The 144179-nt window shown below is 46.7% G+C and overlaps 3 protein-coding genes and 2 long non-coding RNA genes across 16 annotated transcripts in view; 3 read left to right on the top strand and 2 right to left on the bottom strand.

Moving 5' to 3' along the window:
* Steap3 (STEAP3 metalloreductase) overlaps positions 1–5446 on the top strand; it is a 48648-nt gene extending 43202 nt beyond the window's left edge. For all 3 annotated transcript variants that reach the window (XM_076941047.1, XM_034513411.2, XM_034513410.2), the window contains one exon: positions 3893–5446. In XM_076941047.1, the coding sequence (XP_076797162.1) occupies positions 3893–4174 (282 nt within the window). In that variant the 3' untranslated portion in view covers positions 4175–5446. The remainder of the gene's footprint in view (positions 1–3892) is intronic.
* A 21597-nt stretch (positions 5447–27043) lies between these two features.
* On the bottom strand, positions 27044–30774 carry LOC143443784 (uncharacterized). The gene is made up of 2 exons (XR_013113071.1): positions 27292–30774; positions 27044–27214 (listed from the first exon to the last, which is right to left on the bottom strand). It is a non-coding gene; the product is annotated as an uncharacterized LOC143443784 (long non-coding RNA).
* Positions 30775–43844: 13070 nt separating this feature from the next.
* Positions 43845–107920, bottom strand: C10H2orf76 (chromosome 10 C2orf76 homolog). 10 transcript variants are annotated; one of them, XM_076941041.1, is made up of 7 exons: positions 107802–107831; positions 104702–105268; positions 82724–82867; positions 68911–68961; positions 62245–62282; positions 57095–57176; positions 44012–51025 (listed from the first exon to the last, which is right to left on the bottom strand). In XM_076941041.1, exons 3-7 carry the CDS (start codon positions 82854–82856, stop codon positions 50862–50864), a joined length of 468 nt encoding a protein of 155 aa, XP_076797156.1. In that variant the 5' UTR covers positions 82857–82867; positions 104702–105268; positions 107802–107831; the 3' UTR covers positions 44012–50861. The 10 variants fall into 10 exon arrangements, with proteins under 10 accessions (XP_034369303.2, XP_034369304.2, XP_034369305.2 ...); XM_076941042.1 differs by lacking the exon at positions 107802–107831 and adding an exon at positions 107208–107763; XM_034513412.2 differs by lacking the exons at positions 44012–51025; positions 104702–105268 and adding an exon at positions 43845–44002 and having other exon boundaries at positions 107802–107920.
* On the top strand, positions 84812–93166 carry LOC143443643 (uncharacterized). The gene is made up of 3 exons (XR_013112781.1): positions 84812–84889; positions 88178–88275; positions 93044–93166. It is a non-coding gene; the product is annotated as an uncharacterized LOC143443643 (long non-coding RNA).
* On the top strand, positions 107920–115839 carry Dbi (diazepam binding inhibitor, acyl-CoA binding protein). The gene is made up of 4 exons (XM_034512730.2): positions 107920–108075; positions 109046–109163; positions 112667–112729; positions 115598–115839. The coding sequence occupies exons 1-4, from the start codon at positions 108067–108069 to the stop codon at positions 115669–115671; spliced, it is 264 nt and encodes an 87-aa protein (XP_034368621.1). The 5' UTR covers positions 107920–108066; the 3' UTR covers positions 115672–115839.
* Positions 115840–144179: the final 28340 nt, after the last annotated feature.

Here is a 144179-nt window from a genome sequence, read left to right as displayed (position 1 = left end):
ACTCTTCTTGGGGTGTTTGGTCACACCCCACTATCTCTGAAGCATCAGCCATCTGTTTCTGTTTTGGTTGGGGACAGGGTCTCACTGTGTTACACAAGCTGGCCTCAAACTCCTGGGCTTAAGATCCTCATTGATAGGACAACAGGTGCAAGCTACAGACCTGCCTCCCAACTGCTACTCTCTGCCTGCCTCTCTCTCTCTCTCTCTCTCTCTCTCTCTCTCTCTCTCTCTCTCTCTCTCTCTCTGTTATGCCTGGCTGTCCACTGGGCATGTGAAATACATAATACACCTCTTATTGTCAGCTGCCATCAACAATGTTTACAATGGGAGTAGGGGGAAGGTTCTGATGTCAGGCCTCCCTGCTCAGATGCTCGGGGACAGCCTGGAAGTCTAGGTGACCCATAAATGTGCATGCTGCCCTCCAGTGGCAGGAACACAGGATCAGTTCCAAAGCACCCATTGCCACTCCACCCCACCCCCCACCCCCAGTCCCGGTCCACTCATCTTCATGCTTTGCAGCATCTGTCCCCTCACTGTCTCTGTCCTCATCCAGGACGGTTATGAGACTGAATAGGACACAGGTAAATTGCAGGCTTTCTGTGGTCAATAACAGCCGGGGGGGGGCAGTTTCAAGAGAAGGTCTGGCCTTCTTGACTTCTGTCAAGTTCACGTGCAGTGAGGCGCTATCAGATCTAGAAACCTATTGTTGTTCCAGAGACCCTGGACCAACCCCTGGACCTGGAATGCTTTGTTTAGCTGATCTGAGAGTCACTGAAATATTGATCCCATTAAAAGATCCCATATGCCTGCACTTAACTTTCTGTTTCCAAGATGATTTGGGTGTTGTTTTGTTATATTTAGTTTAGTTTGGTTTGGTTTAGTTTGGTCTGGTCTGGTTTGGTTTGGTTCAGTTTGGGGGACATTTAGTCCAGGCTAGCCTCAAACTTGAGCTATGTGGTAAAGGAAAACATTGAACGAGTGTCTGACCCTTCTGCCTCAGTTCCCAAGTGCTGGGATCAGGCATGGGCCATCACACGCCTTTCTGTGGTACTGTGATGAAACTGGGCCTCTGTGCATGCTAGCCAAGCACTTGACTAGCTGAGTTATACCCACAACTCATTTGCTTGTTTCCTTTTTGAGACAGGATCCCATGAAGCCCAGGCTAGCTTTAAACTGGCTATATAGCTGAGGATGACCTTGAACTTCTGATCCTCCTGCTTCTGCTTCCCAAATGCCGAGATTATAGGTGTGCACCACCATGCCCTGTTTATGGGGTGCTGGGAATGGATCGCAGGAACTTGTACATACAACTTAGGAGTTAAATGCCCAGCCCTCTATAGCAGTTTTCAGTTTGTGTTTCTTTGGGGGGGGGGGTTGTTTTTATTTGACAGCAGCTGTATTGGACTCTCCCTATTCAGTTGAACTATAACACTGCAAAGTGTTCAGGGGGAAATAATGCACCTGTGCCGAGACCATGATGCAGCCCTGAAACCCCAAGTTCTGTCCCTGAGTTGCAGGCGCTTCCTCTGACCTTGCTTGATGTAGCCTTGCTTGATGAAATAATGACGAAGGCCAGCCTGACCCCCACTTGGTGAGCGATGGCCAAAGCCCCTTTATGCTGTAATAATTGAGTGCAGCAGGAGCCATAGCTAACAAGCTTCTGTGTAATAAAAATGGCCCCAGCTTGGTATGTGTGTCTGGGGTTGGGGTTATTAATGACTCCTTGACAACCCTTTTCCTTCTAATTTCCTTTGATCCTCTAGAAATTTTAAAAATTGTTCCCAAGGACAGAGAATTTGAGGGAAAACAAATTCTCTGAAAACATCCAAGTTTCCCATCAGGATTGGAAAATCTAAAGGCTTTCTGGCTCTTGGCCCTGGCTAGAAACTACTAGGCCAAAGTTAGGATTCCTGCCACGTGTGTTATGGAACTAACTCCAAAAACAAAAAAGCAATATATGAGCTGCTGGCTGTGGCTGCTGGACCCTGGGCAGGTCTCCATGCTGGGCCAGCATGCTAGTCCCTCAGAGCTTAAGACACTGGCCCACCTGGGTCAAACATTGGCAGTCCAGGGTGTATCCCAGAGAGAGATACCAGGCTTTTTGTGAGGCCACGTCCTAGGCCTGAGTAGGTTCTTACGGCTGTTTCATCGAAACCTGACAGAACCGAACCACCGCCCCTGCGTGTGGCTATTAGTTCTCCATCTAAAGAGGAGCTGGAGCTGGGTCCTCACCAATAAAACAGCCTGGGCACTGGGGCTCTATGTGGGTTCCTCAACCTTCAGCTAGAAGGGTGTGGGTGCGAGGGTTTCCAAAATTAGTGGCTTCGTCCTGGTGACACATTTGTATCATCTGCTGAACTCTGAAAAACAACAGATGACTGAGCTCCGCCCTAAAGCAGCTGAATCTGGATTTCCCAGGGCGGGGCTGACACACGGTTTTTCCCCAAGCTTCCTGGGCGATATTGGTTCGAAACCAGCCTCTGAGTGACTGATTTTCAGAAATAGAATCAGATGGAGATGGAGACCTTGGGGCTTTTTGGGGGGAGGGGCTTTTCTAGACATGGTTTCTCTGTGTAGCTTTGGCTGTCCTGGACCTGAGAATGTAGACCAGGCTGGCCACCTGAGTTCTGGGATTGAAGGTATGTGCCACCACTGCCTGGTTGCATTTGGGTATTTTGTTTGGACTTTTCAAAATGTAGTGGGAGCAGAGCCAGGAAGATGGAGCGTTGCTTAAAATGCTCGCCACACACGTAACTTGAGGGTTAGAGTTTCAGTCTCCAGAGCCCACATAAACGCTGAGTAGGCACAGGGACCTATGTGCAGTTCCAGCCTCAAGGTGGAGATAGGAGCCCTAAGCAAGCTGCCTGGTGAGGCAAGGCTCAGCACCAAGCTCTGCTTTGACTCAGAGACCCTTCCTCAATAAATAAGGTGGAAGAGTGAGCAAGAATGATTCTTGCCATCAACTTCGGCCTTTGCACACACACACACAAACATGCACGCACACACGCATGCACAGCTGCCCATAAAGACAGTATACAGCCCTTGGAAAATGCTTGTTGTAATGTTAAGCTGGAACATCACCTTCTGAATGATGCTCTCCCTCTGTCTGGAGTTCACCACCATATCTGGCTATCTTGTGTTTCTCCTTAAGACAACTTATAATGAATTCCATTTATAATCCAGCCTTACCTCAGCTAGATATTACCTGTAAAATTCTGGTTTGGATATGCCAGCAGACCTTGTTTCTATTCTAATATAAATGAAAATACACATAAAATCAGTAGACTGTTTTTTTTTCCTAAGCTCCTTCAGTGTAATTCCATTTAAAAGTTTGCTGGGAGTCATCAGAATTCCAAACAGCATACTTGGAAAAAAAGAAGAAGCAAAAGAAAAGACAGAAAGCATAGGCATCTGTCAGATCTGCCGGGGTCAATCTTTATATGCCGGGAACGCGGGCCCGGATAGTTTAGGAAGCAATCATAGCATCGTACAGAAGAGCAGAGAGCTCTGGGGTTGTGGCTCAGGAGTTGAGCTTGCCTTGCGTGCAGGACGCCCTGGATCCTCCCTCTCCCCAACAGAGCACTTGTGAGACAGAGGTGGGAAGATCAGGAGGTCAAGGTCATCCTAATTACATACGGAGTTTGAGGGTAGACTAGAAGAGAAGCCCTGTCAAGAAGAAGAAATGGGGGAGGGGATGGTGGCCAGGGCCAGCAAGATGGCTCAGTGGTAAAGGCAGTTGCTGCCAAGCCTGACAAGCTGAAGTTCACCCCTGGGACTTACACCGGGGAAGGCGCAAACCAACTCCTCCAAGTTAGCACGGGGCTGGGATTTGAACCGGTAGTGTTCTGGCCTCAGTGGCTGTCCTCTCATTCCTCCCTTCTCTCTTCCGCAGTCCACACTGGGCTTCGTGGCCCTAACGCTGAGCACGATGCACACACTTACCTACGGCTGGACCCGTGCCTTTGAGGAAAGCCACTACAAGTTCTACCTGCCACCCACGTTCACACTCACGCTGCTCCTGCCCTGTGTGATCATCCTGGCCAAGGGCCTCTTCCTCCTGCCCTGCCTCAGCCGCAGACTCACCAAGATCCGCAGGGGCTGGGAGAAAGATGGTGCTGTCAAGTTCATGCTGCCCGCCGACCACACACAGGGGGAGAAAACAAGCCATGTGTGAGGCCCTGGAAGCGGAGACAGGCACAGCTTGTGGGGCCCTGAGCTGGGTTCGGGTCTCTTTTCTGGATGCTGCACAGTGGAGTGATGATATATGCGTGGGTGGCTGAGATCCAAATTCCTAGGGTGCAGGGGTATGCCGAGATCCTCGGAATGACACCTCACACGTGTGATATGTACTCACATATATTTCATATATAATAGAATTTGCTATTATTCTTACTTAGCAAAAAAAAAAAAAAAAAAAAAAAAAAAAAAAGTGGGTCCCTATATTTCAACTTAAGCATTTCAAAGCAAGTGCCACACATTAAACAGCAGATCCCACCCGTGTGGTATCTGCAGAGGCAATCAGACAGTTCTGGTATAGGAGAGACTGTATTTTGTTGGGTTCTAGCTTTTTATCTCTGTTCCCTATAAGCTATTTCCTAAAGTTGGTGCAGAGCTGAGGCAAGCCCTGCCTCCGGTGCAGCCTATGGCCATCCCAGGGCTAGGAAAGAAGCTTCAAGTGAACAGGGGGCCAGGTCTGCACTCTCCTGCTTGCCTGGGCTGTGTGGGGAGGCCCAGCAAGATTTCTCCCTCTCCCCCCAAATCTGTGCAGGAGCTTTCTGCAGGTCTGTCCTTTCTTCAGGGAAGGGTCTGAAGCTGCCCCATCTGATCCTAGCTGAGCTGAGGAGATTGTGTCCCCCCCCCCCCCGTCCCCCCAAAGTCCGGAGTCACCGTGGAGCCTGCAAATTGATCCTTCTGCGAAGGTGTGAAGTCACCGCCTCACCAGAGCCATTAATGAACCCAAGCTTCGGAAGGAGTATAATTGTTTTCTCTCCATTAAGTTGACGGTGACCCTCCTTTAAACCACTGTGCCTTCTCGCCTTTTCCATCATTAATTTGGACATCTCCATGGAGTGGACTCTCGTCAGGGCAGTTCGAGGCAGGGAGGGGGGCATTAGAGATTGCAGACAATAACTATCAAACCCTCCCCTGGAATATGCCCCAGGCCTGCCTTCAATAAATCTGTCCCTAAAGAGGATAATAGGGACCCCTTTCGATTTACCCTGTTGCCTGTAGGCAGAGAACCTACTACCTTCTGAGCACCCAGAAAACAGTGGCCCCATGCTCTTCTTCAGGGGGTTCCACAGCCCCCTTCCCTGTGCTTTTGCCTCCCTCCTTCCTCCCAGTTACAATCAACCACAAAAGTCTGCCAGTATTGTTTTTCAAATTCTTAAAGAGACCACATCCTCATTTTATTACAATAGTTAAAACTGTCCTTTGTTTATTATTATTAAGCTTTCCTTTGCCTGGTTTATTAATCAGACCTAATCACAGGTGTGTACAGGAGAAATGTAACATATGCTTTTGTGTGTGTGTGTGTGTGTGTGTGTGTGTACATGTGCATACATGCAAGGAATCCTGAATAGGACTCCTGTATTATAATTCAAAACAACTGGGAGGGGCTTTTCTGCCAAAGCTACAAGTGTCAAACTTCACTGCCCCAAAACACAGGGTCAGACCATAGCCAGGGCACAGCACATTATCCTTCAGCCCTGTGACATCCATCTATGAGGAAAGAGTTAGGAAAGAGCCTGTCCCCTGCAGAGCTTGAGTGATCTATCATTACATAAGAGAGATCCTGTTGGCTCCCCTGGGCCAGGAGGCATCTTTTGGCATGGGAAGGAAGAAGAATCAGCCAAAGCACACAGGATGAGATGTCCCTCTTCCCACCAGGGAGGCATCATAAGGGTCCTTAAGTGAAAGGGGGACAGAGTCCAGTGCAAAAACCTTTTGTTAGGCCCATATTGGGCAGAGGTGACATATTGGAGAGTCTGACTGCTTCCTGCAGGTATGGGCAGCCAATACTCCATGCTAGGAACAGGGCCTATGACCTGAACTGGCGCCAGCCACGGCCCGCAGAGGACCACTGGAGCTTCCACAGAGATTCCAACATAACAGGGGCCAATGAATTCCCTGCTGACTGCAAGCAGGAAGAACACTGAAAATCACAAGTGGTCCCAGTTGGTGGGGATCTACTACCTTCTCCATCTCTCTCTGGAGGGAGATGGTTCCTTGTAGCAAGTACCCACTGCAGCAAGGTACCCACTGCAGCAAGTACCCACTGTAGCAAGGTACCCACTGTAGCAAGGTACCCACTGTAGCAAGGTACCCACTGCAGCAAGTACCCACTGTAGCAAGGTACCCACTGTAGCAAGGTACCCACTGCAGCAAGGTACCCACTGCAGCAAGGTACTCACTGTAGCAAGGTACCCACTGTAGAAAGGTACCCACTGTGGCAAGGTACGCACTGCGGTAAGGTACCCACTGTGGCAAGGTACCCACTGTGGCAAGGTACCCACTGTAACAAGGTACCCACTGTGGCAAGGTACCCACTGTGGCAAAGGTACCCACTGTAGCAAGGAACCCACTGTAGCAAGGAACCCACTGTAGCAAGGTCCCCACTGTAGCAAGGTCCCCACTGTGGCAAGGTACGCACTGCGGTAAGGTACCCACTGTGGCAAGGTACCCACTGTGGCAAGGTACCCACTGTAACAAGGTACCCACTGTGGCAAGGTACCCACTGTGGCAAAGGTACCCACTGTAGCAAGGAACCCACTGTAGCAAGGAACCCACTGTAGCAAGGTCCCCACTGTAGCAAGGTCCCCACTGTAGTAAAGGTACCCACAGGGGGAACAGTACAACTTCCTTTCCTTCCACTGCTGTCACAGCTGCTTATCAGATGGTAAGTGGGTACTTGTCAATCAGCTCACATGTGGCAGGTGATCTTGCATCTGTCCCTGTTTTTCCCCATCTCCCCAGGCAGTCCGCAGCTTCCAGGAAGCTGGGCACTCTAAGTCTGGTAAAGTCCCAGAGTACCCCAGCCCAGTGCTCTAGAAACAAAATGCCCACAGCCTGGGGTAGACATGCAAAGTCTATCTATGGTGGACACAGTTCCTGTTTCATCTGTCAGAAGTGACAGTACACAGCCACCGTGGGAACGCCAGGCCTTCCTTTCTGGCAACAGGATCACATGGGCAATGGTTTCTCTGTGGCTGGGGCCTGTGTTCACTCAGCCATGCATTAGATGAAGGGATTGCCAAGGTGAACATTAATCTGTACCAGAGGTGGCCCTGGAGGAATGGCAGAGGAGTGACAGGCCACTGATGGAGCGGGCGAGGTCCCCACAACACAGTCTGGGTTGTAAAACCCAAGGCGCCTGAGGAATGACAGTCAAGGTTGTCTGCCATCCTGCACACACATATACACAAAACTGCATATTTCCTGAGAAGCACATAAAGTGTTTGTTTTTGTTGGTCTCACAAATTCCTACAATTTCAGATAGTTTATCTCTGCTCAGTTAGATCTCCAACAGTTGCTCAGAAATGTTTCTGCTTCATACACAGTGGAAACTTGGATACACTGGCCATTCCAACCCTCCCCTCGGACACACTGGCCACGTGTACCCTCCCTCTCCTCCCACGAGGTGCATCATGAAGCCCTGCTTACCAAGTGCTGGTTTCGTTTAGTGGACCAGAAACCTGGTTTGTTTCTGCAAGTTCCTGTTGTAGGCAGAGCCTGATTTTCAAAGCACTTAGTCAGTCGTGAAATGTGTCCCCACCTGTCAGGCTTCTTCCAGAGAATCTATCCTGTGACTACACATGCGTACAACTCGGGAGAACAATTTGAAGGAGTCAGTTTTCTGCTTCCTCCATGTAGGCTCCAGGGATAGAACTCACTTCTTAGAAAGACAAGTGCCTTTACTCACTGGGCCATCTCACTGACCTTGAGACATTCTTTTAAGGCTCCACTGAACTCTCAGGAAGCAAGGCAGTTAGTGGGGCTGAAAATAAATGGGGGCACACAGATGTGCAAAGGGTACATTATTTATTCATTAAGTTTTGAGACAGGCTCTCGTGTAGTCTTAGCCAACCTGTATGTAGACCAGGCTGGCCTTGAACTAATAGAGACTCATTGGCTTCTGCTTCCCAACTGCTGTGATTTAAATTCAGGCCCAGCTCAAGTTAGGATTTGAAGGACAGGAAGGAAGCCTTGGGTTTGATCCCCAGCCTCACTTAAAACAGACATGGGAGTGTGATCCTTCAAACCCAGCACTTTGGAGGAGACTCAGAAGTTCCAGATCATCCTTGGCTATATATCAAGTCCAGGACCAGCATGGGATACATTGTCAAAAAGAAACGAGGGCAACATGAATGTGTTTCCACGGAAACAAAAGTTAACAGGTTCCCAAAAGTTCTTTCCTAAAGTCAGGCTTGGTGAGAAGGCAAAGGAGCCCAGAGGAGAGGCTGAAAAGAAAACAAAAAATCCTAAGCAATGAGGTGGCTCAGGTGGTAAAGACACAAGTTTGATGCCCAGGACACCAGGAAGCCACTGTGCACTGAGGCAAACTCACTAACGTTCACTAAAAGCTCGAACTCCCCTTGCGTCTCCAAGTCTGACAGGATCTTTCTAACACAGATGCACTGCCCTGAGCCTTTGCAGAAACCTAGACACCAGAGTCTACTAAGGCCGAGCACAGAAGCTCAGCTTCTCTGCTCCTAGAATGAACAGGAGCCCGGCACCCAAGAGCCTGTCCTCCAGCGCAGACATGATGCCAGGACATTAAACCAGCCTCCCTGGGCCCATCCACTGCAGCTGGGGAGCTCAGGAGGCGTCCACTCTAGGTTTTATACCAAAGGGTTGCCAAAAGCAACCCTCCAGCAGGAGGACCTGAATTTGAATCCCCAGAACTCACATAAAAAGTAGGATATGTGGTGTCTGTAATCCTGGGGCTGCCAAAGGAGGATGGGAAGCAAAACAGGAGACTCCGTAGAAGTCTAAGGGCCAGCTTAGCTGGGGTATACAGCAGTGAACAAAAGACTGTCTCAAAACAAATGGGAAATAGGGACTGACACCTGAGGTTGACCTCCAGGCTGGGTGGGCTATCACCACAACGAGCACAGATTGTGCTCTTCGATCAAAAGATAAGGGATTGTGAGGTAGCTGTGAAGCCACACCCTGGCTGGGGAGCTGTTGGCAGGCAACGGCTGGTGCAAGAGGAACACTGGGGCTGCTCCGGTGGGTGACCCTGTACCCAGGCACATGTGTGCTGGCAACACTTATTAGATTCAGTGGGTTAAACAACAGAAGCTGTGAGGAGGACATGACAGGGCAGGCCTGGAGCAGTTGAAGGGGAAGGAGGAACCGATTCCGTCAAAACACATCATCTGCATGCATGAAATAAATATAAAATAAAGTTTTTATTCTGAAAGAACAAACAAAAATCTATTTTAAAAGACGGAGACTGGAGAGGGGAGGGGCAAGAGCTGGGAGGAGAGGAGGGAGGAGATACTGTGTTTGGGATGTAAAATTTAAAAAATACATTAATTAATTGAAATAACACCATCATACAATATTATCATTGTGAAAATAATAATAGTAAATAATAAAGACATCAAATATTTGCAACAAAGAAAATTACATAATATGAAGATTAAGCTTTCTAAAAAGAAAGGAATTTAAGGTATTTCTCAAACTAAGTGAACTTTCTTACAAAATTTACAAAATAAAAACACACTATTTTTATTATTTCAAAAAAATGGAAACTGATTGGATTTTGTCACTCTAGTTATGCGTATAATTAATTATGCACACAGCTGCATACCTAAAGACCAAAGGTAACAGTAGAAGAAAATACATTAGAAAGAGAAACATTGGAGTGACTAGATTATCTCATAAAGTATAGTTTATAACGGAAGGCATTATTCGGGGTAGAGTGGTCATTACATAATGTTAAAATATTTAAATATTTATAATTGAGCGCATTAAATAATGTTGCCTCAAAATACATGAGGAGGGCTAGGAAGATTTCTCAGTGCTCAGGGACACTTGCCGATCTTGCGGAGGACACACACTGGGCAGCTCACAGCCACTGTAACTCCAGCTCCAGAGGTTTCCAACTCAGGAGCACAGACTCACATAGACACAACATACATATAATACATACATACATATATATACATGCACATATGAAAAGATGCATCCTAGCTTGCTCTCTATTGCTGTGATAAATACCAAGACCAAAAGCAACTTGAAGGTGAAAGGGTTTATTCCTTCTTACACCTCACATTATGAAGGGAGTCAGGGCAAGAAGAACTCAAGACAGGAACTGAAGCAGAAGCCACAGAGGAGTCCTGCTTACTGGCTTGGTCCCCATGGCTTGCTCAGCCTACTTTCTTATACAGCCCACGGGTGGCACTACCTATAGTGGGCACAGAGTTGCTTGCAGTCAAGCCAAGGGAGGCAATCCCTCAATTGAGATCCCCTCTTCCAAGATGATTCTATCTTGTGTCAAGTTGATGGCAACAACCAGCCAGGTTGGCAACCTGCCAGGAGGCAGGACGGTAGAGGGGGAGAGAGGGGGAGAGCAAGGCCATCAGCATTCTAAATCCCAACAGGTAAACATTACATGTGCCGGGCAGTGGCACGCCTTTAATCCCAGCACTTGGGAGGCAGAGGCAGGCGGATTTCTGAGTTCAAGGCCAGCCTGGTCTACAGAGTGAGTTCCAGGACAGCCAGGGCTACACAGAGAAACCCTGTCTCGAAAAAACAAAAAACAAAACCAAAAAAACACAAAAAACATTACATGTGTGTTTAACAATAGACGCTTAATGTCACAGCTCTATCACCAAGAAAACGTATAAGAAAACATATTAGGCCATAAAGCAAATTTTAACAAATAGAGAAAAATATGTATGTAGAATACATTCTCTAAATTCAATGAAAAAAAAAACTTTAGAATTCAAGAACAATGTCCAAACATTTGAAATTTAAAATACTCATTTCTAATTAGGTCATTCATAAAAGAGAAAACTGTAATAGAAACTTTTCAACAAATTTTAATTGGATTATTATTAAATACCTCTACCAAAGAGTTCAGGATGCATCAAAAGTACTAATGAGAAGGAAACAAATGCTCTTGACAGGAACCACACACCAAATAATCACATGAAATATGGTAAAAAAAAATTTAAAAGCCACAGTACAGAGAAGGGTAAACAGAATTTATTCAGCAAGAAACAAAGACTCAGTAGAGGAGGCAGTAACCTGAGAATTTTTTTCAATTAGACTAATCGAATAAATGAATCTTTGATAAGGCTGATCATGACTAGAAAGACAAAGATTCAAATAAACCATTGAAAACTTAAGAGGAAACAACAGTACAGATGAGACAGAATTTTTAAGAGACCAGAAGCAATTACGCATGAGGTCTGGAGAGATGGCTCAATGGTTAAGAGCACCTACCGTTCTTCCAGAGGTCCCGAGTTCAATTCCCAGCAAACATGTCAGGTGGCTCACAGCCATTTGCCACTGCAGCTCCAGGGAACCCGACAGCACTGGCCTCTGAGGGACCTGCACTCATCTGCACATACTTACACAATGCACACAATTAAAAATAGTAATGATAAAATTTTAAAAGACTTTACATGTGAGATTACGCACATCAGTTTGGGAGTTTGGACAGAATGAACAAGGCTATAACCGTGTGTGATAACCGTGTGTGTGCAGCGCTTGGGGAATCCAGAAGAGAACGCTGGCTCCACAGGAATTGGAGTTACAGACAGTCCTGAGCTGCCACGTGGCTGCTGGGAACCGAACCTAGGTCTTCTACAAGAGCAGGCAGTGCCTTTAACCATGAACAAACTACTCTCCAACTTACTTTAAGAGGCTATGAGGCCCAGTAAGAGATAATGTATGATAAAAGAACACTCTTAAAACTGTAAGCAAAACAGGCTTAATCTTGTGATGTTACCAAGGCCTTCCATGTGACAACGTTTGGCTTATTCTAGGAATGCAAGTGCATCTTAATGCAGTTCCTATAAATACCACTAACTGCAGTCACCGCATGGAACTTTTGATCACATTAATAACAAGAAAAAAGGAAAATGATAACATGTATCCTCTATTTGCCATGGTTTGGATGTCACGTAAATGTGTCCCCCAAAGGCCATGCATTGGAAACCTGTCTGCTATGCGGCATTATTAAGAGGCGATGGGACCTTTAGGAGTGAGGCCTGTTGGGTAAGGTGGATAGGTTGTCACTGAGCGTTGCCCTTATGAGGGATCAGGGGTGAGGATTAACATGGGACTCAAGAGACATAAGTAGCCTGTGAGATTTGGTTGACAGAAAAAATTGCAACAGAAAATGAAAACAAACCAACAAAAGCTCACCAGGGCCAGGGAGGCAGCTATAGTTACGATCACTACTGCTGTAATAAAACACCATGACCAAAAGCAGCTTGGGGAGGAAAGGGTTTATTTGGCTTATGTATCCTGAAACACAGTCCTCTGAGGGATGCCAAGGCAGGAACTCAAACCAGGCACGAGCTGCTGCAGAGGCCATCAAAGGATGCTATTTACTGGCTGTCTCCCCATGGCTTGCTCAGCCTACTTATAGACCTACCAGCCTAGGGATGGCTCCACCCACAATGGGCTGGGTCCTAGCTCATCAATCACTAATTAAGAAAATGCAAGCTTGCCTACAGCCTGATCTTAGGGAGGCAATATCTCAGTATGGAGGAGACAAACAGGTAGATCCTTGAGGCTCACTGCCTAGGCAGCCTGGCCTACGGGAAAGGTCCAGGTCAGTAAGAGACCTTGTCTCTAAAAACAGGGTGAATGATACCTGAGGTTCTCCTCTGCCTTCCATATGTATGTGTGTGCTCTCAAACCGCACATACACATAGATCTGCACATACACAAACATGCACACACACACATGGACATGAAAGAACAGCTTCTTCCTTCTTGGTGTCCAGCTGTCTGTCTCACGTGAGATCTCTCCCACTGGACAAGTCCCCACAATCATGATGCCATCTACCAAAAGGCTCTCAAAATCCCAATCCACAAGATGTCCAGTTGTGGATGGTCAGACTCCAAAACTGTCAACAAAACCTGTCTTCTTTACAAACTACTGAACTGGAAGGATGATTATTTTTATCTTAACCCACTATACCATCTATATTCATTCCGATGCTGACACATTTGTCACATCAAAATCAACAACGAGGGCCAGGGGTGCAGCTCAGTGTGGAAGAATTGGCCTAGCATGCTCAGAGCTCTGGACTCCATCCCTGATGTTGCCATAAGTTAATTAATTAATTAATTAATTAACAGAATTTAATTAATTAACTAATTAATTAATTAAAGAACAGGTCAACAATGCTTATCATCACCGTTTCTATTTAAGACTATATCTACCGTAGAGAAGAGATCTCAGCCAAAGCCAAAGGACCAAATGGTTAGAGAGGCAAAGCCACATGCAACAGGGAAGATGCACCTCTCAGGACTCTCAAATGACACAGTCAACATGTCCTGGAAAATCAGAAACGTGGGAGCATGCTCATGGCCACTCGGAGGCTTTAGCCGGCCTGCTTTTCGTTAACATGAAGATCTGCCGAGGCTGGGATTTGGCTCGGTCCGTAGTGAGTGCCCAGCACAGGCAAAGCCCTGAGTTCTATTTCCAGCACAGAATAAACCAGGGCTGGTGATTCTATCCCCTCACTCTTGGGGAGGGGAATGGAGGCAGGAGGATCAGGAGTTCAAGGTCAGCTCCCATTGCTTAGGAAGTTTGACGTCATCCTGGACTACATGAGAGCCTGCCCCAAGATAAATAGACAGATTGTTCAACCTTCAGGATCCTCTCTCAAGAAAATAAAAAATACTGAATTCTCACATGCTAACAACATTGGTTAAAAATTTTAATAATGGCTTTTACAATGACAAGAATATAAGCTATGCAGAATAAAACCTAATCCATATGGGGAAGGCCTATAAGAAAAGGGTGGAGTTTTATTGAAAGCATTATATACAATTTTGGGAAGGAAAAATCTGTTAGAAATTCCAGTTGTCTCTAAATTTATTTATATATTCAATGAGATAAAAACCCAATCTTTTTGAAAAGAAACTGTCTAGCTAGTTTTATTGGTTTTGTCATTATTTTATTATACCACTGCCAATAGTGTGTCACTCACAGGGCTAACGGAAGACAGGCATCGGCTGCAGTTGGCCACACAAGGGCACCCTGGAGTCAGTTAGGAGGCAAGACAATGGGGGCTGGGCAATTGTTCTCATCATGGTGTCCACCAGAGGGAACTGGTATGGTAGAGCAAGAAGGTTTGGGATGTCAGTGGGCCCTGGGAATGTGGGCTGTCTCTGGGTGTTGAGTATCTAGCTACAAGATACAGAGAGACTGGAGTATAAGACCCCAAAACAGAAGGGGCACGTGCTGAGGATTTTGTTTTAAAAGTGTGGCCTGGAGAGATGGCTCAGTGGGTAAGAGTGCTTGATATGCAAGCATGAGGACCTGAGTTCAGATCCCAGATCCCCCACAAAAAGCCAGGAGTGGGGGCTGGAGAGATGGCTCAACAGTTAAGAGTATTGGTTACTCTTCCACAGGACCTAGATCCAATTTCCAGGACCCACATGGTGGCTCACAGTTGCCTATAACTTCAGTTCCAGGGGATCCAACACTGTCTTCTGGCCTCATGCAACAGGTACTCACATGGTGTACAGACATGCCGGCAAAACACACATATGTATAAAACAAAAATAAGTAAATTTTTGTCTGCATGCTTCTGTAACCCCAGTTCTATAGGGAGGAGGAAACCAGGAATACTGGGGCTTGCTGGTGCAGCCTGGCATCTTGTACAGTGAGGGATAGAATGGAATGCCTGACACTGTCCTCTAGCCTCTGCATGTACACACACACACACACACACACACACACACACACACACACACAATGTGCACCCCAGAAGAAAGTAGTGACAGAGAAGCAAGGGTCCAAGTCGAGGTGGCTTGATCATCATATCGGGTTGTCCTAATTAAGGTGTGTCTGGCAGGCACAGGTAGGGTGGGTGTGAGAGTGCAGGCTCTCCAGAAGCTGGAGGCACAGGTAAAGAAGTTGGTGCCAACATCTCCACAGAGGAACCAAAAGCCCAAGTCAAGTTAAGGTGCTCGTGACAAATGAGGTGTGGAAATGCACCCTACCAAATATCAAGATGTATTTTAAAGTTATCTTAATTAACACAGCGTGGTGGAAGCCCAAGAATAGATAGAACAGAAAACCTAAAAACAGACCCACACAGATACGGAAACCTGAGGCACCACGTTTTGTTGATTCAGAGACATATATTTTGCATATTTTAATTTCTCTGAAATTAGAACACTTCTTGCAATTGATTTTGTCTACAGCACCACTGGTGAGCAGTTACTAAACTATTACCAGCCACCAGCACATAAGGTTTGTGGTTTTGGGTTTTTTTTTTTTTTAATAAATTATACATTTATTTATTTATTTATTTATTTATTTATTTATTTATTTGTGTGTGTGTGTGTGTGTGTGTGTGTGAACATGTGTACATGCATGAGTGCACACATGCCACAGTGCACATGTGGAGGTCAGAGGAACCCGGGGATCAAACTCAAGTCATCAGGCTTGGCAGCAAGCACCTCCACCCACTAAGCCATATTGCCAGCCTTTGCACAAGCTTTTGATGCTCCTTCTTGTACTTGATCTTTCAGGCAGGAAGTGATTTGAGGAGTAGCACAAAGAAGAAGCTGCCTGCTGGTGACATTGGAACAGGGGCTTTGGACGGTGTGGCGCTGCAAGCATGTAATCCAGCACTCGAAAACCAAGGCCCAAAGATCAGGGACTCAAGGTTATCCTCTGCTACACAGCAAGTTTGGGGCCAGCCTGGGGTACAGGCTGAAAGAGAAAGGGAGAAGAAAGGGAGGGAGAGGGAGAGAAGAAAGGAAGAAGAAAGGGCTTTTACTATAACTTATAGAATAGTTATCAGTAGCGTGGAAGAACATTCCAGAAAAAAAACAACAAAAACTAGTTCATCACTCTTCTGAGAGTTACTGATACATACAACTACTGGTTCACCAACCAAGGCTTCACGCTGAGGCGACGGAAGGCAGCCACAGGACACACTCAGAATCCGCTCATGCCTGAAGAGGGTGAAGTTGAGAGACATGGAAAAGCATTGGAAGAGAGGCCACTGGACATGGACTTGAGCTCGTTTAGGGGACGACGGGCCTGTTGGGCAAGAGTGGGGGTTATACGGCACATACAGTCCAAGAGTATCAAGCCACACACGAGACCTACGTCTCAACTGTCTGCTCACTATGCCTCAGGAAACAGCTTTCAGAGCATGTGTCAACAGTGCTTCACTGTTTCATCTTCTACGGAAGAGTAAAATCCCCACCCCGGCCCCCGGGTAAATAATGAGTTTGGGGCCACAGCGAGCTACATGGGGTCGTCCGGGAGAAGAATGGGGAAGAGCTGGAAGAGGAGGAGGTTGTGTGAAGAAAGACTATAGATGCAAGAAAAACTGCCCCCAAATGGACAGATTTACTTTTTCTGAACTCTGGAAATGAGTCTGGGGTTAACGCTGGAAACATAGAGCTGTTTAACTGACTGTGCTGGTATGCCTCCGTGTGTGTGTGTGTGTGTGTGTGTGTGTGTGTGTATGCATGTGTGTGGGTGTGTGGGTGTGGGTATATGTGTGCACTCGCATGTGTGTGTGCATATTTTTGTGTTTGTGTAGGTGGGTGTGTGCGTGTGTGTGTCCATATGTGTGCATATTTGTGTATGTGTGTAGGAACACATGTGTGCATACGTATAGAGGCAAAGGACGACATCCGCTGTGAATCCTCACGAACCCTCCAACTTGCTTTCTGAGGAAGGTTGTTTTACTGGGACCTGGAGCAGCAGCAGCTCACCAGTGCGGCTGGCCCGTGAGTCCACAGCTTCTTCTCTCCAGCACTGGGATTACAACTGTCTGCCAGCAGGTCCCACTTAAAAAATATTTTTAAAGAGTATGAGTGATTTTCCTTCACGGATGCCCGTGTGTCACATGTGTGCAGGGCCCTAGATCTCCCAAATCACCTTCCCGTGTTGCTGAGATTCTGGACACACGCCACAGCGTTCAGCCAGAGATGTTTGTAAAAGCCATGACAGATACCATTCAGACATCATTTCACAGTGAAGCTACCCCAGGTGTTAGATACCAGTCAGGGCAAACTGAGCTATAGAGAGAGATCTCCAGGGAGGCGGGAGGGGGGAGGGAAGGAGGGAGGGAGAGAGAAAGAGAGAGAGAGAGAGAGGAAGGAAGGAACTGACTGGGAACTGTGTGTGGTCTGAGAAGACTTGGGGTAAATATGATCAAAATATATTGTATACATGTGTAGAATCTCAAGGAATTAATAAAAGATACTATATTTAAAGTCAGAGTGCATCTTCCTTTCCATTCTCTAAGGACTTGGAGGTATCTAACATTCAAAGAGCTGAAAAGAAAAGCATCTAGCCATTAAAATAACGGTTCACACAAGTGTGCATTCAGCATAAAACAAGATAACAGCTAATGAGATAGAAAGACAAACACTTCATACAGTCCATGAAAAACAAGCTGCCCTGACCCCATAAGCCTGCTCCTCCCTTCGCTTCGGAGAGCAAGCTCCCACCTTTGCGATAGCTGCCCCTAATCTTTTCTCTGCAGTAGGCTTCCAGTTTCTACATTTCCCCTTCCCTTTCCTTTCTCCCTGTTCCGCTCTGTTTAGACCTGTTAGCTCTGTTGTGTCTGGTGAGTTGTTCTGTTTTGACCTACTGTGGTAGTTAGGTTTATTAGTTAGGTCATTTCTGTTTAGACCTACTGTGTCTGCTAGGTTCTTGTCTTCTCTTCCTTCACTATCCCTTGTTACTTTAAACATTGTTCCTAGGAAGCTGGTGAGATGGCTTAGCCAGGAAAGGCACTGCTGCCAAGCCTGAGGACCCAAGCTCCATCCCTGGAGCCCCCACAGTGTTAGGAGAGAATTCACACCCATAGGTTGCCCTCTGACTTCCACACATACGCTGTGGCACAGGCGTGCGCGCGCGCGCACACACACACACACACACACACACACACACACACAAACAAGTATTTTTAAGTGTACATAGTATTATTGTGCATAATTTCTCTAAACTGGAAAGCAACCAAAATTCAATTTATAAGGGCCTTCATGGATACATTGTGCCATTCAGATGATGAACAGCCTACAGCTGAGTGAAACACAGCACATAACATGGGATGGGGGAAAGGCAAGTAACAGACTGAAGGATGTCATAAGATGCCGCTCACATAAACCTCAGATGCTAAGCAGAAGCTGAATACTACTGTCTAAGGACGCATAACACACGGCTTTTAAAGCTGTCTTTCATGTTTGCTTTCAGGCTGGGCGTGGTGGCGCACACCGTTAATTCTAGCACTCGGGAGGCAGAGACACATAGATCTCTGTGAGTTTTGAGTCCAGCCTGATCTACAAACTGAATTCCAAGACAACAAGAGTAAAACAAAACAAAAACCCCAACCCCCCCCCCAAAAAAAAAAGAAAAAAGAAAAAAGAAAGCTGTGTTTCAAGGCAGCATGATAGCTAGAAACAAATTTAGGGTCGATTCTATCCTTTTGGTATTATTTCTATAATTAGACACAACAGACTAAACACTGTCATTTAGCAATATGATCTAACATTTTTAAATTACATTTATTCATTCGTTTCTTTTAATATACGGTGCGTGTGTAATGCCATGCATGCCACAGTGTACATGTGGGGGTCAGAGAACACCTTGCAGAAGCCTGTTCTCCCTCGAGCCTGTGTGACTTGGGGATCAAGTGAAGGTATCCAGGCCTGGCAGCAGGCGCTGTTACACACTGAGCCACCATTTCATCCCTGGATATGTGATTTTTAAAACTATGGTTTAAAAAAAAAAACAAAAATAAAAACAAAATCCAGGACAGTCTTTGTTGTTGTTTTATTTATTTGAGACAGTCTCGTGTGTCCAGCCTGGCCTAGAACTTGCTGAGCACCCGAGACCTTGAACTTCAATACCTCCCGCCTCACCTCCCAGTGCTATGTACAGGTATGTGTACCATGCCTGGTTTATACTGTGCTGGGATCAAACCCAGGGCCATGTATGTTGGTACATGCATGAGCTACACAGGCCCGAGGCTAGTTTTTACTTCTAGGGAAGTAAAGAGGATGGGAGTTACGTGTGCAGTATCTAGAGCTGTGTGGTACGCTAGGTTCATGTGTGCTTTTTATTATTGGGACTTACATCTGAGGATTCACATTTGTTCTAGATGAAGAATATGGAGGGTCTGCACACAATAAATAAAAATCCACTCTCAGCTTTTAGCACTCAAAAGGCAAGTGTGGTGCATCTGCACATGTAGGCACACATGATGGCTGTGGTGCACCTGCACGTGTAGGCACACATGACGGCTGTGGTGCACCTGCACGTGGAGGCACACGTGACAGCTGTGGTGCACCTGCACGTGGAGGCACATGTGTTCCAGGGCACAGCAGTTCAGTGTCACTGAACCCATTCCTATCTAACTATCTGACCTTTCCAGGACTTAACCACGCTGTCTGGGAATCGTTTGGGGAAAGTCTCAGAAAGCAAGAGCCAGATCAATCCAGAATCAGAGTCATCAGTCTCCAGATAATTCAGAGATACTTTCTTGGTGTCACATGAAGGAGGCAACTAGAAAAATAAAGCCTGCCAGCTGGCTCAACAGGTGAAAGGGGCTTGCCATGCAAGCCTGAGAGCCAAGGGCAATTCTTGGGGTCTACTTGGTAGAAGGAAGAGAAACAACTTCCACGGTTGTCTTCTGACCTCCACATGTGCTCCATGTATAAGCACATACATACACGCTATACAAAATGTTTTAAATTAAATTCTATTCATCTAGAAAACTTATTGGGGAACATGTTTTCTTTTCTGTAAAATAAACCTCTCAAAGGAGGCTGAGGGAGACTTGAGGAGATGTGGTGCAAGCTGAGACGGCCTCTTCCCTCAGTCAGAAGACCTGTGAGAGACCCTGGAACACATGTGAGAGAATTCAGGGCAATCTGCTCCTCTCTCTGTCACCTGGGCTCATGTCCCACTGCACCGGCATTACCAGAGCAGCTGAGGTCAGAGCTTGGGACCCAGCAGCGAGGCTCAGCTTGAGAAACTGTCCTCCAGAGGCCAGCTAGACAGACAGTAGTGAAAAGCAGAGAAAAAAAGATCGATTTACTGTGGCCACACTGAGAAACGGGACAAATAAAAAGGTCTTGTCCCCCGTAAACCCCAGCTTCTGAGTCCTGACATAAGGTTCAGGTTAAAACAGAGGACAAGAGGCTTGCAGAGCAGCACCTGGTTGAGGTGTGGTCCTGCCCATCACTGACCCAGCATTGTCTCAGCTCCACGTGGTCTGACAGGCTGTCAGCTCTGTGTGAAGTCTCTTCCTGGAGACATGCTCACCTCTGGCTGGCAGGCACCTGCTCCAAGTCTTCCCCTTCCCACAACAGGAGACTCCTAGGGAAATTCTATTTTCTTGGGGTCCACTGATAGCCAAAGTGACAGGACAATGCCTTTTTTATTATGTTTTCATGCCTTCCAGGATGGTTACACATGGCTGTCTGTGTCCTGTAACATTCTGGGAGGGCCATCAAGATGTAAAACGTTGAGGAAGTTGGAGGTGTGCTGACTGACTGTAGTGGTCTGTATAAGCTTGGCTCCGTGAGTTTGCATGTGCTTGGCCCACGGAATGGCACTATTAGGAGGTGTGGCCTTGTTGGAGGAAGTGTGTCATTGTGGGGACGGGGCTTTGAGACCCTCCTCCTAGCTGCCTGGAAGACAATCTTCTCCTGGCTGTCTTTGGATTAAGGTGTGGAACTCTCGGCGCCTCCTGCACCATGCCTGCCTGGATGCTGCCATGTTTTCTGCCTTGATGATAAAGGACTGAACCTCTGAACCTGTAAGCTAGCCCCAATTAAATGCTTTCTACGAGTTGCCTTGATCATGGTGTCTCTTCACAGCACTGAGACCCCTAACTAAGACGGTAAGCAACAGAAATGAGACATGACAGGAGGTATCCTCTGTGGTACTGACAAGCATCCTCCCTGAGGAGAGAGAAAGCTCACACAACCTGCCTTACTCCAATGCAGAAATCTGTCTTCACCTTGATTGGAGGCTTTGTTGTCCAGAGACACAGTCAGGACAGGACTGTCACTTACCAGGCCTCGTGCTGTCCTTGATCTGGGAGTGACTCAGCACTTCCCCTGAGGTGATTCCAGGTGACATCCCCGCAGCCAACTTGCCTTCTGTCCTCTTTGGCAGACAGGCTTGTTCTTGATTTCCATGCATTCATTCCCTCACCACTTGAGACAGGGCTACAAGGTATTATGAGATCTGAGATCTTGGTGCCTCTGAGCCTCCTGCCTGGTGTGGCTCATCTGAGAGGCCCACGTAAAGTGTCAGTCTCTGGGGTCTTAGTGGACAGGATGGGCACCTGTGTGTCCCCCTGGGAGAGCATCAAGGGCATGGTTTGAAAGCAGAGCTTTGTCTGTCCCTGGAGAACGGGTGCCACAGAGGCAACAACACACCATGCAGTTCTGCATAATCGGTCCAACACCAGAATAGCAAAAAGAGGAAAGCAGCTTAAAACGTAATCCGGTTTGCAGTGCTGAAGGTTGTGATGAAGTGAGAATCAGATGAAGGGGTAATAACTGCCAGTGCGTGCGTGTGTGTGTGTGTGTGTGTGTGTGTGTGTGCAACCTCAGGTGCCGTTCCATAGACACTGTCTAATTTAGTTTGTAATGTGCTTGTCTTTGAGACAGTCTTTCACTGGCCTGTGACTGGACAATTAGTTTAGGCTTTCTGGCCAGCAAACTCCAGGACTCCTCCTGCCCCCTGCCTCTTTAGGGCTGAAAGTGCAAACATGTGCCATTGCTCTCTCTCTCTCTCACACACACACACATGTATGTATGTATGTATATGGTATGTATATGTATGTACATATATGTATTTATGTGTGTACATATATAAATGTATATGTGTGTGTGTATGTTTATAGTATCACTCGTGACCTTATACATACAAGGCAAGTATTCTACCAACTGACCCATCTCCCAAACCTCTTTCACCCTCTTAATACTTCAAGACTGAGGTAGCAAGCAATTTGCCTGCCCTTGGGAGAATACACCTAAGTCCCTCTTAAAGAATTTCATGTCTGACACTCTCTCTTTGAGGATGTACACAGAAGAAACTGTGAAAGTCCAGCTCCTTGGAAAGCTGGCACAAGTTGTCAGCCGGACCATTCACGATTAGGCCTCTATCTATCTTCCTCCTTTCTGTGACAAATATATCTAACTGTGGTGGTCTGAACAAGAATGGCCCCCCATTAGGTGCATATAATTGAACCTTTGGTCCCCAGTTCGTGGAACTGTTTGGGAAGGATTAGGGGGTATGGCATCATTGGAGGTGTGTCAGTAGGGGAGGGCTTTGAGGTTTCAAAAATCCTATGCCATTTCTAGTTAGCTCTCTTTCCCTCACACTTGTGGATTAAGATGTGAGCTCCCAGCTCCTGCTGCAGCTTCACATCTGCCTACCCGCTGCTATGCTGCTATGTTGCCTTGGTCATGATGTTTTATCACAGCAACAGAAAAGTAACTAGCACAGTAACCAACGCTACTTTAGGGTGGAAGGGTTCATTCTGGCCCACAGTTTGAGGGACAGTCCACCAATGGCATCTACTCACATTGTATCCACAGTCGGGAAGCAGAGGGAGAATGTTGGGCTCAGCTCACTTTCTCACGTTTCAATCAATCTGGGCCCCCCAGCCCATGGGATGGTAGCACCTACCTTTAGTGGGGGTCTTCCCACTTCAATCAGATCTAGAAACTCCCTCACAGACATATCCAGAGGTTTGTCACCTAGGTGACTCTAACTCCAGCAAAGTTGATGATCTATATTAACCATCCTAGCCCCATGCCTGCACAGGAATGCCCGGGGAATCTGCACAGAGCTCTTTCTGGAGTTCCAGCTGTCTGAGACATGCTGAGAGCATCTCTTTTGAGACTTTGGCTAGATGCCCACGGTGGCCTCAGTGACCTGTAGTTGGGGAAAGACAGGAGCTAAGTCAACAGCCTGGGCGGCTACCCCTGCCCTCCCAAGCTGTGGGTTATGTAATACACTTGGCAGGAGACGCTCCATACCACCCTCCCCTGCTACAGCCTCCTCTGCCCACACTCCTGGGAGCCAGCCCAGCCTCTGCGCTGGTTCCAAATTTCCTCTCCCTCTGTTGTCTTTACTTTCTGTTTTCCTGTCTCTCCCCTTTTCCTTCTTTACATCCATCTCAATTTTATAATATTTAAGAATTCAAACTTGAGGATCTTTCTACCGTTATACACCATCCCCAAACTGAAATTGGTACTTTGACAAGTGGGACTGAACCTTGACACTGAGGCTTCCCCAAAAGTCTCGCCTCGGTGACCACAGGTTGAAATAGCCTAGACCTTCACGAGCACGCTGAAGGCGGTTTCTTAGCTGCCCTGCTAGTGCAAGAAATAAAGCAGTTTGCAGACACCAAACTCGGGGTAGGGAAGATGATGGTTCAGTAGCTAAAGGCGCTTGCTGCCAAATCTGATGACCTGAGTTAAATCCCGGAGATCTACACGGTAGGAGAAAACCAATTCCCCAAAGTTGTACACACACACACACACACACACACACACACACACACACACACACACTTTTAAAACATCAGACTCCCTTCACTCCTTAAAGCACAGTTTCCTCCCTCAGAAGAGCCTCTGTAATTAATCAGGACCAACTACAGTTGCAGGTCTTCACTGTTTGCAGGCAGGAGAGTGCACTCTGTGAGCCACGCAGTGTTCACGCCCTGGAAAAAAGTGAGACTTCCTGTCTCTTTTCTCTCTTCTCTCCTCCTCTTCATCTTCTTCCTCCTCTTCTCCTCCTCTCTCTCTCTCTCTCTCTCTCTCTCTTCCCTCCTTCCCTCTCCCTCCCTTTCTCCTCTCTCTGTCTCTCCCACCTCAACCCACCCAAATAAAGTAGTTCTCCTGTTTTTAAACCTAAAATGAATACACAAGGCAAGATTGGCAGGACAGAACAGGTAAAGCTCTTGTAGCTAAACATGCTGACCTGCCTTTCATCTCCAAGATCCACATGGTGACAGAGAGAAACCAGCTCTCACAAGCTGTCCTCTGACGGCCACCTCCACTGTGATATAAGCATTCACACATACATATGCACATGCAAATAATAAATAAATAGTAAAGAAAACATGAAAATGGTAAATACATGAAGCTATAGATGGCTTGAACTATACCCAGCTATTGTTCTGACCCTGGCAGCAGCACACACTGCCCATCACAAGTGTTTGTACAGAGCAGGGAATTCTGGTTTGAATCCACTGATAGCACTGTGTGTGTGTGTGTGTGTGTGTGTGTGTGTGTGTGTGTGTGTGTGTGGAGACTAGGCACCATAGTCACCCCAGAACTCTGTTTCTATAGCTTCCTTAAAGATAGCCTGCAGTTTTGATACATGTTATCTTTCTTTAAAGAGCTAGTTTTAAAGTTTCTTTTTATTTTATGTGTATGAGTGTTTGTTTACAGGCATGCTTGTGTATCACGCACACTGGGCACCCCTAGAGGCTAGAAGAGGCTTCCTTGGAACCAGCATTATAGATGGCTGTGAGCCACTCTGTGGGTCCTCTGAAGGAGCAGCTAACTGCAAAGCCATCTCTCCAGCACCTCCCCCCCCCCCCACTTCAGTTTAAAATACCTGAGTTTGGGGCTGGGGAGATGCAGTCAGTGATGTGTTTGTCCTGCAAGCATGAAGACCTGACATCAATTCCCCCGAAACTCACATTTAAAAAGGCATGGTGGGATACATTTGTAATCCCAGCACTGGGTAGACAGAGACAGGAGGACCCTGGGGCTTGCTGGCTATCCAGTTTAGAAAAGCTGTGAGCTCCAGGGGCAGTGAAACCCTGTGTCAGAGAAAAAGGTGGAGAACAGCTGAAGGAAACATTTTATGGATGTTAATCTCTGGTACACACACACACACATACACACACAGACACACACAGACACACACAGACACACGAGTTGTCTTCAGTCTTTGACTATTAGTTCCCCTTGTGGTTGGTATGTCTTGAGAGTATAGCTCAATGGTTAGGCTTTTATTAACTACTCGTTCACACACACACACACACACACACACACACACACACACACACACTATCTCTGTTGTAGACAGGAGCACAGCTGAAGCTAATTTCTTGTTAAGTCAAATACTACTCACAATGCTTATATAAAAACACCAGGAACCCTCACTTTTGTTACCTAGGTATAGCACTGGATTATTATGTGACAATGTCAAACAACATTGGTTTATTTAAAAAAAAAAAAAAAACACTTTCATAAGAAAAACTGAAGCACACATGCATGGATCAATATAGCTTTAAATATGCCATAGGTATTTACTTACAGAATCTCCCAGGTGTCAATTTTCTAAGGGATTTCACTCACAATTTCATGTGAGTGAACTTAGATTTGAATACCTCTAGGCAGCAACATATAAACTCCTAGCCTGTGGTGTGGGCCGTGCGAGACTCCAGGCAGCTTAACCTGCTGAGCTGCGGCGTTCTTCCTTGGAAGGGGGTGTGACACCTATGCCCCATGGGACAGACAAAGACGTCCACAGTGCTCATTAAATACCACTCATTCTCATTTTCTTCAGTCAGGGCGAGCGGCTAAGTCACAAAAATGTGCTTGTCATGCAAGCATGAGGACCCGAGCCCTAAGCCTGGAGCTAAGGTAAGGTAAGGAGCTGGAGCCGTAGAACCTCAGTTAAGAGCACTGGTTGCTTCCCTAGAAGGCCTGAATTTGGTTCCCAGCACCTGTCGTGAGGCTCACAACCATGGCTAACTCTTGTATATGGACACCCGACTGGCCTCTTCTGCCTCCTATAGGCATGAGGTATGTAAGTGGTGCACAGTTAGTTATACATGCAGGGAAAACACCCATAAACCTCAGGAAGACCCCCGGGCTGCTGGCTGGCTTGCCTAACCTAATGCGTGAGTCTCAGGTAAATGAGAGACTCTGTGTCAAAAAACAGGAAGGGTAGTTCTCATGGTTAACCTCTGACCTCTGCATGCACATGTATATGCTTGCACCCACATGAACTCAAACACACACATACACAGACACACAATAAATGAATGAATCAATAGGAAATGGGGATCTATTTACATGTTCTCGTGTGTGTGTGTGTGTGTGTGTGTGTGTGTGTGTGTGTGTGTGTGTATGTGTACAGATGCACATAGGAGTGCAGGTGCCCACGGAGGCCAGAGGCATTAGAACCCTCTGGAAGCAGAGTTATGGGTGATTGTAAGCCACTGGACTTGGGTACTTGGAATCGAACTCAGGTCTTCTGCAAGAGCAGCAATCTCCATTAAACCACGGAACCAACTCTCTAGCTCCTACTTACATGTTCTTACTAAATTCTTTAAAACATTGAGAATGGAGTCTGTCTTAGTTATGGTTTTACTACTGTGAACCTAAACCATGACCAAGGCAATCCTTATAAGGACAATATTTCATTGGGGCTGGCTCACAGGTTCAGAGGTTCAGTTCATTATCAGCAAGGTGGGAACATGGCAGCATCCAGGCAGGCATGGTGCAGGAGGAGCGGAGAGTTCTACATCTTCATCTGAAGGCTGCTGGCATGTCCAGGCAGCTAGGATGAGGGTCTTAAGCCCCACACCCATAGTGACACACCTACTCCAACAAGGCCACACCTACTCCAACAAGGCCACACCTCCTCCATCAAAGCCACAACTCCTCCATCAGAGCCATACCTACTCCAACAGGGCCACGCCCTCTAATAGCGCCACTCCCTGTGGCGACCGTCACAGAGTCAAATCCAAACCACATGTAGCTGTACACATTTTCTAGAATTATCTGCAGTGCTTTCTGAAGGGATGACAGGAAAACAATCGAGTGACATTTTATTTAGCATGATGTAGTGCCGTGGTCTCTGCACAAAGTGACCTTCGCTGCTTATGAGCTCCTTCCTCATCTTTACTGCAACAAATCATTGTGGTGGAAGGAGACCTTGATGGGGTCACGTGGCTCGGAAGGGCAACCTGTAGATGAGCGCAGGCATCTTGCAGGACAGGGAAGAAGGTCTCGTTAGCTGATGTTGATGGCTGTTACACATCCCACCCAATGGATCTGTCTTACCTCTTTTTTATGTCAGGGCTTCAGTAGCTGGGACACTTCCTCTGTCTCTGTTATCACGTCCCAGACTCGCAGCCAGCTTAAGCGTACAAACCAGGAACAACCAGGTACATATCCCAAAGTGTGGCAGGGACTTTGCACGTCGAAACTGTGGCCTCCACATGCGGCACGGATAATCTTGCTGAGCAATTTGTGCAGTGGCTGGTGTATCTGGAGATTAGTGCTGGTATCTGAATCTCCTAATGTAAGTTCTGGAAAGCCCAGTGAATTCAAGCAGGATATGCAATGCAAGATGGAGAGCCAAAGGGCTCATCCATACTCAGAGAAGCAGATCCATTCTTCTGTTAACTCCCAGTGTGTGCTGGGTAGTGGAGAGGTAGAAAAAGCATAGCCTAGTAGCAGAGGCTGGACCATCATGTATTAGGTTCTGAGTCCCATCCCCACCAGGCAAAAAAAAGCAAGTCAGCATACTACCAGTGTTCTAATAACCTGAGGTCATGGTTTTATGAAAGAGAATTCCTAGGAAGAAGCTGTGTCTGCAAAGGCTGACTGACTGGAGCCTTCCTGATGGGAGGACGTTGGAAAGTTGATGCTCTAGAGTCTAATTACAATGTATCCTTGCTTGCTTCTGTCAGACTAACATCCCATGACTAATGGTGGGTTAGAATCTTTAGGGATGTATTAACAAGCCTATTCGCCACCAATCAAAGGGCTAATAATACTGAGGCCTGTAGCTAAGGTTTCTCCTTGGCTGTAACCTGTCTCTGGGATGTTCTGCCCATGTGTTTGAAAAATAACCTTGGTTTATTACTGTTCTGATGAGTAATGTTAGCATACAAACAACATGAAATGATGTACATATTAGAAGACAGAGTCTGGGGTGACCTAAATCTGTGTTCCTGAGCCAGTCACTTGTATTTGGCTCTAGAATGAACTACTTCTTATGCCTGCTCAGGTGAGAGGTGTTTTGTGTTCAGTTGTTAGGGCCGGAGCCTGCAGCCCTAACAAGCTAGGGTCAGTTACCATTCTCAACAGACCAACTGAGGAGACACATGTTAGTGAAAAGCAGAGAGAGGAGATTTAGTCATCGTGGCCAAAAGCAGAAAGAGATTTAGTCACCATGGCCAAAACAGGAAGAGAAACAGGGAAGCCCCTGCTTCTGTGTCCATCTTTGAGGTCCTGACATGAGGTTTAGATCTCAATAGCAGGAAAAAGCTCTGAATAGCTAGGCAGGCCTGGTCAAGGTATGGTCCTGGCCATCACTGACCCAGCATTGTCTGGGATGCAGGCTACCTTCACAAGTCTGCCTACACTGTGCAAAATCTTTCCTTGGGAAACAATCTCCCCTTCCGGTGGACACCTGTGCCCAGCAGGAGATTCCTGGGGAGATTCTAATGCCTTAGAGTTTATTGTTTTGTCATCTGAGGGCAGAGGGGAGAGGCACAAGGACCTCTTTAGAAAATCTTTATTCCCGCCAGAACTGTTACACTGAGGAACCAAAGGAGAACAGAGTTGAGTCTGCTGACTGGAGCTGGTAGTGTGGGTGAGGTGAGGGCGGGAGAGTTGGGGACAGGCAGTGGACTGAAGAGGTCTTAGGGATGTGATTAGGACAACAGCTCACAAGGTAGAAAAGAGTCTGGAGCAGGGCTGCGGGGAGCAGAGCATTCTGAGAGAGAACAGAGAGGATTCTGAGCAGTGTGGAGACCTGGAGCGTCCAAGGAAAGCAGAGAAGTGGGTGGCGGGCTGTGTTACACACGGTGGGATGAAGAGGGTGGCGGGCTGTGTTACACTCGGTGGGACAAAGCACCGAGTGAGAGAAGATAAGGGAGATGGAACTAGGGACTGCATGAGTCCCTCTCCCTTACCGCAGAGTGCACTTCCCCAGGAGGAAACTGGAGATCTATTGGAGAGACAGAGTCTGATGTGGAAAAGATCCCTTCCCAAGCTGGGGAGATGACTGTCAGAAGTGCTTACCAACAAGCACTGAGTTAGATCCCAGAAGCTGTGTTCTTGTTATAAGCAAGATATGACAGTATTCTGTTGTAATCTTATCTCTGGGGAGGTGGAGACATGTAATCCCTGTGGCTTGCTAACCAGTCGGGCTAGCCTATTTGGTCATCTGAGGAATGACAGCAGAGGTTGTCTTCTGGTCTCCACACACACATGTACCCACACACACGTGCACCTGCAAACATACAAACACACACACACATATATACACACAAACATTAAAATATATTTATGAGGACATATGCTAATCAAAGGCAACTCTGGTTCCATTTTGTAGAGGGCACTACAGCATCCTGGGACATGGCAGCCACAGGTCCTGGAAGCAGTCCTCCCAGGTTACAGTGGACAGCTGTATTTGCAAGTGCTTTACCAAGGCCTGGCAGAGTAAGCATTCTGCACGCACTGTCTCTTAGCCTCCAGAGAGCCTGCTGACCCTCATTGTGAAATGTGCTTTTGTCGCTCATGGAAGGCCTACAGGAAGTCACTGAGTGCCCAGGCACAGGACCCTTCAGCCCTCACCTTGTCATAACTCGGTTACTTGCTCACTGTTAGGTGTTGAATGCGGAGGAAGAGGTGCTGGTTCAAGAGGACTCTGAAACGAATTATTATTGGGGACTGGGAATTTATTAGAATTCTAGCACCAGGAACAGACAGACAGACAGGGGTGGTGGCAGGGGCTCCAAGGAGTGTTCAGGCACCACCACCAGAATCAGACAGCATGGTGGGGAGAGAGAATAGAGCCCACAGGGCAGAAGTGGGCTCTGCTCTTACATCTTCTGGGAATGGGGTGTGGGGGTGGGAAAGTTGACAGCCCAGCTCTCTGACTCCCAGGCAGGAGGCAAGGAAGAAAGTGGCAAGCAGGAGAGTGCCACTGATACCTGAACACCAAGATCCTTCAATATGAGCTAAAAGTGGGAAAACCCACCCACAGCATCCCAGGAGGGTGCCTGTCAGTCCTGCAGCAGGAGAACAGCTGCAAAGGAAAGGCTAGAGCCTAACCTTAATGTTTAATGTTACACTTGTCTGTCTGTCTGTCTGTCTGTCTGTCTGGTAGAGGGAGGGGAATATGCATACATGCTTGTAGAAATCAGTTCTCTCCTTCCACCATGTGGGTCCCAGTGATCCAATTCACTCTGGTTGTCAGGCTTGGTGGCAAATGTCTGATCCACTGGGTCATCTCATAGGTCCTCTTCTCAATAAGGTTTGAAGTGACATAAGGTCCTGTTGACTATGAAAGAATCTTTTCATTTTTTCAAAAGCCTGTCGGGAAAGCAGTAAACCTCCTCATCGCCTATCCTCATAACCTGAGGAATATAAATGATAGTATATTTTTTAAATGTGTGCGTATGCTTGTTTATATGTATACAGACATGCATGCATGTGTGTGTCCATGTGTGGGGGAGTCAGAGTAGCAGCTCTGATGCCACCCTCAGGAATGCCATCCAGGTCCTTTGAGACAAGGTCTCTAACTGGCCTGCAGCTCAGCTACTTGCCGACGTGATGCTGCTGGGCTGGAGCTGCAGGGATCCCCCAGCTCTGTCTGCCTCCCCTGAGCTGGGGCTGCAGGGATCCCCCAGCTCTGTCTGCCTCCCCTGAGCTGGGGCTGCAGGGATCCCCCAGCTCTGTCTGCCTCCCCAGAGCTGGGGCTACAGGGATCCCCCAGCTCTGTCTGCCTCCCCTGAGCTGGGGCTGCAGGGATCCCCCAGCTCTGTCTGCCTCCCCTGAGCTGGGGCTGCAGACATGTGCTATTATGCCTTGCATTCTAACGTGAGTTCTGGGTATCAAATTCAGGTCCCTCTACTTGGAATCCAGGAACTAGAAAATGCTACCCAAGCACCCTAACCTGAACCCCACCTCCAGCTTCTGTAGTTTTAAAAACATAACCAGTTCTTATTGCTTAAAGCCACTGCATTAATAATAATAAAAAAGGTTAAATCAGGTTTATATGTGTGCGTTTGTATGTTTAGCCATGTAAGTGCAGTACTCACAGAGACCAGATGAGGGGGGTCAGATCCCCTAAAACTGGAGTTACAGGTAGTAGTGAGCTGTATTGGTGGGCGCTGGGAACTGAACTCAGGTCTCTGTGAGAGCAGTATGCACTCTTAACCACTGAGCCATCCTGCCCCCACTTCCCAGTATCTTCTAATAAGACTTGTTCTTAGCTGGAAGCCTCTTCAGCTGTGGTACCCATATTAAACATCTACAGAGTGACAACGGAACTTGGACTGAACACACTGGGGGAGTCACCAGGCTGACCTGAACCCCACTCTTAGATTCTACTCTTAGCCCTGCCTCCACTCCCTGTCATCAGCCTGACATGGACTGAGAACATAGGGACATGGCACTTGGCTTTTATTCTGTTTTGCTACTCATGATGGCTAATTCTAACCGATAGTCCGATAGGATTTGTAACCACTTAGAAGACACACCTCTGGGCATCTGAGAGGCCAAGACTGAGGAGCAGAGAAAAGACCTGTCCTTAGGGCAGGTGCCATTGCCAGTGTAAGGCCCAAACATAAAGAGGTCCATGCACATTGTAGGTCCTCAAATGTTGTCAGAGTCTAAATGTCTATGGTTACACCTGGAGATTAGCGTTGCTCTCAACCCTGGCCAGAGAAGTTTCTTCCTGCAGCGGGCAGCCGTTAGTGCAGAGACTCCAAACTGGTTTAAGTACCAAGAGTAAGTGACCATTGAGTGCTCAGATCTGAAGAGGACACCTGTGCCAACATGCTCAAGGCTCAGGAAACAACTCAGAAGAGAGGCTGAAAGAAGGAAGGAGGAAGAGAGCCATGACATGTTGTCTTCAGGACATGGTGCACTCAGTGCACTGGTGAGCCTGCTACAGCCGTGGTAGCCTGCACATGCTCAGTCAGCATGCCAGCAGGCACCACTGTTTGCACTGAGTGGGTTACAAAAAAAAAAAAAAAAAAAAAAAAAAAAAAAAAGGAAAGGAAAGCTGAGGAGGAAGAGAAGATAAAAAGGAGAGTCATTTTGGGGTGTCTAAGGGAAGTAGAATGGGGAAGTTGGGGTTCAGATAAACAAAATATATTATTTACTTGCATAAAGTTGTCAAAGAATACAGAATGCTCTATTACTAAATAAATGAAAACAGAGGTCCAAGGAAGAAGCAGTGTTGCTCGCCTGCCTCTGCTTCTTGCTGGTAAATGCATCTACCCTGCTGTTGCTGTTGTCACTCCATCCTACACTGACATCAGAACCCAGCTTCTTCAGCCTCCCACTGTGGATGGAGGATCCCTCCAGGGATTCCCCCAGGTCCTCAGCTTCAGATGAGGCATGCAGCTTCCTGGAGTGAGTGTCTGCTGGCTTCCTAGCTTCTCCAGAATGGACGCAGCCATTATTGGATGGCCCAGCCTGTCATGTGAACCAATTTAGTAAATCTCTTTAAATAATATACATTCATTTTTTGTTCTTGGTTCTAATACACTGCCTAAGTGTGAAGTTTCTTAGTTGTCAAAGTGAGAGACAAGCATGGGGTTTTATACAAGGCACAGTCAACTGAATGGCCCCATTGTATTTGAGAACATTCAGCCTTCAGAAAGAAAAAAGGGATGTCCCCTTCTTTAGACTAATTCTCATATCCTTGCCAAGGGTGTCCCTGTGCCTCCAAAGCTCTGGTACCTGGGTACAAGAGGGCAGGTCCCAGACGCCCTGCTGGGCTGGGATTATCCTGCCATTGGTTAGGAAAGTGGTTTACCTTAGAGCCTCACAGATCTAAACAATGGAGGAGCACAGCTACAGCGTACAGGGAGGCATCGGGCTGGGAGCTTTTAGGACTAGCTCACGACCTTCAGTCTTCAGCTGTGACAAATGACCCTCAGCGTATAAGCATGGCATTCTGTAAAATGTTAGCTCATTTTCACATTCTAGAAGTCAGCAAGATGGCGGCTGGGGAGGATGGCTCAGTGGACAAGTGCTTGCTGTACTCCTGAGAGGCCAGGTGGGGTCCCCAGCACCTATGTAAAGTCAGGAATAGTGGTGCACACCTGCAACCCCAGTACAGGAAGTGAGGTGGAGGTAGGTAGAGCTCCCTGGTCAGTGAGTCTAGCCAATCAGTGAACACCAGGTTCAAAAATAGAGGTAGGCACCTCATGTCAACTTCTGTCCCCTCCACAGGCTCTCACACACACTTGCACACACATATGCACACACACAAGCGATAACAGAGACATAATACAGAAGTTGTGCTACAGCTTTAGAATAATCAGGTCCTGGCTTTTAAAGTAAATCGAACATTAGACACTAGCCATCCCGCCACCATTTCTGAGCACTGGCAATTGCCACCACAGTCACTAGCTAAAGGATTTGACTTTGAGCTAAAGAACTTCAAGGCCAGCCACTCGCAGGTGGGCCAACCACCCACTCTAGGTGATGAATAGGTGACTCATAAGCTCTGCCCACAGCTTCCGGTCCTTAGCAGACTCTGCTGCCACCTGGTGGCCGACAAAGGGCAGACGGGCACCAAGTGTGGGCTAAAAGTGCAGGAAGGTACGATCACTGGAGGACACAAGCTCCATGGATCAGTGGTGGGGCAGTTAATGGCTGATCCTGAGCTGTGGATCTAGAAGATTCAAACTTCGAAAATTAACCTTGAAAGACTATTCTACCCAGAAACCACATTTGGTCTCTCTCTGTAACCATTTGTTTTATACCTGCACAGAGGAAGTGTCAATTGTTCTGCTGTTTGAAGGAGCCTACTGTTCCTAACTGGAAAACAGAGCAGTCAGAAAAGCAGATATTAGGTTATGTGCTCTGGGTCACCTGCATCCAGGTATAATGTGTGCAGAAAAGGAAAGGTAAAGGCGAGAGATTCTTGGAAAACCACAAGAGTCCTTCCTGCGCTCTGAGAACATCTGGGCCATTGCAGAGCTGAGAGTTTGACTGGCAGACACTGGCAAGCAGGGTGGTGGATGTGCCTACCTCACCGGAAGTCCCGGCATCAGGAGTGCCTGCTTGTGTAGGTTAAAACATTTTGTTCAGCAGCTACAGGTTCTTTTGTGCGTGTATATACGGGCATGTATATGGTGTGGTGTGGTGTGGTGTGTGTGTGTGTAGTGTTCATGTGTGTGCACGTGTGCATGGGAGTGCACATTCTCGTGTGTGCATGCATGTCTATGCCCATGGGGAGGACAGAGGTCAATATCAGGCTTCTTTCTCAATCACTCTTTACCTGATCTTTCTTTTTGAAAGACTTACTTTTTGTAATTGTTTAGGTATGTGCATGGGGACATAGGTGCCCTTAAATGCCAGAAGAGAGTGTCAAGTTCCTTGGAATTAGAGTTTCAGGCATTTGTGAGCCATCTACCACAGGTTATGGAATGCAGGCTCACATCCTGTGGAAAAGCAATACATGCTATTAACTTCAGAGCCGTCTCTCCAGACCTTCTGTCTTGCTCTCTGAAATACTGTCTTTCTTTCACTGAACCCAGAGTTCCCTGGTTTGGCCTGGCTGGCTGGCCAGTAAGCTGCAGGAACCTTTATGTCCCTGCCTTCCTAGCAGTGGAATTATAGACACACACCACCATGCCTGGCTTTTTTTTTTTTTTTTTTTTTTTTTAAATGTGGATGCTACGGCTGAGAACCCAGGTCTTCATGCTTGTGTGACAAGTCCCCTACCAAGTGAACCATCTCCCCAGCCCCAGTGTGCACACTCGGGTGCAGTGAAATTAATGTTGTTAATGAAGCATAGATGTGCCAGAATCACATATGTGTGCTATCCACTTTGCTATCCGGAGGTCAGCACAGACATCCCACTTAACGGAGTGGAAGACTGAGGCTTCTGCTCCATCAAGGTCAGACCTCTAGGTTAGTAGTGGTGGGTGCTGGCTCTTCTTGCTGCTGCTGCCTGGCTGCAGAGTGGATGTTCCTTCCTTCTCCTCACGCTGGCCTAAAGCAAACACAGTAAGACAAATAACTCGGCGCACACAGAAGTGCACCATCTGCCTTTTGTAATCTGTATAATTTTTAATGTCACCACAAGTTCACTTCTAGGTCACTTCTAAGCAACTAACTTTGCTCTAAGGTGAGTGAGGGAGACTGCACAGTAATGAGGACAGTCCTAGAAGCTACCGTTGAGTTCTCTGCTCTGCTTTCCAGGGACGTTCGAAAGGAAACAGATGACAATCTAGGACACTTACCCTTCCTTGGGTGGATAATCAGAATAATGTTTTGTTTTCTGGCTGGAAAAAAAAAAATGTCCTCACAAGGCACAGGACCGCCTCTGGGCACACAGGGAACTTCTGGGCAGAGAAGTGCATCTGATATCCAGAGATGCAGATATAGCCCCTTTGGGAGGGAGTCAGGGATCATCTGTGCCTCCCTGTCTCTCTTTTGTAGACAAGGTCTCATGAAGCCCAGGCTGACCTGGTTACATTAAGGATGACTCTGACTTTCTGGTCCTCCTGCCTCCATCTTCCAAGTGCTGGGATTATAGACATGCACCACCACGCCCAGTTTTCATGGTGCTGGGGACCATACCCCTGGTTTCATGTGGTCCCTCCACACAATTCCTAATCATGTTTTCTCAACTCCTTTTGAAATACATAAGCATTCAGGAACACTGAGCGTTTTTCTCCAGGGCCCAGTCTATATAAGTTCATGAAGCTGATTATATAAATATGTTCCTTCTATACAGACCCACTGCATTATTTTGCTTTAAAATGAATGTCAGAAACCTGCTGAACTTTGTTTTAAAATCCAAACCCAATCTCCAAGTCATTATTTCATGCCAGAAAGACTTGAAGTCAGAGAGTTTGTAGCAGAAAGGTGGCAGGGGATGGCCACCTACGACCTCTAAGCTTCCTCAGCTTTGGCTGAAGGTGGTGTGTGTGTGTGTGTGTGTGTGTGTGTGTGTGTGTGTGTGTGTGTGTGTGTGAAGGTCAGAGGACAATTTGAAGAAATCAGTCCTCTCTTTCTACCACTTAGGTCTTGATGAACAATCTGAGGTCATCAAGCTTGGTCACGCACACACCTTTAATCTACTAAGCTATCTCACTGGCCCACCTGGGTTTTCCTTAAAATAAATATTTTATTTTACATATATGTGTGTGTGCCTAAGTGTATGTATGTGCGCCACATGCATATAGGAGCCCACAGAGGTGGGAAGAGGGTGTTGAATTACCTGAAACTGGAGTTATGAACAGTTATGAGCCACCATGTGGGTGCTGGGAACTGAACCCTGGTCCTCTGGAAGAGCAGCCAGTGAGTGCTCTTAACCACTGAGCCATGTCTCCGGTTCATCATCTGGTTCTCTTAACTGAGTTCTGGGAATCTTCACTCAGGTCCTTGGGCTTGTGTCACAGGAACATTACCTACTGAATCACACTCTACCTTTGCTTATTTCAAACAGTCATACAGCACCATTTGGAACCCAAAGTGGATTTTCTCCATCTTCAGCCTGGCTGCCTACAAAAGTCATTATTGTCTTAGTACTCACTCAGAGCAGCACAGAACAGGGCAGGCCACACTCTATAACACACCATGTGAGCAGGGTGACGCGTATCCCAGGTGCCTCACCTAGGCCATTATACACTGTATAATCTCTCAAAGAAAGAGATGAGTCTCCAAAGGCCATTACCTAAATTCTTACGTTCACGTTCTCACCTAAAATGCACATTTGGGAACAGGAGGCTGATCTAAGGTCTGATTCATTGGATAAACGTTTCAGATAGAAAAAAAAAAAATGACAGGCATGGCTTCTCCTCTATACCTGCACTTCCCAGGATGCCGGAAGCACAGAGTGAAGGGGATGGGAAGAGGAAAGTCACAGATGTCATACTGCGGGGTCACTGTGAGATACAGGGTGATAAAGCCTGCAGAGCCCAAAGCCGCTTGTCCCGATGGTGGAGTTCAAATCACCGTTGAATCAAGTAAGAACATTTTCCTATTGAACTAGTGCTCCCAATCAGATTGAGACTTTCTGAGAAAAACATGAGGTGAAACAGCCATCACGAGCTGAGCCTGTCCCCCAAAAATACACATAATGAGAGAAAGATGACAGAGGTCCAGCTGTCTGGGGTCAGGGAGATGGTCCACCCAGTATAGCACTTGCTGGACAAGCATGAGGACTCAAGTTCAAGTCCCCAGGACCCATGTAAAGCCAGTGGCATCAGAGCCCTGTCTACATCTCAGTAATCATACAGTGCAATGGAATACAAAGACAGAAGCATTTCCCAGAAACATGCAGGCCAGCTGGCTTAGGCATCAAAAGCAGCAAACAAGAGAAGCCCTGTCAAAATATGGCGGACGGTGCAGACTGACATCGTTCACTAGGGAAGAGGAGACAGGTGGATCCCTAGGGCTCCAAGGTCACAGCCTAATTGGCTAATTCCAGCCCAATGATGGAACCTATTTGTTGTTCTCAGCCTTCACATGCATATGCACATGTGTGCACTCATACCCCCGACATGCACACACAACCTCACATGACCATGTATGCACACGGTTGTGCACACACAGTTGCTCAGACATAGCTGTGTTTGAACTGCTCTGCCTACTAAGAAAATAAGGCCTCTTGGAGCCTGCCACCAATGACAAATGCATTGTCAGAAGTGGTATGCCCTGCCCCCTCCTCCTGTCCTCCAGAGAGTCCAGGCTGGGCCACATCCTTGGGTATTACATACAGACAGGATCACTGCCATTGCATATATCAGAAAAAGCATTGAAATAGACATGTCTGCTGTGAAGAGAGCCCCCCAGGGTCGCACAACCCACGTGGCTAGTGGCAGGGCCTGTGAGTGAGTTCCTCTGACACAGGAAGAGAGGACAAGTTCTTCCCACTGAGGATGGCAGTGATGGGCGTTAAGTCCTGTGGTGAGCATGGTTGGAAGCTGCCTGCTGGTACAGGGTAGACAACATTCCTGTTATGTTTTCTGAGTGCCCGGTGCTGCTGATGTCAAAACATCTCCGAAAGTGAGGTATGAAGCCGGAAGCAATGTGCATGTTTGGACATGTGTGTGTACTCTGAACATGGCAGTCACAGGACAGCATGCAGAAAGTGATTTTCTCCTTCTACCATGTGGGTCCTGGGGATCAAACTCAAGAAACCAAGCTTGGCAGCAAACACCTTTACCTACTGAGCCATCTCGCTCGCCCCATGTGTGCATATTCCATTGACCCAGACAACTCAGTTCTTGCAATGTAAACAAAAAGAAAACCTCTAATCAGATTTTGTGCCCAGGCAAGTGGCTCAATATCTCTGAGGGTCAGAGTCCTTTGCTCCAAAATGAAGTTGTGGCATCTGAGACAGGTCTTTGCGAAAACCATGTCACATGTGGTGAGAACTCACTTTGTGTCAAGCCCTGGCTGTTAAGGGACCTTCAGAGAGTGTCTCATGTGACACTAATTTGTGCACATGTATATTGCATAAGTCTTGTTACTGTGACAACTCTTGCACTGTGGTCCCTGTTGTCTTCTCCACGGGGAAAGCAAGCTCCCTTCATGCCCCAGCACAGCTCTACAGTGGGGCCAAACAACTGATGTCCAACTGTAGGGACTGGAACGAAGCCTCCCGACTGTATTTAGAATTATAACTTCTGGCTGCCGAGATGGCTCAGCAGTTGTGGGTGCTCACTGCCAGCTGTGAGGACCTGGGTTGGATCCCTCAGTCTCATGTGGTAGAAGAAAACTGAGTCCCACAAGTTGTCTTCTGATTTGCATATACCAACCATCACATATAACACACGCAAACACACATACAGTACGTATGCACACGCACTTGTGCACATGCGCACACAGTAATAAAATATAATCTTTAAAAACCTATTTATGTACCAAATGACATGTGTGCTCCCCCACCTCAGCCTTCTAAGTACTTGGGACTATAGGCACATGCCAGTATACCTGCACTATGCCTATATTCTTAATTATATATGCAGGAAATGTCTGGTACAGAATGGTGAGAAAGAAACTGACCTTAGGATAAGGGAATTCAGGAGGCAGGGATGTGGCTCAGCTGGTGTCGTCACCCATGAGGACTTGGGTTCAGTCTCCTGTGCCAGTATTGAACAGGAGATGACGACATATGTCTGGAATCCCAACACGTGGGAGGGAAGGGCAGAAAGATCAGGAGTTCAAGTTCATTCTTGGTTACAAAACGAGTTTAAGGCTAGCCTAGGCTACAATATATATTATATATATTTATAATACTATAAATGCAATTGTATATAAAATCATGTATATGTCACCTCCAAGATGGTTTCTAAAAAGTAAATATTACTTGTAAAACTTAAAACACATAAAATGAGTACTAAAATATTAATATAGAAAGAAACAATTCAGAAGGATATAGCAAAATGTTCATATGTTCATGACATTTACCTGACTGGTTTCACTGCTGCTGCTGCTGCTGCTGCCACCGCCTCCGATGCTGTTTTTTAAGTTATCTGTATATATAGTAAATGCTCTTTTACTGATTTTGAGTACAGATATAATCTGGTAAAATGAAGCCTTGTAGACAAGACTCTTTGTGCCTTTGCTTCCTGCCCCTGGCTTCCTCCTGTGTGTCCTTTGTGCACGTATATGTTGCATAAATTATATGTCTTGTTGGTGTGACAAAATTCCCAACAAAAGCAACTTAAGGGAGGAAGAGTTTAAAAGGCTCAGTTTCAAGGGCACAGTCCATCATGGTGGGGAAGGCACGGCAGCTGCTCACATCACACGCACAGTCAGGGAGCAGAGAGCAGAGTTCTGTGCTCTGCTCACTTTACCCTTTATTCTCAGTCCAGGACCCCAGCCCATGGGATCATGCTGTCTACAGCGAGTGTGGGTCTTCTCATCATAGTTAACCAAGTCTAGAAACTCAGACATGCCCGGAAATTTGTCTCCTAAGTGATTCTAGATCCAGTCAGAGTGACAATCAATACTGGCCATCCTAGCAACCACAGTATTTGCATACAGCTTGTGGGAGTGAGTTCTTTCTCATCACCATGCAGTCCCTGGGATTGAACTCAGGTCATCAGGCTTGGCAGCAAGTGCCTTTACCCACCAAGCCTCATATCACTGGCCCAATGTGCTTTCAAGAGACTTTTATCACATTTGTTTGAGACCTCTGCAATTTCATTCACCATTATGTCTCAGACTCCATGTCAATGAATGACATGATGTCCTCACTGCTGCTTAACTAGGAATCTAGAACAGAGACACACAGGACAGATGGCCTCTCTAGGCTCAGGTTGCTCACGGTTCCCTATTTTTAACTCTACAATGAATTCTCTCCATAGAGATTTCTTAGGAAAAGGCTCCAAGAATCGGAACTTCTGGGTCCCTTGTAATTTGCAGTTATTTCATCAGACACTCCTCCAAATGGGCCACTTAATGACTGTGCAAGACTCATGCTCCCATGAGGAGCACAGGCACACAGCACTGCCTGGGCGCTACCAACCCGCTCCTTTTTGTTAATCTGTTAATGGAAAGTAGTAGCCTGCTATTTTAACTTGAATTTCCTTGAAAAGCCGGACGTGTATCTTCATATTTGTTATACATATGTATGTTTCTTTCATTCTCTCCCTCTTTCTCCCCCTCATCTCTTGTTCTCTCTCTCTCTCTTTCTCTCTCTCTCCCTCCCTCCACTTCTCTTTAGGCTCAGCAGCAAGTGTTTTAACTGCTGAGCATCTTGTATACCTTTGATACAAATCTTGGTAAATCTTCATTGTACAGTTGTCTTCTTTTCATTAATTTGCAAGAGTCCTTTAAATATTACAGAAACCAATCCTCCATTTCATATGTGCAAGTAGGCTCTTCCAGTCTTTGTGTTTTGACCTTCATGTGATTTTTTTTAAGATTCATTTTTGTTGTTGTTGTTTTTTGTTTTGTTTTGTTTTTTGAGACAGGTTTCTCCTTGTAGTCCTGGCTGTCCTAGAACTCACTCTGTAGACCAGGCTGGCCACAAACTCAAAAATCTGCCTGCCTCTGCCTCCCAAGTGCTGAAATTAAAGGCATGTGCCACCACTGTCCAGCTTTAAGATTCATCTTAATTGTATGTATGTATGTATGTATGTATGTATGTATGTATGCATGCATGCATGCATGCTTGCTTGTGTGTGGGTTTGTGCACATGAGTGCAGTGCCCACAGAGGCCAGAAGAGGGCGTAGGATCCCTTGGAGATGGAGTTACAGGTGGTTGTAAACCCATGGAGGTAGGTGCTGAGAACTGAACTAAGGTCCTCTGTAAGAGCAGTCAGTATACACTCTTAACTGCTGAGCCAACTCTCCAGCCACTGTGACTTTTTTATACCTAGTTCTTCATATTTGTATGTCAGAGCTAACGAAAGTCAGAAGCCACATTTTAAGATCTCCTCTACCCCAATGTCATGCACATTGTCCAAACTGTCTTCTAAAATTCTCGTCATTTCCCCATGTTTATCGCACTATCTGAAATCAGAGTCCCTGTCCCCAACCCTTGGAACCTGCACTTTCTACTAAAGATCCAAGCTTTCCCATAGTGCATGGTCTACATGCTTCTTAAAACAAAAAAACCAGAAAACAACCAAACAACAATGACAAGACGCATTCAGGCTGGTGACGTGGCTCAGGGAATAAAGTACTCAGCAGACAAGCCTCAGGATTCAAGTTCAATCCCCAAAATCTCATGAAACATAAGAAGAACAACTGATGACTCCACAAAGCTGTCTCCTGTCCTCCTCATGCACTGTGATGCCACACGCCCAGCAACAAAACCGCCACCACCAGCACCGCCACCACCAGCACCGTCACCACCAACTTTTTCCCTCAGCAAAAATGTCTATTCAGTTTTTGAAGACAAAGCTCAACTAGGACTTAGAAAAGTAAGAAAACAAAAGTGATACTATATTGAGCTCATTACCCCCTTGTCCGTGTTCCTGCGACAGTCTGTCCTACCATCCCACTAAAAGCATGGCTATCTTTCCCACTTACTGAGGCAAAAACTGTCCGAGGCCATCTGTGTATTCAGCACCTCACTTAATGAACGAATGAATAAGACAAACAATCTCTGTTTTAAAAAAGGACTCTATTAAACATTTCCACAGAGCAGAGTGCTTCCGACCATGCTAATCAGAGTCTTTGAGCTGATTCTCTTAAAGAGAAAAACATTAAGCTGGCTCTATCACCACAATGAAACCAGTTTGCCTTGTTGGCAAAGTAAGGAGCCGGAAGCGCAGCCCAGAGCCAGCCTGCCCTTCTAGAGTTCCGGGCAGACCAGTGCAAGCTGAGAGACCCCTTCACCAAGCCAGTGCTCAGCCACCCCCAGGATCCAAGAAGTCACACTGCTTTGGAAGAATGTGTCTTCCAGGATGCAGAAGGCCACTCCTGGAAGCACGCATATCTGACTATCTACTCTCTTCTGACAAATGAATTTGGTTCTATTACACTTTGTTATAATAAAAGTCAGGAAATGTCCCAGAAAAAAAAATGCTAGCCCCATTATTTGTGTGGTCTGAGGTAAAATAAAATAAAATAAAATAAACCATCCTCTTACAGCAGATCTCCCTAAAGTAACCTTGGGGGTATACAGCTGACACTCTGGGGATAAAAGATGGCCTTGGCTGTCCTCATGCAACATTTGGCAGCCAAGCCTGTAACAGTTTCTCTAAAGAGAGAGACAGAAAAAAAAAAAAAAAAAAAAAAAAAACAACAACAAACAAACAAAAAAACAGAACAATATGATCTTGTTTGCACCTTTTCCTAAAAACTTTTTAAATCTCTCTCCTCTTTCCTTCTCTCCCTCCCTCCCTCCCCTACCCTCTGTGTTGTTATGTACAGGGGCAGGTGTGCACTCACACCTAACACGCAGAACTCAGAAGTGGATGCTGGGAGTCCTGCTCCCACTCTCTGATTCATTCTTTCGAGGAAGGGTCTCTTGCTGACCCTGGAGCTAGGTTGGCAGCCAGCACACCCCAGTGACATTCTTGTCTCTGCCCTCCACAGCTCTGCAGTTACAGGAGCATCTAGCCATGTCCTGCTTCTTTCTCACGTGGGTAGTAGGGATTTGAACTCAGCTCCTCATGCTTGTGTGGCAAGGCTCTTAACCATCTCCTTGGCTCTGGTTGTATCTCTTAGAGAAGCCAATATGTTGAGCCACCAAATAGTCCCTAATTTAGAAAACAAAACAATCTGTATTTTTTTTTTTTTTTTTGAGACAGGGGCTCGAGAAGCTTGTACAGACAAGGATGACCTTGAACCACAGATGCATTTGCTTTTATGTCTCAAGTGCTGGGTTACAGGCATGTGCCTCCACACGGGGATTAGTCATTGCTGGAGATGAACACAAGGTTTCGTGGGTGCTAAGCAAGGAAGCACTCTAACCACGGAGCTACGTCCCCTTACCCTAAGAAGTAATGCTTTTTAAACAAACACTGAATTTTAAAATCAAATGTTTTGCTCATTTTATAGCAAGAAAGGAAAGAAGGATGCAAGGGAAGAAGGGAAGGAGGGAGGGGAGGAGCAAGGGAAAGAGAGAGGGAAGGAGGGAAGGAAGGAGGGAGATGGGGGGGGAAGGAAGGAGAGGCAGGGAGGAAAGAGAAGAACTTCTATAGAGAGAAATCAAGCCAAGATTTTTTTTTAAAGATTTATTTGACAATTTAAAAAAAAATCACTAGTGGAATAAAGGTATGCAAAGGTGTAACCAGACACTCTCACCAGGACGAGATGGGATTAGCTTTGTATCTTGTATAATCTTCTCCACAGAAGAATGCAATTTCAGTTTCACTGGCTGAAAAGAAGAAAAACAAAAAAAAAAAAAAAAAGGAGAAAAAAATGATTTTAATGTGAAACTAGATTTTAAGCAAGTATGGAAATCCATATTACATTGGTTTGTTATCATAGGTGCTTAAAATGGAAATTAAATGTCGGTTGGGTTACATAATAACTTTTTACCAGACCAGCCAGAGGTTTCAGCGTGGTTATAGGAGATTACAACTCAAATAAATTAAAAATAAAAGAAGGAATAACTCATGCTGGTGAGATGGCTCAGTGGGTAAAGGAGCTTGCGGCCAAGCCTGGCAGCCTGAGTTCAATCCCAGAGCTCACATGGTGGAAGGAGAGAACCAACACTCTAAGTTGTCCTCTGAATTACACACAGAAAGACAGACAGACAGACAGACAGACACACAGACACACACACACACACACACACACACACACACACACACACAATGTAGTTTAAACATTTAAAAACAGTAACTCCTAAAATTAAAACCAAGAGTTAACACAAGAGTGAAGGTTTTCAAGAAATACTAACACTGCTCATTTATACCCCTGGAAAATAAAAAGCCTTGATCCCTTCAAACAGGCCAGCCAGTTCCAGAAGGGAAGGGACTCCCTCCACCCCCACAAGATTAGCCTGCAGGTGTAATAATTTAATACTTAGAGGATCAGTGGGATATTTTACACATCACTTTGCATTCTCCCTCATGACCCATCAAAATATGTGTCTGAAGAAGTTAATTTTTGGCCCTGCTCATGATTAATTCATGAGGCTTCAGCAATATGCAAAGTGAAAGACACAAATTGGCTTCTATGCAATACCTTCAAATGCCTCTAATTATTCACAGGGGAAATGGCTCAGCTAACGGACCCACAGAGGTTCAGGGCGGCCATGATGCTTTCAACCCAACGGGTCAAGGACTCCCGGCGTCTGAAACTATAACTCAGCAGCATCAGTAATTCAGATCTGATGTCGAGCCTTCCCATTATTAAACATTGTGGTTCTTCAAGGTGTTGGCGCCCACAAGTTCCACGCTGGTGTTTTTTTTTTTTTTTTTTTTTTTTTTTTTTTTTTTTTTTTTTTTAAATTAAACCAGGAGTTAATACAGTCTGCTCAGCTTTCACAGAAGGCAAAAGGGCCCTTGCAAAGCGCAACAAGAAAACAGACATGATTATTCGTAATGAATACTGAGTACTCAATTAACATAGGTGCTCCAAAGAGACCAGTAAAACTCTTCAACCCAAATAAATAGGATAAGGAGTGCAGAGGATCACCGCTGCTCGTGGCATATGGCTCTAATCTAATCATTAGATTCTATCACAAAAGGATGAAATTCGAGAGATTAGCATGACATTTCATTAAGAATGTTTTGCTGTTTGCAAGAATATCATATGTAGTATCTTTCTACCGTAAGCTATCCTGTGCTCTAGAGGAAATGAGCAAATACTGAGAGGAGAAATCCGATATGGCCATATCCACGGCTCCTCGGTCCAGATGTACTGTGTCCTCGGGATTAAATGAAACCCGAGTGGTTGATAATTCGATTGGGACGGCTCATCACATCGAGCCTGGGTCGGAGAGACCACTGAGGGAAACTGAGACTCAAAAGAGAGGCTGAGAATGGAGACTCCCTAGGCAGAGTGGGTCGGCTCTACATCAACAATCGGCTGCCTGGAAAAAGGGAGGTTGTAGGGGCTGGGAGATAGCTCAGTGAGTAAGAGCACTTGCCCTGCATGAGTGAGGACCTGAGTTTGAATCCTCAGCACCCATGTAAAAGCTGAGCACGGTGCGTAAGCCTGTTACCCCTGACCAGCCAGGCTAGCTGAAACACTTTAAACAACAAAACACGGAGCTTCTGGTTCCATGAGAGACCCTGTGTCAAAGAAATACAGCATGTGTAACAGAGGAAGACACTGGATGCCCTTCTCTGGCCTCACAAGCATGCAAGAAGCACACACACACTGAGAAAAGAGAGGGCAAAGCTTCAGAAAACTAGTTATTCCAAGAAGGTATCTGGTGTACTATCCTTCAACAAAACAAAGGCAAGCCTCCTCCTCCTCCTCTTCCTTCTTATCTTTTGGCTAAGGTTTCTAGCCTAGGATAGCTTTGAACTCCCCATGCAGCCAAAGATGACCATGAACTTCCGATCCTCCTGCCTCTCCCTCCCCAGCTCCAGCTCCAGCTCCAGCTCCAGCTCTGAAATACAAGCATGCACCCTCAGCCCAGTGTCTGCAGCAAGGAGGATGGGTCTCAGAGCTCTGTGAATGTTAGGTAGACACTCTACTCACTAGGTGACATCCCTGGCCCTCTAGAAAAGAAATCAAAGCCACATGCTCTTACTAGTCACAGGGCAAAGCTTCCTCTCAGGAAAATCAGAGAGAACATAAACCCTGAACGGGCCGCTCAGTTTTGAGGAGACTTTAGTGAGTATCTCAGTATTTATGGCTTTTGTTCTGAGACAGGGTCTCAATATGTAGACCAGGCTAACAGAGACCAGGCTGGCCTCAACTCAGAGACTATGTTACTCAAGTTTAGAATCTACTTTTTTTGTTTGTTTAGTTTGGGTTTTTGAGGACATGTTGAACCGTACAGTGCAGGCTGAGGGTCTGGAGTTCATGACACCCCTGCCTCTGTTTCTCTGATGCTGAGATTACAGTTATGTGCTACTATAGCCAGCTGTAACTCGGGATTTATAGAGTGCGGATAGATACAAAGGTGCAGAATAAAGTCACTGAAGCTGAAGATTTTATTTTCAGATCAATGCCCCCAGTCTCTCTGAAAAACTGGATCTACAAATGGATTAAATTGCATGCTTCAGGTTACTATTATTTTTTAAAAGCTCAACTGCAACAAATTAGAAAACACAGAGTCCAAATTATTCTATCTGTTCAAAAGTAAAACATAAAGGACTAGGGAGAGGGCTCCGTGGTTCAGAGTATCTTCTGTGCAAGCCAGAGGACCCGAGCTTGAATCCCTGGCACCACGTAAATAACTCTGTTTGGTCACATATGCCTAGAACCCTAGCTCTGTGGCAGGTAGAGACAGGAACTCCCTGGAACGTGATGGCCACCACTCTAGCTCCAGGCCTCAAAGAAAGTAGGTGGAGATCAGTAGACCAGGACACGCCATGTCCTCCTCTGGCCTTCCTGAACATCCGCCCCCTCAATACATGTATGTTACACATATATACACATACAACAAAGTAAAGTATAAGACAGCTTAATCTCAAGGAACCACAAGAAAAAACACCGAATCAACTAACCTGGGCCTATAGGGGCTCACAGAGACTGAAACACAAAACAGGGAGCCTACATGGGACTGACCTAGGCTCTCCGCACATACGTTACAGTTGTGTAGCTGGGTCTTCTTGTGGGACTCCTAACTGGGAGCGGAGCTGTCTCTAACTCTGTTGACTGCCGTTGGGACCCTTTTCCCTGCTGGGCTACCTTCTCTAGCCTTAATAGGAGAGAGAGGAGGTGCCTAGTCTTGCTGCAACTTGATAGCCATGGCTGGTTGACATCCATGGGGGGGGGGGGGGCACCTTTTCCAGAGGAGAAACAGAAAAGGAGTGGATGGAGGTGCAGAGGAGAGGTGAGGAGGAGGGCCTGGGAGGAGGGGAGGGAGGGGAAACTTCTATCAGAATATAAAAACAAACAATCTGGATATCTGTTGGAAATATTTGAGGGAATGAGTTTATATACTTAAATTATTGGACAATTTAACAGGAATCACAAATGATTTTCTTTTTTAGACAGTTTCCTGTGGACCAAGTTTTCCTGTGTAGCTGAGGGTGACTCTGAACTTCTTATCCCGCCGCTCCCTCCCAACTGCTGGGGTGACAGGCACGTGCCGCCACTGCCTGCTCCATGCAATGCTGGGCCTAAAGCTGAGGGCTTTGTGGTGATGAGCGGACACTCTACCAGCAGAACTACACCCCTGCCCCACACAAACGGCTCTATGGCCACTACACAACCACACGCTCTTCTGCTGTCCCCTCCACTCTTCCTCTCCAGATTGTATTAGCAACAGTTCTCCAAGCACAGCAGACAAGAGCCCATGGGAAGAGGGCACCTGGTTTTACATTTATTGTGCTTAGAGCACAGTCAGGTACAGAGTCTCCGTGTGGGAGTCTGAAGAGTGTCAGACCTAAAATCCAGGTGTCTTCATGTCACTATCAAATGAAACCAAGGACAGGCCCCTGATACACTGTGGGGCCTCTTAATACTGGCCTGCCAGTGTAACCTGAGCCAGGACACCCACACTTTGGATAGAAAATTAAGAATTTTAACCAACAAAACAAAAACCAAACAAACACCTAGCCAAGTTTTTTTTTTTAACACTTCCAAACAGATTTCTCGCTGTCTTTCTCATACAATCACACACACACACACACACACACACACACACACACACACACACACCTCTTTAATGGGAGGTTGATGAATACCTGAACTAAGAGAAAGCAAGAATAATCTATTCTAACTCTGACATCTCAAGAAAACTTAAATACAATATAATTAATCCTCTGACCTATCAAGACAAACTTATCAGCTATTGACAAAGACATACTATAAGCTCTCTCCATATAGTCCCGACCCTAGGCTATGACTTATGTAGTCTGAGAAAAATTGACTTCTGTGTGCTGGCTTTGTGGAACAACCAGGACAGATTGTCAAGTGATGATAAACAGTATTTTTTAAAAGGTAGTTCTCAGAGCAAATAGAGGTTCAAAGACAGAAGTCTCACCCTCTCTGCTGCTTTAGGAAAACATCCTAGGCTTCCTTTTGTTTGTATGTTAATGTAACAATATGTACGTGTATGTGTGAATGTACATGCAGAGGCCAGAAGTCAACCTTATGTGTCATTTCTTAGGCACCATACACTTGGTTTTGCTTTTGAGATTTGATTTCTTCTTATGTGAATGGCCTTTTGCCTACATATGTCTGTGTGTCACATGCATACAGTGCCTGTGAAGGCCAGAAGAGGCTGTCAGATCCCCTGAAACTGGAATCACTGAGAGTTGTGAGCCACCATGTGAGTGTTGAAAACTGAACCTGAGTCCTCTGGCAGAGTAGTCAGTGTCCTTAACTGCTGAGCCATCTCTGCAGACCCCACCTGGTTGTTTTGAGACAGGGTATCTCATTAGCCTAGAGCTCACCAAGTAGGCTAGGCCGGCTGACTAGCAAGCCCTGGTGACCTGCCTGTCTCCTCCTGCCCAATGTGGGATTATAACTGCACCATCACACCTAGCTCTTGTATGTGGATCTTCGCAGATCAAACGAGAGCGCTATGAACCCTGACGAGCAGAACTCACAGCCGAGTTCTACTTCTCAATGTTTATCAGTGGGGGCTGAGGTGCAGGGAAGGGCTCTAGACTACTGGGCTCTTCCCGCCATGCTAGATTTGAATGTCTGTATTGGGTTGGCTATGTAAACCGGTTCACACTTTCCAAACAACACATGGAAGACAGCACATAATGAACCATGAGTTTTCCTATATCAGGCACATGCCTACATGGAGCTGGAAAGACAAAAGTGTCTATGCAGCAGAATGAGATGCAGCCACAGAAAGGATGGAGCCCAGCACATGTACAACACGCACGGAACTGGATGCATTAGGGTAAGGGCGTACACCAGCCACATAGAGAGAAGTACCTGTGGTGCTCACTCCTGTGTGAGGGCTAAAATGTGCTTCTTGGGGATCAACGGATGGCTCAGTGTGTGAAGTACAGGCTTGCATCTCTAGCATCCGTGTAAAAAGCCAGATGTGGAGGGACATGTCTACAACCCCAGGACTGGGGGCAGGAAAAGCCAGATGAGGAGGGACATGTCTGTAATCCCAGTACTGGGGGTGGGGAGCAGGAGGCAGAGACAGGAAGGTATCTGGAGCTCATGGGACAATCAGCCTAGTTGAGTTCCAAGGTCAGTGAGACCCTGTCTCAAAAACTAAGGCAGAGAAGATGTTCAGTGCTGATCTCTGGCCTTCACATAAACATGAACACACAGGAACTTATAACGAACACCACTGTGGTGGTGTGAATAAAAATGTCCCCATGGGCTCATAGGGAGTGGCATAACCAGGAGGTGTGACCTTGTTGGAGCAGATGTGCTCTTGTTTGGAGGAAGTGCTCACAGAGGGTAGGCTCTGGGGTTTCAGAAGGTCAAGCCAGGCCCAGTGGCTCATGCTATCTGCTGTCTGTGAGAGACCAAATCTTTTAAGTTCAAACTCCATTTTAGAGAACTTAAATTCAGGTAAACTAACAGGCTGGGACCTAGCATTAGTTTCCAAGTTAGACCCCCACAAAACTAACCGCAAACAAGACCTGCATCTCCAGGTTAATCTCCCCCAACAAATCCAACCTCCCTGCCTAACAACCACCAATGCAGAGAGAAGCAGAAGTTAAGTTTATGGTTTGACCCCCTGCACCAGCCAATTATACTAAAGGCCACAGTAGCCTTCAATTAGATGCTTGCCAGGCTAGACACACACACACACACACACACACACACACACACACACACACTGTAGGGGTGTACAGTGGATCTGTTTTAGAACCCCAGCCAACATTACTGAGTCTAGTTGGTCACTGTTACAGTGTTAATCTGAAGAAGAGCCATTGGGACAATATCAGGAAAGAAAACTTGTCTGTCCCAAGATATTAGTCGCCAAGAAAGGAACAGAAAAGAGCCTTGAACCTGAAGGAAGTGTAAATCCCACATTGTGAAGCAGTAGGAGCCAGAGCCATCCTCATCCGTTCTGTTATGTAGGACGTGATGGACAGGTTGAGGGTGGGGGCGGAGGCAGGAAGCTCATGGCAGAAGTGACATGTAAAATGAAAACTAACCCCAGGAGAGTCACAGGATTATTACAGAACAAGGTTGGCATGCGCCCTTCCCCCAGAGACGCAGCGCTGGCGTGGTCCACTTTCATGCCTTTCCAGTAAAGCACAGCTGCTCCAGGAGCACCAGTAAGCCACGGGTTCCTTCTCAAAGCAGAACCAATTCAAAAGGGAGCAGCAGCAGCACAGAGCTAAGTGAAACAGAGAAACTGTCACTGCAGAAACTTACCAGTACTTTTCTTTCTGAGGTGAATTAGATCACGAAACTTCAGTGATCAACAACAACCTTTAAGTCTTATTAAGTTATATGTCTTGGTGAAACTCCCCCTTCCTTCCTGGAAGTAAACCCCATTTCTTTTTTGGATGTGTGTCATGTAGGTGTGTGTGATACTAGCACACATTGCACACAGAGGTCAGAGAAGGGTGCTGGTGTCCTGTCCCTCCATTCTCAGTCTTATTTGAGAGAGTTTCTCAGTTAACCTAGGCTAGGCTGACAGTGGGCAAGCCTCATCGATCTCCTGTCTTTGCCCCCACAGCTCTGGGGTTATAGGTGAATATGGGTGGCCATGCTCACTTTTTTTACGTGGGTTCTGGGGATTTGAACTCAGGTCCTCATGCTTGAGCAACAAATGTTCTTGCCCAGTAAGTGAGCTCCCCAGCCCCAAAGCAAATTATTTTATTCATATAAGTCCACAAACAGAAATGGGTGCCTGTGTCCGTGTGGACTGCAGCACAGGGCCCCAGTAAAGCAGAAGGCTGCGAAGGAACCGTGCTCTGCCCTCCCTGTTCCCTCCCAGCCTTTCTTTTCCAACTCCTGCAGAAAGTCAGAGTGACATATTTATCACACCACGTTATTCCCATGGCAACCGGCTGTGATAGCCGACTGACAGCTCTTCAGCGAGATCAAGGAGTGCAAGGGGAGTGAGAGCTGACTTTGAGCTTGTCTCTTAAACCTCTCCGAAGCCCAGCCAGACGCAGGCGGGAAGGAAAATTCCCTAGAAAAATCACACTTGACAACTCCACTCCCACTTGTAATTTCCTGTTGCTCTCGGGGGACCTCAAGTCCTCCCCAGGCTATAACCAAGGCTTGCTCCCCAGAGGACAAGGACACAGCTCTAGGAAGCAGAGGAAATTGTTTTTAGGGGGACCCACATGCTGCCTTGCCAGCTCTAGAGGGCATTTTGGGGATCCCTGGATCACTCCAAGCCCAGAGATGAACCCACAAAAAGGACCTGATTTCGATCAAAGTCTGATCAAAGCATTAAAACAAGAATGGGTAAAGTGCTTGCTTTGTAAGCATCGAGACTCAAGTTCTGTCCCCAAAATCCACATTTTAAAAAGGCCAGATGGAATGGCACATTCTGGTAACCCCAGCACCAGGAAAGTGGGTGCAGGTAGGTTTCTGGGGCTTGTTGGTTGCCTGCCTTACCTACTCACCAAGGTCTAGCTTCAATAGGAGGCCTGGTGTCAAAAATAAGATGAAGATTGAGGAAGGCACCTGTCACCAGCTGCTGGCCTCTACACACTCACACAACTCATGGACATGCACCCATATGCAACACACACTCTCTCATACACACAAACATATACAGTTTTTAAAAAATGGTCTTAATTATAGGGAAGGATTTAAATCACAAGAATCATCAGAGAACACAGAGAAGGGAAAAAAAAATCAGTCATCCAAGATGGCGGCTCTGTAACTCTGGCATGTGATTCTTCCTCCATATCACTTACAAACGAGGATTATGTACATTTTGTTGTTTAAAAAATATTTAAATATTGTTATTTGTGAAGTATGTGTGAGTGGGTGTGCACATGTGTGTCAGGGGGTGGGTACAGGCAGTGGCCAGAAAGAGGGCATTCGATGACCTGGAGCTGGAGTTCCAGGCCCTTGTGTGAGAGCCACCCAGCTGGTGCTGGGATGCAGACTCCAGTCTTCTAGAAAAGTGTCCAGTGCGCTAACTGCTGAGCTATCAGCCCCATGTGCATGTTTTAAATGATGATGATGATGATGTCACACAATATGTTCTCCATCCATGGACAAATGTCCACATCAGTGAAGGCGACCAGGAACACAAGAGGGAACCTTTTCACACTTGAAGCAGGTTACTATTGACTTAAAAAATACAAGAGGAAGTCACCCTGACTACAGAACATGAGAGGAAGTACACGCACTTAGCAGACGTGTAGGAGAAAATTCTTTCTCCCACCGTAACCTCCCTGGGGCTCACCAGTTTCCTGCATGACTGCCAATCCTGTAAGAACTGCTCCACATGCACACACACAGACACGTGGACAACATGGTTGTCTGAGGTCACCTGGGTGGACATAGGGGACAGAAACAAGTTCTGAGCCCAAGCCTTGGGCCTAGGGAGTGACTCAGTTTCTTGGCTCTGCTATGCAAAGATCGTCTATTTCAACAGGTTACCCTACCAAAGGTGAGAAAGTACTTTTGATATGCTAACTGTTCCTTCCCCCATACAGGATCTGTATAGGGTTATTTATATTTATCTTTTCTATACTAACTACAAGGCTGTCTGCATGCATGTCTATGGTGTATACACATGTGTGTGCAGGTTCATGTGTCTGTGTGTGTGTGCATGTGAAGGCCAGAATTTGATATCAGTCATTTTCCACCTTTTTTTTTTTTTTTACTTTTAAATTAAATTAAATGTTTTGTGTTTTTTGTTTGTTTGTGGTTTTTTTGTTGTTTTTTTTTTTTTTTTATTTTTTATGTTTGGGGTGGCTTTTTGTTTGTTTGTTTTTCATTTTCAAGACAGGGTTTCTCTATGTGTAGCCTTGGCTGTCCTGGAACTCATTCAAGATCAGGCTGGCCTTGAACAACTCACAGAGTTCCATCTGCCTCTGTCTCCCAAAAGCTGGGATTAAGCGCGTATACTACCACCACCCAGCTCGAATGTTTTAAATTTGCTTGTGTGTGTGTGTGTGTGTGTGTGTATTGATCGTGAGTGAGAAGAAGGCACGAGTTTGAGCTATAGGAAGCCATAAACTGCCCAACATGGGTGCTAGGAACTGAACTTGGGTCTTCTGTAAGAGCACTAAGCCATCTCTCTAGTTCCTCCTTACTTGTCTAAGACAGGATCTCACTGACCCTGGAACTCAGCAACCAGCTAGGCTGGCTGGCTGGCGAGCCCCCAGGATCCTCCTGTGTCCATCTCTCCAAGTCCTGAAGAACTCTTCAATCAGGTCAGCAACTTTTTATCTGTCATTTAACATACTTAACATATGGATTCGTAGTTTGTTACTATTGCTTTAGGTCTGTGCCTTGTTTAGGGTTCTCACTGCTGTGATGGATGGGGGAGGATTACTTCATAGGTCTGTGCCTTGTTTAGGGTTCTCACTCCTGTGATGGATGGGGGAGGATTACTTCAGCAAATAATCTCACATCACAGTACATCACCCAGGAAGTCAGGACAGGAACTCAAGGGGCTGGAACTTAGAGGCAGGGGCTGATTCAGAGGCCATGGAAGGACACTGCTTACTGGCTTGCTCCTCATGGCTTGCTCAGCCTGCTTTCTTATAGAACACAGGACCTCCAACCCCAGAGGTGACACTATTCACAGTGATCTGGGTCCTCCCACATTAATTATCAATCAAGAGATATCAATTAAATATCAATAAAGTATCACACACTTGCCCATAGGCCAGTCTGGTAGGGCCATTTTCTCTCACTTGAGGCTCCTGATTCCAAAATGACTCTAGCTGGCATCAAGGTGACACAAAACTAGGCAATACAGTCTGTGGATCGTTTTCAGGGTCATATTTATCTCTGTTTCCCTTCAATAGCTTTTCCTCTGAGGTCATGAGCTCATGTTTTTATGAGATGAGAAGATGGCTCAACTAGTAAAGAAACTTGCTGCCAAGGCTGAAGTCCTAAATTCCATCCCCTGGACCCACAGGTTGTCATCTAGTTCCATATGCTTACCATGGTGCATGTCACTGCGCCCCTCACACATGCATGCATGCATGCATAACACACACACATACACACACACACACACGTATGTATAGTGTTTTTGAGACAATTTCACAGTGTAGTCCTGGAACTCACCATGTAGATGAGGCTAGTCTCGAACTCACAGAGATCTACCTGTTTCTGACTTCCAAGCGCTGGGATGAAAGGCATGTACCACTACACCCAGCAAGTAAAAATAATTTTTTTAGAATTATTTATTTATATGAGCACACTGTAGCTGCCTTCAGACACACCAGAAGAGGGCATCTGGATCTCATTACAGATGGTTGTGAGTCACCATGTGGTTGCTGGGAATTGAACTCAGGACCTCTGGAAGAGCAGTCAGTGCTCTTAACCGCTGAGCCATCTCTCCAGCCCCAAGTAAAAGTATTTTAAAATTATGTTTACATTGTAACATTAATCCATCTAGAATTTCTTTTGAAATAAAAACTGAGGTAAGGATTTGCAATTCATTTCCTGGAAACTCACATCGATTTTTGGCTAATTAATTTCCTCCCTGTTTATTTGAGAGATGTCAACTTTATCATTCTGTAGTCCTTTTCCAGTTTGCATTGGGTTGCGCATTGCTTTTCACTGGGCTACTTGTCCATTCTCACATTAATACCAGTCTATAACATTCATCTGGGCTTCAGATTTTAAAGCAAGCCAGGCTCCCTCCAGTTTCTCAAAGTCTCAATCAGAGAAGTGCCACCTGCTAGAGAGGCCGCATTTGATACACCAAGTGTCAAGTTAAAAACCATTTCTCACTGACACAAAATAAACATTCAATACTTATTTGATGGATGACTTTTTCCAAAAAAGCAGAAACATTAATTCATTATTTATTCATTTATAGACAGGCTCTCAACAGTAGTGTAGATTCATCTTGCACTTGTTATACAACCCAGGCTGGCCTGAAACCCATGGTCCTCCAGCCTCAGCCTCCCCTATGCCAGCATTAAAGGCATGCACCACCATGCCCAGAAAGAAGGCATTATAAATAGTCTCAAACTTGATTTTGCTTGTAGGGAACAGGATCCTGGATAAAGTTACACAAAATGATATAAGCACCAGAGATTACAATTCCCAGGTGCAATTCATAGAGACAGAAAAATGATTTTTAATTTCAAATAACAATAAATCTACTGTATTTATAATATAAACAGGTACTTATTGTAGTAAACTGTGTAGACTTAACAGAGATGAAGTTTATGATTTCATAACCTGCCATTTATTTATTAGAGGGAATGTGTGTGTGTGTGTCTGTGTGTGTGCAAGTGCCCGAGCAGATAGAAGAGTCTGTGTGCAGAGGCCAAAAGAAGACATCGGTTGTCAGCGTACCACCTTATCCCTTGAGATAAGGTCTCTCACTGAACCTGAGCTGGGCTGGTAGCCAGAGCCCCAGAGACCCTCCTGACTCCGCCTCCCACTCTGCTGTGGTCACAGGTGCTTGCTCAGCCACACCCAGCTTTTTTACAGGGGTTCTGGGGTTCAAATCCAGGACCTCAGGCCTGCACAGCCAGCTCCCCTACCCATGGAGACATCTCCCCAGCCCCTTAACAGATGACATCCCATTTCAATGGAAAGAGGTGAATTCCTGACATCTGGCCAACTGAACAGCTTCCCAGAGTACCCATCACTGTTCATGTCTCCCATGTACTGGCTGTGGGAACTCAGGGAGTGTGCACTGCAACCTCAGAGGTGCACCCAAGCTGCATGTGCCTGCTACTCAGAACTCCTGCTCACACCTACATACACCATCTTAGTGAAGGCAGAAGTAGAATAACAGCGACATCTAATGGCCAGGGGACACACAGCACTTCTTTCTAATAGAACCAGTCTAGGCTGAAAGGCTAAATGGGGTGATTTTCCCACTGTACACAGCAGGCCGATAGTTTAAATTCCACAGCTTGGCTGGCCCCGAGAGTCCTGAGTGATTATCAGAAGTTATGCTGCGTGTTGTGCAAACAAGATCTCATTTCATTATTCTACATTAGTTCCACCAGGTCCATTTCTCTCCAACAGTGTTGTTAACAGTCCGCAGTTACTGTGCTAACAACCTGTCAATCACTTAAAATGACCCTCACCAGAGCACGGAGTGGGCAAACCTGAAAAAGACTATTTGCATTCTGCACATATGCAGAGCAAATGCCGGCGCCCTTGGTCAAATGATCACACAGCATTCTCAGCACAGGAGAATCTACTTTGTAGAGACGCTATCAGCCAGCAGGCCTAGCGCACAGGTCGGGAAGCCCAGCACCCTCCTCCCACTCAGCCCGCTCACCTATTCCTGAGTCCTTCAGTGTTCTGTCTTCCTTTAGCAGGAGTGTGTCGTCGTCCTCCAAACCCAACACAAGCTCATTTGTCTAAAACGAAAGAATCCCCATTTGGTCAGTACGCTGGCTGGAGACATCCTGGGAGTGTCATTTGGAGGGGGTTAGTTCAGCCAGAGAAGTGTTTGTGCTGCAGGGATGAGGACCTGAGTTCTGCACCCCTTGCTATGTAACACCAGTGCAGGGGGTGAGGGGCCTGGAGATAGATAGATTCCCTGGCACTTACTGGCCAGCCAGCCTAGCCCAGGGCCCAGTGAGAGACCGTCTCAAAAAAGAAGGTGAATGGAACTGAGAGACAGCTCGGAGGCTAGCGCTTGCTTCTCTATCATGAAGACTGGAGTTGAGATCCTAGCACCCATGTCAGGCAGCTCACATCAGTAACTCCAGCTCCAATGGATCTACGACTCTCTTGTGGACTCTATAGGCACACCCCTACACACTCATGTGAATATACACACACATGTACACACACAAATAACAGACAGATATTTTTAAAAGATAAACACCAATAGAGAAAGACACCCAACATCAACTTTTGCCTTCCATACGCATGCATATATACAGGCACCCAGCACATACACGTGCACACACCCATGAACACGCACATAACACACACACACAGCTATTACATGGAATCTCAGCAATAATCCAGGTCATGATAAATTTTACCGTGGCGAAGGGAGAACAGAGTAGACACAGAGTACAGACCTACTAAGTGCCAATATTGTACACTACACACTACAGACAGGCTTTGGAGTCAAACCAGAATTACAATTCAGATTCCCTCTGCCTAAACTAAAAATATCTCCAAGCTTCGGTTACCTTGCAGCTAGAGAAAGGAAAAGGACACAGCTTCCTCTTTCCCTGGTAGTAGGGGTGTGACAGCCGTCTGGACCCTCAGTGCTAAGTGTTCTATGTCTGCTGTCACCATGTGGTATCATCATCATCACAAGAACCTGGGAAGATTTGCAAACATGCAGGCTCAGGGCATGTGGCTCATCAGAGGTAGAATTGGAGATATGTTTATGAGAATGTGACTTCTGAGAGACGGAAACTGGTCTTAAGTGGCCCCAAGGGCACATGTTTAAAAACCCTGCCAAGCTGACAATGATTTCAGCCTGTGTCTCACTAACTGTCTTGTGATTTGGAGTGTCGTGGATGTTTGTCCTCCAGTGATGTTTACAAATCTAGTTGGACATCAAGGGAAACAGTTTGAAGTTGTTGTCTTCATCTGAACAGCACACAGTGCCACCTGCCAATCAGAATCCAGCTGTTTAGCAGGCTATTCTAGTTCCATGTATGTGTGTGTGTGGTGTGTAATGCAGGCCAGGAGTCAATGCTAGGTGACTTCCTCAATTTCTACTCCACCTTAGTTTTGCAACAGGAACTGTCACTGAACCTAGAACTCACTGATTAGCCGGCCTCACCGGCCATGAGCTCTGGGGATCTGCCTGTCTCTGCCTCTCCAATGCTGGTTACATGTTTGCCACCACACTTGGCTTTCTATGTGAGACTTGGGGACCTGAACTCTGCTCCTCAGGCTTGCAAGGCAAACACTTTACTGATTAAACAATCTCCCAATCCCAGTCTACCCTATTTCTAGAATATATCTGAGACAGACTCAACAGAAGGGTCTGTCCTCTACCCAAACAGAAGCTCCAGAAGCCAGATGCCATATCCATGGCTCATAAATTTCACTCACTACAAGGGGCCTTGAACTCCAGAGAACATTTATTGAAAAAAAAAAAAAGTAATGCTTTATTAAAAGTTCTTTCAGAACACAGAGACTAAATACAGCATTCTCTAAGCACATAAAGAGTGAAGATTAGAAAGTCTCCTGTCCGCTAGCCCCGGCTACAGAGCTCTCCTCTGCAGAGCCTGCACCTGCATGTGCTTCCTGACACCATTGCGCTATGTGCCACACGTGAGGAGATCCCGTAAACCCTGCTGTGCAAACAGAAATGTAGCATGCGCTGTCTTCTAAAGTCTTACTTTTTTCTCTCTTAAAAATATGGCTATAGGGCTGGAGAGATGGATCACTGAGAAAGAATATTCTTTGTTCAAGCATGAGGACTTGAGTTCAAATCCCCAGTACCCTCAACAAGCTTAAGGTGCCTGTGACTTCAGTACCATACAGAGGACAGACAGAAGTCTGCCTGCCAGCCTAATTCTGATCTCTTCTTGAGAGATCCCGTCTCAGGGGAGTATCATAGAGAACAATGGGGCAGGCCAGCAACATCCTCCTCTGGCTACTGCTCACAGACACACTGGTGAGGGGGTGCTGAGGTCCAGCAGGCATATCTCTGCCACGTTGCAGCCCCCAACATGCATGAGCACAATATACTGAGACACTGTCAAATTTTCTTATGCAATAAATGTCACCAAGTCCCTAACCCGAAGCCAACGGGCGCTTGCTTCTGTCATGTATGACACAGGTTTACCTGAAAGCTTGAGTTTACAACTGCACCAGTGACTTGAAACAAGAATAAAATGTGATTAATTCATGACTACTCTTGTTGGGGGTGGGGGGTGAGTGAGACGGCTCAGAGGGCAGCACCTGAAGCCTGAGGACCCACAGGTGATGCTGGGAATCTACATGGTGGGATGAGAGATCAGAGAAAGTTCTGAAAATTGCCCTCTGAGCTCCACACAGGCACCACGGCTCGCACACACCCATATGTCCATGCAATGAGTAAATGAAAATGCAATAAAGATTTTGAACTCTATAAAAATTCTTATGAGCCAGGCATTACACCAGGTGCTAGAGGTATGAAGAGGCATGGATATAAGCTATGGTCCCTCAGGCTGCGGCAACTCACAGTTCAGCTGATGAAGTGCTTGCCAAACAAATTCAAGGACCAGAGGTCAAAAGCTGGGCATAGTGGTGCATGCATGCAATCCCAGTGCTGACAAAATGGAGAAGGGATAAGGGATGATCCTGGGGAGAAGCCAGCCAGTGCAGCTAAATCACGAGCCTAAGTGCTATGGTGGAAGCCAGGCTTGGTGGCACATGCCTTTAATCCCAGCGATCTCAAGGCAGAGGCAGGCACATCTCTGCAAGTTTGAGGCCAGCTGGGTCTACATAGCAAGTTGCAAATCAGCTAGACCTCCATAGTGAGACTGTCTCAAAATAATAACAACAACAAAACCCAAAATAGAAACTGGAGGGTAATTGAGGAAGACGCTCCATGTTGACCTCTGGTCTTCACATGCATGTGCTTGCCTGTCTCCATACACACATGTATAGATACACACATACAGACATACACGTACCCACATAAGGTATGTCCCTCATCCTTGAGCAATTCACATAAGATTGAGCTGATGGCTTCAATGAGAACTCTGTGCAAAGCCAATGAGGCTTAAGAGAAAAGATGTCCCATCCTGCCCGAGAAGCACACCACTGATCAGAACCTTACGTGAGCATTTCAGGATCATATAAACAAAAGCACAGAACACAGAAACACATTGCTCCCTTCAGGGTAAGGGACACTTTGGAAGGGTAGCCTGTGCCTCTGCAGGTGCATACAGAGTACCAGTATTTACTTCTGGGCCTTTATTTCTGGTGCAGAATTAGGAATGTGAAAGACATTATGCTGCCAGGTGACAATTGGATTTTTTCTTTTAAATACAACTTGGGTTTATACTACATTCTATGTCTATTTTGTCTAAATAGGTGGTAGGTATTTTTTATGCATATGTTAACTAACACCCCTCCCCCTTTTGGAGGCTGGGTCTCTCTATGTAGTCTTAACTGTCCTGAACTCACTATGTAATTCAGGCTGGCCTTGAACTGAGATCCTCCTCCCTGGCCGCTGAGTGCAGAGATTAAATGTATGTGCCACCATGCCCAGCTATTTCCTTTTAAAAAGACTTATTACTAACAAGTATACATGACTATTTAAACCTTTAAATTATATTTTATTTACCGTGTACATGTGTGTATGATGACTGGATGCATGCGTCCCACAACAGAGGTCAGAGGACAACTTCTGCCATGCAGGTCCCAGAGATTTAATTCAGCCTGTCAGGCATGTCAACAGGTGCCTTTATCCACTGAGTGATCTCGCTGCCCGACTTGGCTTTTGTATGTATGTGGAGAATACGTATCTATATGTTTTCATGTAAATGCCAGATGTCTTTCCATGTCAGTTACTTTCTTTAATTTCTGCTATTTTTGTTGTTGTAATTTTTTGTTTGTTTGTTTTTGGAGACAGGGTTTCTCTGTGTAGCCCTGGCTGTCCTGGAACTCACTCTAGTCCAGACTGGCCTCGAACTCAGAAATCCGCCTGCCTCTGTCTCCCAAGTGCTGGGCTTAAAGGCGTGTGCCACCACTGCCCAGCATGTAATTTCTTTTTTAAAGCCTTTTCTTTGAGGTATCATGGGAAACCTCAGGTGCACATAGAAAAGACAGACGTGGTTGTCGTTTAAGACAATCCAATCAGAAAATGCTGAAGCCAGCAAGGCCTGCGACAGTGTGAGCCAAGGGAGAAGCAGTGTCCTGGCTCTTCCTCCTCATCCACTTCAGAAGAATGTGCAATCCTTCTCTGAGGCTGCCACCTCCTCATGGACCTCACAAAAGTCTCCTTTCACCACATCCTCACTCGTGCACGGTGAGCAACGCACACTTAGCATCCATAAAGTCAAACCGAAGCTCCAGCCCCGCCCATCTCATCTCCACCCTCCCAGTGCTGAGATTACAGGTGTGCACCACTGCGTTTACTGGGTGCTGGGGATCAGAACTCAGGTCCCATGCCTGTAAGGTAAACACTACTGACTAAACCATCTCCCAAACCTCTTTTTTCCCCCCCTCTTTAATGGGAAAGGAAGGGGGAGGAGAGAAAAGAAGAGCAAGCAAGCAAGCAAGCAAAACTCCAAAAAATCATTTCTAGAATAGGAGATATTTTAGACACACAAGTCCATTTGCTTATTCCCAATTCCAGCAACATTTGTGGAGGTAGTATAGAGCAGAAACCCTGACCATCAGATACCCCACCCATCAGATACCCCACCCAGCAGATACCAAACCCATTAGAAACCACACCCAGCAGATACCCCACCCAGCAGATACCCCACCTATCAGATACACCCCTACACACACCTTTGCTTTGTGGGCTTGATGAAGAATCTTTAGTGTATCTGAAAGAAAAACAAAACAAGTTATTTCTTCACACAAATGTATCTAAAAATGTCTGCTACAATTGTTAGATGAAGAAACTGGAAAAACAGAAACTCTTTCTTTATGAACATACCTATTTAAAATCTGCTCAACTGTAAAAGATGATGCATTTTAGCAAATTATTCAAAAGTATAGGGGACCAGAGGTAGAGCTTAGTGGCATATGAAGGTCCTGGTTGGAGGAAGAAGGGACAACAGGGAGGAAGGGGAGAGGAATAAACAGAGGAGAGAGGAACAGAGAGGGAGAAAAAGAGAAAGAGAAAGGGAGAGGGATAGAGAAAATATTTTCAATTGATAAGTGTTCAACCCTTTGACACTGAGAGACATGACATTGTCATCTACAAACTTCACAACTGAGAGCCATTGAACTGCAAAAAACAAATCACAAAAACTTGGTAATGTTTTAAGTATGTATCACTTTTGTACTGGGCTTCATGAGGCCTGTGGGTCAGACATGTCTATGTGGGTTCAAAGTCTAGGTCTTTGGCATGGAACAATGGAACACGCGCAGTCTGAAATGCAAACACGTAACTCTGATTTAACTTCTATAGATACTACAAGCCAACCATGAACAATTAAAAAGCCAATCATGTCAACAGCCAGGCATGGTAATATACATCTTTAATCTGCACATTCAGGAGACAGAGGCTGGCACATCTCTATTAGTTCCAGGCCAGCTTGTTCTAAAGGGCAAGTTCTGGCCAGGGCTGCATGGTGACACCCTGTCTTTAAAGTAAAAAAGACACAAGTGAGAAAAGTGGTTTATAAAGACCACTCAGCCCTTAGGGAAGCTACAAGGCCTGCAGGTCAAATGCTGTTACCTTCAGAATTCAAACATTACCTACGCTCAGCAGTCATGTGAGCAGGCCAGTGCCCAAAAGACACCAATATCTGTTATGTCTTTTTGTGTCTATATGTGTGCACATGTGTGTGCATGCACATGTGTGTATGAGTGTTGCAGGTGTTTGTGCATGGGGTGCGTGTATCTATGTGCACACACACAGAAGCCTGAGGGCGATGTCAGGTGTCTTTCCCCTCTGGTTAGCCAGGCAGTGTTTAAAGACAGTCTTTCACTGAACCTAGAACTCACGTACTCTGCTTACCTGGCCGTCCAAGTGAGCAAGGCTGGCTAACCAGCACACTGCAGGAACCTGCCAGTCTCTACCTCCTCAATGCTGCCATCTCAAGGGACCACAACCAGGCTGCACTTTTATACATGGTGCCTGGGATCAAACTAAGGTCCTTGGATGCACAAAGCAAGCTCTTTAACAAATGAGCTACTGTTTAATGCAAAATATATCTTTTAGATTTATTCATGTTCTATTATATGTTATGAGTGTTTTGGCTGTGTGGATGTATATGCACCATGTTTGAGCCTGGTGCCATCAAAAGTTGGAAGAAGGCATGCGATCCCCATGGAACTGTATCAAGGATGGCTGTGAGGAACCACATCTATGCTGGGTATTGAACCTGGGTCCCCTGCAAAAGCAGCACGTACTCTAACTGCTAAGAAATCTCTCCAGACCCTAATGTGAAATAAACGCTCCAGTGTGTTTAGAAAACCCATACAAGGAAAGCTACATTTAAAAAAAAAATCAGGCCAAAAATGTTTTGAGCAAACATTTTCACCAGATTTTTCTCTTCAATAAAATTGGCAAAACCAAAGAAAGCAAAGAAAAATGTCCCTTCTACAGTGACATCATCACTCATGCTGACTTTGGGGTGATCTGTTTGTTTTTTGCTTTTGTTTGGTTTTGATTTTTGTTTGTTTGAGATAGATCTGTTTCCCCTGGCTGGTTTTGAACTTGCTTTGCAGTCAAGGCCAGTCGTGAGCTCCCAAGTCTTTTGTTCCAAGCTCCCCAAGTGCTGGAATTACAGACAGGCTTATTTTGACACCTTTTCAAAAAAATCCCACAAACTACTTTATTAACAAAAACATCTTTCCTTATTAAAATTCCTTGAGAAATATAATTTTATAAACACACTATTATGGAGCTAGGGAGATGGCTTCAGGTTAAGAGTGTGTGTGGGTCTTTCAGAGGACAAGGACCCATGCTAGGTAGCTCATGATTGTGATCTGTGACTTAGCTTCAGGAGGTCCAATGCTTTCCTCTAGCCTCCAAGGAAACACACACAGACACATATGCAGATAAAAATAACATAAATCTTTAAACATATATATGTTGTAAAGGTTGCTCAGCACGTAAGAACACTTGCTTCTAATTATGCTCTAATTATATTTTGAGAGAAAAGTTTTACTTTAACAGGAAGGGTGGTATGTAGGAGGAGCTAAGGTGGGAGGAGTAAGTAGAGGAGGAGCTAGGTGATGAGAGAGAAAGAGAGATAGGGGCCAGACATGGAGGCAGATGTTCACGTGTCTCCGCCAGTCAAAGTTAGTTGATATATCTAGATTGGGTCTTGGGTTACACTTCTGATTGAGCATTAACAAACTTATAAAGCCTTTTATTAACATTTTTTAAAAAATGTATAAAAGCAAAAAGGAAAAGGGGGCATGGGATGGGGGTTTTCTAGGGAGTGGAAATGGGGAAAGGGGATGGCATCTGAAATGTAAATAAAATATCCAATAAAAGTTATGATTGGGGAAAAAAAAAGAACACTTGCTTCTCTTACAGAGGATCCAGGTTTGCTTCCTGGTCCCAAGCATACACATGCTGGTTCACAACTGTCAAGAACTCCAGTTATGCACAGCATGCACATATGTGTGTGTGTGTGTATGTGTGTGTATGTGTGTGTGTGTATACACTGACAAAAATTCATACACATAGTTATAACAACAGAGAAAATGGGATTCTAACTGTTTGAGATAAAGAGCACTGTATATCTGTGGAGTATCTAATACACTAGCCCATGCACTGTTTAATTTCATACTGCCTCAAAAACCCACAATGCTTGCCAGTGTTGCAGCACACACTTAATCCCAGCACTCAGGAAGCAGAGGCAGGCAGAGCTCTGTGATTTGAGGCCAGCCTGGTCTATATAGCAAGTTCCGGGCCTCTCCAAGTTTCATTGAGAGGCTGTCTCAAAAAAACAAACAAACAAACTGTAAAAGTAATTTTTCACAGATGTAACTGTTGTTTCAGAGGCTCACTGCTGAATAAGCTCATCCTTTCTAGCTCTTTCTGAACTCTGGCTGGCTGGTCCAACTCAGCTGTTCAGGCCCAAACTCCTCTCCAAGATGGCCGATTCAAACTGGCTTCTCTCAGCTTCTCACTGAATTGTTCTAAAAAAAAAAAAAAAAAAAAAAAAAAAATGTCTCTGAGGTCCATGAACTGAACTGCTCTGAACTGAACTGACTCTCCCTTAAGTAACCTCTTTCCTGTCTGTTCTCATGAGACTTGGGTGTATCCTATCTCTGATTCATTCTGTCAAACCGTTCTCTGATTTGTCACTTTGTCTGCCCCTAAATTAGACGTCATTGTTTTGGGATTAAAGGTGTGTACTAAGGGCATGTCTGTATTCCAGCTGGATTACACAGACCTAGGTCTTTAGATGTGATCCCTTGCCAGAGTAGCCATGTTGCTGGACTAGAATTATTCTACTACAAACAAACAATAAATAAATATAATTTTAAAACCCCCATACAAGGTTTAGCATCCGCAAAGAATATAGAAATCAAGATTACTCTGGGTCCAAATGCATGGTGGCTGAGCCCCTGGGATGAATGGCTGAATGAACAGATGTAGATGCTAATTAAATGGGAGGGTCTCAGAGATCGCCAACTCTGGTGGTTCTAAGGGTGATCGCCCTTCACCCAACAGCACAACGACCAACCAACTAGAGCTGACTCTACTCATAAGCACCTAGCGCGCTGCACCGTCCTGTCTCCACAGACCAGACAGGAACCAGGGGAGGTGAAAAGCCAGCACCAAGCCTTTCCTTTTTTTTTTAAATTATTATTTTATTGGATGTTTTATTTATATTTCAGATGTTATCCCCTTTCTCCATTCCCCCCCCCAGAAGCCCCCTATCCCATCCCCGCTCCTCCTGCTTCTATGAGGATGTGCCCCCACCTACCTACCCACTCCTACCTCCTCGCCCTCAAAAGGGCATCCAGCCTTCACAGGACCAAGGACTTCCTCTTCCACATATGCCCAACAAGGTACTCCTCCCCTACATATACAGCTGGAGCCATGGGTCCCTCCCTAGGTGCTCCAAGACTGGTGGTTTAGACCCTGGGAACTCTGGATGGTTGGTACTGTTGCTCTCCCCATGGGGTCACAAACCCCTTCAGCTCCTTGTCTTTTGGCCCAGGCCAGTAGGATTTGCTGAAGGAGGCAGAGGCAGGAAAATCTGGAGTTCAAGGCCAGCCGGCGATGCACCAAGCCTTTCTTTCCTAAGTGAGAAAAAGCAACTGACTGATACACAGTCACACGCACCCAAAGAGCCTCGCCATGCCTGTCAGGACCCACTGCTTCTGCAATTCCCTCCTGTTCTTCTGCCAGTTCCCCTGACCATGCACACACACTGTGATGCCGTGGGTAACTGAGACAGAGTCATCTAATGACACATGGCTACCCCAGGGAATCTCTGATGGCTACACTAGCTTATTCTATATTGTTGTGATGTGTGTGTGTGTGTGTGTGTGTGTGTGTGTATACTCAAGTGTGTAGGGTTAGGGTGAGAGGGTGAGTGTGAAACCAGAGGACAACGTCGACTGTCCTTCCTCAGGAACCACCCACACTGCTATTTATTTGCTTTTGAGACAGAGTTTCTCAGTGGCCCTGGGCTCACAGATTACATTAGGTTGGTCTGGCCAACAAGCCCCAAGAACACATCTGTCTCTACCCTCGCAGCTGTGGGATTACAATGCGCCATTGTGCCTAGCATGCTTTACACGCATCAGAGGGGAGTGAACTCAGAGCCTCAGTGTTCAGCAAGCACTTTACCAGATGAGCGACTTCCGTCTCCCAAGCTCTGCTCTATCTTAAAATTTATCTTTTGAAAAAGCTGACATTGTATACATTTGCCTACACACACACACACACACAATACAATATGCAAAAAAGGGAAACTATATGTAATTTGCAGGTGGATTGGTGCTTATGGTTTTGAGATTCTATTCAAAGCGTTCTCTTTCAGGAGCGGTGAAAGCCACAATTGAGAGGTTTCATATTTACCTCAATCATGCTTCTTATTCCTTTCTCTGCTCCAATATTGAGTATGGAAATGCTGTGGGTCTCATCAATCAAAGCACTTTCCACTCAGGGCCTCCATCTCCTGCCTGCTGCCTCTGCGACCTCGCAATTAGACTCCAGGTATTAAAATGCAGGCACACAGAGATTGTGATTTGGAAAGATTGTAGGTCATCAGTTGCCCTATCAGATGGGAACGGGATGAAAAGCCACTCTGGAGAATGACTTAAGGTTATAAAAAATTTACACTTTCAAATGTCTGCACTAATTAGCAGAAATATTTATTAGGTGCGTTGTCACTTTCAAGCAGGGTCTGAAATCCAAGTTTGCTGAGTGCCGCTCTACTAAGAATGAGGGAGCAGATGGGTTTATAACAGACTATGGTGTGTGTGTGTGTGTGTGTGTGCATGTGCGTGTGCGTGTGCGTGTGCGTGTGCGTGTGCGTGTGTGTGTGTGTGTGTGTACATGAATACCAAGGTGGAGGATAATGTGTGAAGGTCAGTTCTCTCTTTCCATTATTTGTGGGTCCCAGGGATTGAACTCAGGTGGACAGGATGGGTATCGGGTGTCTCTACCTGCTGAGCCATCTTACCAACCCTTATCTATTTATTTACTTACTTATTTGTGAGACAGGTGCCATGTATCCCAGGCTGGCTTTTACACCTTGCTTTATAGCTAAGGGTGATTTTGAGCATCGTGTCTCCACCTCCCGGGTGCTAAGGGACTAGCCACAGTGTGCAGCAGCAGTAGGGAACACGACTTTGTGCATACGAGGTAAGCATTCAAGCATCTGCCACCCAGCCCACCCCCAGCTCCTGCTACTGGATTTTTTAGGTCACTACTTGCAGCAAACAAAACTAGCACGTTCAAGTTATTAGCCTTTAAAAGATTAAAGTACCTTTTGAGACAGGGTCCTATGTGTCCCAGGTTGGCCTTGAATCCCATATGTAGCTGAGGATAACCTTGCACTTCAGATTCTGCTGTCTCTGCCCTCTAAGTACTGGACAACAAGTGTGCACCACCATGGCACTCAGTGCTACTAGGGAGGGGATGAAACCCAGGGCTTCGTGAACACCAACCATGCAGCCTGCAGATGGAGCCACACCTACAACCCTAAACGACTTCCTTTAATTCTTAGTCCCCAGCTGGTTCTCTTCTCTGATGACTTGGCAAAGAAACCTCATTTATAAACAACTTTGCCCAGCTATTCCTCACACGCATGCTACTTCTCCACAGTTATAACTGACGTTCACAGTGTGCTATGCCTCATGTATTCCTCAACAAACTTCCCTACCGATATGGGAGCTGTGCCTCCTGCCCCTCCAAAGGGACTTTAATTTATAGCAAATTAATATTTGAGTATCACAGTTAGATTCATGTCAACAAAAATAATGCAAAATCATAAATCTTATGAAATAATTTTAAAAAATGGTTACCATATTTGTAATTTCTGAGGGGCGGTGGCAGGCTAGTCCTCAAAGGGACATCTGCAAGAGAAAATGGTAATTTTTTTCATTACAAAATATTCCAATACGATGCAGAGTATTTCAGTTCTGCTACAAGACCCGTAGTCAAGATTCTTTTTTCTTTGTCCTTTCCTTAAATAAGGTCTCGTGTAGCCCAGGCTGTCCATCAGCTCCATGTGCAGCCAATAATGACCTTGAACTGTTGATTCTCCAGCCCTCACCTCCTGAAAGCTGGGACTACCCGTGTGTGTTAGCATGCCTGGTTTACATAGTGTTAGGATGGAACTCAAACACACACCCAACTGAGCCACATCCCCAACTGCAGGCTAAGCCAATTTGAACCATCAGACAAAACGATGCTAAAGCACCATCAAGAGCCAGGGGCCATCAACTGTAACTAAACCCTCCTTGAGCTGCTGAGCTGGTAGCCAGCCACTGACCTGAGAAGTTCCTGAAACTACTGAATGGACCATTCCTGGGGCTGGGGAGACGGCTCAGCCAGGAAAGCACCTGCTGCAGAAGCATACGGATCCAGTCCCCCAGAACGCACAGAAAGTGCCAGATGACAGTGGCATGCTTGTGGGATCCCAGCACTGGGGGGAGGGTGGATCCAGGAGGACCCTTGGAGGCAGGCAGTCATCCTAGCCCAATAAAGATGCTTCGGGTTCAGTGAGAGACCTTTCTCAAAAAAGGAAGGCAGAGAATGATCAAGGAAAGACATGGGTCTCAGGCCTCACCACGAATGTGTGCTCACCTAATGTGCATCTGAACACAGGTGCAAACCCCCGTACCAACAAGTACATAGTCACACACACACACATACACACACTACCATACACATGAATGTGTGCTCCCCTAATGTGCATCTGAACACACACGTGCATACACCCATACCAACAAGCACACCTCTCTCTCTCTGTCTCTGTCTCTGTCTGTCTCTCTGCCTCTCTGTCTCTCTGTCTCTCTCTCTCTCTCTCTCTCTCTCTCTCTCTCTCTCACACACACACACACACACACACACACCCCGAATACACAAGAGCTACTACCTTTTTAAATTCAAGGCTATCTATGTACACTCAAAACATGGACTATCATGCAAGTATGAGCTATTCTTTTTATATCACTGATGTTTGCTTAGCACACGAATCACAGGCACTTTTAAGGGATTTTGGCAACTAGTGGAAACCAGTGGCCCAGAACAATATTACTCAGATACCATCTAAAATAAATATTCTAACTCAGCGGAGGTTATGCAATGATACAGAGTAGACGTTCTTTTTAAAAATAGATTCCAAATCCCAACTATTAACATTAACTATTAGCAGTTGATGGTACAGCACCTACAGAGGCAATTTTTGGCATTTATCAAAATATGTAAGAACAGAGAGATGGCCAGGTAGGTCAAATGCAAACCCCATGGTTCCCAGAACCCACAGCGGAATGAGACTGTCCTCTGACCTCCAAACACTGTGGCACACGTACATGTACATTCATACACACACATATGCATATATGCACACACACATGTATGAGACTGCACATACACATGTGTGTGAGGTGACCGTGTACACAGGCACCAAGTGAAACAATGTTCACAGTGGCAACGCTCTGGGAAAATCCAAATGACCTTCAGTACGGTATGTGTTAAATACAGTCTCTAATCTGCACAATGAAACAGTTTTCAAGTCTAAAAGAAAAGGAAGAGGCATTCTGTTAAGGTAAGATTTTCAAAGTATTTATGTCAAGGGCAAAGAGGTGTGAGGGGAACATCACTGTAGGAGACCACCTAAGCAACAGAGGGTGAAATCAGAGTATTTATTCTGGGGCCAACAAGATGGATCAGTGGATAAAGGTGCTTGCTGCACAAACCTGGTGTCTTGAGTTCAAACCCAAGAACCCACATGAGCAGAAGGAGAGAAAGGACTCCACAAAATTGTCCTTAGATCTCCACATGCACATCACGGACTGTGCACTCCCGCACACAAAATAATAAACAAATAATAAAAGTATGTATGTTGCTATTTGCTTGCACTTGCATGGGAGTGCTCTGCTCAGATGGGGACAAGGGAAGAGGATTTCCATTGTCTTCCAATAACAGGAATGCATTGGATTAACAGGGAATTCTCTACTGAGATAAGGAGAGGCGGAGATATGGCTCAATGGTAGAGAACCTGCTTGACGTACACGAGGCCCTGGGTTCAATCCTCAGCTCTGGGAAAATGAAAACCAAAGAAAGCTAAACAAAGAGACAAACAGAAGGCATGGAAAATGCACTTCAAAGGGCCAACAATACCCAAGTGGAAGTAAAACGCTTATTTACAGGGCGATGAGCAGTTACCAATACCCACTCATGACAGGTCCAGTGGTGAATCCTGCAGCAAGTCCTGGACACAGCCCGGGCTGAGACCTTCAGTGCTGCTCTCATTACAGCTGCATGTGAGATTCCCTAAGCCAAGCACCAATGAGTCAGGCGCACAGCAGACTGGTACGTGTGCATGTGTGCACTCTCTTCGCGCTCCCTCTCCTCTTTCCCTCTCCCCCCACTTTCTCTGTGTATACAAATGTGTGCATGTCCCTGTGTATACAGGTGCATGCATGTAGGAAAGGTAGACACTGATGTCAACCATTGTACTGGCTGGTTTTGTGTCAACTTGACACAAGCTGTCATTATCACAGAGAAAGGAGCTTCAGTTCAGAAAATGCCTCCATGAGATCCAGCTGTAAGGCATTTTCTCAATTAGTGATCAAGGGGGTAGGGGCCATTGTGGATGGTGCCATCCCTGGGCTGGTAGTCTTGGGTTCTATAAGGAAGCAAGCTGAGAAAGCCAGGGGAAGCAAGCCAGTAAGTAACATCCCTCCATGGCCTCTGCATCAGCTCCTGCTTCCTGACCTGCTTGAGTTCCAGTCCTGACTTCCTTTGGTGATGAACAGCAGTGTGGAAGTGTAAGCTGAACAAACCCTTTCCTCCCCAACTTGATTTTTGGTCATTATGTTTGTGCAGGAATAGAAACCCTGACTAAGAAAACCATCTTCCTCAACCACCACTTTGTTTTCTGAGACAGGGTCTGTCACTAAACTTGGAACTTGCTGATTCAGCTGGACTGGGCCCCAGGATTCCATCTCTGCCTCCCCGGCACTGGCATGTGCCACAGTGCCAGCTTTTATACAGATGCAAGGGGTCCAAGTTTGGGTGCTCACACTGGTACAGCACAGCTGAGCCACCTTTCATAATCCAGCACATTTACACATAGACAATGTAATCACTCTCCAGGTCCCAGTGATAAGCTTCACAGAAAGAGCCAGTGCTAACATTCCCATGGGACCACAAAAGCCCCACAAATGGCTTTGCTGAGTAAGAAGGAAAGCACAGCGGGAATCACAATGCCTGTGTTCCAAACACACTAGAAAGCTATAGTAGTACAAACAGGGTCTGGGCATGGAATTCAGTTAGTGGAAGCACACATCCCTGCACTGCACAAACCGGGCATGGTGATACATCTATACTCCTACTGCCTGGGAAGTTGAGGCAGGGGGATTAGACATTTAAGGTCATCTTTGACTACACAGGAAATTTTGATTCCATCCTGGGATACATAAGATTCTGTCTCATAAAAATACATCAATTTTATTTTTCTCAAGATTTATTTTATTATTGTTAATTAGGTATCTGGGGGCGGGTGTACATACATGACTGCAGGAAACTGCAGAGTCCTGGGGGTCAGGCTCCCTGGAGCTGGAATTTTAGGCAGTGGTGAGCTGCCTGACATGGGTGCTGGGAACCAAACTTGTTTCCTCTGGAAGAACAAGAGTCTTAGCCTCTGAGCTGTCTCTCCAGGCAAACAAAGCAACTACAGAACAATTAGTGTGCAGGTTTGGAGTAAAGGTGGTAAGCACAGACAGGGAGGAAGGAGGGGAGGAAGGAAATGCATGTACTGAATGCTTTACTATTGTGAGCCACTCATGTGCCCTAATCCAGATGACGGACTCCTCGAAAGGGAGCAGTGAAGAGCCCCGTCTCTGCTGCTACTGTCCTGTGCAGATGCAGAGACAGGAACCAAGATGCACATGCTTTTCTTACATCTCAGCTCCATGGTCCTGTCCACTGACAACCCCATGGGCACTGGTTCCATGGATGTTGCTATAGCCAGGCTGGTTTACCTAAAATGTCTCCATTTTCTGTTCATTCATTAGCCCCAAGAACTGTCTTCTAAAACTGCTGGGCAGTGCTCAGCACAAAAGGGAGGCCAGAGGCCACAGCCTGCTTTTCTCACTGTGTCGTTACAACCTAAAATTTGCCCTTGGTAGGTGGCAGGTATTCCTAAACTCCCAAGAAGGAAGAAACACAGTCAAATCGCTTCACCTGGCAATTGTGAGCACCGAGGCTCCAAGAAGGTGAAGTCCCTGTAGCTGTGGCTGGGGTAGGCCTGGAACATCTGGTTATACCAGAAATGAAATAGTTAACACGCATGCATGTGTGCACATGTGTATACATGACAAGAATATCAACTGAATGCCAAATGCCAGAGCTACAACAATCCACTCGTTAATATAAATAGAAACTTAAATATAAATAAATTTATCCATGTAGAAGAATTTAATATAAATGATACAAAAACCCCACCCTCAGGGACTGGAGGGTAACTCCTTGCTCTCAGACTGTAGACTGTGCACAGAAATAACTTCCAGACTATGGACACTGGGGGCTGGGCATGGGCTTAGTCAGTGGACTGCTTGCCTAACGTGAGTGAAGCTCCTGGTTTGCTTTCCAACCCTGCACAGACCAAAAGAAGTGGTCTAGGCCTGTACTTCAAACGGTTGGGAGGTCAAGGCAGGAGGATTAGATGGTCGAGGTCATTCAGTTACATAGTCAGGTTGAGAACAGACTCAGGTAAGTGAGAATGTGTCACACACACACACACACAGAGTGTGGGGGGGGGGGAGGAGAAAAGTACAGCTCAGAGGGAGAAAACACATTTTACACTGACAACATGTCCCACTGCTTTGGGGTCCACATTAACAAGTACAGAGCACGTGCAAAGCAGATGCTGTCATAGGATGTGAGGAGACTGACTGGGTCTCCATGATCTTCCTCCCAAGAAGCCATAACCCCACAAACACATAAAGACTCCCCAGCCAACTCTAACCCAGCGGTTCTCAACCTTCCCAGTGCTGTGGCCCTTTAACACAGTTCCTCATGGTGTGGTGACTCCCCAACCATAAAGTTATTTTCATTGCTACTTCATATTTTAATTTTGCTGCTGTTATGAATCAAAATGCAAATCTTTGATATACAGGATATCTGAGATTTGACCCCCAAAAGCCATGGCCCACAGGTTGAGAACTGTTGCTCTAATCAAAGGGAATCCTCGAATACAACAGCCAGTCCTCAGAACTGCCGGAAGCAGGCCAAGTCAGAGTAACCATTATGACCGAGAGGAGCCCAAGGACAATGATGGCCTACAGGAAGGCAGGCCAGCTGCCACACATGCCCGCCACACAAACTGTCTGACCTGCGTTTGATCCCTGGGACCCACATATAATGAGAAGAAGAGAAATGAGTCCATAAACTTGTCCCCTGACCCCACACAGGCACGCACACACTATACACAACCATAATAAAACAAAGTTTAAAAACAAAGCCATGACAGTGAACTGTAAAGTAGAACCTCTCTGAAAACCTTGAGCAAGAAAAACAAAATAAAAATTAAAAAATAAACTTTACTCAATGGTGGCGTGTTCACTAACTGTGGCCCATGCAGGATTCTAACGTACACAGTTGAGGGAGGAAACTAGGGGCTACTAAGTGCAAAGAAATACGGAAAGATAAAAAGGGAATACCAGGGCCTAAGAGATGGCTCAGTCAGCAAAGTTCTCACCACATACGCATGGGCACCCAAGTTCAATAACCAGCATCCATGTAACAGGAGGGTGAGGCAGCACTGGAGCCAGGAGGATCCCTGGGGTACTGGTGAGCTAGCCTAGGCTGGCAAGTGAGCTCTAAGCCAACCAAGGACAGATCCTATCTCAAGCAAAATTTAAAAAGGGTAGAGAGCTGGAGAGCTGGCTCAGTGGTTAAGTACACATATGCTCTTGCAGAGGACCAAGGTTCAGTTCTCAGCACCCACATCAGGTGGCTCGTAACTGCCCGTAACCCCGGTTCCAGGGATCTAACACCCTCTGATCTCCACGGGCAACTGATGCACATGGCAGTACACATAATAAATCACCCTTAAAAAAAAAAAAAAAAGGTGGATGTCCTTGTACCTGAGCAAGGACATCCAAGGGTGACCTCTGACTGCCACATGCCCACATACATTCATGAACACATACCAACATGGACATGCACACATATACCAAATAAAGGAAAAGAAAAAAACTTATGATAGTGAGTCTGCAGCGCCCCCTCTGGCTGCTTCACAAAGCAACATCGCAGGAGTAACAGGATGTGAAGAAGTAACTCAGAACCAAAAGCTGGACAAAGCCATCACCGTTTGTCACAGAGAATGGCCTAACATTCGCAAGTAGGATTTGACATCCTAAAAATACCAACTGCTTCTAAAGCAAAGACTACTATGAATCTCATCTCATCTCTATGATTGATTTCTGCACTCTTTTGATGCTACTACAGAAAACTGGTCATCTATAGAAGGAAATAGATCATGGTATTTCTATAATCAAAATATACGAGTAAGTGCTTAGAAGACTGAGGCAGGACCACCCGGTCAAGGCCAGCCCTGGCTACAGAGTGGGATCCTGTTGTGGTCTGAATGTGAACACTTGGTCCCAGCTGGTGGCACTGTAGCCTTTAGGAAGTGGGCTTGCTACAGAAAGTGGGCCACTAGGAGTGGGCCCATGATGGCACCCCAGGTTATACACCAAGCCCCCTTAGCAACTGAACCATCGTTGCTACTAAATTCCAGCCCCCCCCCCATCCTTCTTAATTTCTTTGTTCTCCCTGTGTTCATGTCTAAGGATACTGCCAATTCCTGCTCAAAAGGGAGGCTAAAAGGAAGAGAAGAGACAATCTAGCTAAGATTTTTGACCCAGCACCTGATCTACAGGTGAGGGTAGCCCAAGTTACTACTACCGAAAAGTTCTTCAGCATCAAACTGGATGACCTTTTCATGAATTGGTGGGGCTACATATTTGCATTTATGAATTTTATGTGCACATGTGCACGCCAGCCTGCTTGTGCTCAACCATGCAAATGTGTACACCACAGTGTATGCACACAAAATGCAAATATGTGCTCCCGCCAGCTTTTCAGAGTTCTCTAAGATCTTGAACCAGATGACAGGATTGGACACAGAACTCACAACTCAAGAGTCCACACCCTAAAGCTCACTTGTTTTTCTTTTTTGTTTGTTTTCTTAGTTTTTCAAGACAGGGTTTCTCTGTGTAGCCCTGGCTGTCCTGGAATTCACTATGTAGACCAAGCAGGCCTCGAACTCAGAAATCCACCCGCCTCTGCCTCCCAAGTGCTGGGACTAAAGGTGTGCACCACCACTGCCTGGCTCATGTTTTTCGTTGTTTGTTTGTTTTTGACACCAACTCTCTTGTGACACAAGCTTGCCTCAAACTCCCTAAGTAGCTGAAGATGACCTTGAACTTCTGGTTCTCCTGCCCCCACCTCCTGAGTGCTGGCATGACAGATGTGCACCATCCCTCCACCTCCTGAGTGCTGGGATTACAGATGCGCACCATCCCCCCACCTCCTGAGTGCTGGGATGACAGATGTGCACCATCCCCCCACCTCCTGAGTGCTGGCATGACAGATGTGCACCATCCCCTCACCTCCTGAGTGCTGGCATGACAGATGTGCACCATCCCCCCACCTCCTGAGTGCTGGGATGACAGATGTGCACCATCCCCTCACCTCCTGAGTGCTGGGATGACAGATGTGCACCATCCCCCCACCTCCTGAGTGCTGAGATTACAGATGTGCACCATCCCCCCACCTCCTGAGTGCTGGCATGACAGATGTGCACCATCCCCCCACCTCCTGAGTGCTGGGATGACAGATGTGCACCATCCCCCCACCTCCTGAGTGCTGGCATGACAGATGTGCACCATCCCCTCACCTCCTGAGTGCTGGGATTACAGATGTGCACCATCCCCCCACCTCCTGAGTGCTGGGATGACAGATGTGCACCATCCCTCCACCTCCTGAGTGCTGGGATGACAGATGTGCACCATCCCCCCACCTCCTGAGTGCTGGGATGACAGATGTGCACCATCCCCCCACCTCCTGAGTGCTGGGATTACAGATGTGCACCATCCCCCCACCTCCTGAGTGCTGAGATTACAGATGTGCACCATCCCCTCACCTCCTGAGTGCTGGGATGACAGATGTGCACCATCCCCCCACCCCCTGAGTGCTGGGATGACAGATGTGCACCATCATGCTCAATTCATGCAGTGTTTAAGATGGAACCCAGGGCCTTGAACATGGGTCAGCACTCTACCAGCTGAGTAACATGGTCACCACCCCCACAGTTCTCTTTCATAGCTACACCTCCCCCACATACCTAATAAAAACAGGCAGTAGTTATGTCATTCCCTCGGCAAGTGGAAAGTCAAGCACCCAGGCCTGAGGATGTAGCTATGACAAGCTCCACTGTTCTACAGGAAACAGTGGTGACCAATAGTTACTGTGAATGACTCATTCGCTGGTGCCTGGTAAGCAAAGAACAGCACGGCCAGGGAAACCACAACTTCCTGTGCCACCATGGCAACTGGATTCACGTCTTATTTCTAAGACTTTAAGAGGTACCCATTCTGCTGCCGTACCAAGAATATCACAGCTCTTGCTGTATTGATACCAAGAAACACTAGGACCCTCTAACGTGAACATTTGAAAACACGGGCTGGTGAGATGGTTCAGCAGCAGGTAAAAGCACCCACCACCGAGCTTCATCTCCAGGACTCACATGGAAGAAGGAAAGAACTGACTTCCTTCCTACACACACACACACACACACACACACACACACACACACACAGAAAGAGAGAGAATAAATAAAATGTTATAAAATATTAAAATAATTTGAAAATACTTCTGTAGAAATCTGTTTGTAGTTCAAAATCCTACCACACTGAGGAAAAAGCAGGCCACTCTGTAACTGGCACCTGGGGTGACCAGAACATGCCACCCCAATATATGTCTACCTGGCACAAGAATTGTTTGGAGATAAAAGCTGATGTCTTATGCTCCGGACCCTCCCTGTTCGCCTAAAACATAGCCTCTCCCCCACCCGCCAAGAGCACAGAACCTTAGGAGACTGCTGTGCCCCCAATCAGCCTGCAGGGGCATCAGAGTGCGCCGTATTGAAAAGCTTTGACAACCAGGCCTTCTGTGCTCCCTCTGTTCCCAAGCTTCCAGCTCTTTCTAAGACCTCTTCCTTGCTTCTCTGAGAAATTTTCACTCCCTAGGTAGCCAACAGATACGGAGCAGACTTAGCAACAAACTCCTGCTGGTTTTCTCTTGTTCACCTGCCCTTTCAACTGAGAACTACAAGGCTGGAGCTGGGGAGATGACCTGGGTAAAGCACTTGCTTGCCCTTGCCATGTGAATGTGAAGACTCGACTGAATCCCAGGGCCCATATAAAGCCTGCCATGGCTGCGCATGGCCGTAATCCTTCCCTGAGCTACAGGCAGAGACAGGAAAATCGTTGGGAGCTCACAGGACAGTTCAGAGCAGGAAACACAAGACACCTTGTCTCAAACAAAATGAAACTGACATGGGTTGTCATCTGACCTCCATATGTACTCTATGACACATGACTGTGTGCGCGCACACACACGCATGGGTGTGTGCTCGTGTGTCTGTCTGTGTGTGCGCACATCATACATATACAGATATTTTTAAGAACTTAAGAGTAAGGAAAAGTTACTTTTTCTCCTCTATAACATTATCTTTTAATATTAAATATCAAAGTCCCCCTAATAGTTAAGAACACAGCAACATATAGTCGGTCAGTGATGGTGCACGCCTTTAATCCCAGAACTTGAGAAGCAGAGGCAGGCAGATCTCTGAGTTTCAGGACAGCCTGGTCTACAGAGTGAGTTCCAGGACAGCCAGAGCTACACGGAGAAAACCTGTCTCAAAAAACAAAAACAAACAAACAAAAAATGCTTTAAAATAAGCTAAGGAAAGCTGTTGCCAAACCAAGCCCATTTATTTAAATAAAAGAGAGCCCTTGGAATTAAGGACCAGTGGATGGAGCAGGGAAAGAATTCACTCACAGCTGGAGAGAGGGCGAGGCAGTAAAGAACACAGGATGCTCTTTCAGAGAAACAAACTTCAGCTCCCAGGACCTGAGTGGCAGCTCACAACTGTCCATCACACCAATTCCAGAGAATCTGGTGCCCTCTTCTGGCCTGCGCTAGCACTACACGCATGTGGTAAAAATACAGACAGACACTTATAACCATTTACTCAAAATGCCCATAAAACCAGGAAGATAGCGGAAAAAGACATCAATTTTTAAATGACATTTCTAATTATGTATTGTCTATCAGTGTAGACGTATGTGCCACAGCACACTTTTGGTGGCCAGAGCACAGCCTGTGGAAGCTGGCTCCCTTCTCCCACCGCGTAGACCCTCAGATTGCACGGGGTCCTCAGGCTTGCTGTCCACGGCTGTTTACCTTCCGCTATCTCCCTGGCCTGACCTTAACCCAGTGTAAGCGAGGCAAGGGTGGCCGGGCACTCCTATGCCCCTTCCCCACTGGAATGAACCGGGCCGTAAAATCAGAGGTCAGTACACCTGTAATCACAACATCATGGTCTTCGTTGCCACAGATATGTCATCTACAGAGTTCATGCTCAAGAACAGCCTACTCAAGTTAAAAAAGAGTAGAGAAATCATAATAACTTCAGTAAGTTTAAAACCTGCTTATGTGTATGGGTGTGCTCCCCCTTGGCTGTGTATGCACAGCATGGGTGCAGTACCCAAGAGGCCAAAACAGCCTCCATCTCCCAGAACTGTAGTTATTCTGTTCCAGTGTAAAGGAAAAGAATCAAACCCAGGTCCTCGAAACGCAACAAGCACTCTTAACACCCGAGCCAATTACTCCACTCCTTTTCTACCGTCCTGGGGCATACGTGGTCCTCGGGCTGCAGGTTATCCTGGGGCACACGTGGTCCTCGGGCTGCAGGTTATACTGGGGCACACGTGGTCCTCGGGCTGCAGGTTATCCTGGGGCACACGTGGACCTCGGGCTGCAGGTTATCCCTCGGACTGCAGGTTATCCTGGGGCACACGTGGACCTCGGGCTGCAGGTTATCCCTCGGACTGCAGGTTATCCTGGGGCACACGTGGACCTCAGGCTGCAGGTTAAACACACCTGCTTGAAACCTGGAAAACACCTAGCCACTCCTGCCTCGACATCTTTTGGCTTTGAAGAGAAAAGAAAGATTGGGTGAGTTTCGTGCAAGCCATTATTTACTACCTCCCAAGTACACATGAGTGACTGACACGTCACACAATCTGACCAAAAGTTAGGGAGGCAAAGGGTCACAGACAACGTGAGTGCAGAGAAACCCAGACCTGCCTCCTTGTCTGAGTCACCCAACAGACACCTACACAGACCCAAGAGAAAGGCGAGGGCTTCAAGCAAAGGGGTCTCCAAGTCTCTGAAAAGTAACTCTGGTGATGACCTTCATCATTATCACACACACAGCTCGCACACACACACACACACACACACACACACACACACGCACACACACAGTTGGAGAGATGACTTCATGGTTTAAATCCTTGCCACATAAATATGACTACCAGAGTTCAATCCGATGAATCAAGTCGGTGGGCATGGAGGCTGCTTTTAATTCCAACCTCAGAAGGCAGAGACGGGGGGCCACGTTTAGTGAGTTCACACATGTACACACATACACACCGGCATGCACGTATGCACAAAAATGGAAAATAAGTAAATAAACAGTAAAAATATAGATATAGCATCACTGAGTTTCCAATTCATGAAATTATGTATTTAAAACTGTGCAGTGTACTCTATATCAATTTTACCTGACTTAAAAGAATAAAAGCACATGCTGGATGCTGTATCAGACGCCTTGGGATGCTTCAGTATTGAAGAGCAGTAAGACCCTCTCAGAACGAGGGCTGCACACTCAGGATGAGAGAGTAGCGCCACCACAAGACTCTCATGCCTGGGCCAGGGAGATGTCAGCTAGTAAAAGGGTCTGCGGTTGAGCCTGCCGACCTGAGTTGGATCCCCAGGGGAGAACTGGATCCTGCAAGTTGTTCTCATTTCCACATGCACACTGTGACATAAGCACCCACTACACACACACATACACAATAATTATATAAGGAAAATGTAAAGACTGTCCCATCACGGAGACCACAGAGATCAGAGCTCTCCTGATTTCTGCAGCTCCCTGCCGCCACAGCCATACTCCCCAGCAAGACTCCCGAGTGCCAGAAATACAACTGTGTCAGCTACACTTCACTCCCTTGCCATCCCGCCTCCAAAGACAGAAACACACTGCAGGCAAACCTGACTTTCTTAGTGTGTGTGTGTGTGTACATGTTTATGTATGCATATGTATAAGGAGACCAGAGATCAGTGATGGCCGTCTTCCTCACTCTCTCCGCTTTACTTTTAAGACAGTCTCTCTCTGAACCTGGAGCTCACCAACCCTGTCAGGCAGGCGAAAGGAGCAGAGGGAGCCTGGAGTGCACTACATCCTGGGGAATGTGTATTTTGATGTGAGCGAGGCCTGTTAACGACCCTAAGACCAATAGGCCTGCATTAAACTGGCTAAGCCATTATCATTTGGGCCAGGCTCAAGAGGGATGGCAAAGCTTGGGCATCTGAGAATGGGTGTGGGTGCAAAGATAAGTAACTGCAGCTTCCTCCTCCCAGAAGCTTAGAGCCTGGGACTACGGAAATCGGAAAGCGCCTGCCTAGACTAGCTAAGACACACACACACACACACACACACACACACACACACACACACCATGCTGTACCTAATAAACATGCTGAAGTTCCAGACAGCAGAGGTAACAGTTAATCTCACCTGATCCCAGCGTCATTGTCTGTGTGTGTGTCTGTGTGTCTATTCTTTTCTCTTGCTACTCCTAACCAGGGTTCTGGGACCCAAGCTGTGTCCAATGTAGCAGACAGACTAGACAGTGAGCCCCAGGGATACTCCGTCCCCACCCTCCTCTAGCCCCCAGCTGGATTACAGCTACATACCTTCATTTCTGTATTGCATGGGTTCTGGGGGAATCAAACATGTGTCCTCCTCACGAATGTGTGGGGCAGGCACTTGCCAGTCACCTCTCCTGTCCTGGACCTTAGTTTGTTTGAGGCTAAAGATGATGGTATTAAACCGCTGGTGTGTGTGTTCACAGTACTCACTGACAAACTGGAGCAGCTGATGGCAGGACTCAGGATGCGGGCCAGCCCAGGACATGGGCTAGCCTAGCCTCTTCTACCACCAGCTTCCAAAGTGCTTCTGGCTGGTGGAAAAGTTTTGGTGATTTTCTTAGTTGGTTTTGTTTTGTTTCGTTTTTGAAGCACAAAATATTTCTATGTTCCCAGATTGGCATAAAATTCACTATATAGCCCCAGCTAGCTTGAGGTCATGAACATCTCGGCTCTATGTCCCGAGTGCTGGGAATGTGGATGCACAGCACTAGGCCCAGCCTAATTCTGTGCTTTTCAAAGATTATTCTTAACATCATGGTCAGATGTTCTCATTGTCAAAACACAAATGAAACATGCAGCTCTAATTCCCCATACCTTGCTTTAGAAATACTATAAATTCCTTTACAGTTTGATGCAAGTTAACTCCATGATATACCACGGGTCTGAAATTCCGATGCTCAAATGAACGGATGAGGCGAACGGTGACTGTGGCCTCCTCTGCAGCCATGTGGGAGATACCTGTGGTGAGACATGGAGAGAGTGGGTGAGCACTGCTGCTACTGGAATTCAGATTCTCAGCACCCAACAGAAGCTGGGCACATATGGTGACCTCCTGACCTCTCAACACTTGGGAGTCAGAGCCAGTGACTCCTAGAGCAATCTGGCTGGCAAGACTAGCCAGACTTGGGGGTTCAGCCTCAGTAAATGAAGGGGAGAGCGACTGAGGAAGACACACAGGGTCAACCCAGGCCTCCTCCGCATGCACACATATACACACATACATACATGCACCCACACATACATACATGCACACACACATACATGCACACACACATACATACACACATGCATACACACCTACATAGATGCACACACATACACACATACATACATGCACACACATACATACATACACACATACATACATGCACACACATACATACATACACACATACATACATGCACACACACACATACATACATGCACACACATACATACATACACACATACATACATACACACATACATACATGCACACACATACATACACACATGCATACACACCTACATACATGCACACACATACATACATGCATACACACATACATACATGCACACACATACATACATGCATACACACATACATACATGCACACACACACATACATACATGCACACACATACATACAAACACACATACATACATACACACATACATACATGCACACACATACATACACACATGCATACACACCTACATACATGCACACACATACATACATGCATACACACATACATACATGCACACACATACATACATGCATACACACATACATACATGCACACACACACATACATACATGCACACACATACATACATACACACATACATGCACACACATATATGCATACATACATACATACATACATGCACACACATACATACATACACACATACATACATGCACACACATACATACATACATTAAAATGAATAAAACTCATTATTTCTTAGGCAATGGCAGGGGGTTTAATAACACTGGCAACATTCTATGTCCTAAGGCAGGATATTAAGTATATGGAGGACATGCTATTTTTATGGCTTTCAATTTGTCTGAAATAGTCCATAACACAGAAAGAAGTCATATAAACTTGGCTTAGAAAGTCTCTCTGAATAACTGAGTGCTTGTCCAACTATTTTCCTAAATTTGGGGAAAGATACAGCACATTAAGCATGAAAAACCAGGGAATTAGTTTACTATGGAATGCATCAAATAATTTATAATTAAAATGAGCGTATTAGCTATACTAAAACAGCTTCCATAAAAGCTGAAATAAGATTTTCCCCATAAAATAAAGGGTTCATCTAACCTTGTCTCATGGCTAATAAGTCTAATAAATCCTTTGATAAATTCCAATATTGGTTATTTCAGCATTCCTTATTTACTCCTTTAGAATTCTCCTCAGATAAACACAGTCCTAAAATCTACCCAATTACACTTCAACAAACATTAACAAAACTTTCATCATTGAAAGACAATCTTGAGGAAGAGATGTTAGAAAAAGCAGTATTAAAGCTACAGCTGGCAGATCAGTGAAAGCACCCACTATGCAAGGTGAAAACATGAGTTCAAATCCCCAGTACCCATGTAAAGCCAGGTAGGCATGGCGGTGTACCTGTCATGCAGTGCTCTGGAGATGGATGGGGAAGGCAGGATTCCTGGGATGAACTGACACCTAGACTAATCAGACCGTCACCATGGCGATGGTCAACAACATTCCTTTTCAGGGATCTGATGCCCCCTTTGCCAGAACCATGTAACACTTAGAACCATGTAAGTGTTCAACAGGTGAGTAAAGCCAGGCATCTCTGCCCTTGTTCTGCATCTGTCCCTTTAAGACCCTGACCTTTGAGTTCAACTGCTTCTGCTCAGGTCTACATGTCAATCATTTACGGGACCGCTGTCTACAGGATAGAAGAGGCAGATTGATCTGAAACTCTGGTCTTGCTCTTGGCCCCTCAAAGCTGAGACATCAAGGTAACAGCAACAGATATGTCTAGGATTTCCGAGGCGCCATGCCCAACAAATTGACACCACTTAGTTTTCATAACCTGGTGGCCTTCTAGCCCATAGGAGAGGAATCTGCTAGTCTCTATCACCAATCCTGCCCCTCACCCCCACCCTAAACATCACTTCTTTCCCCTGGCCTACCATGAAGGAGCCTGTACTTGAGTCTGCAGAGAGGAAAGTTGTTTACAATGCTAGCCTACATCTTACTGGCTTTGCTGACATTCTGGTCTTTTGTTTGTTTCCTGGTTTTGATGGATACAATGAGATAGTATCTCAGATACTCATTGTAGCCGGTGACTGGCCTGGACCTTACTCTGTAGCTGAGGATGGCCTTGAACTATTGATCCTCCTGCCTCTATTTCCTGAGTGTTAGATTTACAGATGTGTAACACCACTCTGGGTTTATGCAGAACTGGGGATGGAACCCAGGGCTTTGATATGCTAGGCAAACATGCCACCAGCCGAGCCACACCCCCTCCCCTGCATTCTCCATGAGTCCTTTTTCACTTGTGCCAAGAATTTGCAATTGATTCACTGGAGCTTTCCTAGTAATTGGGGATGGACCTGGGGAAAGAAATTTTAATTAATAAATTTGCATTTAGAAAGCTGGCCAGCAGCGGGGCAAAAGCAATGCTGCCTCCTTACTCCACGGCCTTTACACAAAATAAGAAACCTTTAAAATACAGTCATAAAGAAGTGCCACAAAAATAGGTATATACTTTGTAGGAAAGGCTCCACGCAAACAGAAAGCGGGAACACTAAGAAAAAGTAGGGATAACAGTAAAAAAGTAAGTAAAAACCAATATCCTAATATAAATATGATTAACAGTCATTAACAGGGGATTGTCTTAATTGTCCAAACTCAGGTAGCCCAGGCTGGACCCTAATGAACTATACAGCTGAAGACAATCCTAAACTCCTGGCCATCCTGCCTCTGTCCAAGTGCTGGGTTATAGGTGTGTGCCTCCATACCCAGCTTTGTCAACATGTTTCAAGTCAATAACGTGTATCATTTTTAATTCTGATGAACTTATCTTCAATTCTAACTAAAGATCAGAAACATGAAAAAAGGCAATTGTACCATTTAATCTGTAAAATTAAAGAACAAAACCTTTGCAAAGGCCTACGTAATGTTGAGCAAAAATGTGGATGAATAAATACTTTTATATATTGCTGGGAAGAACATAAATTTGGGGACATAAGAAAAGAAATGTATAAACATTTTACATCTGAGGTGTAGAATCAGTCAGAACTGAACTTGCCGTGCCAGCTGGAGACCTGAGTTCAGAAAGAGCTGTGTGCGGCAGTAAACTCTGCAAATGCCAGTGCTAGGGAAGTAAGGCAGGGAGATGGACTGCTGGGCCGGCCTAGCTAACTGGTCAGCTCCAGAGTCAGTGAGACCCTGCCTTAAGAGACTGACTGAGAAGATGCCTGCCGTGGACACGTCCATTTCCTCATGTGCAAGCATCAAAACTCATGCACACAGCCACGTGTTCCACACAACATGTACACTCGCATGCACGCGCGCGTGCACACACACACACACAATCTTAAATTTGCCCAGCTGTTCATACAGCAATATATCTTCCAAGAGTTAACCCTAACAAGAAAATCACATTAAATATTTTTAATCCATAATTCATAGTAATACTTTAACTTTTTAAATCTTATGTGTGTGGGTGTTTGCTGACATGCATCTGTGTACCACCCGCCTGCCAGGTGCTGTAGAGGCAGATGATGGTGTCAGATTTGCCTGGGCTGGTGTTAGAGACAGTAGGTGCTGGGAACTGAACCCAGCCAGACCCTCTGGAAGAGCTGCCAGTATTCTTGACCACTATGCTATCTCTCCATCCCAATAATACTTTTTAAATTATCATTTAAGATTTTTTTAAGTGTTTATGTGCATGCAGTGCCTGAAGAGTCCAGAAGGGGGCACTGGACCCCCTGGAACTAGAGTTACAGGTGGTTTTACATCACTATAGCTGTAAGAACCTAAAATCCTGTACTCTGAAAGAGCAGCAAGCATTTGTAACCACTGAGCCATCTCTCCAGCCAGCCCTAACATACATGGGCGCTTGATTTTTAGACACTGTGCACACTTTGTAGACGAGGCTGGCCTCAGCCTCTAAAGTGGTAAGGCAGCGAGCAAGCACTGCTACACCCAGCTAGAATGGAAGCTAATGATGGAAGCTACATTTGGATAGGTCCCAAAGGACTTAAACAGAGCAGAAGGAAGGAAGGAAGGAAGGAAGGAAGGAAGGAAGGAAGGAAGGAAGGAAGGAAGGAGGGAGGGAGGGAGGGAGGGAGGGAGGGAGGGAGGGAGGGAGGGAGGGAAGAAGGAAGGAAGGAAGGAAGGAAGGAAGGAAGGAAGGGGGCAACCACAACAGGTTACATCTTTATCATTCCCTTTGTCTTAAAATGGAACCACAGAAATAAAGAGATTGGTGCTGTCACTCCCACCCACTCCCCTTTTCCTAACAGTGTTTTCCCTGCAACCACAACTGGCAGATCCAGAGACAGGGAGGAAAACCAGAACAACCAGGGGTGATGGGGACCTCAGGCAGCAAACTATGGCTACCACATTTGCATGAGGAGTTCAGAGGTGCTGCTGGACATGACCTTCTAAGGGAAGAGGAAGTTTAACCTGGCTGGGACTGTATGACCTCCTCTGGTGTGCACAAAGATGGAGGACGGAGGCCTGGGGCAGGGGAGTGGTCCCAATCGCTCCTACCACTCGAGATTTGATGTACAGGGTTAGACATGACTTCATCCCACTCCTGTTCCACAGATCCCTGGCCACACACAGTGCCACCAGGCCAAGCAAAGAAGGGGTACTGGCAAAAGGGGCGTAAGGGACCTTGTGATCAAATACTTCCATCTCTTTGGAATGATGGGACACAATCTCAGAACCTGGTATATCCTAGGACACCAATCTTCCACTGAGCTGCTCACCACCCACCCTTGAATGTTCTGTTTCTGTTCATGTATGTGTGAATGCACAGGTGCATGTATGTTGTATGTAGAGGTAGAGGTCAGAGGACAATCTCACTTGTTGTTTCTTGGGTCCTGTGGTGGTTTGAATAGGAACACTCCCCACAGACTCATAGATTTGACGCTTGGTCATTAGGAACTGGCACTATCATGAGGTGTGTTTTTGTTGGCTTAGGTGTGGCCTTGTTAGAGAAACTGTGTCACAGGGGGTGGACTTTGAGGTTTCAAATTCTCAAGCCAGGATCTGTGTCTCTCTTCCTGCAGATCCAGATGTAGAGCTCTCAAGCCCCGTCTCCAGCTGGTGTCTGCCCGCATGCGCCATGCTTCCCGCTATGCTGATAACAGACTAAACCTCTGAAACTGTAAGCCAGCCCCAAGTAAATGCTTTCTTTTATAGAGTTGCCATGGTCACGGTGTCTTTTCACAGCAACAAGACACTGACAGATGGTGTCTTCTACTTTTTGTTTGGGATACAGACTTGCATTGGCCTGGAATCTTACCAAATAGGCCACCTTAGCTGGCAGTGAGCTTCCTGGGATCCACCTGCCTCTGAATACAGCACCACTCCCAGCTTTTTAACATGGGTGCTGGAGATCCAAACGCAGGTCCTCATGTTTACAAGGCAAGTGCATTACCAACTGAGCCATCTCTCCAGCCCATGTTTTTATCATCATTACATGTGTTTGTTTACTGTGTATGTACACTCGGGTACACTGTGCCATGGTATCCAGAGGACAACTGGTGGAACTTGGCTATCTCTTTCTTCCATTTGGATCAAACTCGGGGTTTGCAGCAAGCACCCTCATGCTGGGGTATATTGTGTGAAGGTGTGTCTCTGTATATGCAATTGTTACTTCTGTACCGGAAGACAGGTAAATGCTACAAGGATTCTGGTACTGCCATTTCTGTGGCCCATCAGCAGGCTTTCCCTTTTGTAAGTATTCATTCTTTCTCACCTGCCTAAGGCAATCTAGAATTGGAACTGGTTGGCTGTAATTAGAGAGACACTGGGAAAAGAAATGAGAGGCAGGAAATTCAGCCAGCTGACACTGAGGTGAACGGACTGGCTAGAGTGGAGCGGAGAGGTAGAACTAACCACGTGGTGGGACACAGTGAAGTCGGGTTAAGTTCAGAATAGTTGGGGGACTATCTTAGCTAAAGGCCTAAGGTATAAAAAATAAAAGGCCTCTATGCTGTTATTAATATCGCTGACGGGTCCACCGTACCTTTACCCATTGTGCTGTCCCAGCACACGCTCTGATTCTTGATGACAATATTATTTATATTTATCTACGCATGTGATAAAACTGCATAAAATAAATACATGAACACATACACATGCCCAGACACACACACACACACACACACACACACACAAATGCATGTAAACTAGTGAAATCTGATATGAAAACTGAAACCACAGATTGTGCCAACAGCAGCTGTCTGGCCATGAAGACAGACGGTGCTCAGGCCAGGTACCATCACCAGGGTTATACTGGGAGAGAGAAACAAATACTTCTATCTGCATTATTTCTTATGATCTCGTGTAAAACTACAAGTATTTCTTTTTTTTTTTTTTTAAGATTTATTTATTTCATTTATGTGAATACACTGTAGTTGTCCTCAGATACACCAGAAGAGGGCATCAGATCCTATTGCAGATGGTTGTGAGCCACCACGTGGTTGCTGAAAATTGAACTCAGGACCTCTGGAAGAGCAAGCAGCCAGTGCTCTTAACCTCTGAGCCATCTCTCCAGCCCCCCAACTATTTCAAAATAAAAACATTTCTAAAAGCTGTCACCGAGACAAGCCTGATGGAATTATGAGTGGAGGGAAACATCCTGAGTTAGAGTACTAAAACCATGATGTAAGAGATCGGCAGAGACCTTAGAATGGAGACACCACTGCAGCCACTGGCTGACAGCATCAAGCCCAGATCTTCCAATGGATTTGCTTTGACAGAGTGTGAAACCAGGTTCGGTGACACCAGCTCAGGGCAGATGCTAAGGAAGTCTACTGGAAGAGTCACCGAGTTTCCTCAGCAAGCTCACAAGAAATATAGGAGGCGGTCTAGGGAGATTGCTCTTAAAGGTTGTCCTCTGACCTCCACACACACACCATGGCAATCAGGTATGCAACTGCACCCATACACATGAGTACACACATACAGACAGACATCATACACACAGAGAAAACGTGTACTAAGAGTGGCCGTCATGTATCTAGACTAGTTTGGTTCAGACATGGGTGTGTCCCTTGAGGCTGCAGAAACTTGGTCCCAGAACAGTGTATGGAAGGGCCGTGGGACCTTCAGAAGGCAGGCACCTGGTCTGAAGAGAACTCAGTGGCAGAGCACATGTTCAGTATGAAGGGGGGGAGGGGCTGGACTCCACTCCCAACATCACGTGCTTACATTATAGCCACACACTGAACCACACCAAATAAATCCATAGCATTCAGCAGTTGGGGCACAAGAATCAGGTCACATGACTAGTAGGCATCTGACCCTGTCTGCATGGCACTGAAAGTTTCCCCAGCCTGCGAGTCCTCACCATTGCAACAGACATCAGCCACAATGACAGCTCAAACTTCCCACACCCTTCCCTGTCCATCTCCTTACCCTCCAACAATGGGACCACTCAAGAAGGTCAGACTCCCTATGGTAGGACAGTTCCGATGTCCATGCCTCCTCCCTCAGGCCAAGCCTGGCCCTGTCTCTCCAGTTGGAGGGTTCAGACAATAAAGCACTCTACATGCTTTCTTTCTTCTAGGTCCATCAACTTGGGCTACATATGTCAGGGGCATCAGGAATGTTTGCTGAGGCCGCACTGGCAGAGCAGTCTTGCAATAGCACCATAGGGCCACAGGACAGTGGTACACCACCTGCCTGGCAGGCCTAAGGCTGGGTGCCCCCAGCATTCCAAAAGACATCAGAGAGGGAGGGAGGATAGGAGGGAAAGAGGGAAGGAGTTAAAAAGAAAGGGGGAGTCAAGGAAGGAAGGACACACAAGAGGGAAGGGAGGAAGGAAGGAAATATAAAGAAAACCTTACTGTTTCCCAACCAAAAAAAAATTTTAATTAAAATTAATAAATATCTCCAAAATATAACACTTAACAGCAACTCAATATCTCTGTATTCTAGGCAGTTCAGGTGAACTTAGACTGTGCACACCCTAATGTAGAGGCCATTGATTGGGCAGGGCTTTGAAAAGTGAGAGTGCCTGGGGCTTAGGAAGGTCTTTAAACTTGAGCATCTACAAAACCTGTTCTGGCTGGTGCCTACTGGAGCACTTGGTTCCCTGGTAGCCACATCACTGTAGCCCAGATACTCAATAACCCCTCAATGACCCTCCCTGGGAACCAAGGGCCACAATGGCCCAGGCTCAAGCATGTTTATGGGCTTGGAGTAACCAGAGCTGGCAGGCTTACAGACTCCAGTTCCCAGACTGACAGAAATTCAGGAACAAAGGAAAAGTGGGTACAGACTGCCATGACACTCCAGGACTGTGCAACTTCCCAAGCTGGCGCCTTGGCTTGGCAGAGTTCCCAGCCAAACAGCTAGGAACAAGCAGCACAGCACATGACCCCTCCGAGCCTGATGTTCCCACAGACATGGAAAGCACATGTTCACACCACGCTGGGTTGTGGGCTTCATACTGATCTATATCAGCTTAAGAAACACATGTAACTGCAGTTGATTCAACTATGTGAATAGTTGGCTATTCATGGTAGTCTGTGTCTACAAAGTTGGCTGTCAACAGTGAATTACCATTATGAACCACTGCTAAGACAAACACGGGGTCAGGTTCCTAGAAGCCTCTGGTCCTGGCAGCTTTGTCAATTGATCAAGACATAAACCGTCATGTTATGCCATGTACATTTGTAAAACTGAATTCACAGATGACGACACTGTGTATAGAAAAAGCTGTCTACCGCACCAGTTTGCTCTGTAAGGTATGTCTCACTCTTAGGAACACTCAATGACTCCCGAGCTACACCTGGGGGTATTATATATAGCAAAAGATGGGCCCAGCGGGTGGCTCTGCTGGTTAATGGCACTTGCTGTGAATGTCTGATGACCCAAGATCAATCCTGGAACCTAAGTACAGATGAAATCGATTCCACAAAGTTGTTGTCTGTTACTTGCACACTGACACTTTTATGCCTCTCACACCCAATAATACTAACATTTTAAAAATTAAAGCAAAGAAAAAGAGTAAAAGATGGGGATGGGGAGATGGTTCCGTTGGTCAAGCGCTTGCCTCATAAACTTGAGAATCTGAGTCTGGACCACAGAATCTGCATAAAAAGACAGCACAGGGGCTGGTGAGACAGCTCAGCAAGTGAAAGCTGTCACCACTCACGCTGGTCCAGGGAGGCCAGAAGGAAGACACCCGGAGTGTGCGCTGCTACGATGGGCGAATGCTTGGTGGGGAGATGGAAAGATGGAGTACACGGTGGAGAGATGCAGAGAAAGCTAAGCCGAGGGGTTCAGCCATTGTGAGAAAGGTGGGACTGGAGACTGGACAGCAGAGAGGGACAGGCAGATATGGAGGCCATGGCTCAGTCCTGGCCCTGGGCTGCCACTAAGGGCCATGTCTGGGTCGGTGGTCTTGCTGAAGCTGGGGTCTGTGTTGTTGTTTGTGGCATGGGTTACCACCAAAGGCCAAGTAAATACCCACGGTCTGGGCTGCCACAAGAGGTCCTGTGGATATCTGAGGGGCGTGCTGCTGAAGGGAGACATGCTGATCTGACTGGCCAGCACTGCCACCTGAGGCCATGGGAACACTGGGACCCACACTGCTGCTGGGGGCCATGTCTGTGGTCCTATGGCAGCTGAGATCTGTGTTGATGTCCCAGGCCCGTGTTACCACCAAAGGCCATGCAGATGTCCCTGGTTTGGACTGCCACCTAAGGTGCTGTGCTGGCCTGGCCTTGCCCCTCACCTGCACAGCACAGCAGAGCTGACCCTGATGGTGGTGGGGGAGGGGTGAGCAGAGCAAGCCCTTTACGCATGGGTAATCAATAACGGACAGCGAGCACTGGAATCAGGAAATGGCCTGGGAGGGACCACCTGGCCAATGGCGGCACACTCACCTTTGCGAATTGTTCTGTTTCCTTTCGAGACAGGGCCTGGCTACACTGCTGGGGCTGGTCGTGAATCTGGGCTACAGTGATCCTTCTGCCTCAGCTTCCCTGTGACATATCATGCCTAGCATCGCTTTCCAGTGTCTGATGCGAGCATTATTTCCAGCCTCTAAGATAACAGAATCCAAAATACAGAATGGAAGAAAATCTTGGCCAGCTATTCGTCTGACAGAAGATCAGTACCCAGAATATATAAAGACCCAAAATATTAAACACCAGAAGAACGAAAAATCCAATCAATAAATGAGCAGGCAAATGAATTAAATATAAATCAAACCAAACTCCATTGAGAGAACATCTTCATCTCTGTCAGAGTGGCTGACATCACACACGCGCACACATGCACACACACGCGTGTGCACACACACACACACACACATATGCTGTTGAGAATGTGAAGACATTGCAGTCCAGCCATAGAAATCAGAATGGAAAATTCCCAAAACAACCCCCAAACACCTTAGAACTGTTATATGACCAGCTATCCCAGTGTTGGGTAACAACTTGAGAAAACCATGGGCACCATACAATCCAGACACTCACACACACTGCTTACTGAAGAACCATTCACAACAGTGAACTACACAATCAACCATGGTGTGTGTGTGTGTGTGTGTGTGTGTGTGTGTGTGTGTGTGTGTGTAGGGAGTCTGGTGTGGTGGTGTTCTATATGTCTGTGGTATGTGTGTATGTGATTTAGTCACAAAAGAGTAACAGTTTATCTTTTGTAGAAATATGGATACAATGGAAAATACTGTGTTTTAAGCAAAATAAAGGCAGACTTGGAAAGACAGACATTGTTTCTCTCATGCAGACTCTAGATGGGTAAAAGAATAGGGGGCTGAGCAGAAGGGAGTCTATTCAGGAAGGTGAGGGAAAAAAGGGAGACCAGCATGTGGGTGAGGAGAGAAAGGAGGTGATGAGAATAAAAGCACGGTATACACCTGTATAAATGTCCCTAGGGAGCCCATTATTCTACACAATCCTTTTAAAGGGAGAAAAAAAAACTATCAGAAGTTTTAAGGGTAGGAAAAGCATTCAAACAAAAGCAGCAGGGACAGAAGACTTTCCAGCTACCAGCAGGACTGTGCACCTCCCTCTGTGCCACAGGCAGGTGTTAAAGCGGTAGGAGTTGTTGGACAGCTGTCTTCTTTAAGCTGCCTTTACTCTGGCTTTTTAAGGTAGCATACAGAGTACCGGATTACTAGTGGCATCTCCATTCTTCATGCCACAGACTGATTTTATGCATCTCCCCACTCCGGTGCACTCCCTCCTAGCCAGCAGCTCCCCCAGCTTCCATGCCTCAAGCATTCTCTTCCTGCTTTTCCTCTTTCCCCTCCCTTAAGATCTCTTCCTCCCCTTGCATGGTCCCCTTTCTATGGCCCCCCCACACCCACTCACACTCAAACATACACACTTGAGAGTCAGAATGTAAGAGAAAACACAAAGTGTCTGAATTTGTGATTCTGACATAGTGTAACATAATCACCTCTAGCTCCACCCATTGCCTGCAAATGTCATAATTTTGTTTCCTTCACAGTTAAATAATATTCCACTGCATAGTCATTGCCAATTCATCTATTGACAGACATCTAGGCTGCTTCTGTTTCTGTGAACAGCAGCAAGAAGCATGGGTGGGCAGTGTCTCTGTGGTATGTTGATTTAGAGCAGCGGTTCTCAACCTGTGGGTCACAACCCCTTTCTGGGGTCAAACAACCCTTTACAGGGTTGTTTAAGACCATCAGAAACACATATTATTTACATTATGATCCATAACAGTAACAAAACTACAGTTATGAGGTAGCAATGAAAATAATCTTATGGTTGGGGGTCACCACACATGAGGAATGCATTAAAGGGTTGCAGCATTGGGAAGGTTGAATTCCTGGGTTGAGCCCAGCAGCCTCCATACTGTTTTCTATGCACAAGTTTACATTCCCACTAAATGCCAACAAAGGCTGTCTCCCCCCACATCCTCACCAGGACTGTCAATGATAAACCCTGACTAAGGTGAGATGGAATCTAAGATCTCTTTCTACCACGTGAGTCTCATGGACTGAACTCACATCTTCAGGCTTGGGGGCCAGTGCCTTGACTTGCTGAGCCATCTCGATGCCTGGGAGATAGAATCTCAACTCAGCTTTGATCTACATTTCCCTGAAAACTAAAACACTGGCATTAAAAAATATATGTAGTGGCCATGCTTGTCTATTCCTTTGAGCACTGACTTTTCAGTTCTTTAGGATATTTACTAACTGGATGGTACTTTTCCCAGTTACTGGATAGTCTACATATCCATCCCGTCTGACGGTAAAGATGTTTTTTCTAATGCTATAGCCTTACCCATTTCCTCTGCTGTGCTTCTAAGTTTATCTAATCCTCCCAACAGTCTCTACGGTCCAGGTCTCACACTGAGGCTTGTGCAGGTGGGAGCCGTGTTTGGTCTCACTGTCTTGCCTTCAGAGAGCCAGCTTTCCCAGCGCATGCGCTGAAGGGGCCGTCTTTAACCAACGCATGTCTGACACCTCTGTCAAAGTTAAGTGGCTGTGGCTACGTGGGCTTATTTCTGGGTCCTCGATTCGATTCCATTTGTCTGCATGTCTGATTTTGTGTATGGCTGAAAATTGATTAGGCACCAGAATGGACTTATTTTAGAAACCTGAATCATTTTAGAGTTGTATTTATTCCATCAATTTGAGTTTTCCAAAACTCAGAACTCCCACAGATGGCATTTGCTTTAAAGGTCTCAACTGTACAGACTAAGTGCAGCTTTCCAAGAGTACGGCTTAACCAGGAACAAACCACAACATAATCACATTCACATCACCTTAAATGCTTGGTTTCCTCTATATTTATGGATCAGTATTATAAGTGTAAAAGTCTTAAGTTTTTATATTTTATTTATTTGGTGGGCAGATAGGGGTATGTGGAGGTCTGAGAACAGCTTGCAAGAATCTGTTCTCTCTTACACTGTGAGTCGGGGATTGAACTAAAGCTACCAGGCCTGGCAGCTAAGCCACCTCATGGGCCCCGGTTTCTCTACAAATAAATTTGCTTTGTATGTGCAATCTTGTGGTGGCTTCTTGTTATATTTATTCATTATTAATTTGCGCATGTGTGTATAATGCCACACAACACAGGTCAGAGGTCAGAAGACAACCTGTGGGATGGGTTTCAGGGGTGGAGCTCAGGCAGACCGGCTTGCCCAGCAAGTGCGTTAGCAGGCTGAGCCATCTCAGCTGCCGGATGGTGAATTTTGGTTGCTTGTTTAACTCAGAAACACCCAGGAGAACAGAAGCACATGTCTGAGTGTGTCCACCAGGCATGTGCATCACAAGGACCATTACATCACAAGGACTCTGACCTGAAGAAAGGATTAGATGAACTCAGAGGACAGTGGCACCTCGGGAGACAGTGACAGGCGGTGGATGGGGCCTGGCTGGGAGAACCAGATCACTGAGGGCTGTACCCTCCCTGTCAGGATGGACGGAGCCCTCTGCTGTACCCTCCCTGTCAGGATGGACGGAGCCCTCTGCTGTACCCTCCCTGTCAGGATGGACGGAGCCCTCTGCTGTACCCTCCCTGTCAGGATGGACCGAGCTCTCTGCTGTACCCTCCCTGTCAGGATGGACCGAGCTCTCTGCTGTACCCTCCCTGTCAGGATGGACGGAGCCCTCTGCTGTACCCTCCCTGTCAGGATGGACTGAGCCCCTCTGAAACCACGAACTCTGGTAAACCCTTGCCCTTGACCTGGTCTCTTAGGTCCTTTGGTCACAATAACAAGAAAGTGCCTGTGAGTAATCAAACGAGCAGAGATGGCCAGGTGTAACCAGTGAGATGGCTCAGCTGGTAAAGTGGCTGCCACAGAAGCATGAGGCCTCCTGTTCAATCCCTGCACCCACTCAGGAGAGCAGAGAGCTGATCCCTCCCAGTTATGCGTTCCACACAGGCTATGGGACGTGTACCCTCCCACATACATACACCAAGTAAAACATATAATAAATGTATAGAACGTAAAGACCAACAATAATTGATAATATAAAACTAGGACCACGTGACAATCAAATGAACATCTGCAAACGTCCTGCCCTTTGTCTTTAGTTGCTTACGTACTGCAAATCAAAGTACCAGTATTCTAGAAAGATCAGTGTGATGACAGTTCACTGACAAAACTTTTAAGAAACACACTTACAACATTAATTCGAGAATGATTGTAGCTGGAGAGATGGTGTCTTAGCCACTGTTCTATTGCTGTGAAGAGACACTATGACCATGGTAACTCTTATAAGAGGAAAGCATTTAACTGGGAGCTTGCTTAGAGTTTCAGAAGTTTGGACCATTGTCATCATGGCGGGAACCATGGCAGCAGAGAACATGGTGGTGGGCAGGTGGGCTGCTGGAGAATAAGAGAGAGAGAGGCAGGAGAGAACGAGAGGGGACCGCAAAGCCCACCTTCAGTGGCACACTGCCTCCAACAAAGCCACATCTTCTAACCCTTCTCCAAGAGTGCCAGTCCTTGGTGACTAAGCATTCGGACACACGAGCCTATAGGGACCACTCTTATTCAAACCACCACAGACAGCTTACCAGTTAAGAGCATGTTGCTCTTGCAGAGTTCAGATCCCAATACTTACATTGGACAGCTTACATCTCCAGCTTCAAGGAATCCAGGGTCCTCTCCTGGACTCCACGAGCATTGGCACTCACATGCACAAACCCACACACAGACACATACAGAAAAATAAAACGTCTAAATTAAAAGAATGCTTTTTTAAAGTTTGGATCGTTTTAAGATAAGTTAAAAAAAAAAATAAGACCTTCCACCTGTTGGTATTTAAGTAACATGGTAGGTTCAAAATAAATATGAGCTAATCTAATAACTCCCACGAACGCTCCCCATGCTGCTGAAGCTTGTTCCATGGCGACGCAGCAGCTGAGGATGGGTCATTGTCAATGCCAAGTAAGTAAATAAGCCCAAGATCCCATTCACTCAGTCAGTCTCTGACCTGCTGGCACCGACACCTGGAGCTCCATGGGCTTGCCCTTGGTCTTTCTTCTTGGGAAAATGTGCAAAACAATCGCTTGTTTTCTGTGCTAAGAGCATGTGACACTTAAGAAATATTCCAAGGCAGTGAGTGAGTGAGTGAGTGAGTGAGTGAGTGAGTGCTCCAGATTTAAGAGAAAGACTGTTTCATGCTTGTCTGTCTCTCACTTATGTCTGCCCCGCCCCGTAGTGTGTGTGTGTGTGTGCTTATCTGACTCCCTGTGTGTCTACACGGGCTATTAGGGTGTCTTCATCAATCACTCTCTACCTTATCTTATGAGACAGGGTCTCTCACTGAACTGAGACCTCACTGACATGGCTTGGCTGGGCTGGCCACTGAACTCCAGGGATTCGACTGTCTTCTTCTGTGCCAGGGTCACAGACAGGGGCCACTGTGTCTGGCTACTTTGGCCTCACAGTATATCGCTAACTGGCCTAGGACTCGTTGTGTAGATCAACCCGCCTCAAATTCAGAGCTACCTGCCTTTATTTCTGACTCTGGAGTGCTGAGATTAAAGACATGTGGCACCACACCCAGAGTGTAACCAGCTTTTTATGTAGGTTCTGGGGATCTAAACTTGGGTCCTCCTGCTTGTGAAGTAAGCACTACCCACTGAGCCACCGCTCTAACCTCTGCACTTTCCATCAGGGAAAAGCTTCATCCTTCTGTGTTGGGCCTCTTACAGTTTTTGCGTGCATTATGAGCACAGGGGGTGGCTGCTGCTGTTTAAGCTATCTTTCTAGGATATATGGCTTCTAGCAGCTCAGCAAGACAGAGATGAGATCTCCTACCAACACAGCAGGTAGGTCTGGCTACTGCCTGGTAAAATGAAGACAGGGTTTCCCTCAGGGGGAAAGTAGCTTGTGGTCCTATTGTAAAGGTTCAGATTACCTAAAAGTAGGGTTCTGCAGTTGTGACACAAATACATGAATGTGTATCAACCTCTGAGCAACAGAGCCCTGACCATAGGAATTTAGGGCAAGAGAAATTAATATAAATCGTAAGTGCTACTGGCTGTGCCATGAACACCAGATTCCTTCGTCTCTGGCCCAAGCATCTCGCGTCTTCTATCAACATCAAGTTTTAGATCATAAGGCAGCAGATGTGGACGGGTTGGTAGAGTAGTTATGTAGCATGCACAACCCCCTGGGTTTGATTAAACCAGACATGGTAGTGACACCTGCAATCCCAGAATTCAGGAGGTGGAAGCAGGGTAATCAGAAATTCAATATACAGTGAGTTTGAGAACATGCTAGGGTATATGAGACTCTGTCTCAAAGAGTGGGGTGTGTAGAGCTGATGAGATGGCTGTGTGGCTAGTTCTAATTATCAGCTCTTCACAATCTAGAATCACCTGGAAGATAGTCTCGATGAAGGACTGTGTACATCAAGTTGGTCTGCCGCATGTCTGTGAGGGATTATCTTGATTATGTTAACTGAAGACCTTCCCACTGTGGGTGACACCATTCCCTAGGCAGGGAATCCTAAGAGTGGAGACACTGAACTGAATGCTAGCATGCGTAGGTTATTTCACTGCTCTTTGTTCTTGACTATGTACACAGATGCTTCAAGTTCCTACCATCTCAACTTGCCCACAGTGATGAAGTGTGTCACTGGGGATGGGCTTTGGGGTTTCCAAAGCTCAAGCCAGGTTCAGTGGTGCTGCCTGCTGCCTGTGGATTCAGACACAGAACTCTCAGCTACCATGTCTACCTGCATGCCACCATGCTCCCTGCCATAAGGGTAATGGACTAAACCTCTGAAACTACAAGCAAGCCCCAGCTAAATGTTTTCCTTTGTAAGAATCTCCATGGTCATGGTGTCTCTTCAGCAGTAGAACACTAAGACAATGAAAACAAAGGTTTACTTTGGCTCACAGACCAAAAGTTCCCATCAGTTAACCATCTGTGGTCCCATTGCTTCAGGCCTATGGGAGGCAAGATGGTACAAAAAAAAAAAAAAATGTGTCAGAACAGAACCACGCGCTCCAAGGTCAAGGCATAAAGACCAAGAGAGAGACAAGGGTTTACACCCAGTGATCCAAAGACGTCTCACAGGCCCCATTTCTCAAAGGGTTCTGACACTGCTAACCATACCAGCTGGAAGACCATGCTTCTAAAGTGTGGGTCGCAACGCCTTTGGGGGTCACCTAAGATGATCAGAAAACACTGACATTTATATTATCATTCATAACAGTATCAAAATTCCAGTTATGACATAGCAATGAAGCAATGAATGGGGGTCACCACAACAGAAGGAGCTGTATTAAAGGGTCATAGCATTAGGAAGGTTGAGAACCACTGCTCTAACATAAGGGCTTTCAAGAGATGCTCTGGGTGTTTGATGAGATGGCTCAGTGGTTAAGAGTGTTCTACTACTTCTTCAGAGGACCAGAGTTCAGTTCCCAGCATCCAGCTGGGCAGCTCCCAATTACTTGCAACCACAGCTTTAGGGAACTAATTTCCCCTTTTGGCCTTAAGTATATAATCAATCAATCTCAATCTCTCTCTCTCTCTCTCTCTCTCTCTCTCTCTCTCTCTCTCTCTCTCTCTGTCTTTCTCCTCTCCTCTCCCTCCCTCCCTCTTCTTCTCCCTCTCTCTCTCAATTTTTTAAATAAAATCTTAAAAATCCCAACAACAGAAGGGAAGGAAATGCCTAGAGTATAGTCATTAGCTAATTCAACACAGTTAACTCCCACACCTACATGTACCATGGGAAGGGGCATCCACGGATGCTGTTACTACTCAACCCACAGTGGCAGAGGGACCTCTCATGTAGGAGCTACATGTGGAGAGAAATGCTAGCAAGACAAACTCCCTGCCACCTGTCATCAGTGGGTGGCCAGGATTTAAGGCAAATGACCCAGCTCTGGATGTCCCAAAAGCCTCTTACATAAAACTCAAGCTGCTGGCTGCTGAGTCACAGCAGTTATTCTGCCATCCCTGACTGTACTGGGATCTCATCTCTGTCAGCAAACTCTGGGGGTCACTTCATCACTTCATCACTCTGGGGATGGTTAATATTAGCTGCCAACTAGACAGGACCTAGAATCACCTAGGAGACAAACCAACGGGTAGTCTATGTCAGAGTTTCTAGGCTGGGTTAATAGAAGTAGGAAGATCCACCCTAACTGTGGGCAGCACCATCCCATGGGCTGCGGTCCTGGACCGAGTGAAAAGGAGGAAGCAATCGGAGCCCCAGCATCCTTCTCTCTGCTTCCTGACTGTGGATGCCAAGTGAGCAGCTGCCTCACTCCTGCTGCTGTGCCTTCCTCACCACGACAGGCTGTGCCCTTAAACTGTGAGGCACAATAAACCCTTCCTCTCTGAAATTGCTTCTGTGGGGTATTCATTCTATCACAGTGACAAAGAAAGTAGCACAGTGCATATCAATTTAAGTTCCTTAGGACTAAGTAGTAGCCTTACAGTGCTCAGTCCCTTTGACCACAAGGAGTTACGACTGATTCTTCAGCTTTTCACCACCTAAAAGGAAACCCAGCACACTGCTGGATTTGTTGTTGTTCTGTTTTTCAGTTGGTCTTGAGATGGTGGCTCACTATATAGCCCCAACTACCCTTGAACGAGAAGTCCAGCCTTTTAAGTACTGGAATTACAGGCACAGGAAAACTGAGACAGCTATTATCCTTTGACTCGGGGAAGAACGCCTTCTAATGTGCATTTCGAAACCTAACCACCAATGTGACAATATTGGGAGGTAAGGCCTCAGGGAGGTGACCGGGTTGTGGGAGCAAACCCTCAAAAAGGAGATCAGAACCTTGTAAATGAGGTCTTAGAGGCTGGGAAGATGGCTCAGTGGGTGAAGCATCTGCCATCTAAGAGTGAGAACTGGAGTTTAGGTCACCATAACCCACATAAATCAGTGGCAGGCATGATGGCCACCTGTAATGTCACACTTATAAGGTAGAAATGAGGGCTCCCTAGAACGAGATGACTCGCCAGATTAAGTCAATTGGGTTCGACTGAGAGATCCTACCTCAATAAATAAGGTGGAGAGAGTGTCAAGGAAGACATCCAATGCTAACCTCAGGACTCTATAAGCTCAGGAACACACACATAACTAGTTGCTTTTCCTAGATAGTCTCTCCTGTCAACTTGACAGGACTGTAGAGTCACCTGAGAATGGAGTCTCAGTTGAAGGATGGTTAGCTCAGTGGGCATATTATCAAAGGATAATAGCTCAGGGCATGGGGGTTGTTTTGGAGAGCCCGGCTCACTGTGGGCAGCACCACTCCCCAGTCAGGTGTCCTGAGCTGTGTAAGAAAGCTAGCTAGGCACGGGTCCAGATGTGAGCCAGCAAGCAGCGTTCCTCCGTGGTTTCTACTTCAAACTCCTGCTTGAGTTTCTGCCCTGACTTTACTTAATGATGAACTGTGACCTGTAGGTGAAATTAAGACCTCTGCTTCCCCCAGTTGCTCTTGGTCCAAGTATTTTCATAACAGCAGCAGAATGAAAACTAGAATGTTGCTGGTACCCTGTTTTATAAAGTGTGGGCCTGCCAAGCTCTGAAACAGCAGATTTCTGTTGTTTTCAGCTATTCTGCACCTTGTTTCCAAGAAATAGATAAAGAGAAGGAGAAACCAGGGCAGAACAAGCAGCACAGGAGGCATGTATTGCAGAGCCTTCAACATGTGTGTGGAGGCTGGAGGACACTCCCAGCACTTCCCCATCCCTTTAAAAGCATAGTATTCCTCCACGCCAGTGCTGCTGGAGCCTGGCCAGAGGAGGCACATTCCAAGAAAATGGAAACCAAGTTCTGAGTGTTAAGTGGGTGTGTGGGAACACCCTTGCCTTCCACGGAAGCTTGCACACAGCATTGGTTTGTTCTTAACTCTTTTCTTAATGATTGGATTACTTTTAGAAATTAGAGGTTTCCTTTATAGCAAGAAACTTAATCTTAAACTGCTCTTTGCACCCAATGGCCAGGGACAGTTTTCACCTGTTCGTGTGTCTTGCCCATCTGGCTCAAGCTAACAATACGAGAAACCCATGGATATAGACACAAAAAATCAACCTCAAAGTAAAGAGAAACTCTACCTGCTGGCTAACTTACATAGCCAGAGGTGTAGTGCAGACTGCTAGGTCTTATCCAGTGTTGGATCCTGCGAGCTATCCTACTGACCTGCCTGGTAAAATAAGCCTATTGGTCTAACAGTGGCATGGTAGTTATAAAATAATCAAATGCTTTCAGGTCTGAGGCCTGCTTCAAAGTAGAAATCCCATACCTGGTAAACCTGGTCAATCTAACTAGGCTGAGATCAAGGAAGCCTGTGGGCAGCCAGGCACATGACACCTTACAGATTCAGAACCACCAGGCCAAGCTGCAACACTGACAACTCCTACTGATGAGCTGAGTCAGTCTGGCTGACAGGTTGGCTGGGTCAGGTTCCCCACCCTCCCTAAACCCTCTGCTTCCAAAGCCCAAAGCTGGGAGTGTTACCAAGAGATCGCATGGGCCTCTGGCCAGAGTTCATCTGCTTTGTTCTAACCCCATGATCTGATAATCACTTCTAATGAATCCGGTTGACTTCCAAGTTGGCAGCTGATTTAAAAGGAACTTTTTGAATGTTTTCTTTTTGTCATTTTTTGTTGTATATGAATGTGTTATATGCTGGTGTGTGTGTGTGTGTGTGTGTGTGTGAGAGAGAGAGAGAGAGAGAGACAGACAGACAGACAGACAGACAGACATTGAGTATCTTCCACAATCATTCTCGTGTCTTATTTTTTGAGACAGTCTCTCAGAAAACTCAGAGCTCACTAATTGGCTAGAATGGCCACCAAAGCGATCTCCTAGAATTTGCCTGTATCAGCCTCCCCGGTGCAGAAAACACATTTTAACAGTTATGTATGTGGTGGTGGGACTGGAACTCTTAATTCAGGTCTCTAAGTTTAAGTTTGCAGAGCAGATGCTTTACCAACTGAACCATTCCTCAAGTCCTTTTTGTTTGCTTTCTGACACAAGGCTTTAGTGTGGAGCCCAGGCTGTCCTCAACTCTCAGGGATGCTCCCGGCTTGGTCTCCCTCCTCCTGGGATCACAGTGGGTGCCATTATGTCTAGCCAGAAGGAGCAAATCTCGCAGAAAAAAAAAAAGGGGGGGGGGCACTGTACTTGGTAAGGATTTGTTGAGTTCCTAAGAACAACACAAGCAATTGCAAAGAGATAAGCAGTGGCCAGTGCATGGTGACCTCTACTCTCCTTAGCTCAGGGAGAAAGCAGAGAGTAGAAAAGTGAAGTTATAACAAGAGTTATAATCAGAGGTCCTCATGAGGACATAAGCAGAGCCAAGGACCCCACGACTACTCAAGATCATGAAAAGCAAGGGCCTTTTCTAGTTTTTTAGAAATTTGTATTTCAAAAAAAAATTCATGACTTGCCCCAAATATACTGAGAAGCTTATTTTTATTATCATGTGTATGCATGGACTGTGTGTATGCATGCAAGCTCACGCATGACACAGCACACACATGGCAGTCGGAGGGCAATGCAGGACACAGCACACACATGGCAGTCAGAGGGCAATTTTGTGGACTTCGTTCTCCCCTTCCGCCTTCATACAGGTTCTGAGGGTTATACTCACGTTGTCAGAACAGCAGGGAAAGGCTCTCCCGGGAGCCATCTTGCCAGCCTCTGCAGTTTACTTTTAAAAATTAAATCCCAAACACTGAGAAGGATCAGTCAGGGAAGTGCATGCCACACAAGCAGGAGAATCTTGAGTTCAATTTCTATAAACCATGCAAAACCAGCCAGGCATGGTGGCATATGCTTATAATCCCCGTGCTGGGGAGACAGAAAAAGAAGGATCCCTGGGGATCACCAGCCCAGATAGTCTCGCCTGTTTACTTGGTAAGTTCAAGGACAACGAAGACACTGTCTCCAAAATAAATGGAAGGCACTTGAGGAATAATACAATGTTGGGAGCTAACTTCTAGCAGAAAGTGGCTATCATCTTTGCAGCCATCTCAAGCCATATACCCTGATAAGAGACTTGTTTTTCAACAGCCTACAATAGCTGAAGCACATGACAAACATTTTGTTTATCCGACATATCTTGTTTTGCTGTTTAGTGACCCCGGCTGCATGGTGCACGTGGTAAAGAGTCTTCAGCTGTGTTCTCCTGCTTGTGCTTATAAATACCCAGGATTTCCTTGCAAGAGGAGGCAAATAAGGAGACAATAAGATATAATGAATGGGAGACAGTAAATGAGACTTGACTACACACTCTGTCTTGTCTCTATTCTTCGAGTCTCTTCCCCTTCTTCCCCCCACTCTCTCTCTTGCTAGACCTTGAACCACGGACCAGAGCAGCAGAGCAGTCCGGGACATTTTGGCCCACAAATGTGGGGCAGCGCGGCCGGGACAGCCCAAGTTTCTCCATTCAAACTCCCTGAGGTAGAAGCACTAAAGGCAGTGCTTCTAAGTGACATTCTCATAGCTGAGTCACCAACAAAGCGTCACTGAGCAACAAGGGCGGGAGGCAGAAAGTATGCTGACAAGCATGCCCTCGGATTCACTGACACACAGCACATGGGAGACTCCACAGGAGACGTTCTTCTGTCCCCTCTGGCTCAAGATGGCTTAGCTCCCAAAGATCCACACCCTTCAGCATGTCCTTCCCCCATCTGAAATAATCTCTCTGAGCTCACCTGGAACCACTACCTGGAATTAATAAAGTGAATTATATTCCTAAAGCAACCAACAACTCAACCTGGAACTACATACAGACTGTCACACTACATACAGACTACACACAGATAGCCGTAACACTCCCACTGATCCATCCACTGATCGCATGTGAGTCCAGTCAAAGCTCCATGGTGTCAAGTCCTCTTTCAGAAATGACAAGGAAAGTTACAGGAAGGAATACAAGCTATCCATCTGAAACTTTAGGGGAGGGGAGTCCCCAAATCGCCAGTATGGAAGAAATCTACACTTTTTATACTTCACAGGCAATTTCTCCAAATTCACCTCCAACGTTTTTGTTACTTTTGCTTCCTAAGCAAAGTGACTCACAAGCTGACAAATCTGTGTTCCCTGCAATTAGAGTTCTCCTTCCCAAACACTCCACAAAGCTTGACCGACTCTGTTGGTGACATCCGTAAGTGTGGACTTCAGTTTCCCATCTTGTGGGGCTGGCAATGGAACCAGGACCTCACATACACTAAGCAGACACTCTCCAGCACCGAGTAGCAGCCCCAGCCCTGCCTTTGCAAACTACCACAGCTGTGATGAGGTGGTGGGTAGAGAGGGCGGCAAGCTGTGGTCCAGGCCTCTGGCCACACATTAGGAAGTGAAGAGGGGCTGTCTCTCTTTTGTAATGACCTCCAGAGAATTTTCTATCACCCCTCTCTTTCTTTCACCTTTGTATCCAATGCCAGAAAGTTCTCTTTTTTGCCTACTAAATCCTTCCATCCACATGTGCTGTCTCCCTTCCTCCTGCTCCCATGGTGCCAAACACACACCCCCATAACAGCTTAGAATTAGACAACTTTGCACTCCATCACCTCTGCTGAGAAGTCCCCTCCCCACCTTCATGACTCCATCAGAATGACTGCCTACATGCCCAGAATGAACAACCTCTGCCATCACCTAATCAGTCTCTTTTTCTTACTTCTCCAGCCTCATCGTGTAACCTGCTGTAACCTTTCCCCAGGACACATATTCTTGGATTTGAATGCTCTGTAACCCCAGCCCTCTGAACCTGCTGCCCACTCCTAGACATGCTCTCCCTAACACTCTGGGCTTTCTCAGCTTCTCTGGACTCCATGTCTAGCATAAAAGGCATAATAACTTTTCCTCCATCTCCTCTTCCCACTGGGAGATTTTCGGTTTGCCTGTCCTGATTTTTTTTTTTTTTTTAATCTCAAACTTTAATAAAATTACTCTCAAGCTTCCTTCAGAATCAGTTTAAAAATATTTCATTAATGAGACTAAGAATTCAAAGGGAGTCTCAGTGTCCATAGTAACTCCTGCTTATTCCTGCTCTTGGCTAGAATGCTCCTTCCAACTTGCAGGGCTTGCCCAAACACATCAGTTACAACTTCTAACTCTTTACTTTTTAAAAATACATCAACTATGAAACCCACTGTAAGCAGTTCCAAGGTAGCATACATCCGTCTGTTTGTCCACTGCTGCGTGCCCAGGGTCTAGGAGTCAGCATTCATCAAACCAAGTGTTTAATCATTCGAAAAGTTATTCACTTAATTAAGGTGCTTGTTGGGCACCTTTTCTCGTGCAAGTTTGTTGTATCACACTGTCTCAGCCTTTATAAAGCACTGATGGAACACAAGTCTGCGTTAGGAGTGCCGGACTGAAAACTATGGGTAATGTGCGCAAATCAAAGAATATGCCAGAAGTTCAGAAGAAAAGGCCTGGGTATGGGCTTGGCCCAGCGGGCCATCGTTGCGTTGATGCTCCGGGGATTCTTCCCTAGATTCCCTCTAAGGGGTCAGAACATCCCTTTTCCAGGCGGAGAAGTTACTCAACCAGCAATGCAACTTCCGGCCTCCTTCCAATCGGTATGAGATTTAAAGGGAAAGAGTCATACTGATTTCTACTCTCCTCCTGCAGCACCCTATTTCACGCGTTCTCAGTTCCTGCTAGCTCCTGCCCAACTCCCCTAACCGAGTGTCCCGCCCGTCCCTTCCCCCACAGAAAATAAAAACCGTATCGCGTCCCACCTGCTCCCAACGTGCTCTGCGGCTCCTCCCAGCGCATGCGCAATAAACTCCCTCTTGAGTCGGGGAAGGGCTGAAGCTCTTGGCCTAGGATGGACACGCCCCCGAAAGCAGATCCGACTTCTGATTGGTTGCCGCCGCTCGCCCGAGCTCAGTTGGAACGCAGGGGTTGTGCTTTTAAAGGCGCTAGCCCGTAGGCTCTGGAACTTGATTGCTGCCTCTTCTGAGCGTGCTCCCGCGCTTTCGGCATCCAGGTCACCTCGCCAGTATGTCTCAGGTACTGCGCGTGCCCTGCTGGGCTGCGAAGATGCAGTGGGTGTGGGGCCATCAGCCTGCAGAAATCCCACGGGGTCTCTTTCCTCTAATACCCCGTAGCTGTTCTGGGATCCGAGCCCAGCTCATAGCCTGGAGAGCGGAACTTTTTCCCTTGCAGATTTCTCAAACTGCCACCCACGCCGGAACTGCTTGAAAGAGTTGTGGGTGGGCTGGACTCATGGGTGAAGCAGGCACAGGGTCCTCGAAAGAAAGATGGGGCTTAAGGGGGGTGAGAGACAAGAAATATTGAATCCCATACTGGGAAGAACCGAATGGAATAAAGGGGCTCTCATGGAGGCCTCGGCTGAAGAGCCTGGAGGTCGGGGACGGTACTTATTCTTGTGCCTGGCATGCCCCAGTGCAGAAGAGATGCGAGTAAGTGAGGTGGCCCAGAAGTCTTTTCCTTCCCTCCAGTGGAGACCACTGCCTAGGACTGAGCCCTGTAGGGCGATCTCTGGCTCCTCCCACTTGCCTCTCCCTAATCTGGGCACAGGGACAGAGGTCAATGCTGAACTCCAGGCCCCAGTAGGAAGGGACCAGTTGGCTCCCGACCATGGATTCCACCGCATTTGTGTCCTGAACCCTGATCTACTGTTTTGATCACACCACGTTTCCCCTCGCTGCCTAGTCAATCTCCGCTGATCATAGGTCGGGGCTTTGCTAGAACCCCAGCAACTGCTGGATCTGGGCCAGTGGTGGCCCAGGCAGTTAGTTGGGCACGAACATTTTCAAGGGCGTGTACTTCCACTGTGAGCCAAGTCTATTCCCAGCACTTGACACAGGGCTGTAACTGCATGAGTGGACAGGTGGGCCTTAAGGGAATCTTGGCAAGAAGAGGGAGTTTGGGAGGAGTGCTGCTTCCCACTTTCCCATCCATCCCTGGACCTCTCCCACTCAGGCCTCCTACGTCCGTTCCTCTCCCTCGCCCTTAGGCTGAATTTGACAAAGCCGCTGAGGAGGTGAAACGCCTCAAGACCCAGCCAACTGATGAAGAGATGCTGTTCGTCTACAGTCACTTCAAACAAGCTACTGTGGGTGATGTAAACACAGGTATGCCCAGCTTCTCCTCAGAGTGCGCCAAGTTGGCCCACCAGCCCAGGACTCTGAGAACTTCACTTTCCAACTGCCAGAGGCACTTGTTCAGGCAAGATGTGATGGCAGAACATTGGTGTCAAGACTTTAAGCTGGGAGATACTCACCTACAAAGACCATCTCCCTAAACTCTTAGTGACCCTGGAAGCAGATTCAGTGTGGGTTTAGAAGGACTTTACTGATTATCTCAGCATCTACTATGAAGAAAGCAAAGCCCCAGAGAGGAAGCTTGCTCTAAGCCCTGTTGCTCAGCAATAGCTTTCTTGAACTTATAGTTTCCATCAGATGAACAGGGTCATGGAGCGCTTGGCAGCCTCCTCAAACCTAGTGGATGAGCAGGGATATATCTGGTACCCTGGGGCAAGTCAGAAGTGCTGCTGGCCCAAGTCTGCCCTATCCAGATGACTTTTCTCCCTATCCAAAAATCTTGGGCAGATCTTTCTTTCTTTCTTTCTTTTTTTTAAGGCTTTGGTATTTGACTTTTTGTTTTTTGCTTTTGAGAGAGGATCTCCCCCTGGTTTGAAGCTTGCCAAGTAGTCTAGGTTGGTGGGTCAGGCAGACCCAGGGATCTGAAGCACAGGCTGCCATGTGGTCTTTTTTTTTTTTTTTTTTTTTTTTTCCCTCCCATATCAGTTCCGGGACTCAAACTCAGATCCTCGTACTTTACTGGCCAACCTATCTCTCCAGCCCCTTGGTATAGATTTTGAAACTTTGCTATGGGGTACCTTGGTCTATAATACTGTCTTTTCTGCTGTCTTGGGCAGTGACTATATACTGAGATAGCAGCACAGTGTGTTCTAGCAAGGACTCATGACAGCACAGAAGGAAATGTTTGCCTCAGCTACCCACCAAGTACGACAGACAGAGTAGCTCAGAGATCTGAGGGCTTATAAACATCCAGGAAGGAGAAGGCAGTGGGAAGGGATCAGGGAGGCTTGGATGCTTTCTGCTAGATAGTATTTTCTCAGAGCCTGGCCTCTAGCCAAGCTATAGGTACCTGCTGGCATATATAAGCCTCAGACTAGCGTGGAACCCACCCCTGCCTGATGAAGGGACTGTTGTCTGGTTTTTTTTATGGCTGTACTGGTTCAATACAACAAAGACTAGCCACACGTGGTTTTATGGGTTTTAGCTGAAAATGGCGAAAGCTAAGTAACGCCAAAAGCCCAGTCTGTAGCTGCGTGAGCTGGGCTTCAAGGACTCAGTGGTCACGGGGGCAGGTGACTTCTGAATCAGACCTTGCAGGGACCAGTGGGATGGCCAGCGGGGAGGGGCTCTTGCTTTCGTGCCTGACTATCTAAAGAGCCCACTTGGTAAAAGTAGAGAATTGGCTCCCAAAAGCTGACCTCTGGCTTCCAGGCCTGCACAGTGGCGCGCACATGTGCACCCCATATATAAATTAATTACCTGGATGTTGCAAATGTACGTTTCCATCCAGGGGGACAGACTGGCAGGGAGGCTTCTTCTGGGGTTTAGAGGGTTCCCTTGCAGGTATGGTCTTCCTGTGAGGTTCCTGGAATTTTTTTTTTTTCTCAGACTCAGTGCCCCAAACTGTACACTCTGCAGTTTCTGCTCTTAGCAATGAAATTGTCCCCAAGGAAGAACGGCAGAATGGCAGGTGCTCTAGAAGTATCGTGGTCCTCAGACAAAACCTAGAAATCAATAAGAAGGAGTCTGGCGATGTGTGAAAATTACATTATAGAGACAAGTACAGGCAAGGACACCAGAGCCCCCCAGATAACAGCAGTGCCGCTCGGAGAGAAACCCGAATCGGAGAAGAGGATGGGGAGAGAACCTGATAGCATCTCTTTTCAGAGTTGTTTTTTTAGGTTTGTTGTTGTTGTTGTTGTTGTTTTAATTTCATGTGCTGCGTTGGTGTGTGGCCTGCATGTGTATCTGTGTGAGAGTTACCAGATCCCTTGGAACTGAGTTTCAGTTGGGAGCTGTCATGTGGGTGCTGGAAATCCAAACTAGGCCGTCTAGAAGAGCACCAGTGCTCTTAACCGATGAGCCATCTCTCCAGCCTTATTTTTTTCAGAATTTTTGGATTCTGAACCACATGAATGGATGTTTGTTTATTTATTTCTTTTGATTAAAGTACAGGTTTGGTTTGGTTTTGAGGATTTTTAGTCTTCCCTCCCCGGCCCCCTATTTTGTTTAAGATAGAGTCTCATGTAGCCGAGGCTGGCCCAGATTTAGGATATAACCAAAAATAACTGAATTTCTGATCCTCCTGCTTCCACCTTACAGATATTAATTACCATGCCCAGTTTATCTGGTGCTGGTACTCGGACCCAGGATTTGGGGCGTGCTGTGCAAGCACGCCGCCAGCTTGGCCACATCCCTAGCCCTTTCATTACTTAATATTTTTCTAATTTTGAAACAGAATCTCAGGAAGCCACTCATTCTGACTTTAAGCTCTCTGTAGGCCACGCCTTGAACTTTCCCTCCTCCTGCCCCCGAGGCCCCTGGAGCAGCTGGCCTCACAGGTGTGAGCACCATGCCTGCCTATTGTATTATATTTAATTGTATTATATTTAATTTTTTAGACAAATCCTCATGTAGCCTGGGCTGGCCTCAAGCTCACTGTTTAGCCAAGATAAACTTGAATTCCTGATCCTCCTGCCTCTACTTGCTGAAGTGCTGGGATTATAGGTGTGTGTCTCCATTCCCTGTTCATATATGTGGAAGCTCTCCAGGGCCCTTGTACATGCGAGGGAGGTGTGTGCCAGCTAAGCTTCAGTCCCACTTCAAAGAAAAGTGTGGTTTTTGTTTTATAAAGTAAATCATTGGGTTTTAAACCTTTAACTTTACAGTTCAAAAAAACCTAAGGCCATTTTTTTTTATCTTTCTTCTCTCAGTTTTAAATTTGGGTTTCTGTAAGCCCATCTGGGTTTCTTACAGTGGAACCCACTGTGTGAGACATTAGGAGTTCTTAAAAACCAAGATAAGGATGCTGGAGTATAGCTCTCCACGATTGATGGCTTTTGGCTGGGGTGGGAGAGAGGAAGGAGTTAGTTTTCTTTAAGGGGCAGGCCACTGGGAGTTTAACCATGCTCCAGGGAGTATCCAGGCAACACAAATTGGACTTGGTTTGTTTGTTTGTTTGTTTGTTTTTCCCTTTTTTTTTCTTAAGGGGGGAGTTGGAAGGACTAGGAAGTGTAGTTGGGGTTCATGATAATAATCAATAAAAATAATGTTATAAAAAAATGTCTTGGCACCAAGCGGTGGTGGCATACTCCTTTGAAATCCCAGCACTCAAGAGGCAAAGACAGGTGGATCTCTGTGAGTTCAAGACCAGTCTGGTCTACAGAGTGAGTTCCAGGACAGCCTAGGCCATGCAGAGAAACCCTGCCTTGAAAAGCAAAAGACAACAACAATAACAAATTCTTGGCTTTCATGGGAATAAGTTGAAAGAACTAGTAGCAAACCTAACGGTGTTTGCCCTTCTCCTGCTGCAGATCGGCCAGGGCTGTTGGACCTCAAGGGCAAAGCCAAGTGGGATGCGTGGAACAAGCTGAAAGGTAACACATTCTGATCAACTCCCTCCTGTGTGAGGCTGAGCATTGAAGACTCCCTTGGAGAGCGGGGAGGGCAGAGGTCAGGAGGCACATCTTGGAAGCCAGCCCAGCTTGTCCTCACACAGAGAAAACTAGGTCATATCGTTTCTTTTCCCTCCAAATGTTGCCAATACCTTTTCTAAGAGCTCTGTCTCTGGGCATAGGAGTTGTCTGGAGGGAAAGGGCCAGAGGATCAGGCCACTGAGAAACAGACTGGGGAGTGAGATTGTTGCCATGGTCTTTGGATGTGTCCAGAGTTAGGAAAGTTCTGTCCACACCTTTATCTCCCCAACAAAGCCAGGCAGTGACCCCTTAGCCAAGTAGCCTTCCCCAGTTCCCTTTCAGCCAGAAGGGCACATGAAAAAGAAGGATGAGGTAATGCAGGCCAGTGAATGGAACTATTATTTGCTAAAGCACAGTCATCCAAGAAGTGTCCAGGATCCACTAAATCACGTGTTCCCATGGCAGCAAGCCCCAAAAGCTGGCACCAAAGCCATTGGCAGCTTTCATAGGCTTGCTAGCCAGTTGCTGAATAAGCCTTCTGTCTTCTCACAAGGGAGAAAGGCGTGAACTCAGGAAAGGCCCCGGCACACTAAAATGCACAGCTAAGGGTTCATGCAAGCCTGGCTGTCCCTTTTCCACGCCATTCTCAGGCCCCTGGGCATCTAGTGCTTCACAATAAGCTCTGTCAGTCCCTGAGGACTTCTGGTTTCCCTAGGGGAATCTGGGAACCGAGTATGTCCATTGGGATGTATTCATGGTCCCTTGTGCCATGATAAAGAGACAAAGATTTGCCTCATCCCTCTCCAGGAAGCAGCTGCTTTTTGCTCAGTCTTCAGCTTTTCCCACAGCTTCTCTCTTGAGGGGGAAGAGGGTGGCTGGCTTAGCTTTTTCACAGCCAGCAGTACAGCTGTGGGAGATAAAAGGTCCAAAACAAATAGTCCATAGGCTAAAGCCAAACATGAGATTATTAGCACCAGAAAAATTAGTGCAGGGACACTTTCCTGCTTGTCTAGAAGGCCGAGGCCCACACTGTCTGCTGCCCTACTTTCCTGGGTGACACATCATGCAGGAGCTTGGTACATGGTAAACATCCCCTGGAGTGCCTTGAGTCCAGTCCTCAAGCCACCTCTGAGTTGTAAGAAAGCCATACTAAACATGTAAAAAACAACCTCCAAATATTTAACTAGGATCACAGCAGGTGTATCTAACCTGTGGCCCAGCATACGTATATATGGTTTTAGAGGGTTAGTTCATGATTATCATGGGGGAAAGCAGACAGATGTAATACTGCAATGTCAAAAGCTTAGATATCTGTGGCCAGGGAGATTGCTCAGTCAGCAAGGTGCCTGTCATGTAAGCTCAAGGACCCGAGTTCAGATCCCCAGTGCCTATGTAAAAAGCTAGGCACAGCAGCAGGCATCTGTAACCTGGAAGGGGAAGACCAATCTTCTGAGCTCACTGGCCAATCCATACGTTCCAGATTCAGTGAGAGATCTTGTCTCATAAAATAAAGTGCAGGGTCCCGTGAGACGGCTCAGTGGGTAAAGGTGTTGGCCATCAAACTTGAGTTGGATCCCAGAGCCCACATGGGGATCAGTTCCCACAAGTTGCCTTCTGATGTCTCCCCATGCTGTGGTATGTATATGCCCCCTTCCTCCTGTCTTAGTTACTGTTCAGTTTCTGTGAAGAGACACCATGACCAAAGCAACTCTGCTTGCTCACAGTTTTAGAGGGTAGCCCATGATTACCATGGTAGAAAGCAAACAGATATGATGGTAGAGCGGTAAGCTGAGACCTTTTTAATCCTGATCCACAGGCAGTAGATAGAGGCTGAACCTGACATCAGATTTTCAGACCTTAAACCCCACCCCCAATGGCACACCTCCTCCAATAAGGCCACACCTCCTGATCCTTCTCAAACAGTTCCATTAACTGGGGACCAAGCATTCAAACCATTCTCATTCAGATCACTACCACCACTCCTCACTTGCAAAATAAGTACATAATTTTTTAAATAGGTAAGGTAGGGATGGAGAGATAGTTAATGGGTCAGGGCACTGTGGCTCTCACAGAGCACTTGGATTTTGTTCCCAGAACTCACAGTGGCTCACAGCTGCCTGTAACTCTAGTTCTTAGACATCTGACACCCTCATCACATTTCCACAGGTACCTGCATGCATTTGGTACATATGCATACTAATTGTCTTAGGGTTCTGTTGCCATTTAGAGACACCACACTGTGACCAAGACAACTCTTATAAAGAGAACATTTAATTGGGGCTGGCTTACAGTTTCAGAGATCTAATCCATTACCGTCATGGCAGGAAGCATGGCAGCTTGTGGTCGGTGCTACAGGAAATGAGAGTTTTACAGCTTGATCCACAGGCAGCAGAAGGGAACTGTCACACTAGGCAGAGCTTGAACATAGGAGACCTCGAAGCCTGCACCCACAGTGACACTCTTCCTCCAACAAGGCCACACCTCCTAATAGTGTCACTCACTATGGACCAAGCATTCAAACACATGAGGCTGTGGGAGCCATACCTATTCCAACCACCACATTAATGAAGAAATAAGTAAATACTAAGTCTTTTTTTTTTTAAGTAAATAAAGTAGAGAGTAAGAATAGAAGACACTCGACATGTAACTCTGACCTCTACATTGCACACACTTGCACATTTGCGGGCAAACACACAGACACATATATTGCATCCACTGTAAAATACGCACTCACAAGTTTTTAAAGAGCAAAGGCTGGACATCCCGGCTAGCACGATGCCTTTCTAGCATACAGTCTCCCTGATGTGTATTCCTACCAATTCCTTCCAGGGACCTCCAAGGAAAACGCCATGAAGGCCTATGTAGAAAAGGTAGAAGAGTTAAAGAAGAAATACGGAATATGAACGACCAGATGTGGCGGCCAGCCGCGCGTGCGACCTGTGAGGACAAAATGCCTTGGTTTTTTTTCTAATGTAGATGATACGGCTCTGATACGTTAGGGCCAGAGTTAATCACTGCTCCTACTCCCTGTGTAGTTTTCACCTGAAATCAATTAAAAATTTGTTACTGTATACCTGGATTACTCTATTCCCTGGGTGTGTGTGTGTGTGTGTGTGTGTGTGTGTGTGTGTGTTTAATTTGTATTACATTTAAATGTACTTTATGTTTGTACAAGTGGGTGTGAGTACAACAGAAGACATGCAGATCAGAGAAACACTTGTCAGAGCAGGTTTTCTCCCCCTAACATGTAGGTCCCAGGGATTGAAGGATTGAACTCAGGTGGTTTTTTTTTGTTTTGTTTTGTTTTGTTTTGTTTTGTTTTGTTTTTACCACTGAGCCATTTCACCTGCCCATCGTCAAGGTTCTAGAAAGAACTTCCCTTGCTCTAATTTCTCGTTTCTCCTTTCTTCTAATGATGTGCTTTGGGGACCAGGGTGTAGCTCTGTTTGGTAGGTGCTCGCAAACCTATGGGTTCAATTCCCCAACACTGTGTTAAAAAAATCAGGCCTGCTTGTGCACAGTTGTGATCCCAGCACCCAGGAGGTAGATTCAGGCCATCTCTTGGTGACAGAGCAAATTTAAGACTAGCCTGGACTACACGGAACCCTGTGTTGTAAAAGTAAAAATAAATGAAGATGTGTTCTTTGAACGCTTGTGCCCTCTTTCTCTACCTGGGTAGAATGTGAGGGAGTGGTCGCTCATTCCTGTGTGTGTGCAGCCATGGTGAGGGACTGCGTTATAGACTTAGTCTTTCTTCCTCCTGCGTCCACGCACCTCAGATCAGGTGACCTGTCTGGGACCTGAGCCTACAGATGCTGTAAGAGCCCCATCTCAGGGGTCACCCTCAGGTTCTAAGGAAGGCAGGATTGACAGTGCGTGAGCCTTGTCTGGATTCAGAAGGATTAAGCAAGAGTGGGAACACCCTTAGGAACAAAACATGCCCTGGACTGAGGTCTCCTGTTGGGGGCCGACTTTTAGCAGAAAGCGGCTATCAGCTTTGCAGCCATCTTGAGCCATATACCCTGACATGAGATTTAAATTACAATAGCCTACAACAGCTGAGAACACTCGGATAATCTTGGTTTAGATACCTTGAGATTAAAGGAGTGTGACTTAATAGTATACTTAGAAGTATAGAGATCAGAGTTAGAGACGAGACCTAAGGGCATGATTAAAGGAGTAACTTAGAGGCGTGGCTTAGAAGTAAGACATATAAAATGCAGAGGCAGACAGTAGGATCAGACATTAGGGAGACACAGCAGAGAGAAGACATTAGGGAGACGAGAGAGAGAGATTCATACACATCAGACATTAGGTAAAATCTGGCCTCACCCTCGCTCTTGCTGAACCCCCGACCTGAAGACCTGAGCGGCAGCTTGGGCCGGGATACAGTGGCTGCCCAAACGTGGGTCGGCCCCGGGCCTCAACATTTTGCCTGGGCTGCAACATTTATTTTGGCCGCTCCAACTTGGGGCTAGTACGGTCCTCAACAGACTCCTGGTTGAGGAACGTAAGGAGCCGGGGGATTTTTGCAGTTTACTTCTCGAGACATCTTCCCTGTCTTTAATTTTTGTAGCTAATTAATCAAGTCCTGATACTCTTTTTCTAACTCTATTTGTTGTTTAAGAACAGATAATTTTTCCTGTAACTCCCATCTGGGATCTATAACCACCACCTCCACTTAGAGGCGGAGTCACATAGGGAGGGGGTCCTTGGGAAGAGGGCCATTCAGGGTCATAATGTTTGGCTGCCTCTTCCTCTAGGTTAGCACAATCTGGCTCTGACAAATCATCCTTAAACTTTGGTTGTATTTTGGATAAATATGTTTCTTTTTATTTTTTAACATGAAAGACAGTGTTCAAACAATGAAACAAAAGCAGACAATTAACACACGTGAGCAGCAAACAACAAAACAAAAACAGAGAGTTGAGTTCAGGCTGACTTATTTCTTGCCCCATTTTCATTAACATGACTTACCTTTCTTGACGTGGCAGATTCCCGCGGTGATCACCTTTGTTTCACTTCTGAATTTTCAGCAGATCCTTCTTCCAGTAATGTCCCTCACTAGGTCTCTCCTGCTTGCTGCCCCATGTTGGGCGCCAACATGGATACTCAACGGTCTTCCAGGGTGCCTTTCGAAGCTGAGCCACAGTGGGGTCAGGGAAGCTGTTCACCAATGAGCCAAGGACTTTCTTCATGGAAAGAAGGGAGACCAGGGCTTGGGAAGGCCACAGAAAAATACAGCTGGACTTTGCCAGGATTACTGTTCCAAAAAGAGACAGCAGACAAATTCATGCTCCAGGTTGGCCCCTGCTGCAGCCCGGAACATACTGTGGTGCTTTTCCCATTTCATGGGTAGCAATGTTGAGGCTGAAAGGAATTCAAGAATACTCCAAGGGCAAGTAGCTCTCGAGACTTTCCTCCTCCAGAGCCCAGGTCCATAGTCACAGTTCAGCCCTCCTCCCAGAGCAGCTGTAAGGCTCACTCAGGCGCTCTAGGCTGGTAAGTAAACACAGATTCTGGCTTCTATGGTCACCAAGCATGCATATGATACACAGACAGACAGATAAAACACTCGTACACGTAAAATAAAATTTTTAAGGTGGACAGTGCCTGAGCAATGACACTCAATGCTGTTCTCTGGCCTGCATGCACACACACCGTGTATGCCATCCGAGTGAATTGGAGGATTGCTTTAACACAGCAAGTGGCCAAGATTACAAGTACACCCCTGCACCCAGAGGTTGTGATATAGAGTGAAAATTATAAAATTTTATGAAATATGTAGACTTTTTCTTTGCCCTTAGACCTAGGCAGAAGTGCAGATTCCAGAATGGGGAACTGAAAATAAGATTTCAGGCCTTCACTTTCCCTGGGGCACATTCCGGGTGGAAGAGGCCCAAGGCAGGAAGGCATTCCTGACTATAGATAAAGATGCTGCCACCTAGGTGGGGCTATAGCCGGAAGATAGTTAATCTGAAATAGTTGGTAATGGCAGGATAGGACACAATGACATGATAAAAACCACATTTTTGAGAAGAATGCAGGGTGATTTCCACATGACAATAACCACTCAGGGTGGGTTTCTCTGGAATGTTTCGCTATTCTTATGTATCCTTGGCAACCCCTCAGCCCCGCCCCACTCCCCTGGTTTGTGGTTTTTCTCTTTAAAATGCTCCATGGACTGGATGTTGGGGTCGAACCCCACTCCTGCGGGAGTGTGTAGTGAGACCGCTGGCTGCCAGGCTTCTTCCCTAATAAACCTCTGCTGATTGCATCCAGGTATGGTTTCTTGTGATCTTTAGGTGGTTGAGATTTCCTGAGACTTGAGGAAGGATCTCCCAAGTATGGGGGTCTTCATTTGGGGGCTCGTCCGGGATATGCAACCACCCTAATCAAAGAACCACACTGGGAGGTGAAGGGACACCTCGGTTTTTCTGTCTGGTTGTTGTGTGACCTTTTGTCTAAATTGCCTGGTTTCTGGATGTGCTGTGTTGTCTAAATCGTCTGATTTCTCGTGTGCCGTTTTGCCTAGGTTTGTCTAAGTTGTTTGGTTTCTAAGTTGTTGGTGCCCGTCTGTCTGAATTATTTGGTTTCTGAAAAGTGCACTTTCGATTTGGACTGGCACCTGTTTCTGTCTCGTGAGGGGCAGTAAACCGTTTTTGTCTCAAGAAGAGATAAACAAGTGACTAGCAGATGTGCGGGGAGTCACTAGCTGCCGCACCCCCAGAGACGTCTGGAGGTTCATCTAGGTGCCGGAAAGGATGTGGAATCCCTCTCGGCTGACACAGTGTTCATCTAGGTGCCGGAGAGGATGTGGAATCCCTCTCGGCTGACATTGGCGATTGAGACGGGTTTTTGTTAGTCTGTGTGTGTTAACAATGAGACCAGAGAAAAGGTCAGAAATGGCCACCGTGGTTGTTGTGCTCTCACTTGTTGTGCCCTCATGGCAGTGTGTCTATTTTTGGGTTGTTCATTGCTGGTGTGTTAGAAATCTGTTAGACTTGATCCAGCATAGGCTGGCCAAGTTGTCTGAACCTGTTAAATCTGAATCTGTGAAGACTGATCGAGTTGTCTGGTTATTGGAGTCTTACTTGAGAGGCAGAGGCAGGAGGATTTCTGATGCCCTTCCTTATTGTGTAACTTGGTCTCTGTGCCTGTGGCAGGGGTGAGAACCATCTGTATCACCTGGTTTATGTGCCACCCGTGAGAGGGATGAGCTATTTGTGTTGTTTTTTGTGAGTATATGTCTTTTCTTGGCAAATCATCTGTGTGTTAGCTGTTAATCTACTGTGTTAAACATCTTGAGTTAAAAATAGGTAACATGATTGCCGGCAGAGAGAAGAATGAAGCCGCCGGTGCAAGAATACAGCTGCAGAGAGGTGGGCAGGTCCTTTAATAAGGGGCATCCGATGCGGTTCGTGTTCGGACAGCCCGCCTACCACATGGAGGGTGCCCTCACCCAGCCCGAACTTGGCGGGCGACAACTCATGATTCCCCAGCACAGCGACAGCGTGCGACAGCTACCTAGTTTGGTGTTCCTGGCTGTACTGGGTACCTTGAGGTCACTGTTGTAACAAATCAGCGGCATTCCACCTGCCGCCTGTGAAGATAGATAGAGCCCAGGTGATAAAAAAAACCTGGCAGTGGAGCCAGGGCAACTAGACAAACAGGCCCAACAAGATTATTCACCTGAGAGTTATATATATATATATATATATATATATATATATATATATATATATATATATATATTAAAGGTGGTGAGTGAATAGCGCTGAGATTTTTAAGAAGGGAAAAGTGAATAAGTAGCGCTGAGACAAGTCACGTGACGTGACTCCAGCTTAGAAACGCTGAACCAACAAACCTGCCTGCAGACAGGCCAGGCAGGTTTCCTGCTACAAAAAGTTAAAACTGTCCTGTGTCAGAGAGCCAAAAGAATAGGCCTCCATTTTTGGTACAGATACAAAGTTATAGTAAAAAGTAAGTTAGTAATTAAAGCAATAGATAGGCCAGGATTCCTCAGACACCTAGATCTAGTGCCCAATATAGTCACCTAGATAAATCTAGTGGAGGAATACTCTTCCCCCCGATAAAAGCCTTTTTCCACAAGACCCTTGTAGGTTCTGGTCCTCAGGAGTGAAGAACGAGAGGACACCGGAAAAAGAATGTTCCCTCAGACATGGAGACATTGGGGACCCCATCAATTGATCAGGCTGTGGTCAGCAGCGGGTTAATTCGGACCAGATGTGACTGAGACCTTCATGTGACAGAAGGTAAGGGACACCCAAAGGCCCACGCCAGATCCCTTTGATAGATCTTATGTAAGAACATGAGACCCCATTAATTTTTACAAAGGCGCGTGAGGTTAAGCAGGGATCAGATGAGCTGCCCACAGCCTTTCTAGACATTCTGTCAGTATTGACAAGGCTTCAGAGGCTCGAGAGACTACAAGATAAGTCTTTAAAAGATTTAGTGTAAGTCTGGAGAAGAAGGAATAGACAAGATAAAAGATTTAGTATGAGTTGCTGAGAAAGTCCAGTGGAAGTCTAGAGAAATAGAAAAGATAGACTAGAAGATAAAAGATCTAGTATAAGTTGCTGAGACTAGAGAAAGGTGACAGGAAAAAAATTCACAGAAAGCAGAGAAGAGGGGCTCCAATCAAAGGGAGATAAACTTAAAAAAAAAAAAAAAAAAAAAAGACCAGTGTGCACATTGCAAGTAAAGGAGCCAGCTTCAGGGTCCAAGAGGGCCCTAACAAGTAGAAGCCAGGGCCAGAAAATCCCAGGCCTTGAAAACACCCCAAGTGGTGAAGATAATAGCTCTGTGTGAAGATAAAGACCCCCGAGTATGGGGGTCTTCAGTGACAGGGTGATGTACTTGGAACTTGATTTTGCCTGGTTGTTAATGTAATGGCATGTTTGAGGCAAGGCCCCTACTGTCTTGTTCTTCCCGACCTAGCTCATTCCACCGAGGTTGTCAAGACCACTTAACCATTTGCTTGCTCTGTTATTGGCTGCTCCGAAAGTAAATCAGCTCGAAACACTGCCAGAAAGAGGATGTACCAAAAGAGTCAGGCCGACTGATGCACAACTGGAGTGCCAGTTGCTTTGGAGACTGACATAGGAGGATCACACATTAGAGACCAGCCTGGGCAAGACCCTGTAGAAAGAGGTCTTGTGCTCACATTATGCCTGGCCTGGCCGTACAGATAGCACAGAACTCACCAAGCTATTAACCACCTCAGCTCCCAGCCTTATGAGGGAAAGCAGATTATACCTCTCTCCCTTTGAAGACACAGCCCTGTATATGTTAGCAGTCTGGCCTCATTGGCTCCCCCAGACCCTTATCTTGAGCCTGTTTCATCTCAGCCAGTCTGTAGCGATATCACCCGGAAACATTTTTCCAAATTGATTATGCCTAGAAATAAACGACCTGGAATTAGAGGCTCTTGAGGTTTGAACCAACACTGACTACAGAGTCCTGTTGAACCAGATTTCCTTCTAACCTCTCTCAGATGGACCCAACTGTTTGTAGAGACACCTCCCCTATAGTACTCCATCTCAAAAAAGAAAAATTCACAATAAAATATACTGAGAGTATATCTCAACAGTAGATGATAAGTTTCGCATGGAGAGATGGGGAGAGGCAGACAGAAAGTTAAGGGGGACCCCTAAGTGAAGTTTCAAAATGTCCTCTCTGTCCAGACTTGGCTCAAGGCACAGCCCAGCCTTCATAAGCGGGTGAGAGGCTTCCAGCATGGAGCTGGCACCATGAAGATTCCTTTATCTAGATCTTGTCTCCTGACACCTTTTAATTACAATTGCCAGCAACCTCCAGCTCTATAGTTGTGGGAATCCAGGAGGCCTTTGATCTGGAGCTAATGGTCACTCAGCTGGTCACTCAGCTGCATGACTGGATAAGGAACACCCCACAGCCTTCTAGCTTGCTTGTGGCTCATGAGAGATGAGCCTGCAGGGCACCATGTCCTCACCTTTCCTGGTAAGGAAGCCTTCAGGCCTGACTTTCTGGCTCCAAGGCAGCCTTCTGACCACATGACAATGCTTCTTTCTGGGTGTGGGAAGGGACCATTCTGTGCAGATGAGAAGTCAGTGTCTTTAGACTACACTTCAGCGGCCTCAGTCAGTGGCCTCAGTCAGTGGCCTCAGTCAGTGGCCTCAGTCAGTGGCCTTTGTTTACTGAGTATTTGATAGGGCTTTCCTTCATGGTCTTTCTGTTTTGGGGATCACCCCACAGTCCTTTGGTATGGACATCTCCTTACAATGAACTTGTTCTTGGGGAACACATTGCAAAGTGTCCTCAGGCTGAGGACACTGTGTATCAAACTGTACACACACTAGTCTTCCCTTTAGATACCTATCTGTGGTTTAATTTATGAAATATACACATCAAAATTAACAATAACTAATGAAATAGAAAAGTATACTCATATACTAGTTAGCTAAAAATTATAAGTTGCTTACTTGTGGAATTTTCCAAACCTACCCTGTGGTGGGCGGGGCAGGTGTATGGTGGGCGGGGTCAGGGGATAGAAACTGTCCTGGTCTATCTCTGTGTTACATTTTGAGACAAGGTCTCTCTGTAAATCTGCAATTTACCTTTTCCCACTAAACTGGCTGGCTAGTGATTCCCAGGATCCACCTGTCTCTGCTTCAGAGCACTGCCACACGCAGATTTCCATGTGTGTTCTTGTGCTGGGGCAGCAAAGGGTCTACTCACTGAGCCTTCCCTTTTTAAAATATTTTAAAACCTCAGCTTGTTTGGTATGTGCGTGCACACATGCGCATTCGTGTGTGTGTGTGTGTGTGTGTGTGTGTGTGTGTGTGCGCGCTCATGTGTGTGCTCATGTGTGTGCACACATGTGCATTCGTGCATCTGTTTAGGCCTGGGTACACCTTGGCCACATGTGGGAGTCCAAAGCACCCCTGTGCCCATGGCCACCTTTCACCTTGTTTGGAACAGTATTTCTTTTGTTCTTTCTCTACTGTGTCTGCCAGACTAGGTGGCCTTCGGGCTTCTGGGGACACTGCCTCTGCCTCTCATCTCTCTGTGGGAGTACAGGGATTATAGGCACACGACCCTGGCTTTTGTGATTGCTTCTAGGATCAATCTCAGGTCCCCGGTAAGCATTTCTACCGACTCCCTCTCTCTGCAGTAAGAGAGGCACTGCATTAAGCCGCTTTCTCTGTACTTTTTATCTGTATTTAAGACAGTCTCACTACATAGCCTAGGCTGGCCTCAAACTCAGGATCTTCCTGTCCCAGCCTCCTGAGTAACTGAATTACAGGTACACCCTACCAATGTCCCATCCCTACTCAGTACTTCTGGACTTGTTTATCAAAGGTCATGAAATTACAGAAAGCAAAACACAGTTGAGGGGGTGCTGTAGCACCTGGGGGTGTAGGGGATTATCCAAATAAGGAGATTATGGCTTAGGTGATATAAAAGCATTTAGAAGGCCCTGCTTGTTCTCTCCTGTCATGTCCCCTCTCGTGACCACCAGCTATTCCTGCGCTCTGCATCTCCACTGAAGGGGGTGGGGGTGGGGGACAAGAATGACAACTTCTTGTGGTCCTTTGAAAGTCATGAGCTCCATTCTGGAGAACACGATTGCAAAAGTAGTTCCCCACCTCCACCTGTAGGGGGTGCCGATGAGCACTTTAAAACAAAACAAAACAAAACAAAACAAAACAAAACAAAACAAAACTTGCTTTTTAAAGTGATTCCCAGGCTGAGCTAGGTTTGTCAGCTACCTGCCTACACCACCTCAAGATGCACACCTGAGAGCAGTCTTACTGGTTCTTCAGGAACATTTACCTGGTGTTCTGAGGGATCAGCAGCACCTTCCCCTCAGGGCCTCTTCTGGGCTTCTGCAGTAACTTAGGTCCTGGCCTGGTGCCACAGCGCCGTGCCTCACCCTGGCAGAACTCCAAAACAAGCAAATGTGGGTTGTTCAAACACATCCTCTCTACACCAAAGGGGTTCCACGATCCAGAAGTCTGGGGAAAAGCGTCTCAAAGAACCATGGAAAGTGGCACTGATCATCAAGTCAGGAGTCTTCAGCTCGGCAGCGACCCAAGGTAATGAGGCTTGGGGCAAATCATATCACCTCAGGGAGCCTCAGTTTCTGAGCTGAGGGCTGGAGGCTGGGGAGAGATCAGCAGAGGTAAGCACAAGAACCCGCGTTCAACTCCCCAGAGCCCATATAAAACTGGGGCAGGGGCTGAAGAGATGGCTCAGTGGTTAAGAGCACTGACTGTTCTTCCAGAGGTCCTGAGTTCAATTCCCAACAACCACGTGGTGGCTCACAACCATCTGCAATGGGATCTGATGCCCTCTTCTGCTGTGTCTGAGGACAGCTACAGTGTACTCATATACATAACAATAAATAATTTTAAGAAAATCAAACCTTGGGCAGTAGCATGCTTCTGCAATCCTAGTGCCTCATACAGGGACATGGGAGCAGAGACCCAAGGATCCCTGGAAGCTTTCAGGCCAGCTAGCCTAGAGGTCACCTCAGAACACCAGGTAAAAACAGGAAACTCTGTCCCCAAAATGGCGAAAGGTTACTACTTGAGGTTGACCTCTTGTCGCGCCCCGCTTGTCCAGCAAGGAAGACGCGACAAACCGGATTCTTCTCAACAGCCTTTATTGGAAGCGCTCTTTTAGGTTTCTGGGAGAGACTGACTCGAATGCCCAGAACGGGTTACTTATATACCCCCAGCCCTGGGAGTGGCAAAGCACATGGAGGTGTCCGATTGGTCAATTTGCAATGACTCATTAGCATACTCATTAGCATACCCCACCCGGGAGGGGTGATTGGCCAAGTTCGTGGTACCCTAGTTGTACCTCATTTGCATGCCCCGTTTGGGAGGGGCTGGAGTCAAGTTCCTAAGTGCACTGCGCATGCACTTACCTGAGAGCCTAAGTAGCCGCCATCTTGGATCGTCGCCTCAGAGCGGCTGATGGGCGAATGTCAGCCTGTCAGCTGCTCTGAGGCTGGGGTGCTGCTTCTCTCGGCTGGCAGCCACAGCCGCTTTTAGTCAGTGGCGCCGTGAGAAAAAGCGGGCAGCTGCTTTGAAGCGCGCTTTTCAAGCTGGCAGACCTGCGGTGCCTTCCAGCCGTCAGGTCTGTCAGGTCAGCTGCCTACAACCTCTGACCCCAACATGTGCTGTGGCACATGCACACATACGTACACATGCACACCAAGGAGCCACAGACCAGAGAGATGGCTTAGCAATTAAAAATGCCCACTGGTCTTGCAGAGAACCCAAGTTTCCTGCCCAGTACCCATGTCAGATGGTTCACAACCACCTATAACTCCAGACTTGGGGGATCAGATGTTTCTAGTCTCTGGGCACCTACACTCACATGTTCATATCCACACAGGAACATCTACACAGAGTTTTTTAAATAATAAAAATAAATATTTTTAAGCTGCACTAAGCAGGTTATTTTAGTATCACAAAAGCCACAGAGGGACAAAGAGAAGCCCCCCCCCCCCCAGGTGTGGCTGGGTTACTAAAGTCCAGTTAGAATATTGTAAATAGGTGGCTTAAACAGCAGATGATTATAGGTGTGTAAATTACAGATACTCAAGTTGAGGATGAGCCCAGAGAAGCCCCAGCAGGGCAAGCTTTCTCAGAGCTTCACCCTTGGGCTCTGTGTCAGGCTTTGTATCTGAAGGGAACAGCCTCAGACTTGGCCGTGCTATTTAGGGTAGTGCACAGCTTATGTGACTTCTGTGATTTTTTTTCTGACATTTAAGTATTGCAACTGTGTACAGAGGCATGGATGAAGAGAGGACTGCTGTAGAGACTTCAAAGGTAGAATCCAGTGAGGGTCTGATGGAGGCGAGATCCGCCTGGGTCACTAGGTGGGGACCTAGCCCAGTGACCAGAGGATGTATCGGGGGAGAGAGGCAGGAGTACAGAGACCATATGAGATTGGGGACAGATTAGGGTGGTACAGCTCCAGGGCACCCATGGTGAGAGGACACGTCAGGAGCCACTGCTGCTGAGTGGACTGAGAGACAGGATGCACTTGGCACTAACCTGCAGGGTAGAGTCACCTCCAGCTGATCCCAGGCCAGCTGGACAGAGCCACCAGCAGCTGGGCACCTGTGAGCTAGGGACATATGGACCAGTGTAATCCCAGATAGATGGGCCTTCAGAGTTGGTCGGACAGCAGCACGGTGATGCTTTAATTGGCAACAGCACACAATTTAGAACCACATGGCAAGAGAATCTCAATGAAGGATTGTCTGGATTAGAGCTGGGCCTGTCTGAGGAGGTATATTCTGATTATTGTAATCGACCTAGGTAGTGTCCACTGTGGGTGGCGCCATTCTATAAATTGGGAGACTGGATCATCTAAGAATAGAGAAGTGAGCTGAGCACCTGCGTGCATTCATTGATCGCTGCAATCATCTCTTTCCTGTGCACACAGTGTGACTAACTGTTTCAAGTTCCTGCTGCCTTGACTTCCCCTCAGTGGTGGGTTGTAACCGGAAATTGTGAGCTAAATACACCCTTCTCCCATAAGTTGCTTCTGTCAAGTGTTTTATCATAACAACAGGAAAAGTAAGACAAGCACCATCACCCCAAATGCTTGGTGCAGATGTTCAACATTTCTTTTTTCCCCCCCCACTTTGTGTGTGTGTGTGTGTGTGTGTGTGTGTGTGTAAGCATCCATGTGTATATGTATTCATGTGCATGTGGAGGTCAGGGGTCAACCTCTCGTATCTTTCTCAGTTACTCTCCACCTTTTCTGACTCAGGGTTCCTCACAGGCTCAGCTACATTAGCTGGCCAAAGATCTCCAAGGATTCTCCTGCCCTCACTTCTCTAGCACTGGGATTAAAAGCAGTGGTGTCGCACGCCTTTAATCCCAGCACTTGAGAGGCAGAGGCAGGCAGATTTCTGAGTTCGAGGCCAGCCTGGTCTACAGAGTGAGTTCCAGGACAGCCAAGACTATACAGAGAAACCCTGTCTTGAAAAAAACAAAACAAAATAAAACAGCATACACCACTGTCTTAGTTAGGGCTTTACTGCTGTGAACAGACACCATGACCAAGGCAACTCTCATGAGGACAACATTTAATTGAGGCTGGCTTACAGGTTCAGAGGTTCAGTTCATTATTGTTGCTACCCACATCCGACCTGCGGAATAAGGCAAAGGCAACCGTGTTCTTCTTCAAGCGTTTTATTCAGCTATCCCTGTACAGCAAGCTTCTTCTCTCTCTCTTCTCTTGTCTCTCTCCCCAGCTCCTGCAGCCCCTTATAAGCATTGCCTTGATCCTATCAGCAGCTGCCACGAAGTCACTAATTAGCCACTCTCAATGATGCGAGGTGGAGTGATCGGGTAACCACACCTCTCAGCGCATACAACTCCATATATGGAGTTGTCTTTTCTCTCAAGCAATGCCTACACCAAGCGCCACCTTGTAATGGTGAGAGTGGAGCTGCTTCCCACACATTATCATCAAGGTGAGAACACGGCAGCATCCAGGCAGGCCTGGTGCAGGAGGAGCTCAGAGTTCTACATCTTCACCTCGAGTCTCACATCCAGGCAGCTAGGACTAATGTCTTAAGCCCACGCCCACAGTGACACACCTTCTCCAACAAGGCCATACCTCCTAATAGTGCCACTCCCTGTGTTGAGCATATACAAACCATCACAACCACCATAACCAACTCTTATAAAATGTAAATTTGGGCAACATAGCTCGGCCTCATGCTTGCATGACCCTGCCAAAAAAGTGATTCTGGGAGGCTACCCTCACCATAACTCAGCACAGATTTGGGGATACCATAAGTTCACAGAAGGAAGAAGGAAGGAGGGAGAAAGAACAAAAAGACTTCCACAATCAGCAGAATAGTAGTCTCCCTCAAGATGTTTCTGTTCTCATTCCCAGACTAAGAGTGCAGATGGAAATAAAGTTATTAACTGATTGTGTTTTCAGAATAGTGCAGAAGGGCCCGATGTAGTCACAAGGTATGGAAGTGGCAAAGAAAAAAAATCAGTATTAAGATATGAGAACAATTCAACCAGCTGCAGTTGTCTCTGAGGGCAGAAGTCACAAGACAAGGCACATGGAAGCTCCCATAGACTAAAGACATCAAGAAAACCGATCCTCCTGGAGATGCCAGGAGGACATAATCCTGTTATCCTAGACATTGGCTCACTGGGACCCACGCAAATGTCCAACCTGCAGAAATGGTGGTACACTACTAGCCCGTAGGCAGCACTGCCCATACTGAGTTGGGTCCTCCCACAGCAATTAATCAAGAAAATGCACCATAGGCTTGCCCACAGGCCAATCTGGTAGATGCATTTTCTCAAGTGACCTTCTCTCTTGCAAAGTGACAATAGCTAGTGTCAAGTTGACATAAAACTAGCCAACACACCCACACTAGGGTTACAGGCTTGTGCCACCATTTCCTGCTTTTAAAAAGATTAATTTGGTTTTTTTTTTTTTTTATGGTGTGTGTTTTGGCTGCTTGTATGTGTGGCAACTGTCTGCATGCCGGGTGTCCACAGAGGCCAGCTGAGGGCATTAGACACCCTTAGAACTGGAGTGACAGACTCTTTGTGGGCTGCCATGTAGATGTTGAGAATTGAATCTGGTCCTCTAGAAGAGCACCCAATACTCTTAATGCTGAAGTATCTCTCTAGCTCGGTCCCCAAACCTTGATGAGAGAAATGCCAAAGTCACATTGTAGGAAAGGCCTATGTGTTGGGAGACCCTGTTGCCACCATTTTTTGGAAAATATAAGCTGCCAGAGAGCCATGAGATTTTTAATGAGTAAGGCTCCTGTCTGGCTGTCTTTTCCTCATAACCACACTGAACTTCTGATTGCTTATGCCACTGTGAGGTGGGTTCCTGTCGTCCCCTGTTTATGGTACAGGGTGCATCTCAGGCGATTGGTAATGTGTGTACAATTGCCATCACAACAGCCAGGCATGAAGCCTCCATAATGAGTAGTCTGCGTGCCCCGCCCCCTTCCGGTGTGCCCGCCCCCTTCCGGTGACCCCTCACTTCCCCATGGTTGTGGAAATTCACCATCTCTTGCTCTCTGTGTTGCAATAGAGCAGTGGCAGCAACCTTTGCCACTTGGGGCTGCTCAGAGCCTTGCAATGACACTCTGTTGTTTTACAGTGTTGGCTCCAGTCTGCTGTGGACAGAACTCAGCTCAACCCCTGCCGACCTTCAGTATTTCCACCAGTAGGTTCTAAACTGGGACCTGTTTGTCGTTGTTGTCGTCGTCGTTGTTGTTGTCAATAAACAAAAGGATTATTGTAAATGGATCTGTTGTTTGTTTGGGGTTGTGAGACAGTGTCTGTTGTAGCCCAGGATAGCCTCCAACTCAGTATGAGGGTGAGAATAACTTTGAATTTTAATGTATTAAATGTTAACGCATCTCTGCTAACTTGAGTATCCTTTTAAGAGTGATTTTATTTTTATAGCTTAGCAGACAAGAATGGTGGTATTTTGCTTCTTCGGGCTTCATGGAAAATAAAAGTTTGACAGTTGCCTTCTTTGTGGGGCTCCCTCTCGATCACTCTCCCTCACTGCTCAACACCGCCTTCCGGTTAGACTTCAGAATTCCCTCTACAGACTCTAAAGTCCAGCCCTGCTCTCAAAGTCTAACTGTACCCAGGAGCAGCGAGCAAGACGTTTTCCTGTCCCTGATAAGGCGGGGGGGGGGGGGGGGGGGGGGGGGGGGGGAGGTAGGGGGGAGGTGAGACTGACTGGGAGGGAGGGAGGGAGGGAGGGAGGGAGAGAGAGAGAGAGAGAGAGAGAGAGAGAGAGAGAGAGAGAGAGAGAGAGAGAGAATATCAAGCATCCTCTGGAGCCAGTGAGAGTGGGCGTTCCTACCCATTCCAGGCCGGATGTGGCAGTCAGTGAACCAAAAAATGGTCAGTGTTTGAGGAAGCACACTCCACCAGGACTCAGGACATAGAAAGGAACTGGAAGGCTCGTGTGGGCAGACTGTGAGTCATCTGGGAACACATTCAGAGCTCTGAGGAGAGGAAGCCATGCTCCAGCAGAGAGCCACAAGGGGTCTGCGGAGCTGAGCTTAAAGCCTTGTTCTAGCTGCTCCAAGCTTTGTCTTTGATCAGTGCGGTCCTCCTGCCTCTACCTCCCCAGAGCCGGGGTTACTAATGTGCACCACCACTGCACCGCCGCACACAGATTTGGGGTTGTTTATTTTTTTCAAGACAGGGTCGCTATAGAGCCCTGACTGTCCTGGATCTTGTTCTGTAGACCAGGCTGGCCTGGAACTCAGAGATTCACTTGCCTCTGCCTCCTGAGTGCTGGGATTGAAGGTGTGTGTCCCCTCCCTTCCAGGCTCACAGACAGCTTTTAACACGGGCTCTGAAGGCTCAGACTCGGGCAGGACACTTTACCAGCACAGCCATGTCCCCAGCCCTATGAGGTCATTTGTTATAAAATGTACAAATACCCATAAAAGTAGAAATAATTCTGCAGTGAACGGCCATATGCCCACTCAGTGATTCTTAGCTTTTCATCCCGAGCACATCATGTAATGTGTAGACATCAGTACACTTCCCCATAATCTTAAGCATGTACACTGTTAATTAGTGCTTATATGTGCATACACATCATTGGTTTGGGGGACAAAATTTATATACATGTTGAAGGCTTGGTCAACACATCCTTAACGCTTTGGGAGCTCATGGGAGGACATTAGGCCACTTGGGACTATGCCCCTGAAGACGCTATTGAGATTCCCAGCTCCATTTCCCTCCCCTCCTCTCCTCTCCTCTCCTGCTCTCTTTCCTCTCCTTCCCTGTGATGTGTCCCAAAAAGAAACAGAACCAAACCACTATGAATGGAAACGTCTGGAACTATGAGCCAAAGTCCCTCTTGCTGTGGCAGTGAGAGGAATAGAGAAAACAAGAGCCAGAGGGAAGACAACCATCAAAACTTCACTTTCAAGGGAGTCTGTAATCATTTTTATCCATTTTTATTATAAAAACAAAAACCTTTAAAGGAAGCACTGGCGCGCCCTCTGGAGGTCTGATGGAGAACTACAGCACCATCTAAAGATTCCTGCCCAGTGCAAGCTTGCTCAAGTTCCTGTAGCCAGGCTAAAGTACAGAACCTCTTCTTATGCCAGCTGGAAAAGGTGCTGTGAGGACAAATTCCTGCCGTGTCCTGAGCTTTTCAGGAAATCTTACTCTGAGGCTCCATCACCTGCTTGATGGGAGACACGAGGGATCTGCTTCTCTGGTTCTCCTCGGGCATGCTAGGCCAGCACTTCACCACCTAGGCCACATCCTCGGCCCTCGAGCTCCCTTTTAGATCTCTGAACTACTCATCACTATTGCCCCAGGGCCAGAGCAGCCATAGGTAGCATGTGAGGGTGTGTCTGTGTGCTAATAAAGCTTTATTTATGAAACCAGCCAGGCAATGAGCTCTAGTTTCTGATTCTCAGGCTAGCATAAGTTTTACAGAATTATTCAGTAGAACCCACACTTCCACTTTTGAAATTTGATCATTGCCTGGCTACATAAGATGATCTTCATTTATTAAAAATTTAATTTAAGGCTACACAGAGAAACCCTGTCTCGAAAAACAAAACAAACAAAACAAACAAAAAAACCCAAATTTTAATTTAATTTTTTTTACTTATTTACTTTACACCCCACCCGCTGCCCCTCCCGGTCACCCCTCCTCCAGTCCTTTACCCATTCCCTCTTCCCATCTCTGAGTGGGTGGCTTCCCTGGAAATCCCCCCACCCCAGCTTCTCCCACTGAGGCCAGACAACCAGCCCAGATAGAACAGATCCCACATACAGGCAGCAGCTTTTGGGATAGACCCTGCTACAGCTGCTTGGGACCCACAGGGAGACCAAGCTGCACATCTTCTACATATGTGAGGAGGGGCCTAGGTCCAGCCCATGTATACTCTTTGGTTGGTGGTTCAGACTCCAAGAGCCCCAAGGGTCCAGGTTAGTTGACTCTGTTGGTCTTCCTGTGGAGTTCCTATCTCCTTAGGGGTTGCAATCCTTCCTCCTATTCTCACATAAGAGTCCCCAAGCTCCATCCACTGTTTGGCTGTCGGTGTCTGTGTCTGTCTGAGTCAGCTGCTGGGTGGAGCCTCTCAGAGAACAACTTCTCCAGTCTGTATGGTTGAGGAGTCTGATGGTGGAGAGGTGGTAGGGAAATCTGGTCTTCATTCTTAAAGCTGGACACTGTAACCACCCAATCAACTACACAATCATTATTCCAATCCAGACACTCCACAGTGTGCTAGATGCTTAGATGTAATATTTGATAATAAGATATAGCCAACGCATTTCAACATGATTCTTTCATCTCTTGATGGGGTCATGACCTCAAATTCCCTATGTAGTTGAGGATGACCTTGCTTTTTCTTTTAGCTCCCTGCCTTCGCTTCCTGAGTGCTGGAATTGCACGTGTATGACATCACACTAGGTTATATCTGTGGTTCTCAACCTTCCTGATCCTGATTTCATATTTAAATAAGGTTCGATTGGCACACAGACACACCCTGTCATGCTACCTGTGGAGCTCACTGCCTGCTTTTATAAATAAGGCTTTATTAGCACACAGACTCACCCTCACATGCTACCTGTGACTGCTCTGGCCCCGGGGCAATAGTGATGAGTAGTTCAGAGGTCTAAAAGGGAGCTCGAGGGCCGAGGATGTGGCCTAGGTGGTAGAGTGCCCGCTTAGCATGCCCGAAGCTCTGGGTCCCTCCCTTAGCACCACAGAAACTGGATATGGTGCCATATGACACCTGTACTTTCAGCACTAGGGAGGTGGAGGCAGGAGGATCATAAATCTCAAAACAAACAAACAAAAAAATCAGGGTTAGAGTGTAGTTTGCGTGCATCTCTTCCTTATAGTCCTGGATTGCATCATCAGCACCGAGAAGAGAAAGAAAGAAGGGAAACTTGGCAAAGAACAAACCGTCACTGCAAACTGGCGTATAAAGAGAATACAGTCAGGGGCCGGCAAGGTGGCCCCTTAATAAAGGCCCTGCTGCTAAGCCTGACTCGCCTGAACCAATTCCTCAGATCCACACAGCAGAAAGAGAGAACAGACTCTGCAAACTGTCTTCTGACCCCGTGTGTGCACCCCCACCCTCACACACAAGAAGTAAATATTTAATCAAAACTATAATTTAAAAGATGATATAGGTATAGTCTGCTCACCACGGTGTGTAAGGAGACTCAGGTAGGGAGTCAGGGAGGAGTGGGGATGAGGCCAGAAGCAAGCCCCTGCATCTTAGGTCGATTAAGCCTTTGGAGAGCAAACCATCAGGCTAGTTGTGGAAAGGGGTGGGCTACAACTAAACAGGTTGCCCCCTTGTCTCTGGCCACTTGTCCGGGACTCAGGGAGGTTTGAAAATCCCTGCTCAGAGTAGGATGGAGAGGCAACAAGGATTCAAGCCAGCCAGAGTTCCGAGATCCAAGATGGTGGTGTACAAAGCTGCCTGGGGAGCCAACCTAGTCTGATGAAGAGGCTGAAGGAGGGCTCTGAGAAGAAATAGCTGCAGGAATGCAAAAAGAGCTCAGAGCTGCGAACAGGACTGCCACCAAGGGCAGGAATGAAGAAAGCCCCGGGCGTCATCCTGTGATCCCGCCCCTCTTGTTAAGGAGAGGTGCGGGGAGAGAAGTTCTAAAAAGAGGTCTTGACTCTGGAAAGACTAGGTATTTAAAGAAATGCTTCTTAAACCAAAGATACCAGAGTGCCATTACTGGCTAGTCCGGTCCTATGTGGTTTGTACCTGCTCTGAGCAAGCCCGAGGCCAGAGAACCAACATGGCCCTGGCTGTACTTGGACTCTAGGCCACTAGGGGGCGAGCGTACGCCTTGGTCACCCAGGCACTGAATCCTAGTCCAGCTTCACCAGCAGCGCCTCCTTAACAGGAGCACTTAACAGGGACTTAACAGGACTTGCAGCACTTCAGGGGGCTGTTTCCCAAATGTAATTCTATAATTTGATCTACTTTGTGAACCACGCACGTCCAATCCCACCCAAGGGTTCCCTATCCCTACGCGTGTGCGCAGGAAAGTCAAAAGGTGACATTCCTTAATTCATTACACAGAGCAGAGATGACCTCTAAACTCTGGGTTCTTTTCCCAGTTACGAACGGTTGAGCGCTTGGTGTTTTCCATTGTTGTGCCAGATGGTTTCACTTCACGGTGACCAAACACCAAGGAAAATAAACGGGGAAGACTTTACTTGGGTTTGTGGTATCAGAGGTCTCAGTACGTCGTGGCAGAGAGGGAGTGGCAGAATACAACAGTTCACAATGCGGTGGACAGACGGCAGAGGCAAACATGGAATAAAGGAAGGAGCCAGAGCAAGATATTGTCCCCAAAGTCATGCTTTGGTGACCTATATCCTCCAATAAGACCTACTTCTGTCTCACCATTAATAATGCCACGATACTATGACCCTACCAGGATATTAGCCCATTTAGATTAGAGCCCTCAAGATCCAGTGACTTCCCCAAAGCCCATCGGTGGGCTACCAAACCCCGACAGAAGCCTGTGAGGGACATTCCATATTCAAACCATAGCAACTGTCTTAGTGGTCACATGGATACAGGAGATGAACTGTCACATGCACAGGTGAGATTTACTAGGACTCTCCTGGTATTTGCAGTGTACATCATTTGTCTGGGAAATCCCTAGTCCAGGGCAAACCTGGACAAGTGGTCCCCTCAGCTCACACAGGAGGGACTTCTGCCAGGTCTGTCTGTCAGGATAACTTCCATTCTTCCCACCATGAAACTGGCTTTTCCAAGTAGAATGGTCTCATTTGTAAGCTGGGATGGTTAATCTCACTTGTCAAGTTGATAAACTCTATAATCCCCTGGGCAATGGGCCTCTGGACATGCCTGCTTCAGATTATTTTGGTTAGGTCAACTGAGGTAAGAAGACCTGCCCACTGTGGGTGGCTCGATTCCCAGGGCTGGAATCTGGAGTAGGGTAAAGATCAGGAAATAAGCAGAGCATTGGCTTCTCTTTGCTCTGTGATGTTGGGTGCACTGTGAGGAGCTGCCTCAAGCTCCTACTACCAGGACAGGTACATCAGACAGGTGCTTTACATAGACACACACATATGTGCATGCCAGTTCTTATTATGACCACATGCAGCACTGTTATTTCACAAGGCAGAAAGAGAGCATTGTGGGTCACCATGGATCACACATGGACTTCAGAGCGGATTAGCACTTTCTGTGTTCTTGGTCCACTGTTCTATACCAGAGATTGTCAGTGTGACCCAAACCCAGGCTCTGCCTCACCTGGGAACCTGGTCAAAGGCGTGTTGTGTTCTCCAGTCTCAGCTCAGCCCTTTGAAACCCAACACAGTGGGACTGGGTCTGGTGATGTGGAAGTTTTGTTGTTTGTTTTTAAGATATACTTTTTTATTTTTAATCATATTTATCTGCATATGGGTTTGTACAGGTGTGCAAGTGACCATGGAGGTCAGAGGTGTTGGATCCTCTAGAACCAGAGTGAGCCATCTGATGTGGGGGGGTTGGGAACTGTCATAACCACTGAGCCATCTCTCCCTGGGTTTGAATAGTCCTCCTAGGGGTTTTCATGCACACTCAAGTTTAAAGACCTGAAGTGAGGATATTGGAATTTGGGTTTAAAGGGCACAGAAATATTTTAAGAGTGTGTTTTTGTTTTCATCACAGGTGTGGGATATGAGGCTGCTTCAGGCTGTCCACAGCAGCTATGATCTGCCTTGTGCTCTAGCAGGGGTTGTGATTTTGCCAACTGTAGATTCTGTGATTCTGTGACGTTTAGAATTCTGGGGCCTTTTCAGAGGGTATTTAAACACTAGGGCTCGGAGAGTCGAAGTGGGCTGTTGGTGGTCGGCCACTCGTTGCTGTTGGTTGTCAGTTGTGGTTTGTTAGATTCATACTCAAGAAAGAAGAAATTAGATATCCTGACAGCAAAGATCAAACTTGCTCCAAGGAATTCCACGCCCTTTTGAAGTGGTCTAAGGATAACGTTCCCCTTCTCCTCTCTATCTCTGCTTCTCTGCTGTCTAGTGTGAGGGGCTGAAAGGATGGAAGAGAGAAGAACACACCAAGTAGCAGACACTGGCTATGAAGGCCTATGTCCCACGTTCTGTCCTCTCTGGCTCTGTCAACAGTAACCAGCAAGGGGGCACAGCTCCGTGTCACTGATCTCAGCAGCCCCCAGAGTCACCGTAATGTTTTAAAGAACTCCCCACACATCAAGCCAGATCCTTGGCTTTGGTGCAGAAAAGGATTTCAGAATGAGCATATAGAAATCGGAGCTGAGATTTATTAAAAATAGAAAGAGGAACCACAGAGACAGCTCAGTAGGGAAAGTGTTTGCCACACCCTTAGGGAGACCTGTGTTGGGACCTGTGGCACCTACATAAAAATATGTGGCAACCAGCCTGGCCAATCAGCAGACTCCAGCTTCAGTGAGAGTCTCTGTCTCAAAAACTCGAGTTAGAAACATAATTAAGGAAGATATCTGTCATCAACGTTTGGCCTCCATACTCACATGTACACATGGGCCACACATATGTGCATGTGCATATAAACATACACACATAAGAGACAGGAAAAAAGAAAAGGCAAGGCATGGTGGGAGGGGCTGAGGCACTCCAGGAGCATGGGTGTAGACACCTCCGAGTCACAGTTAAATACCTTAGCGGTGACAGTGTACAGGATTTTGGAAACTTAGAATTCCATTGCTTATTGGATTCTAAGGAACCTTCGTTTGTTCCTGTCTATTCCATTGATAATTGAGACTTCAGGGTGGTTCCAGAGGTGACAGGGTAAACCAGGACTATATATATGAGTGCCAGAGAGTGTCCTGGAACAGCGCAGCTTCCCAGCTGGGAAAGGGCAGAGCCTGAAGCAATACCGACTGTGTTGTGCTCCTCAGTGGACAAGGCTTTAACCTGGCTCCTCCTGAGGGCTCCTCTCTTCCCACGCCGATAACCTGGCTCAGCTTTCTCTCCTTACAACCTTGCCATGGAGAGAAGCTGAGTGTGTGACACCTGCAACTCCCAGGCCTAAGGGGCAGAGAAAGAGAGGGCAGGAGAGGAAGCCAGTGGCAATGTGCTTGGAACTGAGACGGAACCGTGTGTGGGGACAAAGGTCTTGGTTTATGACCCCTTGAGCTCCATTCTACACAGGGGCCTCCAGGGACTGTCCACCCAGCATGTAAAAGAGGAACCCAGAGGTTCAGACTAAACCTGAAGACAGTTGAGGTATATTGCTTCTTTCTTTCTAGGTATTTTAATGCTATTCATTCATTCATTCATTCACTTCCATTGGTCGGTCCAATGGAGCCCTTACCAAACACTGCCGGGTACCACCCTCCCAGTCCAGTGCTGGAACACAAGGGTTAACAGTAAGATTCAGCTGCTTACAGTGCAGCCTTCCCCATTCCTCTAGGCATCTCCTAAACTCCCTCATGTAGGGGTCCCTGGCTTTCAGCTACAAAGGATCAAAGCTAGAGTAAGACAGCAAGAAGCAGGATCCTGTGTTGTCAGCTTGAGGGCTGGAAGTGTGTGGAGAGGAAGGAGCAGCAGATAGGCCTTCTGGTACAAGCACAAGGCTAGCCCATGGAGGAGGCCACCAGACCAGACCAGACCAGACCAGACTCAGAGTCTGAGAGTCCAGCCCAGCAGCTCTCAGGCAGTAGATACTGTGCTCTACATCAGTGGAAGGGAGGGAAGGGAGGGAGTGAGATGGACCAACACTTAGTGACTGGCTCCTGGAGTGTGACACCATCAGATAGTGTCTGACAGAATGTGGTCACCCTGGTGAAGAGCCAGAGTCATCTGCAGAGTGTCCTCTGTGTGGCAGCTACTATGCATCATGTTTTAAAACCCAATTTATTAAATCTATAGGGATCACAACTCCATATGGGGTTACTTTCCTGCATGCAGAGGTAACAAAAATGTACAATTCTAAAATGTTTCTGAATATACCAAAAATTAGTTCAAAATCAGATATATACCAGATCCAAGGTGTCCTAGCCTCATGTTTCACTTTGTGGCTTCACTATAGCCTTGGTTCTGACACACGTATACAGGAGCACCATATATGCATGCACCTACACACACACACACACACACACACACACACACACACACACACACCAGATTAACATCAGACGGTGTGCAGGAAAACACCTCACCATTGGCTTAACCTCTGTGATCCAAAAGACATTATGTTTGGAACTCAAGTATTTGTTCTTGGTTCCTACCACCCCTCCTGCCCCCCAAAAGCCAGGCTTCTTTTAAAGGGGAATTTCACAACCATCCCCCAAATCCAGGCATTTTAAGGCCCTGGTGTGGAACCCAGGGCCTACAGATTTTCTCAAGTGCCCAGCTGGCTCTCAGTTGACTTTCCTGTATCCGTGCCTTCCCTGGAGTAGAAAGGATGGTCAAATCATTGTCCTTTGTCCCCTTCTACATGGGGACATCTGCCTATAGGGTCCGGTGTTACCACAGACAGGGGCTGTGGCAAGATGGTGCGCCCCTACCATGTGACCTTCAGGAAGCTGCTTGGCCCGATGGCTTTTCGACCTTAAAGCCTCGAGCCGGGGTTGTGGTGAAATGACAATGTCTCTGTGCAGGTGAATAAGGGAACTCAGCTGTGGCCCTGAGGACAAACAGTATGAGCAAGTATAAATGGAACTGAACTCTAGGTGGCGATGTGGCCTCTGTGGGCCAGGTCAGAGCCCCTAGGAAGGCAGGCTCACCTTCTGAGGAGGAGCTTTGTCTTGGCCAGAAGCCCCACCTCCTAGTGCAGTCTCTTTAAGCCACCACTTGATTCACTGGAGTCCCCCACCCCCACCCCCGCCTTTCTGGTTCAGAAAGGCATAAAGGCTCCATTTTCTTCTGTTATTTCTTCCCCTGGTGCTGGCCAGAGCCTACAGATGCTTTTAAACCCCCTGATCCTTTGGGCTTCCAGAATCTTCTTAAAGTTTCCTCCCTGTGTGGCCACCTGCACCATGGAGCCCTCTATGCTGGTTACCATCTCCCTTCTCTGGGAAGCTGTGACATGAAGCTTACCTGTCCTGTGGTTTTCCTTGAAACTCTGCCAAATAGCCTGGAGCTTCCATGTAAATCTGTTCTTAATTTTTATTTCATTAGCAAGACTAAGAAGCCTAAGAAGGAACGTCAATTTCCCTTGTGTCATATGGCGGCTCCACTAGGACCCCCAAGATTCTGGTAACACTTCTCATGTGCCATTTTGTTCCTTAATTCACCAGCAAAAATGAGATGATCCAGTACCCCTAGGCAGCATCAAAAAGGCTCGATGCTTTCCTGTGCACATGATGAGGATGGACGGTGTGCAGGTAACCACACGGTGTTTGCTACAGCTAAGACACACGCTGTCCAGGTCTGCTTTCTATTGCTGTGATAAATCATGGACCAAAACCAGCTTGGGAAGGGAGGGGTTTATTTGGTTCGTGGCTTATAGTCCATCCTCAAGGGAATTCAAGACAGGAACCCAAGGCAAGAACCTGAAGGCCAAGGCTATGGAAGAAGGCTGCTCACTGCCTTGCCTCTGGCTCCCTCAGCTTACTTCCTTATACATTCCAGGACTACCTACCCAAGAATGACACTGCCCCTGGTATGCTGGTCCCTTCTCCAGTAATCTTCAATGTATAAAAAAAAAAAAATGTCCCTCAGGTTGCCTCTTTTCAGATGTCTCTAGGCTGTGTGGAGTTGACGACCAACCACTCAACACACGTGTTTACATGTTTTCACAGAGAACGGTGCACATTCCAGGAAGAAGAGAAGATAGAGCAGCCGGCCAGCTTGATTCTGGTTTGTTTTGTGTGTATGGTAGGTTGGTGATTATCTCCAATTGCATCAGCTGTCCTGCAAATGACGTGACTTTGTTCTTCCTTAGGGCTAAAAAAAGTCCATTGTGTGTGTGAACATGATCTGAACTCACTCCTGTTGTTGAATACGTATGATTTAAACCCACAGACAACATGAGAGAGATGTATGAATCTTAATAGGCTTTTTTCCTGTGTGTGTGTGTGTGTGTGTGTGTAGGGGGCACATGTATGTGTGTGAATGTAGAGGGTTAGCATGGATGATCCTTCACAGTTCTCCCGTATTCATGGAGGCAGGCTCTCTCAATCAAACCTAGGGCTCACTGATGTAGCTAGTCCCTCTAGGCATGCCAGCTTGCTCTGGGGATCACTGTCTCTGTCTTGCAAGGCTAGACTCATAGGAGGCCAACACACTCACCTGGCATTTACATGGGTTCGGGACATGGAAACCCCTGTCCTCGCTCTTGTGTGTGGGGTGTTTTAACTATGAAATCATTTCCCTTCTCATGCAGTGAGGTTATACACATTGCATGTTTCCTTCCTGGGCTGTGGGTATAATGCAGTAGTAGTAAAAAAGCATGTTCTTTGCATGTATAAGGCCCTGGGTTTAACTCAGAGAGAGGTGGGGGTAGGAGAGAGGAGAGGAAAAGAAATGGGGTAGGGAGAGAGAAAGGAGGAGAGGGAGAGAGGGAAAGGGGAAGGAAGAAACAAACTCTTTCTTGCTAGAAGGGTTACATTGCCCACTAACAACTCAATGGTCATTGGTTTCACGTCCAGATGAGTTTCTAGTCAGTGGAAGACGGTTGGAGAATGTTAGATAGGATTCTTGGGTTAGGTGTACCCCAACTATAACTTAGAACCCAACCAGTGACTGAACCTCTGCAGTGAGGCCCAGGATCTCACACATTTAGAAGTATTCCAGGGGAGTTCATGGAGCAGCCAGGACTGGGGACCACAGGTCAGGGGAGGAACTCACCAAGAAGCAGAATATGGATGTGGGAAAGAGGAAACTGTCTTCATCGTTGGCAAGGAAATGTTTCCTCTGCCCTTTCAGGTGCTGGAGAATCTGAGGAACAAATTGACAAGAGGCTTGCCGACTTGGTTTTCATCACATGCCCATGGATTCACATGCACAAAAGTAACTCACAAAGTGGCCAGCGTTTGGAATTTGTAGGCCATTTTCCAGGGAAAGGGCCTGTGGTGGTTAACCTTGTTTCCTACTTAATGGGACTTGACTCACTACAGAAGGAAACCTCTGGATGTGTCTATGAAGTCTCTAGACTGTATTCATGGAGTGGGAAGACCCTCCCCCATGGAGGCAGGACCATCCACGAGCTGCCATCCCTGGCTTACTGAAAAGGAGTGAGATGAGCCCCAGCATGCATTTCTTTCTACTTCCTGGCTGTCGATGTAGCTGCCTCTTCCTCCTGCCACCACCTCCCCATCCTGAGAGATGCTACTCTTTGACCAGCCCTCACAGACAAACTCAGAGGCTCAAAGGTTTGTTTCCCAGGTGACTCTGGATGCTGTTGAGTTCACTGTCAGTATTCACGGGTGCCGAGTCTGTTTCTATTTCCTGACCTCTGGATTTACCTGCCTGGGTAAGATACTTGGAAGCTGGTGGCATGTCCCCATGACACAGAACACATATGAAGGTCAAAGCTCTTACCATGGAGGCCTCACAACGTGACTTCAGTGCCCATGCTGGCTTCAGACTCATTCAGCAGAAGATGACCTTAAACTTCTGATCTTCTGCCTCCATGTCCAAAGCACCAGGAAAGCAGACAAGCAGGCCTGAGTCAGAACGCTAAGATAGGGAAACTTGGCGGGACATGGTAAAAAGAGAGAAGCCTCTGACCCAGACATCCGCTGAAGCTTCTCACTAGCAGCAGGGCCAGAATTCTAGCAAAATTAACTGCTTCAGGCTGTCTCCATTCTCAGTCACAAACCTGAAGTTTTCTAGAAACTGTACCAGAAAACCCAGCAGGGACGGGCCACAGGCTAAGGCCCTAGGCACTAGCTACTGCTGGGTTTACTTTATCAGGTTTCTACCCATCCATGGTATTTCCGAGGCCTCCTGGCACACTGCCCTCATCAAAGGGGTGTGTGTGTTTGGGGGGGAGGGGGTCTTAGAGACCTTTTGAGATATGCCTTGAGTCAGAGTTGATGAAATGGTACCCTGCAGCTAACATCAAGACAATCACTTACTCTGACTTGCCGAAGCCCCTTGGCATCAGGATCCTGAAGTGGATCCTACCTGCAGCTGCAGGAGATGCAGGAGCCAGGGTTGGGTCTAGGGGATTGGCATGGGCGTGGTTTCCAGACCCATTATATGAATCGGAGACCACAGCCTATCAGGAGAGGCAGCAGGGTGGGAGGAGCCTGGCACAGAAGTAAGGCGAATAAAGCTCGGTTGTCGTCTGTACTTACCACCAAGTTGGGCCTACATACTGTGCTTTTAGGCCGTGTATGTCTGAGAACACATGTAAATCCAGCATGCCTGAAACAGAGGCAGGAGGATTATGAATTACAAACCAGTCTGGCAATTGAGTGGGACCTAGAAGTAGAAAATGGAAGAGCTGAAGATTTAGTGCAGTGGTCAGTGCTGGGATCTCTCAGCACATCCCTGACACTGCTAGGTGATGTGCGGATGCCCCTTTAGCACCAGGCCAGCAACCAGGGTGGGTAGACAAAGCCTGAGGTAAGACTGGTGGCCTCGCGCGGGCAGTGGTGGTGCATGCCTTTAATCCCAGCACTTGGGAGGCAGAGGCAGGCGGATTTCTGAGTTCGAGGCCAGCCTGGTCTACAGAGTGAGTTCCAGGACAGCCAGGGCAACACAGAGAAACCCTGTCTGGAAAAACAAAAACAAACAAAAACCCTAAACAAACAAACAAACAAAAAAAGACTGGTGGCCTCTCAGGGCAAGATTGTCTAAGATAGAGAAGGGACCCTTGTGCTCCCAAGTCATCTTGGTTTTGGTTTTGGTTTTTTTTAAAGATTTATTTATTTTGGGGCTGGAGAGATGGCTCAGAGGCTAAGAGCACTGACTGTTCTTCCAGAGGTTCTGAGTTCAATTCCCAGCAACCACATGGTGGCTCACAACCATCTGTAATGGGATCCAATGTCCTCTTCTGGTATGTTTGAAGACAGCGACCGTGTACTCATATAAATAAATAATATTTTTTTAAAAAAAGATTTATTTATTTTATGAATGTGAGTACACTGTCGCTGTCTTCAGACACACCAGAAGAAGGCATCAGACCCCATTGCAGATGGATATGAGCCACCATGTGATTGCTGGGAACTCAGGACTCCTGAAAGATCTGTCGGTGCTCTTAACCTCTGAGCCATCTCTTTAGCCCTCATCCTTTTTTATTTTCTTTTTAAAGAGAGGCTTAAATTCCAGAGTAGAATATTAAACCCTCTGTTTGAGTTGGTAAGCTTTCACACTTGCATTAAATACACTCTGTGACTAGGCATGGTGGTGCACACCTCTAGTCTCAGCTACTTTGGGGGCCGAGAAA

The sequence above is a fragment of the Arvicanthis niloticus genome, chromosome 10, assembly GCF_011762505.2.
Source record: "Arvicanthis niloticus isolate mArvNil1 chromosome 10, mArvNil1.pat.X, whole genome shotgun sequence".
In the NCBI taxonomy this organism is placed as follows: Eukaryota; Metazoa; Chordata; class Mammalia; order Rodentia; family Muridae; genus Arvicanthis; species Arvicanthis niloticus.
The sequence above is the reverse complement of the archived record's forward strand: the minus strand, read 5'-3'. Positions and strand labels throughout refer to the sequence as shown.

What these genes read in the sequence shown, in the direction of transcription:
- C10H2orf76 (XM_076941038.1), bottom strand. Translation starts at nt 107,838, where the DNA reads ATGCGCTGGGAGGAGCCGCAGAGCACGTTGGGAGCAG. An exon ending in TATAGTATTTCTAAAGCAAG is followed by an intron (nt 68,962 to 82,723) that starts GTATGGGGAATT and finishes TTTCTCTTGCAG; the next exon opens with ATGTCCCTTTGAGGACTAGC. An exon ending in ACTGAAGGACTCAGGAATAG is followed by an intron (nt 51,026 to 57,094) that starts GTGAGCGGGCTG and finishes TGTTTCACTTAG; the next exon opens with CTCTGTGCTGCTGCTGCTCC.
- Dbi (XM_034512730.2), top strand. An exon ending in TGTGGGTGATGTAAACACAG is followed by an intron (nt 109,164 to 112,666) that starts GTATGCCCAGCT and finishes CTCCTGCTGCAG; the next exon opens with ATCGGCCAGGGCTGTTGGAC. An exon ending in TGCGTGGAACAAGCTGAAAG is followed by an intron (nt 112,730 to 115,597) that starts GTAACACATTCT and finishes AATTCCTTCCAG; the next exon opens with GGACCTCCAAGGAAAACGCC.